The sequence below is a fragment of the Hemitrygon akajei genome, chromosome 10, assembly GCF_048418815.1.
Source record: "Hemitrygon akajei chromosome 10, sHemAka1.3, whole genome shotgun sequence".
Classification (NCBI taxonomy): Eukaryota; Metazoa; Chordata; class Chondrichthyes; order Myliobatiformes; family Dasyatidae; genus Hemitrygon; species Hemitrygon akajei.
In genome coordinates this window covers 110,931,677-111,070,469 of record NC_133133.1, presented here as the reverse complement: position 1 = coordinate 111,070,469, position 138,793 = coordinate 110,931,677, and the positions used below count along the sequence as shown (strand labels likewise).

Below are 138,793 nucleotides of genomic sequence, written 5' to 3'. Positions count from 1 at the left end.
TGGGAATATTCCTGACAACAGCTTCTAATTTGTCGTAAAACATGTCTTTTGCTTCAGAGGTGGAGTTCCAGGCAGGAGCATACACACTGACGAGAGATACTGGGCCATAACTGGTGTGTAGGCGGAGAGTCATTAGTCACTCTGATCCATCTTCTGGTGGCTCCACCATTTGCAACAAGGAAGTCCTAACGACAAAACCCACTCCATGCTCTCGGGGCTCGACTTGGTTCTTTCCCTGCCAGAAAAATGTGTAGTCCCTTTCCTTCAGTGTACCTGAATCTGCCAAATGTGTTTCTTGTAGGGTAGCTATATCTACAGTACCTTGAGCCTTAGTAGCTCATTGTTAATGACCGCTGCTTTTCGTACATCTTCGATATCCTTAAGGTTTTGGTCAAGTCCAGTCATCATTGTGCGGACATTCCAGCATCCCATCTTGAGGGGAGTTGTGTGATTCGATAGGTTTTCTTTCTTGTCTGGTGCAGTAGTTGCAGTCAGCTCTTCGTGGAATAATCCATTATCCCCACGCACCCAATGAGGAAGACTGACTGTGGTGGGACAGCACCTTATTGGCTGGGAGCTGCCCAGCTTGAGGTGGGCGGTAGCTGTCTAGTGAAACGCGATGGTCTCTCCCACTGTCGGAAGCAACCCCTGGCGCCATGCTCTACGCCAATCAAGCATTATAACTTATAACCAGTAACTGCTGCTTCCCATGTTTGTCCGTCGCTATAAAGCGAAGCTGGAGTGGCCTCTCCAGGGCGCAAGCCAGGGCAGAGTTGATATGGAGATCCATCTGTTGCCCATGCAGTGGGGCCCTCCTCTCCATGCTGATGACAGGTCCAAAGACGTCGAATGACGAATGTCGATACAGTTTGGTGCCAGCAGCATCGCAGGAGTTGCCGTGCTGAGGCTGGGTACAGCAGTCAGCTGCCTTCAGGACTCCAACTCTGGATTTTTCCTCGGGGTTTACTCCCAAAGCCATTCCTGTGAGCGGGTATAGCCACAAGGCAGTGGAGGTTTGAAATCGGAGTTTTCCCTCTCCTATATGAGCTACCATCCGCCCAGAGCAACTGGTTTTAAGGTGGCAGTGGTCTGCCTTTGTCCCTTCTCCTGTCAGTGAGAACAGCTGTGCAGGGCATAAGAACTATGTCACACGTGAAGGCCGGGAGTTGGACTTGGTTGTCAGAGCCTGTTTGAGACACATGCCATGAAGAGCATTTGTTTAGCAGTGGGAGCTCGTCCCCACCACCACCCTTCGGCCATGACTACCCTTGTGATTTGATAGAGGAAAACAAAATTATGAGTATAGAGAGAGTAAATGCAAGCAGGCTGAGGTTGTGTGAGACTAGAACTAGAGGTCATAGGTTAATGGAGAAAGGCGAAATATTAAATATTTAAGGGAACCTGAGCGGGTCAATCTTCACTCAGGGGCTGCTGCAAATGTCAAACGAGTTGCCCGTGGAAGTAGTTTTGATTGCAACAATTGAGAGAAGTTTGGATAGGTACATGGATGTGAGGGGTATGGAGGTCGATGAGACTAGGCAAAAGAACAGTTTGGCATGGACTACATGGTATCTGTGGTGTGGTGTTCTATGAGTCTGGCGTGATCTTCATTTCAATGGACAGGAAAGTTGCAGGTGGTTTGGGTTTCTATGTATAGTGGATTCTGGTTAATCCGGTCAGCAGCTTATTTGGGACAACAAATTTGGGACAAAAAACAAACTAAATACAGGAAAATATCTAGGATTCCCTTTATGACAACACTATACCATTTATTTGGGACAGGAGACTGTTGTACAGTCTCTAACTAACATCAGTCACATGCACTTGTGTGGCCGTTAGACATTACATTGTGCTTAGAGCAAACAGTTTTCAAATAGCGTCAGTTTGTGTTAAAAAAGCAGTCATCGATTCTGGTGACGTCATCGTCGAGAATGGCAGCTTAAGTCACTAGCTTCTCCAGAAAAACACGTATTAAGCCCCATTAACCCGTCAAATATAATATTTTTTGAAAAATATTTGAACTGAAAAGAGGGGCAAGAACGGGGAGAAGAAATGCAAATAAAAAAGTGACACTGCGGAGCCTGGGTCCGAGAGGAGTGCAGCGAGTGGCTCTCCTACCTGACCGCGTGCGAGCGAGGCGGCTGTTGGGCCTTGTTCAGGCGAAGCGGCGAATATCTTTGAAATCCTGAAAGAAATAATGGAGTTCCGGAAAGAAATAGAGCAGCAGCTCCGTGATATTAAGGCAGAGCTTGCCAGCGTTAATCAAAAAATAGTGGTGGCAGAGACTCGAATTGAGAAGGTGGAAGGTCGCGTTCAAAACGTGGAACGGATACTGAGCAAGACAATAAAAATAATACATTACCAAGGAGGTAAACTGCTTGACCTGGACGGAGGATCACGGCGGAAAAATATCAGAATCTACAACGTTCCCGAAAGAGCGGAGGGCTCGTCTATGACGGAGTTTGTCGGAAAGTTACTGAGGGACGCGCTGGATCTTCCCCCGGCTATGAAGCTGGAAGTCGAAAGAGCCCACCGCGCGTTAGTCCCAAAACCTACCCAGGATAGAAAGCCACGCTCAATAATAATTAAATTCCTTCGGTACAGCACCAAGGTGGAGATTCTACGAAGGGCCTGGGGTAAGAAGAGAGTGTTTTTAGAGGATAAATAAATATATTTCGACCAAGATTAACCCCCCCCCCCACAGTCCTCCAGAAACGCAAAGAATACTCCAAAATAAAGCAAGAATTAAAGCAAAATAAGATTAGATTTCAAACTCCGTACCCTACTAAACTTAGAGTGTTTTATGACAACGGGATGCAGTTGTACCAGACAGGGGAAGAGGCGACTACAGATATGAAGGCCAGAGGGTTGTCCGTCAGCATGACCAAAACGAAAGAAAGCCTGGCTGAGGAATTGTCTCGCTCGGCTTGGGAAATAGTGCGAGAATTGAGAAGGCAGGAGACGGGTGGAGGCCGAGAGAAACATATCAGGAAGAGACCGGGGGTTTCCCAAAGACAGTCCTCACCCCCTTCAGAAGAGCCATAAAGTTTGGCTAACTTTAAAAATGTTGAGAAGCTAAACAGAAGCAAAAGTACACGGTGATATACCTATCTCGAGAAATACTTATTATAATGTGGATTTTATATTACTTAGTTGTTATTCTTTATTCGCTCACTTACTCCTTTTTCCCCACCAAACTGAGAATATATATGTGTGTGTGTGTGTGTGTGTGTGTGTGTGTGTGTGTGTGTGTGTGTGTGTGTGTGTATATATGTATGTATATATAGGAGTACACAGGGAAATCTTTTCGGTGTAATGGATTTGTTCACTGACTTTTATGAATACTGCAATGGGGGCCCTCAAATCACAAGTAGGAGGGGTTATCCCCCACAGCTAGACATTTCCTCTAGCTCAACGCAGGGTCATCTACTAGAGACCTCAGCCTTGGAATCACACCTTCGTTGCCATTTTTGTTATTATTTGAGTTTCTTGGTTCTTATTTGTTCAGGGAGCAGATCGATTAAGTTTTATTCTAATTTCAATGATACATTGACAGACAAATACAGATGGCTAAGGACAAGGTAAAATTAATTTCTTTTAATGTAAATGGGCTATTAAATCCAATCAAATTTAAGAAAATTTTATCCAAAATGAAAAAAAGAACAAGCCCATGTAGTATATTTACAGGAAACTCATTTAAGTGATAATGAGCATAAAAAACTAAAGAGAATGGGCTTCGCTAATCTGTTTTTCTCCTCATATAAATCAGGACATAGGAGAGTTGCTATTCTTATCTCAAATAAGCTAAATTTTGAAAAGGTATTTGAAATGGGAGATAAAGAGGGCAGATATATTCTGGTAAGGGAGAATATAGATGGCAATTAAGTTACTCTATTGAATATATACGCACCCCCGTGAAGTGATATTGGTTTCTTTCAGAAAATTACTGATATTATGGTAACGGAAACAGAAGGTCTCCTGATATGTGGGGGGAGACTTAAATTTACAATTACAACCAAACTTAGACTCTTCCAATGGAAAAACCTATGAAACAAAATCTTTACACAAGAAAGTTAATACACTTTTTGAGGATGTTGGTTTAATTGATATATGGAGGGACCTTTTCCCTGACAGAAGGGATTACACTCATTATTCTGCTCCCCATTCTGTATATACAAGAATAGACTATTTCATAACATTTGGAAAAGACAAAGACAAAATAAACACCTGTGGAATTGGGACAATAGATGGAAGTGACCATGCATCTATATATTTATCTGTTGGTTTTGACCTACAACCAAAGAATATATTTTGAAACTAAATTCAAGTCTACTCAATGATCCGTACTTTAAGGAACAAATTAAAAAAGAAATTGGTCTCTACTTAGAATTTAATGATAATGGAGAGGTTTCACCTCCCATTTTATGGGATACTCTGAAGGCGGGGTCTTAAGAGGGACAATTATAGCGATATCTTCATATAAGAAAAAAATAAGGAATAAAACATTAGGGGAATTACAAAATAGGCTGAAGGAACTAAAGAAAAAACAAATTGAATTTGGCACAGGATACATTAGGGGAAATTAAAAAAATTAGGAATGAAATAAATAATTTGGCTACGCAAGAAATCAGGAAAAACTTAATGTTTCTGAAACAGAGACATTATGAAAGTGGATCAAAATCTATGAAAATACTGGCATGGAAACTGAAAAAAAAGATAGCAGAAAATACAAATTCATAGAATTAGGGACCCAAGAACAAAAATGATATAAAATAAGCTAAGTGAAATTCAAGAAGCTTTTGAAGTGTTTTACAAAACTCTATATTCCAAAGTTCCAGGGGGAAGCATAACCCAAATTGACACCTTCTTGAATTCTCTAGTTACCCACTTTAAGCAAAGAACAAAATAGAAGGATGACTGCTGACATAACTGAAGTTGAATTAAAAGCTGCAATTAGTAGGCTTAAATTAAGCAAGTCACCAGGATCAGATGGGTATACGACAGAGTGGTACAAAGAATTTAAAAATGAGTTAATTCCTGTTTTACTCCCCACACTGAACTGGGCTCTAAAAAAGGCACAAATGCCACCCAGTTGGAAGGAAGCGATAATCTCAGCTATACCGAAAGAAGGCCAGGATAAAATAGAATGTGGGTCATTTAGACCAATATCCGTTCTTAATGTAGATTATAGGTTATTTACCTCCATCATGGCCAAACAATTAGAGGAGTTTCTACCCATACTGATATGTAACAATTAGACAGGTTTTATACAACAACGCCAAACACAAGACAATATACGAAGGACACTTCACATTATGGATCATATACAAAAAATTAAAATCGAAGCAATAGTGATAAGCGTGGACGCTGAAAAAGCATTTGATTCGGTTAATTGGAATTTTCTTTACAGAGTTTTACATAGATTTGGTTTCCAAGACACAATTATTAAAACTATACAGACACTATATGACAATCCTACTGCTAGGATTAAAATCAATGGATATTTATCAAATAGTCTTACCCTAGAAAGGGGCACGAGACAGGGTTGTGCATGGTCGCCACTACTCTTCGCGTTATATCTGGAACCATTAGCTCAATACATCAGACAAAATGAAGATATCAGGGGAATTACTATTAAGGGGGACAGAGCATAAATCGGCTTGTTATGCGGATGACATTTTGATCTATCTAGGGCAACCAACATACTCTTTACCTAAATTGATGCAATCCTTTGAACAATATGGTCAATTATCAGGATACAAGATCAACATAGATAAAACCCAATTACTTTCATATAACTATAGCCCACCAAGAGAAATTGAAAGTAGATATCCTTGGGCATGGCACACAGAGTCTTTCAAATATTTGGGCATCATTATGCCAAAAGATTTGGCAAAATTATCAGAATGTAATTATCAGCCTTTATATTAAAAAAAATTAAGGAAGATGTGGCAAGATGGAACCTGATTTCTTTTTTCAGTCCCAGTTCAAGGATTGAGTCTATTAAAGTGAATATACTGCCCAGACTGTTATATCTCTTTCAGACCCTACCAATAGAGATTAATCAAAATCAATTCAATGAATGGAACAAGATGCTATCAAGGTATATTTGGCAGGGTAAAAGGCCTAGAGTTCGTCTCAAAACTTTGCAATTAGCAAAGGAAAAGGGCGGGGGGATGGTACTTGCCCTCTCTTAGAGATTATTATTTTGCAGCACAGTTGAGAGTTGTGATGCAACCCATCATATGACGCTCAATGGAAAAACATTGAGGAGGGGATACTTCCCATCCCCATACAAGCAATTTTGGCTGATAACAACCTGCAAAGTTACATAAACACTATTGATAACCCATGGGTGAAATTGACTCTTAAAATATGGAAAACTACTATAAAAGAATATAATCTAGAGGGAGATATTGCAATTCTTAAATGGTATGCATATGAGTCTGATTTTACACCAAATAAATTGGATGCTAGATTTAAGGACTGGACTAAAGGAATAACAGTTCTTTGCAACATAATGAAAGAAGGAACACTGTTCAGTTTTGAAATGCTTAAAGAGAAACACTTGTTAGAAAAACAAGATTTTTATTGGTATTTACAGATGTGACAATATGTTAATAAGATGCTTAAAAATGTAACCAAGGCAAATACATGCTTGATAGAGCTCTTTAGAAAAGCATATAATTCAGATAATGGTAGTAGAATCATTTCAAGCATGTATAAGGGGTTGTCAAATCTTAAAACACATTCAACTTCATACATTAAAACAAAATGGGAGAAGGAAGGAGGGATAATTATATCTGAGGAAGAATGGACAATAATATGGAGGTATCAATGGAAGTGTACCAGTTCACAGAAATGGAGGGAGTTTGGAAAAACTTGATAAGATATTTTATTACACCCTCTCAGAAATCCCATTATGATAGTAACCTCCCTGTTTGCTGGAGAAATTGTGGAAATCAAAATGCAAATCATTATCATATTTTTTGGGACTGCCCTGTTATCAAAAACTATTGGAGGGGGATACACAATGCCCTACAAGACATCTTTAAATGTGAAATACCCTTGGAGAGTAAGACCATATATTTTGAATATATACCTCAAGAATGGTTGAAAAGAGATAAATATTTAATGAATATACTGTTGGTGGCTGGTAAAAAGACTCTTACTAGGAAATGGTTATCACAGGAGAGCCCAACTTTAAATGCATGGATGGAAATTACAATGGACATTTACAAAATGGAGAAGATAACAGCATCTGTTAATCATAAGCCGGAACAATTTGATTCATACTGGGAAAAATGGTTTAACTACATAATGCCTCATAGGCCTGATTTCATTCTCACAAATCAATGAATCTATTGTAAAAAAAAATCACTCCCTACTTGTACATAATTCTTTCCTTTTGCTTGTTTTTTTCTTTCCACTCTTTCCTATAAGTGTATACCTCAGATAAATACTTTGTGGAGATTTGTGATATATATGATTATATGATATATAGGTACAATGTCTGAAATACATCTTGTGGAAACGTTGAACTTCAATAAAAAAAATAAATTACAATAAAAGCAGTCATCTTGTCACTGATAGTTGGCATGAAATAGGCAGTAAACAATTCAGAACTGTTTTGCTCAGCATGGTTTCAAGCATTTAGGCTTGGAGATGCCAAAAAAATGGCTGGGAGTATGCTGTGATGGAAAATAACTGGTTCTTTGAGTCTCATCAGTAGAGGCCTGGACGCACACAGTTTTAATAATAAGGAACTTATTTACAAGGGGAAGTCCGGTCAACTACAATACACAGAAAGCGGTGTGGGGACAGGGTACAGTTACACATACAAAGAACAAGGGAAAATCCCCTTGACCTTGGATAGCTGTGGCTCCCTTACCAGGACAAACTATCAACCTTCCCAAACATAAATCAATGCACTTACCTTCAATGAGGTGGTCTGTAAGAGAGACCGAGCTAAGCACATGTCTCACCTTTTATAGCATGGGGCTGGGCGAGATAATCCAATTAAGGTGACCAATAATTTAGGTGTGCATTGATTAGCTGGGAGGGACCAAATGTTGATTGGCGTGTGGTGTGTCCTCTGACCAGCCAGGTGGCAGTGCGTCAGTCACGTGGCCGGTATCTCTGGATACACTCCACCCCTCGGAAGACGCACCACATAGCCAACACACATAAGAGGGTGAAACAATATCACATATCCCAGAAAGAACCATTTTTAAGCAGCTAAGTAAATGCAGAGACACTCTTAATCATCTGGCATGCACAACATAATATAAAAATGGCTATGATTACAAGAATGAGTGCGATGGACCAGTGAATGACAGTTGCCCACCACCACTCTAGGGACCCAAACAGCCACCAATTGCCCCATGAGGTGTTGTGCTAGAGGAGCTGGTCCCTTGATTTTTGAATTTTAGCCACCGAGTCCCGAATGTGAGCAGCCAAGTGAGTGATGTTGCTGGACTCATCAGGGATAAAGGTACAGCATTCCTTAACAACCACCGCACATGTTCCACCATCAGCAGTGAGTAGGTGCTGACGTTCGGCGAAAACTCTGAACATCCTCTACATAGCACCATCCAGAGACAGAGAAGCAGTTTCAGCGACAGGTTACTATCGATGCAATGCTCCTCAGACAGGATGAAGAGGTCAATACTCCCCAATGCCATTAGGCTTTACAATTCAACCGCCAGGACTTAAGAACTTTTTAAAAGCTATTATTAATGCTTTTTGAGATAGTGATTTAGATGCATATCATATTTTTTACTGAGTTAAGTATTGTATGTAATTAGTTTTGCTACAACAAGTGTATGGGACATTGGAAAAAAAGTTGAATTTCCCCATGGGGATGAATAAAGTATCTATCTATCTATCTATCTAGGTAGTCCAGTGCCATTCGGTTCTGCAGGGTGACCATCCTGACAGCTGTCAGTTCTGCCGCTGTTCAGGTGAGGGCATCCTCCGTGTGTTGCAGTGCCACTGCCGTCTTGTTGGCCAGAGTCTCGAGCACACTGGTCATCTGGATCACCTCCCAGGACATAACTGGGAAAGGCTATCATCCAGAACCTCTCTGCCTCTGTAATGGCCCTCTTGTCCCGGTGGCCGCTGTACGCCGGATGCTCCCCAAGGTCATTCAGGGGGTGGATGAAGGGCACCACATATGCTGGAAAGCAGCAGCCGTTCCAGCTGGTGGGGAGCCACGGGTAGGCACGGTGGCCGCAGATCCAGTGGGTCCCGTTCAGGGTCCAGGGAGCTCCCAGCTGAGCGGCATCATCGGCAGTGGTCACTGGGGCACCCGGGTACCAGTTTCGCTGACAGTTGCTGTGACCAACGGAAAAGTTAGAAGTGTGGGCATTGCGGAGTCTGCACCAGCATTCGTTAGGTATACTCAGTGGCTGTGGAATAACTCTGAGGGTGGGGACTCGGGTGGAGGTCAAATTGTAGGGAGGGAACTACCAGTTCCTGATGCACCCACCCCATCGGGGATCAAGGGAAGAGATGTTGTGGAGTGGGGAGGAGAGTGGTTGGGGACTGCCAGCAGGGCCCACCCCCCCAAACAGATATACCAAAACCAGCAGGAGCAAACAGTCTGTGTAAACAGTTCATCTCAATGTCATCCAGCGGGATCGGCGTGAGTGGCAGCTCATCATCAGCGTGTGCTGGGGCCCGCAAGCAGATCCAGCAGTCCGATCTGTTGGTGTTGCTGGCAAACTCGTAAGCGACCCTGAGGAAGGTGTTGGCAGTTGTCATGGAGCCGAGCATCGCAGCGACCAGGAGGGATGACTGGAGTCGCACCATTGTCCTGTAGAGGGAGACGGGGGTGGAGGGGTGGGGGTAGGTGCAGGAGGAAACTCATTCCTGTCTGGTTAAATGCCGGGTATGTATACAGGACAAATCAGATTTACCCAGCGGGTGTCCCCTGGAGTTCGCGCGACAATTTCTCTCTTTCTGGGGAGGCTCTGCGGCTGTCGGATCCATACTCTGCCCGAGTCCTCGGCCTCGGGGGGTTCGGTGGATTCCCAGTCGGGAGGTGGGGACTGTGCCAGGTGGCGGGCCAGTGGGGATCCCCCTTGGCTAGTGGGCCGTGTGTTTAACTGGTCGATGGCCTGCTGAAGGACACTTAGCCACCCCTGCAGCGTGCGAGAGGGTGTCAGAGTGCGAATTTTTTCCTTGAGCAGGCCGTTCATTCTTTCAATTAAGCCCGATGTGGGGTGGTGGGGTATATGGAACAGCCATGAGATCCCCACCTCAGCCGCCCAGGTCTGGGCTTTGGTCCCAGCAAAGTGTGAGCCCTGATCGGATTGTACCTCCCATGGGTCCCCATAGAGAGAGGAGAGGTGCTGTAATCCTCTGATGGTGCCGTTCTGGTTGGCCCTCTCACAGGGCACCGCCACCAGGACACCCGAGTATGCGTCCACCATCGTGAGGACATAACTGCTTCTTATTCTGTCGCGGGAGCGGTCCAATATAGTCAATTTGCCATACCTGACCCGCTCCCGTGCCGTGACGAATGTGGCCCGGTGGCCCTATCGGCCAGTCCCGCGGCTTGACTTGCTGGCAGATGGGGCAGTTATCTACAGAGGTTTTACATTGATCGAGTGTCAAGGCGACACCGAATTGTTCAGCCCAGTGCCGCGTGCCATCGGCCCCTAAGTGGCCACCTTTGCGGTGTGCCCACGCAGCTCGTGCACCGGGGTCGGTGTGCCCACGCAGCTCGTGCACCGGGGTCGGTGTGCCCACGCAGCTCGTGCACTGGGGTCGGTGTGCCCACGCAGCTAGTGCACTGGGGTCTGTGTGCCCACGCAGCTAGTGCACTGGGGTCTGTGTGCCCACGCAGCTAGTGCACTGGGGTCGGTGTGCCCACGCAGCTAGTGCACTGGGGTCGGTGTGCCCACGCAGCTAGTGCACTGGGGTCTGTGTGCCCACGCAGCTAGTGCACTGGGGTCGGTGTGCCCACGCAGCTAGTGCACTGGGGTCTGTGTGCCCACGCAGCTAGTGCACTGGGGTCGGTGTGCCCACGCAGCTAGTGCACTGGGGTCTGTGTGCCCACGCAGCTAGTGCACTGGGGTCTGTGTCAGGGGTGGAAGTGGTGGCAGATGATATTTGGGCAGCCTGGTCCACAGCGGCGTTAAACGTTGCCTCTTCATTATCTTTCCGGGTATGGGCTTCCACATGGTGGACAGAAAATTTTCCTGTGGGTAGCCTGGTCCCAAATGAAACGCGAGTGGTGCTGTCCCCAGAGGGGACGTCCGTGTATTTCCCACCCCATGTCTTGCCACCGGGCCATCCACACTGCAATGCCGTTAGCTATTGCCCAGGAGTCAGTATAGATGTGGACTGGTCCGGTAGTGTTTTGGAGGGCGAGGGCCACTGCCGCCAGCTCAGCAAGTTGACTGGAACCCCCCTCCCCCTCGGTGGTTAAAATTCTACCCGTGGCGGGATGAAATGCTGCCGCTTTCCAAAATTGTTTACCCCCTTTCCAGCGGCTGGAGCCGTCTGTGAACCAGGCGCGCAGTTTGCTGTCGGGGTCGAGGGAATCGAAGGGTTGACCCCAACATGCTGGAGAGGGTTGTACCTCGGATGTCCGGGGCAGGGTCCTGGGACTGAGGGAAAGCCATGACTTGTTCATTGAGGTGGCTGACCCCTTCAGGACCGGTCTGCAATGTACCACTTCCACTTGACAATGGAGGACCTCTGGACACGGCCCTCCTTGTGGGTGGAATCGGGGGACTTGACCCATCGCATTATGGGGAGTGGGTTAAGGACGACAGGGTTGGTGCCGGTTTGGTGTTCTGTGGTGAGGAGCGCCAGGTAGCAGGCTAGTAGCTGGCGCTCGAAGGGGCTGTAGCGCACTGCCACTTCGGGTAGGGACTTAGTCCAGAAACCAAGGGGGACTCTACGCCCTGGGGTCTTCTGCCAGAGGCTCCACTCGGCGACCGTCTCGCTTGCTGAGACCTGTAACTCAAAAGGCAGACCCACCTGGCGGGAAGAAAGTGGCATGGCTTGTTCCACCGCTAGTTTCGCTGTATCAAAGGCAGCCTGTTCCGCTGGCCCCCAAAGAAATGTGGATTTTTTCCTGGAGATCCTATAGAGTGCCCGGAGAAGCATGGTCAAGTGGGGTATATGCTGCCGCCAATAGCCCAGGAGCCCCACGAATCTCTGTGTGTCAGTTTTATTCGAGGGGACGGCAAAATTTAAAATTTTATTTTTAGCGGCATCGGGTATGCTTCTGTGCCCGGAGTTCCATTGTACTCCGAAGAAAATGACACCCTGGCTGGGGCCCTGTATCTTTTCCATATCAATGGCCCAGCCCCGTCCCCTGAGGGATTCGATTAGCATGTGAAGGGCCTTTGACACAATGGTCTCAGAAGGACCTTGGAGAAGAATATCGTCTATATGTGCAATCGCAATCTCCGGTAGGAATTGGATGTTGTGTAAATTGCGGGAGACAAGGCCATGGCAGATAGTGGGGCTGTGCTTGTAGCCTTGGGGCAGGCGATTAAATGTGTATTGTCTGCTATCTCAAGTAAAGGCAAACTGGTCTTGGCTATCTGAGTGCAGGGGAATCGAGAAAAATGCATTGGCTAAATCGACAACAGCGTACCAGGGTTTATGAGGACGGCCTGCGATGTCTTCAATAAGGGTGACAATGTCAGGTACAGCGGCGGCGAGGGGGGTGTGCAGCCTTGTTCAATTGCCTATAATCAACGGTCATCCGCCAGGAGCCGTTCCTCTTACGGACGGGCCAAATGGGGCTATTGAAAGGCGAGGCAGCGGTTCTAATAATTCCCTCCCGTAACAGGGCTTGAATGGAGTCTGTGATTTCTTGGCGCCCCCACTCCCCGGCACTCTGTACTGCCTGTTACAGATTATCTTGGGGGAGTGGGGAATAACAATTGCCTCCCACTTAGCCGCCCCGACGACAATAGTGGCTCGTGCGATGCCGAAGGTGAACTTGCCCGTTTGTTTCAAGTGATTGTCCCTTTAAAACATTGATCCCGAGGATACATTCCGGGGAGGAGGCAATAAGGACTTGTACACGTCTGGGGGAATGGTTGCCTATGGCTAGGCGAAGGGTGACCTCCCTGGCGGTAAGAGGGAGCCGCCCAATCCCTCTATCTGCATGTCCGTACCCCTCCATAAGGCAGGATTGCCTGGGATAATCGTATGCTGGGCGCCTGTGTCGACAAGCGCCATCCACCTCTGTGTGTTTCCCTTTCCCCAATGTACTGTGACGGGTATATGTGGCCTCAGGTCCCCCGGGCAGGAAAGGGCGAGAGAGCAAATGCGCCGGGGGCCCTGGCCTTCATCCTATGGGAGGGGGGAAGAGGGCTGCCACGCCGTGGGTGAGGCACATTGCTGATGGAGGTGGGACATTTCCTGTCTGTCGAGCTGTCTGAGTTCTGCTTTGAGGGCCTTCGAGTGAGTTTCAGGTAGGGGAGGCGCGGAGGGTGGCTCGGTGTGGGCATGGTCTGGCCTGGCGGTCTTTTTGTAACTAGTCTTCCCCCTGCAATGCTCCTTCCACAGGGCATATAGGTTGGGGGTGTGTGGTGAACTACATATACCAGAGTGGTTTGCTCCCAACAGACCCCTGCTGACTGCTCCTGTGGCTCCTCCCACAAACCCCTGTATAAAGGCGAATGAGGCCTGAGGCTGGCCCTCATTCTCCAGGATGTTGTGTTGTTCATTCTTCCAGTCAATAAAAGCCGATATCTCACTTCTTACGTCTCAAAGTGAGTTATTGATGGTGCATCAGGGTGGGGATGCCATTTATATTGTTACGATCCACCCCTGCACGCAGCAGGTCCGTGTACAGCTGCCTGCGTGTATATCTGAGAGGGATAGTGTCTGGGGCCCTTGCCTCGGTCTTGCGGACCTGCGTAGGTGCTCCCCTCTGCATATATTCTAATCCCTCCAGGAGGGTGATGGCATCCCGTACGGGTACCGGTCACTCGTGTGTTTTCAAGGAAGTTACGGTCGCAGCCACCTTGATAGATGCCGTTGACCAGTGCCCATTCCCTGATAACTTGGGTGCCCTCACTGACCGTACCCCATTGCAGGCGCCCGTGTAGATCCCACTCCAGAAGTGTGGGATAGCGAGCTCGTACCGCGGTCACTACCCAATCCCACAGGGTTGTGCCGTCGCGGATTTCTGCTTGTGGCGCCCGCAGCACATTCTTTATGCTCTGCTGGTCAGAGAGGCTTCCCAGGGCGCTTGCCTCCTGATGGCCCCAGGGCCCCCTCGTCCCACAGCCGGAGTAGCCAGGTGCCAGTTGGGTCAGCTCCTTGGGGGAGTAGTCCCGGGTCTCTGTGGTCTCGGAGTGACTAGGGGAAGGTCCGAGCGTCTCCCCCTGAACCTGGGACCACGTGATGATGGGTCGGGCATGTTGGAGCTCGGGTGAGAAGGGGGAAGGGTGGTTGTGGGACCTTGGCTCCTCGGGTACCCCCTCGTCGTCACTATCCAGCCAGATGTCCCCATCCCCCAGCCATGCGTCCAGCTTGTCGCTGCACTGGACTAAGGCTCGAATCTTTAATGGGTCCGGCTGCCAGCCAGACCGACGGGCTGCCCTGGCCTGCTGAAGTTTTATGAGGCGACAGGCAAGTTCAATTCCTCTAACTTCAGGTCATTGGCTCGGGCCTGGGCAGCCTGTGCTGCTTCCTTCAGCGTGCAGCAACGCTGACTGAGGTCTTCAATCTCCCTGTCCTTCTGACCACACAAGTGCTGCAGGTGATCAGTAATTCTAACCTGGCGTCTCAGCAGGGACGCAAACAACCAGAAGGCACCCCTTTGACTCCCCTTGGCTTTGGGGAACCCTGATTCTTTCAGGAGGGAGACCACATGATGGCCCAGCTTCTCTCCACGGGGCTCTAACTGCTCAGACCAGTCCACTGGTTTTCCATGGTCTGCCAGCATGCTGGCCAGACTCTCAAATCCCTCCCTTTCATCAGCCCACCTGGGGATCTTATCCTGGGTGCCTGCACTGGCTTTCTTCCCCTTATTCTGGAACATTATCCCCTGTGCTTGTGTCCAGCCAAAATCTATCAGACCCTGCTCGCAGTACCAAATGTTGTGATGGAAAATAACTAGTTCTTTGAGTCTCAACAGTAGAGGCCTGGACACACACAGTTTTAATAATAAGGAATTTATTTACAAGGGGAAGTCGGGTCAACACAAGCAACTACAATACACAGAAAGCGGTGTGGGGACAGGGTACAGTTACACATACAAAGAACAAGGGAAAAGCACAATGACAGCTATCCCCCTTGACCTTGGATAGCTGCGGCTCCCTTACCAGGCCAAACAATAGACCTTCCCAAGCATAAATCAATGCACTTACCTCCAATGAGGTGGTCTGTAAGAGACAGCGAGCCAGGCACATGTCTCACCTTTTATAGCATGGGGCTGGGCGAGATGATCCAATTAAGGTGACCAATAATTTATGAGTGCATTGATTATTTGGGAGGGACCAAATGTTGATTGGCACGTGGTGTGTCCTCCGACCAGCCAGGTGGCAGTGCATCTGTCACGTGGCCGGTATCTCTGGATACAGAGCGAAAATAAAATAATTTCACTACTTCAAGGTAGGAACTACGAAAAATTTGAAGATATCTACAATCATCTTGAATGTTACTATGAAAATGAAGATTTAGAGGATGTAATCGTCTATAGCAGGGGCTCCCAATCTTTTCTATGCCATGACCAACAGCATTAAGCAAGGGGTCCATGGACCCCAGGTTGGGAAGCCTGGTCTGAAACATTGTATGAAGGCAGTCCATTATCTGCACTGAACTTGTTCATTTACAGTCAATCAAAAGAACACGGCAGATGAATTCCTCCATTAATAACTGTTAGGAACTAAAGTACAGTTTTATAGTACAGTACTGCAGAGGTTTTGTTAGTGTTCTAATTTGTTCTCTATTTCATTTAAATTCATAAATTTACTCAGTTAAATGGTAGTTTGTCTTTTTAATATACTTTTTTAACTATTTCCATACTATTTTTGAACTATTTCCATAAAACTTTGGCAAATTGGGGCAGCCTTTTTATTGAGCCAAAATGAACCAGTCTTGATGTGTCTCAATCCACTGTATTTAAATGTTTGCATGTTTTTTTTTAGAATTTAACTTTTTAAACAAAAAAGAATTGGGTTTGTTTCTGAATTTAACCAGAAACAGGAAGGGGATGTGGAGCTAGCAAAGGTTTTTGCAATTTTGTAATTTTCTCAGTCAATTCTCCACGCACTCCCATCCTGTGTAATCTGAAGGAAGATCCTTCAAGTGCGTAGGGGCTCCTAATGAGGGATTCAGGTCCCTCTCTCCTACAACTGGTTCAGGTCAATTTTTACAGATATATTAAGTCATAAACAAACACCCAAGCTCACTGTGGTGAATTCTGGACCAGTGTTTCAATGGATTAGATAAATCCAGGCAAGAGACAATCTGCAGAGGCTGGAAATCCAAGCAACACGCTCAAAATGCTGGAGGAACTCAGCAGGCCAGGCAGCATCCATGGAAATGAATAAACCGTCAACATTTCAGGCCAAATCATCAGGACTGGAAAAAATAGATGAGGTCAGTGTAAGAACAGACAGACATACTTTATTAATCCCGAGGGAAATTGCGTTTCGTTACAGCTGTGCCAACCAAGAATAGTGTAGAAATATAGCAATATAAAACCATAAATAATAATGTTAATCATGCCAAGTGGAAATAAGTCCAGGACCAGCCTACTGGCTCAGGGTGTCTGACACTCCGAGGGAGGAGTTGTAAAGTTTGATGGCCACAGGTAGAAATGACTTCCTATGACGCTCAGTGTTCCACCTCAGTGGAATGAGTCTCTGGCTGAATGTACTCCTGTGCCTAACCAGTACGTCATGGAGTGGATGGGAGTCATTGTCCAAGATGGCATGCAACTTGGACAGCATCCTCTTTTCAGACACCACTGTCAGAGAGTCCAGTTCCACCCCCACAACATCATTGGCCTTACGAATTAGTTTGTTGATTCTGTTGGTGTCTGCTACCCTCAGCCTGCTGCCCCAGCACACAACAGCAAAAATAATAGCACTGGCCACCACAGACTCGTAGAACATCCTCAGTATCGTCCGGCAGATGTTAAAGGACCTCAGTCTCCTCAGGAAATAGAGACAGCTCTGACCTTTCTTGTAGACAGCCTCAGTGTTCTTTGACCAGTCCAGTTTATTGTCAATTCGTATCCCCAGGTATTTGTAATCCTCCACCATGTCCACACTGACCCCTTGGATGGAAACAGGGGTCACCGGTGCCTTAGCCCTCCTCAGGTCCACAAAATTTCCCACCGTAGCCCTGTACTCCGCCTCATCTCCCTTGCTGATGCATCCAACTATGGCAGAGTCATCAGAAAACTTCTGAAGATGGCAAGACTCTGTGCAGTAGTTGAAGTCCGAGGTGTAGATGGTGAAGAGAAAGGGAGACAGGACAGTCCCCTGTGGAGCTCCAGTGCTGCTGACCACTCTGTCTGACACACAGTGTTGCAAGCGCATATACTGTGGTCTGCCAGTCAGGTAATCAATGATCCATGACACCAGGGAAGCATCCACCTGCATCACTGTCAGCTTCTCACCCAGCAGAGCAGGGTGGATGGTGTTGAAGAAGGTGGGGGAAGGGGAGGAAGAAGAACAAGATGATGAGTGAAACTGCCAGAGGGGAGGGGAATCTGATAGGAGAGACCATGATAGAAAGGCAAGGAGAGGAGCACCTGAGGGAGATGATGGGCAGTTAAGGAGAGAAAGGAATACAGCAATGGAGAATGGTGAAGAGGGGGGCAATTACTGGAAGTTTGAGAAATCAAAATTCATGCCATCAGGTTGGAAGCTACCCAGATGGGATGCAGGGTGTTGTTCCTCCAACCCGAGTGTGGCCTCATCACAGCAGTGGACAAGGCCAAGGACTGACATGTTGGAATGGGAATGGGAAGTAGAATTGAAATGGGAGGCTACCGGGAGATCCTGCTTTTCCTGACAGACGAAGGTGCTCGGCAAAATGGTCTCCCAATCTACATCGGGTCTCACCAATATACAACTGGCCATACAGGGAACACCGAATACAGTAAATGACCCCAGCAGACTCACAGGTTAAGTGCTGCCTTACCCGGAAGGACTGTTTGGGAGCCTGAATGGTAGCAAGGGAGGTGGTGTAGGGGCAGATGTGGCATTTGTTCCACTTGCAAGGATAAGTGCCAGGAGGGACATTAGTGAGGAGGGACAAAATGGGCAAGGGAGTCGCTTAGGAAGGGATCCTGTTGGAGATGGCAGACGCGCAAAATGGATGTGGGTGAGAGCATTGTTGATGGTAGAGGAAGGAAAGTCCCTTTCTTTGAAGGAGGTGAACATATCATTAGTCTATCACATAAATCCAGGAAATTATTTACAAGATGTGCAAAAGGACAGTTAGGATTTTTCAGATGGATCAGATTACCAGACTGATCATAAAATATTGGAGTTGTTAGGCACTCACCTCTACAAGTTTGCTTTGCCATTTGGCCTCAGCTGATTTATTTTCCCTCTCAACACCATTCTCCTACCTTCTCCACTGCCCTCTCTTGTACAACTACTGACCACTTGTGTATAACCTTGAAGTCCTTACTAATCATGAAACTATCAACTCCCGTCATAACTATGCCCAATGATATGGTCTTCACAGCAGAGTTTTGGCCCAAAATGTCGACTGTACTTTTTTTCCATAGATGTTGCCTGGCCTGCTGAGTTCCTCCAACATTTTGTGTGTGTTACTTGGATTTCCAGCACCACCGATTTTCTCGTTTGTGATAAATTTCTCCTTATCTCTGTGGTAAAGGGGTGTTTTTCTATGTTATGGTCGTTCCTCTGGTCCTAGAGTCTCTCACTACAGGAAACATCCTTTCCATGTCCACTCTATCTGGGCCTTTCAATATTCAATGAGATCACCCCTCATTCTTCAAAACTCCAGCTCTTGATGGAGTCATGAATGTCAACTAATTCTTCCCAATGCAAGCAGTACCTGTTTGCAGGTAAGATATTTAAAACAAAGGCTCCTCCAGCCTCCTGTGTATAATGCAAAGTAGCAACATCAGATCACCAGGGTCCACTCTTGTATCAACATTGACCACTCATGTGCAACAGCTGACTTATCTCTCTTGTACAACCACTGGCCATTTGTGCATACTGACCACTAGTGTATCACCATTGATTACTTGTGAGCAACCACTGCCCTCTCTTGTACAACTACTGACCACTGAGCACTTCTACTTTTACAAGGGACCAAAAAGTAATCCTACTTGGCTATCAACCCAAAAAGGAGCCAATCTCACAAAGTTAGAGCAGAATTTCTCACATTCCATCACCGACTCCACTTTGTCTTGGGCTTTTAGCCCTAGATCCCATCACTTTGGGTGGGTTATAGAAACCGAATCAGGCTGGAACCATTGAGATGTATTAATTACCCTTTGCCTCATGTACCACCGGGCTCAGTCTAACTTACATGACCTTGCACCTTATTGTTCGTCTGCCTGCCTGCCTGCACTGCACTTTCTCTGTAACTCTTCATTCTGCATTGAACTATTGCCTTTCATTGTACTACCTGGATGTATTGATGTAACAGAATGATCTGTGTGGGTGGTAATATCATTTAGCTTATGGGCTGTTTGTACCATTCCATCAGTGAAGAGGCTACGTATGATCCACACTAGGACAACTAGACTCAAAAGTGGTTACTTCCCCCAAGCTGACAGGCTGATTAACACCCATTAACCCAGCCCATCCATTATGACCTAGTGTCACTTTATGTACAATCAGTCTATATATGTTACTTGTACATTGTTCTTATAGGATTTTTAATATTTATATTTGATGTTAAGTTCTTTGTTTATTGCGTTTTTTGTGCTGCATTGGATCTAGAATGACAACCATTTTGTTTTCCTTTACTGTGTACTGAAAAATTACAATAAATGTTCTTAAAAAATCAATTTTTCACGGCACTTTAGTATATGTGCCAAAAATAAACTGATTTAAGCATGGCTTTGTCAAGGGCAGGTCATGCCTCACGAGCCTGATAGAATTTTTTGAGGAAGTGACTGAACACATTGATGAAGGAAGAGCAGTAGATGTAGTGTATATGGATTTCAGCAAAGCATTTGATAAGGTACGCAATGCAAGGCTTATTGAGAAAGTAAGGAGGCATGGAATTTGAGGAGACATTGCTTTGTGGATCCAGAACTGGCTTGCCCATGGAAGGCAAAGAGTGGTTGTAATCAGGTCACATTCTACATGGAGGCCAGTGGTGTGCCTTAGGGGTCTGTTCTGGGCCCCCTTCTCTTCGTGATTTTTATAAATGACCTGGATGAGGAAGTGGAGGGATGGGTTAGTAAATTTGCTGACACAAAGGTTGGAGGTGTTGTAGATAGTGTAGAGGACTGTCAGAGGTTACAGGGGATATCAATAGGAACCAAAATTGGGCTGAGAAGTGGCAGATGGAGTTCAAACCAGATAAGCATGAGGTGGTTCATTTTGGTAGGTCAAATTTGATGACAGAATATAGCATTAGTGGTAAGACTCTTGGCAGTGTGGAGGATCAGAGGGATCTTGGGGTCCAAGTCCATAGGACACTCAAAGCTGCTGGCTAAGAAGGCATACGGTGCATTGGCTCTCATCAATCGTGGGAGTGAGTTTAGGTGCAGAGGTAATGTTGCAGCTATATAGGACCCTGGTCAGACCCCACTTGGAGTACTGTGCTCAGTTCTGGTCGCCTCACTACAGGAAGGATGTGGAAACTATAGAAAGGTTGCAGAGGAGATTTACAAGGATGTTGCCTAGATTGGGGAGCATGCCTAATGAGATTAGGTTGAGTGAACTTGGCCTTTTCTCCTTGGAGTGACGGAGGATGAGAGGTGACCTGATAGAGGTGTATAAGATGATGAGAGGCATTGATTGTGTGAATAGTCAGAAGCTTTTTCCCTGGGCTGGAATGGCTAACACGTGAAGGCACAGTTTTAAGGTGTTTGGAAGTAGGTACAGAGGAGATGTCAGGGGTAAGTTTTTTACACAGAGAGTGGTGAGTGTGTGGAATGGGCTGCTGGCAGCAGTGGAAACGATAGGGTCTTTTAATAGACTCCTGGATAGGTACATGGAGAGAGAAATAAAGGGCTATGGATAACCCCAGGTAATTTCTAAGGTAAGGACGAGAGGAAGGAAGAGGGAGAGGGAGGGAGAAAGGGGGAGAGGGAGAGACTGACTTTTGCCTAGTACTGTATTTGGCAACAGCGAGTTGGTAAATCTGGCAGGAGCAGAGGATATTGGGACTGGCGAGGCTGGAGCGCCACAGGATGGGTGTGGGACAGGTGGCAGAGGAGTGCCACGGGGGGAGCGTGGCATAGCTGCAAATGCACCCAGCCCGAGACACCAGGCACAGTCATTTGATTGCAATGAGGTTATTGATCTCTCCCCTCACCCTCCCCACTTTCCCAACCATGATTCTCCTTCCCACTCTCAGTCCACATCAGAATCAGGTAATCACCACTCACACACCTTGTGAAATTTGTGTTTTCTGTGGCAGCAGTACAGTGCAACACATAAAACATACACACATATACATACATACACACACATACATACATACACACACATATATACATACATACACACACATATATACATACATACATACACACGCATGCGCTTGCTTAGGGCCTTTGTACCGTAATCTATGATCAATTACCATTTGCAGGAAGTTCCAAATCTCTGCTTTCTATTGAATGTCTTGTTTTTAACCATGAAGGGCCCTCGCTCCAGGCTTTATGAGTGGAAATAGTTTTATCAGTTCACTTTGTTTTGGAAACAGCAGGTAGTAACACACAGAGTACAACAGTGAGAATGCTGGATAACTGGTTAGTCTGATTGCTCTCCATGTTTGCTTGTTTCGATATTGGTGAGTGTCACTGTTCTCTTCTGCAACTTGAGGATCAACTTAATCGTCATTAACATTTACATACATTTGGAATTTGCTGTGGTCTGCGGCTTAACATGCAGTAAAAACATTCAACAATCATAAAGTAGAAAGTAAAAATGTTAGAAATATAAAAATGGTCTAAAATGTGCACAAGTACATAAATACCAGCAAGTATTTACAATGTAAAACATTATAAAAAGTGGTTTTAAAGTGTTTACAGTGCAGTGATGGGGGCTATCAACAGAGGGGGTGGGATGGACTAACTAGAATAGCCGATCAGATTAACTGCTTGGGGGCAGAAACATTTAAAGTGGAATGAAATTTTTGTTTTAGTAGCCCAGTAGTGCTTTCAAGAAGGGAGATTTTGCAAAAGGCAGTTTGCAGGCTGGGTAATGTCTGCAATGATCTTTCCTGCCCATTTCTTTGTCCTGGACACATGCAAGTCCTGCGGTGATGGTAGCCTGCAGCCCGTGAACTTTTCTGCTGACCTGACAGATCACTGTATTTTTCCTATGCTGTGAGAGGATGCTGCACCAAACCAGACAGTAAAGGCTGAAGTGAGGATGCTCTCTATAGCAAAACTATTCCTGGATCTCAGAAGGCATAAGTAAAACCATCAGCACAGCAAAAAAGGGGGAATTAGTAACTTCAAGCACTATGCTGTATTTTAAGGAAGACATTTTTTTTAAAAACAGGAGAAATATAGGAGTTTAAACTGGAAATTCCACTGGGTGGAATATAGATCCATTCTCAAAACAGTAAGCCTTTATATATGCAAACACATCTTTATTGTAAACTCAGGTACACAGCAGCTGTTTATGTAATTGATTTACATCGAGTACTTTGCTTTATGATATATGCTCATAAATCTCAAACTATGAACAACCTGAAGACATCTTTTTTTCTTGACTTCCTTGATAAATGTTAATTCGTTAGGTATATATTGAAATTAAATCATTCACATTTACTGCAGAACATTCAACATCAGCTGAAAAACATTTCAAAATTCCAAAGAAACATGAATAGAGGCTGTCAGGCTGGCAATTTTGATTTGGGATATTTGTAACTGCAACTAGCCAATTTCTTCAGTGGTTTCAGGCAAATCAACATCTTCCTTTATAGTGAGATGTTTCTAATAGCCAAATGATGAGAAAGATCTGTAATTACATTGCAACAACCCTGAGCCATTTTTAAAGCCACGTTTCATTCAAACAGTTGCGAAGCTCCCAGGAATTATACACCTGGAGGAAGTCTGTGCAAGAGCGAGCTGCACTACATGAAGGTGACCTCCACTGTGCTGCGGAGAACAAGTGGGAACTGTGAAAGGAGGGACTGAATAGCCACTAACTGCAGCCCCCCACTTACTCTTGCCCACACTACACCAGAACGTGGATCCCAGATTGCCCTTTCCAGCTACCTGAGACCCAGCAATGGACAACCCCTTAGAACATCAGGTTCAGCCCGAGTGATTGCACTGTTATAATGTAAAGCTCTTCTACAATTGGGAAGCGAAATGGAAATGGGAGCTGAGGAGTTGACTCACAAAAGACCATGTTTATGACCCTGATTTTCCTGCTTCAACAAAGAAACTTAATGCACCTGAAGGACCAGCATTTCTCCTTCACTACCTTTCAGCCTTAATGCCAGGCCCAACAAACTTTAGAAACTGACCACAGCATCCACATTCTGCAAACGCAGTATCCTACAGCAGAGACACAGGGGTAAGAATCCTTTGGGACAACCAGCAATCTGAACCCCAGCTGCTTTTAACCATTATACCTGGCCCCATCTCCTTCATATCTACTGCTTTGCAGCTTATTCAACTCCCTTTGTTCTGTACCATTTATTTAAAAATTAGCTGTGATTTCCACATTCTGTCATGTTCCTTTACTGTCCCACCTCTATGTTTGCTGTTCATCTCTTAACATGAACCACAAGGCCTCTGACATTAACTGTGTTTTTACCCCTCAGAGAAGCTGCCTGCAGTCTCTGCCCTTTCCTGCTTAGCTGAGAGAGGTCCAGCACTTGTTTCCACACTTTGCTGAACTGCCAAGGAAGCAAACCACTCACCGAAACCAACTCACTATGAGATACAACTGCTCAGTGCATCATCGGAATTATCGTTCAGAATATGGCATACACAAGAAAACATTGTTCAGGACCTTGGCACTAATACAGTAGCTCATTTAGAGAGCTGAGAAGCCAAATAGTAATCACGACCATTATTTTCATCAGTTTTGGACATAAATCCTGTATTACTTAATTCTAAGTACAATCATTGAGGTACAAACTTTACGCCATTGTTAATTTGTGTCAGACCTGGTCTGGAAGGAAAGCTTTAAATGGGATAAACTTAAGTTGCATGATATAGAGGCCACTAAAAGCAGAACGCATACAAATTACTACAAGAATTTGCAGGCATGTGGGCAGACACACTTTAAAGGCAGCATGCAAGTTCATGATTTGCAGTGCATTGCCTGACAGCTGTTTGGAAAAGCTGGACAGACAATTGGGCTGGGCTATCTGCATCCGTACTGTGCGACTGATTTTTATTCCATAATTTAGAATGTGAAAAACTGAATTAACTGCAATACCTATAAGTTTGCAAATCATAAATAATAGGCACTGTAAACTCAGTCCTAATCAATGTGTGGGGATAAGGTGGTTTCTCTTCAGAAGGAAGAACACCCTGGAATCTTCATATTTTGCAAAGCAGATCAATACCAGCAGCTTCCCCAGCAGAAATGCATCACGGTCTCCTGTCTACAATTATCGATGCTTCAAGTAGCAGAGGAAATAAAAAGGACATCTCACAGTAAAGAGATTGACACATTGCTTATGGTGGAATAATAATTATGTTCCAAGTTTCTAATCAACTACCCTGCACCCAGACATCCTAACACAACTCCAAATACTCAGGCAGAATTCTTTCAATAGAATGAGTCACTTTCTTTTTGCACCTTTGGAAATGGACACACTTCAAATTTGCCATCCTGCCCCAACAGGAGAAACCAGTGACTGAAGACAAACTCTTTCCCTTAGGTGAAGCAGGGCTGAATCTACAAATAGTTCAGTAACATGGCCACTCTCAAGTCCAGCGTGAACCAGTCATTAGTTCCAGAGCAAGGCTGATTGTTACTTTGCTTATTAGAAAAAAAAAGATGCACTGTGTCGTCAATCAATTTGCAATTTAGCCATTTCTTGTCTTAAGATTTATCACTGGGCTGCAGAACTATACAATTTCTGTTGTAGCTAACCTACTAATCTTCTTTCTCTCAAGACAGATACTGAACTTATTATGGTTCAAACAGCCATTTAAAGAGAAGGTTCTGAGATGTCAGCACTATTCATGAAACAACTTAATCTTCCAGCGTCTTTATTCTAAATATTTTGTTTCTACTTTTATTGATATGTAAAGATTACAATTGTTGCATATGCAAGAGTTATGCAGCTTTATTTCAAAGTCGCCACAAATATATCTTAACAATAAATTGCCTGTAAAGGACACATGAATTAAGCAAATTGTTTATCGCTAGGTACGAAACTTTGTAAACCTTCATTGAAAAACATTTTACATTACCACACTATACCTGGCCACACCAGTGCAGTTATTCTCCCCCATCCCTCAAAGTACCAGTGAGAACTGAGTTAGGCAGTCTCTTTACACAGCCACCAGCACAGAGTGTCATAACTAAGGCGCAGAATAACTTTATTGTAGATCTATATAAATAAACATGCAAGTTTCAAATGTAAAATTAAATGAAAAGTAGTGCAGCCAAAATATTTACCTCAGACATGCTGGAGGTTTGTATCTTCCATTTTACCAAAAAAAAGGGAAAAAACTCAAAGATACTGACTGTAAAACATCAAGAAGAATATCAGTACTAACATCAAGTTACCCAGCAAAGCCATTCTTGACATATGTAACTCATCCTGGCCTATAGTGTTTCTATATCTTTTAGCTATAATATTTCAATAAAATAATTTACCAAGTGTGCACTCACAGAGTGAACTTATTTATACACTACAACATTCAAATCAGTTTTAAAGTGTTTTTTTTCTAAGTGAAGACCATCATTTCATTTTATGGCAATTGGACACAATAGCAATTGACTTAGGTAGAGAGGAGCAATCCTTTAGCATTCTATAGGTTCTGCCACTGGCAGTAATAAACCAAGAGAAAGACATCCTTTGAACTACAATGAATGAAAAGCAGCAATTCACCAAAATAAACATTGAAAATCCCACTCTAGCTGTTGGCAACCTGGCCCCTTGAATACAGCTCTCGTAAATTAAATGTACCTTGTAATATATATATAAATATATATATATATATACACACACACACATACAAATTGGTAAATACAACATGCAAGTACATAATTTAATATGCAGTAAGGCTATGGTGATTTCCAAACAGGAATTAAAATAAAATCAACCCACTTGCTCACATTCTATCAAATTTGATATATTCTATCATTAAAGTTGTCTAATTTTAATACACTAACTTAGACATGTGAAGGAAATTTGAATAGCCCCCTGGCTGTACAGTAGAATGAGAGTGTGCAAACTTCAGTTCACTGAAGAAAGGAAAACTTTCCAGCACATCAATTTATTTGTTACGACATTCTATTTTTAACCCTGAGTACTGCAAGCTCTTTGCAGTTTTCAAAAAGAAGTTTTCCGTCACAGAACAGCTGCAGAAATGGTTTTCTAACGCTGCACCTCACAACTATTCGGAAAGGAGAATTCGAGAAATTTAGTGGGACCGCCTTTGATTTGTTGAACGAACGCAGTTGTGATTCATGTTTCGGTGCAGAAATGCCACTGCAGTCCTCAAAGGGTTAAAGTAGAGTTTCTAAACATCCACAAGCAGCACGTGTTGTCAAGGCTCACAATGTGGGTGCAATCCTCTCTGGGTCAACTTTACAGCAAGTTGGAAGTCACAGCACAACACTTTCAAATGGTAGCTGACACTAGTCCTTAACTTTTATGGCCCTTTGCATTGATTGTTTAAACCAAGGAGGACAGCAAACTGTCACAGAATTAGTGAAGCAGTCGTCTGTTCAGTTTAAGTGCTCATTCTCTGTTGCTGAAGCAGGGCACATACATTGCACACTTTAGCACACAGACACAAAACTAACTTAAAAATGGCATTTTTGGGAAAACATTAGCCAGTATATTTTCAAAAACTATAGAAGAGTGAAAACAGGGATCACTTAAATATTTCTGCATATATTTAGTGTGAAGAACCTGCATACATCAGTAAGACAAATAGATTTCATGGATCTTATATTGCAGTTAGCTTCTACTTGCATTTCTAACAAATTATCAGCTTCAAGTAATTCACCTTAAGTCTACTTTGACACAGACTCCAAATGGCTTCTTGCTCAGACTGATGCAGCACCTCTTCCCCAGGTGACGTCTCACTCCTAGTTTGTGGCTTGCTTCTATCTTTTTAAGTGTTTGTGCAGAAGTCTGCATTGGAGAGTTTTAACATGGCAATTGTACAGGTCAGTTTGTGTGCATGCAGCTTTCATTCTCTACGTCGTTCTCATTACAGTCCTCGTCGCTGTCCTGAGCGAGGCCTAAAGCAGCAGCACCTTCCTTCTTGGCACTGTGGTCATGTGCAAAATAGCCCGTACCACTGATTGTGTCTTGTCTCTGGTAGAAAAGCACGTAAGCTGCTTTGGACTGTTGAAAGAAGATAATTTATTAATATATTGCTCACAGCTCATCACTAACCAGTCTCTGATGCCATGACACTTTTACAAAATTAAATGGACCAAAGTATCACCAGCATTCATGTTACAGATGAATTTTCATGGCCCTAGTGTACATCAAACATTACCTCCATCTACTAACTTCATGCTTTTTATTTGTGAATATTTATATTTGGAGATACAGTATGGTAACAGGCCCTTCCGGCCAGTGAGACTGTGCTGCCCAATTACACCCGTGTGACTGACTAACCTACTAATCCACAGGTCTTTGGACGGTGAGTGGAAACTGGGGCAGCTGGAGGAAACCCAGTCGGTCATGGAGAGAACGTACAAACAACTTAAAGACAGTAGCCGGGTCACTGGCATTGTAATAAAGTTACACAAGCTGCTCTACTTAATTATAGATCGGAATAATCTTAAGACAAAAAGAAAAATACAAGTTCAATGATTCCAGCTTCCTTTTATTTAATGGACAAGCTAATCACAAAACCCATTTAACTGGGCAATGAGACGGTGAGGTGAGGAGTAGGAATAGGCATGAAAGAGAATTAAAATGCAGTTCACATCACAATATGCTTAATTTGACATCAAAAGCCCCAAAGACAGTAATTCCACAATGGAAAATCCACAAGATGAAAAACCAATCCTGACCAAGCACCAAGTCTGGCAAACACATTTTCAATGAAATGTTGAACCAGAGTGAAATTGTGGATTCCACTGTTTTGATACTGGTGTCCTGGGTTCCTGGCTATCATGCCATGCAAAAATGGGTGTTGTGTGCATTGTCCAAGCCAGTTGTTTCGTTTGGCAACAAAATCCAGTTCAGCTGAGCATGACAACACTTCCAAGTTGCTTCTTTGACACTTCCTTGGGTTTTTACAAGGACAATGCCAAGGAAACTTTACTTGGCATCACAGTTACTTCCCCCAAGCAGTCAGGCTGATTAACACCTCCACCCATTAACTCACCCCACCACCACTACATCCACATCAGTCACTCAGCACCCTTCAACCCTCCCATGCACTACCACGTTGTAGACTGTGTTTTATAAGATTGTACTTTTATTGCATTTTTATGCAAAATATTTTTATGCTACATGACAGCCAGAGTAACAATCAATTTGTTCCCCTTTACACTCATGTACTGAAGAACAACAAAAATAAATTATGAATTCATTTCAAGATTTTGTGAAAAGAAGTTTTATATACACTGCAGGATGAGAAGAAAGTCGAGGTGGCAGGGTAGCATGGTGGTTAGCACAACACTTTACAGTACCAGTGAGCTGGTTCAATTCCTGCCACTGCCTGTAAGGAGTTTGCATGTTCACCCCGTGACCGCGTGGGTTTCCTCCAGGTACTCCGGTTTCCTCCCACAGTCCACAAATGTACTGGTTGGTAGGTTAATTGATAATTGTAAACTGTCCCAAGATTAGGCCAAGATTAAATTGGGGAATTGTTGGCCAGTGCCCACTCTGGGTTGTATGTCAATAACGAAATAAAACTTCTGCAAACATCCCAAAATTTACCTACATGCATTCCCGCTTAGAAAGAAAAGGTACAGTAGGCTATTAATTGTGTTGTAGGAGACAATACTATTGAAAATACTTACTACTATTTGATCTTCTGTTGCAGATGAAACACTGGTATCATCAAAATAGTACCACTTGTTGTCATCTTTGTTCTTGGCGAAAGCCGTGTCTACAAAATAAAAAATGTCAAGTCTGCAGTTGAATGTCTGAATGTTTAGCGGATAAAAGATCCCACTTTTTAATTGATAGTACAGAGAAAAAAGCAGTTCAACACAAGGAAAGCAGCCCAATTAGCTAGCTCACTGCTTTAGAAAATCAAGGACTGCAGTTACTGGAAATCTGAAATAAAAGCAGAAAATGCTGTAAACACTAGAAAATCGGGTGGAGAGAGAACAAATTAATGTTTCAGAAGTCTCTTTTAAAGGGCTTCAGACTGAAACATTAAACACTCCTCCTTCACATATACTGCCTAACTTAAAGAGCAAACACGAGGAAATCTGCAGATGCCGGAAATTCAAACAACACACACAAAATGCTGGTGGAACACAGCAGGCCAGGCAGCATCTATAAGTTGAAGCACTGTTGACGTTTCCGACCGAGACCCTTCGTCAGGACTAACCGAAAGGAAAGATAGGAAGAGATTTGAAAGTAGTGGGGGGAGGGGGAAATGCGAAATGATAGGAGAAGACCGGAGCGGGTGGGATGAAGCTAAGAGCTGGAAAGGTGATTGGCGAAAGTGATACTGAGCTGGAGAAGGGAAAGGATCATGGGACGGGAGGCCTCAGGAGAAAGAAAGTGGGGGGGGGGGGGGGGGGGGAAAGCACCAGAGGGAGATGGAGAACAGGCAAACAACTAAATATGTCAGGGATGGGGTAAGAAAGGGAGGGGGCATTAACGGAAGTTAGAGAAGTCAATTTTCATGCCATCAGGTTGGAGGCTACCCAGCCGGTATATAAGGTGTTGTTCCTCCAACCTGAGTTTGGATTCATTTTGACAGTAGAGGACGAAGGAGATGTCTTCCATTTTTAAACAAAGGGGCTTCCCTTCTTCCACCATCAACTCTGCTCTCAAACGCTTCTCTCCCATTTCCTGCACATCTGCCCTCACCCCATCCACCCACCACCCCACGCGGGATAGGGTTCCCCTTGTCCTCACCTACCACCCCACCAGCCTCCAGGTCCAACGTATAATTCTCCGTAACTTCTGCCACCTCCAACGGGATCCCACTACCAAGCACATCTTTCCCTCCCCCCCCTTTCTGCTTTCCGCAGGGATTGCTCCCTACGCGACTCCCTTATCCACTCGTCCCCCCCCCATCCCTTCCCACTGATCTCCCTCCTGGCACTTATCCTTGTAAGCGGAACAAGTGCTGCACCTGCCCTTACACTTCCTCCCTCACCACCATTCAGGCCCCAGACAGTCCTTCCAGGTGAGGTGACACTTCACCCGTGAGTCAGCTGGTGTGGTATACTGCGTCCGGTGCTCCCGGTGTGGCCTTTTATATATTGGTGAGACCCGACGCAGACTGGGAGACCGTTTCGCTGAACACCTACGCTCGGTCCGCCAGAGAAAGCAGGATCTCCCAGTGGCCACACATTTTAATTCCACGTCCCATTCCCATTCTGATATGTCTATCCATGGCCTCCTCTACCGTCAAAATGAATCCAAACTCAGGTTGGAGGAACAACACCTTATATACCGGCTGGGTAGCCTCCAACCTGATGGCATGAAAATTGACTTCTCTAACTTCCGTTAATGCCCCTCCTCCCCTTCTTACCCCATCCCTGACATATTTAGTTGTTTGCCTGTTCTCCATCTCCTGCTGGTGTTCCTCCCCCCTCCTTTCTTTCTCCAGAGGCCTCCTGTCCCATGATCCTTTCCCTTCTCCAGCTCGATATCACTTCCACCAATCACCTTTCCAGCTCTTAGCTTCATCCCACCCCCTCCGGTCTTCTCCTATCATTTCGCATTTCCCCCTCTCCCCACTACTTTCAAATCTCTTCCTATCTTTCCTTTCGGTTAGTCCTGACGAAGGGTCTCGGTCCGAAATGTCGACAGTGCTTCAACTTATAGATGCTGCCTGGCCTGCTGTGTTCCACCAGCATTTTGTGTGTACTGCCTAACTTGCTATGTTTCCAGCATCTTTTGTTTTATTTAGTTTGAGCAAGTCAATGCTAGGGAATCTGCACATGGATGATAAATTATCTATCACTTGATGCCCATGATCCTTTTTGTTTTAGACTGATTTTCATCCTCACTTTTTAAGAAATTACCATCAAATATATTTATATAATAAAGTGGGGAACTTGTAAACAGTAGAGCTACTGTAGGAGAAATGAATCAGAATTAAATACATTAATTACAGAACCAGATCCAACAGGAAATCATGTGTAAATACATGCAATTCTACACATGTTGGCAATCTTGAGCAACACACACAAAATGCTGGAAGAAATCAGCAGGTCATGCAGCATCTATGGAGGAGAATAAACAGCTGATATTTTGGGCTGATACCCTTCATTAAGATTGGAAAGGAAGAGGACAGAAGCCAGAATAAGGAAGTGGGTGGAATGGGGAGGTGAACAAGCTGGCAGGCGATATGTGAAACCAGGTGAGGGGGAAGGGAAGATGAAATAAGAAGCTGGGAGGTGATAGGTAGAAGAAGTAAAGGGTTGAAGACGATGGAATCTTATAGGAGAGAATAGTGGACCATGGGGCAAAGGGAGGGAGGAGGGTAACCAGTGGGAGGGTGTTGAACAGGTGAGGAGAAGGGGTGAAAGGGATACCAGAATAGGGAATGTGAGAAGGGGAGGGGGAAGAAATTCCCATAAGTTGGAGAAATCGATATTCATGCCATCAGGTAGCAGACTAACAAGATGGAATATGGAGGTGTTACCTCCAGCTGAGTTTGGCCTCATCATGGCAGTAGGGGAGGCCATGGACAGACGTGTCGAGATGGGAATGAGAAGTTGAAATGATATGGGTAGCCACTGGGAAACCGCACAACTGATTTGCAAGCTTCGTGAATGAAATTGGTTTAAAAGTTAAAAATTACATCATCACAATAGATTCCACATTCTGGTAGACAATGAAAAAGAAAACCGATTGGTAATACTTACAATGCCCTCCACCCATTCCACCATAGTGATTAGAAACAGCAATCAAATTATATTCACAGCGGCCAGCATTTGGATTGATAAGAAATTCAGACATATCTAAATCACTAAAACAGAGAGAAACTTAGTTACAACCTTTCTTGTATATGTCAAAAATGCTTCATTTACATCTAGCCTAACAAATCTAACATTAGAAAAGCTCTCTGAAAGTCCATTCTGAAGTCAAAGACGCCCTCTGACCTGTTCAATCGCTGGTAACTCCATCAGGTAACATTTATGGAGATGCAAGATTATATGAGGAGATGCTGCAAGCTCTACAGTGCCTTGATAAAGAATTCAGCCCCACAATTTTTTTCTATCTCATTTTCTAAATTTCAAATATATCAAAGTAGGATTTTTGGAGCTAATCTACATAACATTGAGCATCATGTCAAATCAAAAGAAAAATTCCAAAACCCGTGAAAATTAAAAACTAAAATTATGATGTTGATAAAGTATTAATCCCCTCTTGTAATTACTCTACTAACTTTCCTCAGGTGCAATACTATATATTACCTTACCAACTTACCTAATTTGTTGACGTAGAAAATTAGAGGATCACCTGAATAAATACCCCACCTTTCTGTAAGTCCAACAATATGGTTGATTTTCAACAGACCAAACCAAAATGAAGACCTAGTATATAGAACAGTACAGCACATGAACAAGCCATTTGGCCCACAATGTTGTGCTGAACCAGCTAAAAAGCAAATCAAAAACATCCAAACACTAATCCCCCCTACCCACACCATGCCCCCATCTCTCCATCTTCCTTACATCCATGTGCCAATCCAAATGTCTCTTAAAAGGCTTTAATGTATTTGCCTCTACCACCATACCAGGCAGTGCATTCTAGGCACCCACCACTGAGTAAAAAACTTACCCCTCACATCCCCCTCGAACCTGCCCCCTCTCATCTTCAATGTGCACCCTCTGCTATTAGACATTTCAACCCTGGGAAACAGATACTCTCTGTCCACTCTGTCTATGCCTCTCATGATCTTGTAAACCTCTATCAGATCTCCCCTCAGCCACCGCCGCTCCAAAGAAAACAACCCAAGTTTATCCAGCCTCTCATTATAGTACACGACCTCTAAACCAGGCAGCATTCTGGTAAACAACTTCTGCATCCTCTTCAAAACCTCAATATCCTTCCTATAGTGGGGCAACCAGAACTGTATGCAATACTCCAGATGTAGTCTAACCAGAGTTTTATAAAGTTGCAACATAACCTCTTGACTTTTGAACTTAATGCCTTGACTAATAAAAGCAAGCATTCTATAAGCCTTCTGTACCACCTTATCAACCTGTGTAGCCACTTTCAAGGAGCTATCAACTTGGATCCCAAAATCTCTCTGCTCTAAACAGCATCCAAGACAAAGTTAGGGAAATAATAATAGAGAAGCACAAATCTGGGGAAGAGTACAAGACCATCTCAAGGGCACCGAATATACCGTGGAGCTCAGTGCAGTCCATTGTGAAAAAAGGGGAAAAAATATGAAACTACAGCCACACTGCCTATGTCAGGCCACCCTTCAGTTGCCAGAGAAGGAAGGCACTTGTAAGAAAGGCAACTGTGAGGCCAACAGTTATTCTGAGTAAGCTGCAGAAGTCCATGGCTGTAAATGGAGATGAAGTTAAGCTCCAAGACCTTGCACAAAAAGAACATTTATAGAAGAGTGGGAAAGAAGAAGCTCTTGCTAAAAAATGTATATCCTTATCCGCAAAGGGTCACTTAGAAGATAATGTAACGATGTGGAAGGTGGTCTTGTGGTCGGATGAGACTAAAGTGTAAGTTTTTGGCCTCAACAGTAAATAAATGCAATACTGCACATCAGCCAGGTAACACCATCTCTACTGTAAAGTATGGTGGAGGTAGCATCATGCTTTGAGAATGCTACTAAATACAAAAAGAACCTGGATAAAAACCTGCTTGTCTCTGCCAAAAAGCTTAAACCGGGGAGGAAGTTTGTCTTTCAGCAGGACAACAACCCAGAGCACCTTGACAGAGCAACTATGGAGTGGTTTCAATGAAAGAAAATTGATGTCCTTGAGCGGTCCATTTGGAGTTTTGACCTGACCCAATCAAACACCTCTGGCAAGACCTCAAGGTTGCTGTCCATTGCCGCTCCCCAACTAACCTGGCACAGCTTGAGCAAATTTTGCAAGGAGGAATGGGCAAATCTTGCTCCAACACATTGTGAAAAGCCAATCAAGACTTATTCAAAAAGACTACTAGCTGCAATAGCTGCTAGAAGTGGTTCAACTAAGTACTGAGTGAAGGGGGGTGAATACTTTTGAACTACTGACATTTCAGTTGTTGAATTTTTAGTTTTTCATACTTTACAATTTCCCTGTTTTTTGGGATCAAAATCCTTGGTTTAATACTCATTTAAATGAGCAAAAGGGTGGGGGGAAAGAGCTTTTACAAGGCACTGTATGAAACTCTGATTAGACCACACTTGGGAGTATTGTATTCAGTTCAAGTTGTCTCATTATAGGAAGGATGTGGAAGCTTTGGAGGTGTAGAGGAGATTTACCAGGATTAAGCAAGCTAGCGATTTTCTCTCTGCAGTGAAGGATGAGAGATGACTTAATACAGGTATATAAATTATAAGGCTTAGATAAAGTGGACAGCCGGCACTTTACTCCCAGGATGACAAAGGCCAATACTAGAGGACATCCGTTTATGGTGAGTGGAAGAAAGTTTAGGGGAGATGTCAGAGGTAGGGTTTTTAATACAGAGGGTATTGGGTTCCTGGAACACTATTGACAAACACTATTAAATGTCTGTTTTCCATCACTGGAATAGATCAAATAACCAGCTGTGGAGATGCTGACAAAACAGGCTTCACTCACTTCCTTACAAACATCCAAGTGCCCATCTGATTTACATTCATGCCCTGCTAGAGCTTTAGGACCATGGTTTCCAATTGGTCAAACTAATATCCACACAACAGCCTGGGACTTGTAAACACAGCTTCGACAATGTGAGATTTGGATGAATTTAAGACGGCGTGTATTTGATCCAGAGATAATCACATTATTTTCTTAGCAAGTCAGAGGTATCCTACAGATTTGGTAGCCATAATTTGCAGTCTATGACTTACCTAATAGGAAAATCAACAAGAGTGTCCAGCTTATCTCGCCAGTATCGACAATAGGAAAATCGCTTCAAATGGACCACTAACACAGGAGGTAATGACCACAGGTCTAATTTTTTGGTGGCTTGCTGATGTTGCTTGCAGTTTGGACAGTACCTGAATAAAAACATATCAAGAAACTTACAAATGTATTATTTCCATTGCTTTTGTCAGTCAAACAACAATCCAGCAGAAAACCCAGGGGGCAGCAAGCTATCATGAGGTATAGAGCTAAATGTGGAAGTTTCTGCTGTGCTTGTGTCATCCTCTCCAAATTTGGTTCCACTGTGTGGTTTTGTGTGTATAGTGGCCAGCGTGACTGGGGGCAGAAACTCTCAAAGGAATTCAGTGTTCAAAGAATAAGGATGGGTAACTTGCTCCTGACTGATTTACAAGTTTACACCTGATGGTGTAAACAACTCTCTTTTGACATAACAATCCACAAGTACATTGGATCTATACTTCTTCTGATGATTGTGACTTACAAATATCTTTTATTTCTAGCTGCAAATATACAACAAAGTACATTTATAAAAATTCAAAAGCACACCTCTACTGCACAATCTACGTTGAACTCAGTAAATGAGTGGCAGGTTCATCTATCAGTGAGTCTATTATATTTTGCATATGTGGGCAAAATCTTCTGAATAATCAACACGGCCTGCTATAAAAATCATTTGTGGCAGATGCTTGCTTCGCATCACCACACTACCAGCAATAAACTCACGTGGAGATTAGGTAAAGGAAACAGAGGCACAGCTGGAAGAAGATGCTGAGCCACAAACATAAGCAGAAAAAGGAGTTATATCACATTTTAAACAGCACAAATCTTCACAAACACTAAATATATCAAAAGTGCTAATAACAGCTTATTGACCTGGCATTACAATCATTCATCTACAAAGCTCCACTCTTTCTACTCTGGTGGTTCCAATTAATGCACTTACTGATTCTTAATACCCGGGCTGCTTTGCTGCCATCAATTAAAGTGTCGGTGGCCTATTGTAATGCCTAAAGTTGAGCAAGGCACACCTTGTGTTCCATTTACACAGTTTCTCTCTCGGGTGGATAGGCAACGGTCTGGTAGGCAGTTAGGAATATCATCAACTTACTCAACAAACGCAATTAGTTGAGAGTTTTTATGCAAAATCACTCACCAGAGGTCTTCTGCACCAAGTTTTTCTTTTGTTGTAAAAAGTTCAATACAGTCTTTTAATTTAACAAACATTTTTTTCTGAGGCCTATATTCCATGCTTTCATGTTTCTCAAATTCCTATATTAAAAGAAAAAGAGCATTTCTAAGATCAGTTTGCAAAATATGAAGAAAATTACTTTGTCACCTACAAAATTGCTTCCTATGTTTTTAAAAATGCCAATTTGAATGTATTGCTGAAAATACATTTAACTATCTCCGAGTTTGCCTTATGGGGCAATAGATAAAACATTATTTTTTGTATAATGTTAAGCATCATATCTTATTCTCTTAATAATGTATTACCATATTTTTTAAAGACTGATAAGTAAAGATAGAATTAAGCCAATAATTTCAGGACCTGATCACTGAATGCCCTTAAAAAATACTCTGCATCAGGGCAACGTGACTATGTGCATGGGTATTTTTCAGAAAAAATATTCTAATTTACTCCACACTGTATATGAAACTATTACTTAAAAGCAGCTTTGAGCACATGGCTTGTATGCTGCATTTCAGTTATAACCCTAAGTTGTGTGTTTACAATGTATTTTCTGTTATGTGCTGTATACTTAAGTTTAAAAATTGGACCGATGTTCTTAGTATTTCCTACACTTCGCCCTGTTCATTTTCTTTTTTCTCTCACAAAGTAAAAACCATTACAACTTGGGATATAATTACCTCTGCTGCACTGTCATCAAACCATCGCTTTCGTACTTCAGGATCCCAGTCTAATGCCAGATATGTTCGCTCTGGGGATAAAGGAACGAAGAGTAAATTCTGAAAAGTATGCAATACCACAGATAGTAAATTGTTAATCATTTGAAGTGTCTCCATACAGGTGCATCCATTAGAAAGCAATGGCTCACTTGATGAGAAAATCCAGCAGTGTTTAGCTGGATATAGCTTGATTCCCAGTCTATGGACCGAGAGTGAGATGGAAATCAGTCAGGGTTTCCTCATCCTGACAACCATCCAGTGACCTATTCCAGGGAATGTGCGCAAAGCAGAAGGTTTTTGCAAGTCTGGTTTCAGCTGTGATACTCAACGCTTCAGCAGACTGACATCACCATGATGTGAAGTCGTCTGTAAGGTAGAGCAGCTGAGCAATGAAGCTGGGTTTGAGAGAGTAGAGGTGCAAAAACAGCTAAATTCAACTAGCAATAAAAATGTAGTTCAAATTAACAATGACAAGACAAGAAATCCCTTCAACTGAGTGCCCACATCCAGTATTACACCTGTGTATCATATCCATGAAGAGGAGTCTGGTTGTCAGTTACCTTGAATTCCCTTACAATTGGACCAAAACTTTGTTCTGAAAAGCCTGTGCATTAGTTGGTGTGCAATAGAAATCTCATGTTGAGAATCATCACACAATGGAAACATCAACTCCTCAATACGGAGTTCAGCAGCTGGAATGGTGGACTACTTTGATAGCCTCAGGCAATGATACACTAGAATATCTGCCTCTATCAAAGCCTAGGAACACAACACTGTGCTGAATGGGTAAGAGGCAGTAGGGTATAACTTCTTCTGGAATGTTTCAATGGGCAAATCGTTGAGTTAGCTGATCCTCGGACATGTCGACTGAGAATTCCCTGGTTGAGGAAGGGAATATGAAGATTGAAATGTTCGCTAATACGCATCAAAGCCTGTTTAATGCTCAACTAAAGGAAGGAATGTGGCCATTCAGCCAACACAGTAGAAAACTTTACCACTGGTAGAATTACAAGTGCTCAACACAATTTCAATGTGGAAAAGTGAAAAATCATTTTAATAGGGTCCAGCTGAATACAGATATTTAGAGGGACATAATCTTAAGGTGATTGGAGGAAATTATAGGGGGGGATGTTAGAGGTAATTTTTTTTCGACACAGAGTGGCAGGTGTGTGGATTACAGTGCTGGACTGGCAGTAAAAGCAGATACTTTGAGGACATTACAAGGCTCTTAAACAGGCACATGGATGAAAGAAAAAAGGAAGGCTATGTGAAAAGGTAGAGTTAGATTGTGAGCGGGAAGGGTTAGGTTGATCTGAGTGTTGGCTAAAAGGTCGGCACAACTTTGTGGGCTGAAAGCCCAGTACTGTGCTGTGTTCTATAAATAGCAGCATAAACATCCAAGTACAGAGTGCTACAAAACCTGCTACAATATTGTTCAATGATGCTGTGCCACAACAGTACATAATAGTAGGTTGAGATGCTTCCTGACATAAGGCAAACCAACACCAAAGTAGTTTGTGATAGATGGGTGAACTGAGATACTTCGGGCACCATGCAGGATTACATTAATGCCCTACACATCCAGCCTGCAACACTTACCATCGAGCCTGATCTGCCTGCTATCTTCAAATCGGATATGCCTGTCATCCTTGACATAATTGATATCTGGATTTCCCAAATTATTGAACTGGAATGTAAAGAGCTGTTTGTTGTGTCCCTGAAATATCTGCCCTTTACAAGAATCATCAGTGCAAATGCCATTTTCAGAGTCCTCGTTGTCTCCCCCAGCAGAGTCCTCTGACTGGCTGTTTTCATTTTCAGAAGGAAGTTCTTGATCTTGACTGGACTCATCATCCTGCTCATCTGTCTCCATTTCACCTGCTCACAGAAAGAATCCATTGTAGAAATCACTGCCAGTCATTACACCATCGTTTGCTTTAAGTATGTGCCTCGCTGCTTCTCACTGTAAATAAGCATACACCTACTGTACTACACAACAGAGCTCTTGAGCAGCGTTAGAGAGAAAGCCGACTAGATTTTGCACAGTAAGAACATTAATGCTGGAATAGGTACATTTCAAAGGCAATGGACTGCAGATAGCATGAAGTGGTACCTTTCACTAAGAATTCCAAAGCATTTCGATGAGTGCAACACTTGTCTGGCTGCTGCAACATGTCTCATTATTCCACTTTCTTTCTTTGCAGTAAGTTATACACAAGTAACCACAATATGATTAATTCCCATCAGGATAAATTAATCATACTAAATTGTAGCAGGATAGGGCAGTACATTACCAATGTAAACACAACTCTGCAAAGTCAAATCTTATACCATCAGCTATTGAGGAGAAGGTCAGTCAACAAAGCTAAATATTGGTCCTTAGCTGGAAACAACTGGGGTCATTTCAATTGATTCAAGCAGTGTCAAAGGCACCTACAGAAGGTAAATGTGGAAAGATCTATTGTTCACTGACTAATAAAGTTAATATCTGATAAGTGCTAATAAATAATTCTATCTGTTTGAAGATTGGATTCTGGTGACAACAGGTAGTGATGGTGTACAAATGTCACCCAGTCGTCTGGTGTGTGGAGTCTGTTAAACTAACCTAACCATTGCAATAATGAGAGGAATAAAGCTGACACATACAGTACTGTGCAAAAATCTTAGGCATCCTAGCTATACATATCTGCCTAAGATGCTTGTACAGTATTGTATTACTAATGACTTGGGTGTGAAAGCAGAAGGTGTGATTAGTAAGATTATGGTTGACACAATAATTGGTGTGTGAGGAAAACTGTCTAAAGCTACAGACTAGGTAGAAGGTTGCGTGAAACATTGCAGATGGAACTTAACCCTGACAACTGTGAGGGAACGTATTTGAGAAATCAGATAGGAACAATACAATACAGTAAATGATAGGTCACAAAGGAACACTGATGAACAGAGATACTTTGGTGTTTAAAGCCATAGTTGCCCAAAAGTGACAACACAAGCAGTGAAGACAGCAGACAGCATGCTTGCTTTCCTAGGAGAGAGAGTTCAGAATATCAAACTTCAGCCACGTACAGTACTGTGCAGAAGTCTTCGGTCTATATATATATTTGTCAACTTGGAGTAGTGAGTGAGTTTCTAAATCTAGCAGGAGCAAAGGATGTTGGGAATGGCGAGGGTGGAGCAGTGTGGGACAGGTGGTAGAGGAGCGTCAGGGGTGGAGGGGGTAGTGTGAGTACAGACAAACCCAGCCTTAAGACACCAGGCGAGATAATATGATTCCAAATAATGGGTTTATTGATCTTTACAGAATGTCCTTCTGTTGCTTCCTGCTCACTTCCCCTCCTTTTCCCTTTCCCAACTATGATTCCCATCTCCCAACCCCTTTCCCACTCTCAGTCCACAATAGAGACCCATATCAGAATCAGGTTTATCATCACTCACATGTCAGGAAATGTGTTTTTTAGTTGCAACAGTACAGTGCAAAAGTCTCTGGCACCTTAACCAGATATGTGTGCCCAAGACTTTTCCACAGTACTGAATGTTGCAACTTTATAAAAGACTATTTGAGCTTCACTTAAAAGAGTCTTATGCACTGTTCTAGTCAACGCATTATCAGATGTAACTACATTGGACAGAATGCAGAACAGATTCACCAGGACTGTTCCAGGCTTTTATTTTGAAATATAACCCTGCTGACCTTCATTCTGAAATTCAGCAGGACCACGTGGGGGGTGGGAGCCATTTGTTTTGGCAGAGTTTTTCAGACATACTATTATACATATACACAATCCTATTGTCTTTCTTCTGTTTGCGCCATTGAAATCATCGTACTTTTATTCTTACTCAATAGTATGTTTAGCCCACCGGTGGTGTAGTGACAGCTGCACAGGACTTCGGGGCAAGTGATCCCGGGTTTGAATCCAGCCAGCTCCTTACACACTTTCCATCCTTGCTGGATTGAATGTTGAGTTAATAACTCGGCCTCGTAAAAAACAAATGCTAAAGAAACAGCAATTGTATGTGTGAGTGCTGTCCAAATACACTACATCCTGACTCCTGTGTATAGCTGAGTGGAGTTTGACTCACTGTTGAATTGTGTACTTCCTACTTCACATAAAAGAACAGCAGTATAATGTTGTTACCTGGATTGGAGGACTTTAAATTATGGGAAAAGATTGGAAAGGCTGGGGTCCTTCATCTCATGTTTCCCAATTTTTACTGTTTATTTATTATTGTTATTATGTTTTTCTTTTTGTACTTGCACAGTTTGTTGTCTTTTGCACTGATTGTCCGTCTGTCTTGGTGTGTATGACTTTTCATTGATTCTACTGTGCTTCTTGTATTTACTGTGAATGCTTCTAAGAAAATGAATTTCAGGGTAATATATGGTGATATATACTGTATGTACTTTGAACTTTAGAGTGAAGGAGGCTGAGGGCTGATCTGATAGAGGTAAACAAGATGATGGATAGAGTAGGTAATCAAAATCTTTTCCCATGGATGGGGTTGTCAAAAATAAGAGGGCCTAGTTTAAGGTGAAAGGATGAGATGTTAATGATACATTTTGTAGTTTATCTCTGAAACATGCTGACCGAGGAGGAGGTGGAATTAAATACACTTGAGGCACTTAGATAGCCAAGGTGTAGAAGAATACAGACCCAAAGCAGGAAAATGGGAATAATATAAAGGGGCAAAACTGTATGTAGTAAGTTGAAGGGCCAATTTTTGTATTATAACTGATGAAACATTGCCCAAGTACTATACGAAAACTTGAAAAAAAAATTATATTATTGTATCTGAAAGTCAAAAGATGAAGAGAATGAATACCTCCATTTATTGATATGGATTTGTATTTATGAAGAAACTAATACAACTATTTTGAAATGATGGAAGATGGAATTATCCTGTCCTGCAGCCTCAATAACACGCATCTTTCCACACACATACAAAATAAAATCTATCTATCATGACAGACATGAAAAAAGTTATCACTTTAACATGTGTTAGGTTAGTTCAGTATCTACAACTCAGTTTTATTTATTTCACTTGCCTCACACCTAGTCAGTCTAAACAAATCTGTCAGGTTACACGACGTGTCCATGAACAGTACATGGATAGAACTGGAATGGAATCAGACAAGGGCAAATGCAATTTGTGGAAACATTGCACTATGAAATCTTTAATATATAACAGATTATCAAATGCCAAGCCAGTAACTGTAAACTACTGAGACACAAGGGACTGCAGATCATAAACAAACTGGTTGAGGAACTCAGAGGGTCAGGCAGTGTTGCTGGAGTTGATGGTTCAGGGAAAGAACTATCAACTCCAGATGAGGGGTCTCAACTTGAAACATGAACTGTGCATGTTCCTCCAGAGATGATGCTTTACCCAATAACTTCCCCCAACAGCTTGTTTTTTTTTGTGTTGTGTATCACTACTCATAATATTTTGCCAATGAGAGAACCAAACTTGTAAAAATATTTTTATGTGCAGTCACTGTGGTTAAATAAATGTGACTGTATCAATTAGTATTTAAGCATTCATATTTAACATATATTGCCCTATTGTTAGAGGGAAGGAAAATTGCCAAAAGAACAGTCACTTAGCTCCCAATAAGATTGATCGTATTAACAAGTTAGAAATACTCGATTCTTACTTGGAGATCCTTCCTCATGAACACCATTTTGCCCGTTCCCATTGATACCAAGGTCTTTGGAAAAATGAAGGGTTCCTTCCTCATCTTCGTTTTCATTATAGTTTCTAATGTACCGGCTAAAATCAAAGGTACAGTGTAAAAATATTTCAGAAAGTTAAATTTCCTTAATGATTAAAAATGTGAGACTGTGAGGGAAACAGCAGGGAGATGAGTAGCACAAGGTGGTGGGGAGTGAAGCAGTAAGAATTCGGGCACACAAAAACATCAGCGATGGATCAAATTAAAAGCAAAAGTTATGTGCAAGTGGCTTACCCTGTATGGCAAGTATGTTGCACACTGCCACTTTTGTGCAACCTTATCTCCAAAATAATCATGCAGGTTGGGGATGGAATATCAAGACTAGCTGTAACATACTAAGATGGCAGCAGATATATGCTAATATTAACCAAACTAAACTGGATCTCCTACCGTGACATAAGATGGTAAGCACAAGTTTTCAGAGGATAATAATTGGGATGCTACTTACCACATTTTCATAAGTAACAGGTTGTAAAGCTTTTCCTCTGTTATGCTTCTAGGCACAGATATCATAAACGGTTGGCCAAATAAGCAGGTGTTGCTGTGGTGGCCATAGCCCGACTGCCGATATTTTTCCCGTAGATACACTGGAATTACAACTGTGTCCGTTTCATCCATCCTACTGCAACTCACTTCAAAACTGCAACCAATAAAGTTTCATTTCACTAAACATTATATTATCCTTCTTTAGAAATCAATGGGTATTAAAATATTAACCTTCAGGTGTGTGGGATGGTCAAGAAATGAAATGACCTGCATATTCCTTCAGGGAATATGGCTAACCTAACAAGCAGTTTACTCTTTGACAAAGGTGTGCAACTTTAAAATACTGAATGGAATCACACAAGATTTCAGAATGAAAAGCAAAAAGTATTTAATTATTCAAATACTTCAAGCATCCAAACACTACAACAAATGGGGTTGTGAAAGGTGAGCTGTCATTACAGGAAATAGCTATCCTTCCAATTTGAACTATTTCAATGAATCATAAACAAAGACCAATCTTATTACATCTCCAATTTTCAATTTCATCATTATTTTCCCTTAAAGTTTATTACCGGTAATAATTATTTTTTGATCAGAATGTTTGAAATGGCAACGACCAATTCTGAATTTTGTCAATATTGAGCCAAATTAAATGTAATACTGAAGATGTGCTCCGCTGTAAGGTTACAATCAAGGTCCCATCGACTGATTCTGATGCTGAAGTGCATGTTAACTGTTCCAATGGGACTTCTAAGTTACAGCAGTATTTTTCCCTTAACAAATTAAGTAATCTGTCATCTCCTTCCTTTATTTCAGACCTAGCTGTGGTGCAGTAGTTAATCACGTATACATGCAGTGGATGATCACTACAGGGAGCAAAGCTAAATTATGCAACCAGGCTTTGAATTTTTCATTTCTTATTTTTAGTTTAGTTCAGAGATTTTGTTTTGTCATCAAAGAGCCGAATTAGCTATTACAAATGTTACACAAACAAGCTGGAAAAATATATAATATAATATAATATATAATATATAAAATAAATAATATCTACACATTCATAATTTTCCATGCTTTTATGAATGTTTTAATTTTTCTAAGCTACCAAGTTATAAACTTCTAAATGCACAAATAAATACAATTAGTCAGTAGTCAATGCACAATGCAAGTATTTGTCTATTTATGAACGGATTCAGTTCCTGAAATATATCTTCAATAAAATTTTAATAAATTAAAAAAGCTCTGTAAAATGCATTTTGACTTTTTAAAGTATGGGATACTGCTATACTTAGAGTGGCAGATAGTGAAGATTAGTTTTGTACATTAAAGGCAAGTACCTTGAAGAAAATTCTGAAGAGAATATTTATAAATAGATAAGTAAATAGCTGCATTCAGATTTTGGAAGCTGCATTCTCGAAGTAAAAATGGATGGATAATATGACAAAATATATACAGTATATTCTAACCAGTGCAAAGGTGATCAATGAAAAGCTAGATTTGTCTTCCTAAGTTGAGCTTTTTAAAAAAAGGTAAAAACCAGAAAAATCTAAGTCCTAAATGAAAACTTTTGCACTGAACCAGGGCACTGCAAGAACACCCCTCCTCCCTCCAGTGAAACAGTCACCCACTGCCAGTAAACAGGCCTAAAGGCAAGTAGGAATTCCTTGTGACTTTAAAGAGATCATTTGGATAACACTGATTGGCTGTATAAAGTAACCAATGAAGTAATTTCTGAAGTGTTATAAAGTAGCAAATATTTGTGTAAGTTTTAAATTGACAGTAGTAATTAAGAGCCTGTGATGCCGTTGAGATGAATTAATTTTGCATCTATTAACAGTCATGGAAAGAACTGTTTTGATTGTATTGGATCTGACTGTTTAATTTTAATTGTCCTTTTCTTTGCAGTTTGACAATTAATTATTTGTTTGTATTTTATATTCATAACAGCCTAGTATGCCTCTAGTGGTTATACAAAGTATAATTCTGGAAAGCTCTGGCTGTCCTATGATACGCGGCTAGTATCTTCTTATTGGTTGATTTTACAGCAGTATTGAATAAGTATTTTCTAATTGGATTATTGGTATCTAAAGAAAAATCTTATCTCTGGGTATAAAGGTAATTGTTTTATGCCAAGCACCATCTTTAGATCCTCTCTTCTTCCAAGTAGTAAGATCCCTGTCTCTGTTTTGTTCCTGTTCTTTTTGTTCCATCAGCTCTTAATAAAACAATCATTTTATGCCTCATTCCTGACTTCTAAAATAACCTTGGACTTAAACACCAGAGTTCAATAACTTTATCTAGTTAAATAATAACAAAGACTTTAAGGCAGTTAAATGGCAATAAAACACTCAGGACTTCCCAAGCCCTCAGTTGATTTGGTGGTGAATGCCTCGCTTCTCCAGAATTGATAATTCCACTACACTCTTGGCTAAATGTTTTTTGTTCTCCTCTGTAAATTCAAGGTTGATCAAAACTTCTTAACTCAAGACAAGTTAAGAAGTTGTTGGTGACTTACGTTTGGTGACTTACCTCATTTGATGAGGCAGAGTTCTTTCTGTCAATTGTAAGGTTGTTACTCACTAACACTTTCTTTTGAAGGATGATATAACTAATATTTGAACATCTTTAAGGCAGATAGTTAAGAAAGGGGATTAAAGGATAGCTCTCAATAGAAAGAAATGTTGAACTGAAGTTACAATCAGATCCATCATGATCTTAACAAATGGTAGCAGGAATTAAAGGTGATCACTCAAGTTGAGTGTGGTGCTTTTCCGAAGGGTGTATATTGATGGGCTCTCGGTTGAGAAGCTGACCCAGAATCCACATATTCTGATACAGTGAGGGCATGAGTAATTGGTGTCTGTGGTTACTGGTTGGGTCTTTTGGTTGTTCAATCTCTCTTTTTTCAGAAGCCAAGTAACCCAATCTCAAACATAATTCATGTATTTCTATAGAAATGCAAGTTATTGTGAAAGGCATTATTTAAGTGCACATTTTTACTGCTACTTTCCATTGATATACAATAAAAGCCCCTTAGACAAACATCTTTTACATCCAGGTTAATGTTGACTGTTCTACAAAAGGCATTACTGATTCTTGGCTGCTCTTATGTGTATAAAGGTGAAATAAAGGAATAACTGGAAATAGGTTGCCCAAGAGTTGGCAGCAGATGGTATATGGCACAGAGCTTTGGGGTGGTGTTGGGCGAGAGAGGTGGGTTGCAAAATGTGATTTAGGACTAATCGATAGCATCACTGAGATCTTCCTTTCAGCAGAACTGTAAATACAAACCTCAGTTCAAAAACAACTCACCTATTTCATTGTGGTAATCAAGCTATCAGTCTCATTGTAAGATATGTGAATTGTACATTGCTCTTTGGCATGTGCGTATTATGGTATGGAGTCATAGAAAAGTACAGCACAGAAACAGGCCCTATGGCCCATTTAGTCCATGCTGAACCATTTAAACTGCTTGCCTAGTCCCACTGACCTGTATCTGGACCATAGACATCCATACCCCTACTACTTATTCAAACTTCTCTTAAACAGTGAAATTGAGCATGCATTCACCACTGGCGCTGGCAGCTCGTTCCACACTATCACGATCTTCTAAATGAAGAAGCTTTCCCTCATTTCCCCTTAAACTTTTCACCCATAGCCCATGACCTCTAATTGTAGTCCCACCCAACCTCAGTGGACACTTGCAATTACCTTATCTATACCCATCATAAATTTGTCTACCTCAAATCTCTCCGTAATCTTCTACATTCCAGTAATAAAGTCCTAAGCTATGCGATCACTCCCATTTCCATGTTAGGTGTACTTTTAAAAATGAAAAGTCTTGATTTGCAAATCCCTTTGTCCCTTGCTTTTAGGAGTATTAAAAGGACAATACTAAAGAGTTGCGTTATACAGTTACTTACACAAAGATATCATCTCGTTCCATGATGCTTCTCAGGTTTTCATCCATGGAAAATATTCTGTGAAACCGGTGGTTGTATATATCCGTGACAACCATCTGAATATGAAATTTAAAAGATGATTCAGTTATCCCAAAGCATAAAAAATCAACTATTCAAACATGGAATAATTGCAATTCTTACCTTGTCTGCAGGGACATGGGAAAGAGTAGAGAGTGCAGCACACAGATCAGAAATTATTCCGATTTTTGGAACAACTACTTTATACTGGAAGAAAAAAGAACTTCAATTCAACATTTGTTTATTTTGTCTTTGATGAAAGCATGTTCTGCACGTTTGAATATATCATACAAGATTTTAGTGAACTGTTATATAAACCAGTTTACATTACATAATAAGACATATCTATTTGGTATTGACAGATTCTCCCAGTGGATTCACTCCCATTGCTTCACTACCACTTCAGATACCCCTAAAAATTGTAGTTATGACCTTTGCTTACCTATTTTCTGGTGATGTTATGTACAAGCACGGGATCAGTCCACTACTTAGAGACATTTTGGTGCCATCGAACTGTCTGTTCAACACTAATGATGGCATAGTCCTCTACAACATGGTCCAGTATCTTTAAGTCTTCAATGGTTACCTGGGAATCTACTCAATCTATTCCCTACCCTCAAAATCCTCCAGCTCTGACAAAAGGACATCACATCTAAACATTAACTGCTGCACACCATAAATATCCTGTCCAATCAACTTTCAGAAAATGTAAGAAACAATTAAGTCAGGCAATATCGATGGCATGAAAAAGAGTTAAGAATTTCAGGTTAGAGAAGTTTTGTTTGACAAATGTCAAGGGTTTCTCTTTTTACATGCTCTGCCTGATCTGTCTGCCTCCAACATTTTGTTTCTGTTTCAGGTTTACAGCATCTGCAGATTTTGATTTTCATTTTGTGCCAAGTGCCATGATTTTTGTTATTATTATCCCAATACAGGGTAATAGATACATCAAACTTCTGTCAGCTGAGAAGTAGTTTTATCGAACTACAATGAGGTATGCTTGCTTTACACCAATTACATCTCCTTCCTAAACATTTGTCAAAGTCACATATCCCTCCACCTCAAGTCTTTAGTCCAGATTACCAACTCCACACAAGCGCCCACCTCACCTCCAGTGCATTTTGATAATTACTAAATTACTACATCCAAATCTTTGCATTTCAAATTGTGATTATTGCAAAGCGTGCTTACTACCCTGTCATCCTATCCAGTAACTTTTGTCTTTCACTTGTTTAATCTCACTGAAGTTGGGCCAGGTAAAATGGCTGATCCTATGACCCTGCTACTTTCTGGCATAGGGCAGGAAAGTGCAGAGCAGCAGTAATGATTGGACTTACATAGTTAAAACAATACAACCTATTTCAACCTGTCAAAGAAAGTCATGCTAGCTCATAAGGATTAACCAGCTTACATGAATTAACATACCACCAATATATAGAGAAAGCCCCAGTTTTCTCCTTAATTAATCAAACTGTACTGGCCCCCTTCTGTGCTCATCCCAAAATGGGATCAATTTTTTTCTAAAATGATACATTTACGGTGTTTAATGATTACTGAAACAAGTTAGCAAATTAGAGTATGAGAGGAGCTAATTAAAAAGTTATCTTAGAAATACCTTAAAACTCAATCTCAGATACCCTCACCGTGACTGAATACCTTTTACTTTAAAACACAACATTTAAACTGAGAAAACAAGGCATGATAATCTGCATTTCTCCTCTCTCTGTCACTGGCCCTCTCTCCTCCTCCCCTCTACACCAATCCTCTTTATGCAATCACCTGCAATTCCTGCCATGATCATTTCACCTCTCCATTCTGCGTTTTTACTTCACCCCAAGGCTGAATCTTCATTACTATACACTAAACTCACTCACTTTACCCTTTATTCCCTACTCCTACCAGTGGCCCATTAGGCACCCCCTCAGTCAGAGTCTCGTGCTTCCACTCGTTCTGAGGTGGTTAAGGTTGATGTGGAAGTTGTAAACCCTTGCCCTAGGTGGTGGAAGTTTCAGATATCCTGCACCACTTCTACTGTTTGGGAATGGCTTTCTCATCACTGAGATTAGTAGTAGCCAAATGCCTTCTCAAATACTCCTCCATTTGATGATTGTGGCTCAGGGAACTTCATGAGTTGGCATAGATGTTACAGTTTTTAAAAACTTCAGGGTTTTGAGAAAACCTTTAAAGCATTTTAAAACCTGCAGCAAACATTCATCATATTCCCATAGGAACTCACATTTCAGGAAAAATCAGGTCTGTTAAACATGCTTTGCCGCTGGTAAGTATGTGTACACTGATTCACCCATTCTCACAATGGATTTAGAGGATTTTGCCAAGACTTTGTTGCTGATACTTGTCCATAACTTCCCCAACTCACACCCCTCCCTTAAAACCCAACTGATTCAATCCTTATTTCTTTTGTCCTTTTTTTGTCTCGGAAAAAAAGACTTCAGGAATTTTACACTTTAAAATGACTATTTAAATATAATGACTTATTGAATCTATTCAGCAGCTAGATGACTATAAAGAAGGTAAACAAACCATGACCAAACAGTACCAAAACGTGCACAGTACAAATGTTGCATCAGACTGAGCTTTCTCATACCTGCATAGGTTTGCTGAGTGGATCATTTCCAACAAGGAAAACCTCCAAGGTGCGCTCCTTTTTTAAGGGTAACGGAAGCGTTAAATAACAAAATGGGTCGAACGTCACTGAAACTTTTGAACATTCAGGGCAAACGAGTGTAGATTTAAAAAGACCATGGAAAATATCTACAATGATGGAATCGTTTCGTTTTCTGTGGTTTTCCCATGCCTCCTTAGCAACCACCTTAGAAAAGATGGGGGGAGAAAAAACAAACTGAAATAGACGCTACTGGAGCATAAAACAACAGATCCAACTATTCATCTATCAATGACTATTTCACAAATTACCATTTCATTCTAGGAATGAAATTTGGTCAGAGACATTTATGGACAATTTTTCTTTAAATTGGTTTAAGGTGAGAGTGGAGAGATTTAATAGAAACCTAACTGGGCAACTTTTTCTATTCAGAGGATAGTTAGTAAATGGAATGAGCTGCCAGAAGAAGTGGCTGAGAAAGGTACTGTATATCATCATCATGTGTCGCCTTGTATGACGTGGGCGATCATGGTCTTTCCATGACCATGATAGTTCTTGGCAAATTTTGCCACAGAAGTTGTTTGCCATTACCTTCTGGGCAGTGTCTTATGAGATAAGTGACCCCAGCCATTATCAATAGTCTTCAGACTGCTGCACCTTGCCTAAGGGTGACCTGCAGGCTAGCAGAGGGAAGGAGTGCCTTACACCTCTTTACATCTCCACTCTGCCATTTAAATGTACATTAAAACATTTAAAATACACTTGGACAGGTACATAGATAGAAAAGGTTAAGGAGGATAAGGGCCAAAGATTCACAGGCTAATGAGATGGTTTTGATGTTTTAAATCACTGTGGAGTCTAAGCACCAAGTTTAGCAATGAAGCGAAGGTGGAGGGAGAATATTTCAACTTGAAATTACTTCAAAACAGTTCCTTACTAAAATATGAAAATATAATTTTGTACCTCATCAGGCCTTCCTTCTGCATCTTTCAGTTGAATATATGGCTTTTTTCTAATCCTATTCAAATCTTCGTGTAAACCATCAAGCAGAAAGGCGAGCAGTTCTTGAGAATCCTGTTGCTGGTAGCCAGAAAACTGAGGAGCAAATCGACCCACTTGAGTCTAGAGGATGAAATGGATAAAAGCTTTTATATAGTTAATTATGTGACTGAAGTACAGCAACCAACAAGGAAGAATGGCAGAGGCATAGTTTCAATTAATGAGGTATAAAACAGACATCAAATCACACCCATCAGTTGGCCCTTGCGCTTGTGACAATTAGTCCTGTTTCCTTTGCCTTTTGCAGTAACTATTCATGCTTTCACGTCATGATCTGAAGCATTTAACCAATGAACCAATTTTTTGCCTTTTTTGTTTTAATGATTGAGGAACAACTCATTATATCTATTTCCAGGGAAAGACAACCTGATAAGTGACAGATTTAGAACCAGGCTCATAAATCAGGATGCCACTAGGCCTAAATGCAACAAATCACTTGTAAATCATGATGACAATCTCCTGATCGTGAAGGTCAAACAACAGTGGTTTTGGTCAATCTGATCCCGTTTTAAATGGTTAGGATCAGGAGAAATATTTCCAGAAATTCAGGAAGAGAGATATATTTACAAAAACACAGATTCTGCAGAAATACAGCACCAGACTAATTAACACAAGGTCTTTAGAGACTCAAGTCCTGAAAGTGCCTAGTGAATATTGTGGCTGAAATGGGTCAACCACTACACAAGTACTCTCTGAATATTAAACTTACTTGGTGAAATTAGCCTTGTGTTTAAATATTTTATTCCACTATCCATGTGTAAAATTCAGAATAAACTTCCAGTGGGGGGGGGGGGGGGAGAGGAAGGGAGAGGGGGGGAGAGAGAGAGAGAGAGGGGGAGGGGGGGAAGAGAGAGAGAGAGAGAGGGAGAGGGAGAGAGGGAGAGAGGGAGAGAGGGAGAGAGGGAGAGAGGGAGAGAGAGAGAGAGAGAGAGAGAGAGAGAGAGAGAGAGAGAGAGAGAGAGAGACACCTTGTTGGTTGCTGTTCTTCAGTCACATAATTAACTATATATATATGTCCTGGATAAATCCTGCTAGCCTCTGCCAGAAAGATTAAACTGGGGAGGAAGCTCATCTTTCAGCAGGACAACCCACAACACACAGCCAATGCAACCATAGAGTGGCTTCAAATGAAGAAGATTGATGTCATTGAGAGGCCCAGTCAGAATCCTGATCTTAACATGATAGAATACCTCTGGCAAGACCTCAAGGTGACTGTCAACCATCAGTCCCCAATTAACCTGGCATAGCTTCAGCAATTTTGCAAGGAGGATTGGGTGAATCTTGCTCCATCAAAGTGTGCAAAGCTAGGAGACTTATCCAAAAAGACTACCGGCTGTAATAGCTGCAAGAGGTGGTTCAACTAAGTATTGAACAAAGTACTTTTAAAATGCTGACATTTTTTAGTTTTTTATGCTTTATAATTTTCTGTATTTTTTGGGCTCTGCTGTGAAAAAAGGAGCACATGATTGACAGATATAAATTCTCAGTTAAATTGATGAAAATCCCTGGTTTTAATACTCACATATGTGAACAAAGGGTTGGGGATTGAATACTTTATCAAGGCACTGTGTGTCCCCTCATTAAAGATTTTTCTGCCTGTGGAAATATCTTGACATCTAACCCAAAATACCTCCTCCTATTATGTTTCAACACGATCAGTCCTCATCCTTCTAAACTCCAAATGATCAAACAAAACCTACATTCCAGAAGTTTGCCGAGTGAGTCATTTTGGATTCTTTCCAATTCCGCTATCTCTGTTTAAATAAGGGGACCAAAATTATGCACAATACTCCAGATGTGTCCTCACAAGTACCCTAAGCTCCAGTCCCCTTGTAATAAAGGATCATATGCTATCATTGCTCATTTGTAATTTCTAACCACTGCTTTGATCTGCTTTCTCAGAGAACTTGCCCCATCGCTGAACTGCTCCCACAACCTCAATCAGTACATTCCGATTGGAGGGTTGTGACTAGTGGTGCCCCTCAAGGATCGGTTCTGGGACCTCTACTTTTCGTGATTTTTCTTAACAACCTGGATGTGGGGGTAGAAGGGTGGGTTGGCAAGTTTGCAGACGACATAAAGGTTGGTTGTGTTGTGGATAGTGTTGAGGATTGTCGAAGATTGCAGAGACATTGATAGGATGCAGAAGTGGGCTGAGAAGTGGCAGATGGAGTTCAACCCAGAAGTGTGAGGTGGTACACTTTGGAAGGATAAACTTCAAGGCAGAGTAGAAAGTAAATGGCAGGATACTTGGAAGTGTGGAGGAGCAGAGAGATCTGGGGGTACATGTCCACAAGATCCCTGAAAGTTGCCTCACAGGTAGATAGGGTAGTTAAGAAAGCTTATGGAATGTTAGCTTTCATAAGTTGAGGGATAGAGTTTAAGAGTCATGGGGTAATGATGCCACACTTGGAGTACTGTGGCCAGTTCTGGTTACCTCACTATAGGAAGGATGTGGAAGCATTGGAAAGGGTAGAGAGGAGATTTACCAGGATGCTGCCTGGTTTAGAGAGTATGCATTACGATCAGATAGGGCTTTACTCTTTGGAGAGAAGGAGGATCAGAGGAAACATGATAGAGGCATACAAGATATAAAGAGGAATAGACAGAGTGGACAACCAGCGTCTCTTCCCCAGGGCACCACTGCTCAATACAAGAGGACACAGCTTTAAGGTAAGGGGTGGGAAATTCAAGGGGGATATTAGAGGAAGGTTTTTTACTTAGAGAGTGGTTGGTGCGTGGTGCCTGAGTCAGTGGTGGAGGCAGATACACTAGTGAAGTTTAAGAGACTACTAGACAGGTATATGGAGGAATTTAAGGTGGAGGGTTATATGGGAGGCAGGGTTTAAGGGTCGGCACAACATTGTGGGCCAAATGGCCTGTACTGTGCTGTATTGTTCTATGTTTAACCTATAATAATAAGTACTTCATTGATCCCGAGTGGAAAATTCTTTCATTACAGCAGCAACATTTAAAAACACACTTAGCAGGGTGCAGACCCAACTAATAATAAATACAGAATAATAGACACAGTAATAATTTACCAATGTGCAATAATAATGTACGAAATAATAAAACAGAGACTATTGCACTATGATGTGTGACTCCTGTCAAACAGAATTGAACTCTTGTATATGCTTATTGCATTTGGTAGGAAAGATTTTCTGTGATGATCCTTGTGATAGGAGAGCTGAATGAGTCTGTTCGAAAGGGTGCTCCGCTGCTTATTCAGTAGCTCATAGACAGGATGTGCCTGATTGTCCATAATAGATAACAGTTTGTTTAGTGACCTCTCCATCACTAACTCAAAAGAGTCTGGGTTGTAACCAAGGACGGATTCAGCCTTTCTGATGAGTTTAGTTAGTCTTTTTGCATCACCATGCCGCTCCCCCAACATAAAGCCGCAAAGAAGACCGCCCTTGCTACGACAGACTGGTAAAAGATTTCCAGCATCCTGCTGCACACATTGAAGGATCTCAGCTTCCTTAGATAAGAGTCTGTTCATCCCCTTCTTGTAAACAGCCTTGGTGTTTGTCTTCTAGTCAAGTCTATTGTTGAGGTAAACACCCAAGTATTTGTACTTCTCCACCACAACCTTTCTCCCAGAATGTATACAGGACTCGTCACAGTCCTCTTCCTCCTAAAATCAAGCAGCATTTCTCTGGTTTTGGCCACGGTCAGGGGCAGGTGGTTCCTCCCACACCACTCCACCAACTTGTCCACCAGTCCTCTGTACTCCGACTCCTGCCCGTCTCTGATACACCCAACCACCACAGAGTCATCAGAGAACTTCTGCAAGTGACAAGGCTCAGGGTTGTACTGTCAGTCTGAGGTGTACAGTGTGAACAGAAATGGAGACAGGACAGTCCCTCATGGCACTCCAGTGCCACTCACCACCATCTCAGACAGAGAACTACCCAGCCGTACAAGTTGGGGTTCATCTGTCAGTCAGTAATCCAGGAGATAGTGAGTTTATCTACACCCATCCTTTGTAGCTTCACACTCAGAAGTGACTGGATTCTATTGAAGGCACTAGAGAAAGATGTGACTCTCACAATGCCACCAGCATCATCCAGGTGGGGGTGAGGTCTCTGCAACAGGTAGATGATGGCATCATCCACTCCCACATGAGGCTGGTAGGCAAACTGTAGAGGGTCCAATGAAGATCTCACCTGTGGTCCAAGGTAAGTCAGGACTAGCCTCTCCAGCACCTTCAACACATGAGATGTGAGGAGAATTGGTCTGTAGTCATTAAGTTCAGATGGAGTCATCTTCTTTGGTTCAGGAACCAAGCAGGAAGTCTTCCATAGCACCGGTATCTTCACCTGACTCAGACTCAAGATTGTAAAGGTGCTGCAAAATACCAAACAGCTGGCTTGCACAGACCTTCTGTACCCTGGGACTGATACTGTTCAGTCCAGAAGTCCTGCCATGATGTCGTCTCACCAGCTGTCTCTTAACCTGACCTGCAGTCACAGTGAGGCAGGAGAGGGCAGTCCTTCCCATGGAGGCAGGATACTCCAAAGTTTTGGGGGGGGGGGGGGGGTTTGGAACACAAGCACTCACTGGAGGGGGTGTGGGTGGAGGGAGAAGGCTTCAGGGGCAGGGAGGGTGTACGGTTTGGGCGAGTGGGGGAGGGGACAGCAAGAGGTCCAGTGTTGAACCTGTTGAAAAACAAGTTCAATTCGTTGGCCCTATCCAGGCAGTCCTTGATCTTCCTTTTCTTAACCTTGAAGCCAGTGATCAGCTTCATGCCCGACCACATGTCCCTTATGCTTGTACTCCAGCTTGCTCTTGTAGGATTCTTTGCACGCCCTCAGTTCACTCTGTACTCGCCTATCTCTGGACATGAAGGCTTTCTTCTTGTTCAAAAGTTCTTTCAGGTCACTGGTGATCCAGAGCTTGTTGGGGTAGCTGCATAAGGTCCAGGCTGGCAAGATGGTGTTCCCACAGAATTTGATATAGTCTATGGATTTACTTTCAAGGGCTCTTCATCTCACATTCTTGATATTTATTGTTTATTTATTTATTATTATGTCTTTTTTTTTGCATTTTCACAGCTTCTTGTCCTGTGCACACCGGCTGAACGCCCAAGTTGGTGTGGTCTTTCATTGATTCTATTATGGTTATCATTCTATAATGGAATTATTGACTATGCTTACAAGAAAATTAATCTCAGGGTTGCATATGGTGACATATATTTACTTTGAACTTCAATGAGATACCATGGATTAGCAACAAGCAGGATGCAGTAGCAAGAAGTTTACATGAAATTGAGACCAGACTATTTTTGTTTTTTAAAGTCTTCAGATTTAAAGTGCCAGCTTAGCTGTTCAATTAACAATTCTGCAATTATTAGCTTTTCCCTTCAGTTGCAACAGACCATGACAGTCAAGAAGAAAAAGAACGCTACAATTATACACGTCTTTTGTTACTACTGAATAAACAAAAGGATTAAAGTAAATTGTATTAAGCTTGCAGTGTGAAATTCCATCATACTGAAGTTAACTTTAGACAGCTATTTTTACTTCATACATACCTTAAATGCCCTTGGAGTAACATAGCTATATTTGCCTGACCACATCTGTTTGATGAGATCTGCATAAGCGTTGGCTATCTCTCCTTTCATTCCCAGTAGGTTATCATGATTTAATTCATCCACATATTCATCGGACACAAAGTATTCTGTCAGTGGCGGGGTATTACTTAGACACTTAAAGAAAGCAAAGACAAACACAAAAGAGTAAGATACAAAATAATCACTTTTTATCAACTAGTCATTTTGATTGACAAGATGGACCACTTTAGCTTCACTACAGTTGATGCAATGGTGTTGTGGAATGCCTGTTAAGGAAGTGTTTACATAATGTTCCTCCAATGATTTAGCTATTTAGTAAGGAATAAAATTACACTTGGTGTTTTAGTTGCTCCATGAATGTGCCACTGGCAGAATAATTGGCTGTGAATGAATGAAAACTTGAACTTGAGCTGGCATTGGCTTCGGTCTTTATCGGGTAAAGATACGACACCGAAGCAGGCCATTCAGCCCATTGAGTCTGCTCTCCCATTTGATCATGGTTGATTTATTATTCCCTCTCCAACTACATTCTCTGGCCTGTAATCCTTAATACCCTTACTATTCAAGGGCACATCAACCTCTGCTTTAAACATACCCAATGACTTAGCCTCCAAAGCCAACTGTGGCAATGAATTCCACAAATTCAGCACTCCCTGGCAATATAAATCATGCCTCATCTTAGATATAAAGGGATGTTCTTTATTCTGAGCTGTGTCCTCAAGTTGTAGGTTTTCCCACCACTGTAAACTCCACACCCATTCTTTCTAGATCGTTCAATATGTGGTAGGTTTCAATGAGATCCCTCTTCATCCTTCTAGACTCCTGCAAGTACAGGTTGAGAACTGTGAAATGATTCTCACCTTTTCATCCCCGAACCATTCTTGTTGGGCCAAAGGTCCAATTTCATCTTACAGGTATAAATAACCAATAGAGCTAATTCGATTTTCATTCAAGAGTCTGCAAGTATTCCCTACTCTAGGCAACATGTACTGGTGTTTCTCCAAAAGTGGCAACAACCGGATTAACAAACCAGACAATGTATAGCAGAAATGAAAAACTCAACCAATAATTGAAAACACTGTTACCATATCAACCAGAGAAAAGCGAAGCAAGTCCTAAGAGACAAAGTCACCTTGTTGTGTTTATCCATTCCTTCTCTAATTACTGTAAATAAAGCACTGTTGTTTAACAATTCATATGGCTCAAAATAATAAAGTTTGATAGGAATAATTTAATTCAATAAATGTTGAGGAAAACAAAATTCTTGTCCGTTAATGCCTGCTTGTTGGCCACTTCTTATGGAAATTTAGTTTTCAGTCTAAATGCTGAACTTATCAGGGACATGTATTAAATATATTCTCTAGAGATTTGGAACATGGACAGAAATATTCAGCGGGCATCTTGAGCAAACAACATGGGTGAAATATAAATTGTCAGGTCAGTCAGTATCTCAAAAGGAGAAAGGAATGGTCAAAGAGTCAAATGTAGATTAAAAAAGTCACAGCTTAAATAAAAAACATTGGCCAAAAAAAGGGAAAAAAACATGCTGAGGTACACGTGTAATTAGAGCAAAATAGTAATAGAGGTATCTCTTAGTTGTATAGTACAATTGAAGCATCATTTTACACCATTTGAGAGGCAATTAATGTATCAGAAACACAAGAAAAGACGGGGGGGGGGGCAAGCTATAAGGTGGTAGGTGAAGCCAAGTGGGTGGGAAAGGTAAAGGGCTGAAGAGGAAGGAATCTGATAGGTGAGGAGAGTGGACCATGGGAGAAAGGAAAGGGGGGTGGGGGACACCAGGAGGAGATGATAGGTGTGTGAGAAAGAGGTAAGAGGCCAGAATGGGGAATAGAGTAAGAGGGGAGGGGGAAGGAATTTTTGTTTTTTAAATGGAAGGAGAAATCAGGTTGGCAGCTACCCAGACAGAATAATGTGTTGCTCCTCCACTTAGTTTGGCCTCATCGTGACATGAGGGGATCACAGACCAACATGTTGGAACAGGAATAGGAATGGGAATTAAAATGTTGTGTCACTGGGAAGTTCCACTTTTGGTGGATGGTGACAAAGCAGCCCACCAATGTAGAGTAGGCTACATCAGGAGCGCTGGTTAAAATGGACAACCCCAGCAGATCTTCAGTTTAAGTGTTGCCTCAGCTGGAAGGACTAAATGGAGGTAAGGGAGGAAGTGAATGGACAGGAACATTTTGTCAGCTTGCAGAGATAAGCACTGTGAGGAAAGTATAGTGAAGACAGCCGTGGGAATCAGTAGGCTTATAAAAGATGTCGGTTTACAATTTATCTCCAGAGATGGAGACAAGATCGAGAAAGGGGAGTGAGATGTCAGAAATGGGCCAAGTGAATTTAAAGGCAGGGTGTAAGTTGGAGGCAAAGTTGATGAAATTGATGAGCTCAGCATGGGAGCATGTAGTGCAGGAAGAGCTGAGGAGCATTATTGGGGAAGGCGAACTGTCCCACATAGCCAATGAAAAGGCAGGCATAGCTGGAGCCCATGTGGGTGCCCATGGCTACTCCTCGAGTCTGAAAAAAGTGGAAGAAGCCAAAGAAGAAATGGTTAAGGGTGAAGACCAGTTCTCCCAGATGGAGAAGGGGAGTGGTGGAGGGAAACTGGTTGGCTCTTTTATTGAGAAAGAAGCTAAGAGCTTTAAGGCGTTCTTGAAGGGGGAGAGAAATGCATAGGGACTGGGCATCCATCGTGAAAGCAAGGCAGTCAGGACCAGAGAATTTAAAGTTAATGAGGAGATTGAGAGCATGAGAAGTGTTGTGGATGTAGGTGGGAAGGGACTGAAACAAGCAGGATAGAATGGGGTCTTAGTAAGAAGACACGAGTTTAGTGGGGCAGGAGCAGGCAGAATCAATCGGCCTACTCGGACAGTCAGGTTGAGACAATGTATCAGACTGGACGGGACAGTATTGGTTAAATGCAAACCCTGTTCAGTTTGAATTCCAGTATGCAAGTACCAACAAATCCAAAGAATCTGTAATATATAACTATCAGTTTGAATCACTCTTGTTCGAGTCAAAACACTCTGACCTTAAGTTCCAGTCTAGAGAAACCTAGTCCAAGACTCCTCTGCAGTTTAGAGGGAGTGCTGCACATTTGGAAGTGAATTATTAAATCAAAGCCCCATCTGCTGTCCAAGATGGAAAAAAAGAATGCCACAGCACTATTCTGAAGAGCATGGGAGTGAACCCTGGCATCCTACCAGATAATTATTATTCAATTGACATTTTTAACAGGATGACAGAGTTAAGTTTATTTCACACAGAGAGTGTGGTGGGTGCGTGTAACACACAGCCAGGGTTAGTAGTGGTGGAGGGAGATACATTAGGGGCATTTTAGAGACTCTTAGATAGGCACAGGGATGAAAGAAATATGGAGGGCTATGTGGAAGGGAAGGGTTAAATTGATTTTGGAGTAGGTTCAAAGGTCGTTGCAACATCATGTGCTGAGAGTCCTGTACTGAAGGGCTGTAGTGTTCTATGCCCAAATGACTGCTCAGTTTCCTACATTATGACAGTGGATATACAACAGAGGTTTTCTCCTTGCAGTAAAGTGCTTTGCACATGTTCTGAAATCCATAAATGCAAGTCTTCCTTAATTTTTCAGAAGACAAAGAGCAGATGGACTCAAATACAAACTGGACAGACTTTCTTAAACTTTGCCCACTTCCTAAAACAGCCTGGCAATGAATAATTTTATTTCCCCGCAGCATGAACATTATGGATTAATGCTCAAGCAAGAAGTAAATATAGTGACTTACATTAACACTTCGAATTCCTCTTTTTACAAGATTCCTTCCAATTCAAAATTCCGCACAATGAAGGAACATCCTCTGCTCTCAAAAGGTGGAGAAATTCATTGACTTCACCCTAACCCTCTGAGTAAACAAATCTGGTCCCAAATGAACAACCTTTCACTAAAGAGCCACAAGTCCCAATTCTCCAGACCAGAAAATCTTTCAGTTTACAAATCCATGAAGTAGCACAGAGTGCTTGATAAGTCTCTGAAGATGAAGAGTGGCTTACAACCTATTCTACTTGTTATCCTCAATGCACTTTGAACATACTTAGCAGCTGCCTTAGAATTTTATTTAAAATGACAAAGACAAATTGCAGTGAAAAAAGAACACTTCATTTCTTCTGTTAACATACATGCAACAAGTGCCTGTATGCCCCTAATGTATCTCCCTCCACCACTACTAACCCTGGAGGCGTGTTACACGCACCCACCACACTCTCTGTGTGAAATAAACTCTACCTGCCTTCTACAAGTGTGGAAAAGGCACTGGGTACTCTCTCACTTGTCAATTAACTTATCAATTTTACAGAACCTATAAAATCTGTTTAACATTGACAAAGTTCACGTGGGATAACTTTCTTTAAATAGATTGTCTGAAAACCAGAGGGTTTAGAAAGTTAAACGTGAAATGGATACTTAATTGATTTCACTTTCTGTAATTCTACTTACATCTCCAGAGACACTTCAAAAACAATTTTACGGGTACAAGCGGAAATGTAAAAATGAGTTAGAAAAACTGCACAGAAGATATTTCAGAATCAGTAAGTCTCAACAAAAGTAATTCCTTAGAGTTTCTGGGATAGACTAATGAACCTATAGCATAGAAGGTTAGCATTTGGCCCACTGTGCTGATGCCTGTTGATAAGAAATTACCGAGACTAATCCTTCCTGTTCTTATTCTGAAGGACAGGGTTCATTAACTGCAGGTCCCTTTTAAGTGGATATGGTTTCTGTCTCCATTACCCTTTCATAAGCAAGACACCCACAATTTGCATGAAAAACATTAAGAACTAAAGGACAATTAGCTCTTCCTACGTACCAAATCTAGTCCTATCTATTTTTAAGCAGCTGAATTAATTTTTCAATCAGCCTTGGTTCTGCGGAAAACAAAGTGGGAATGGCAATCTATTCCCATAACTAAAGCCACTGTTCCCTCTAAGCTGTGTGGGTGCATGACTGCACAGCAATTGAAATGCTCCTGCACACACAGCCTTTGTTCCAGTGCAGCTGGAATTTCCTTTTATATGTTAATATAATTGTGAAATACGCTGTAACTACATGCTAATAAATATTATCCATAAAGTTTCTAAATAATAAATGTACCACAGCCTTTACTTAGAAACATATTAGAGCTTTAACGTATTTACATTGTCAGAGATTCAAGTTACAACACTGTTACAAATTGTAACAATAAACACAGAATTGAAGTTGGTAGCTCACTGTTAATAAACCGCTGGCCCCTGAATGCTGACACTGCCCAGTCACAACATTTTACTTTTGCCATTGTGCCTGTCAATTGTTTTGACTGCCTGACGTTACTTATTTGGGATGTGAGCTGTGGTTTGTGTTTATTTGATGTGGAAAAACTGTAAATAATTCTGTAAATTTCATTACATCTTTCAATTAATAAATAATTCAGAAAGTATATGATTTTTCAATTTTTATCATAAATATTCATAGTATGCTCATTACAAAAAAAAATTAAAGTGCCGTGCAGTTTTCAGGCCATGTAAAACTTTCCTGCTCACAACATTGGTTGATCTGTGCTGCTGAAAAAAATAGAGAGAACGTTAACTAAAGCTCTCAACTCTGATAAATTTTTTGTTAATTACCTCAGTTTCCTTCTTCAGTACTGACATGGAAGTTTGTTCCTTCACTGTCTACTAATGACAGGAAAATCTTGTTTGTTTTCTGCAATCTTTTACATTATTTGAAAAGCAGTGTTTTAAAAAATGGACACTCCTCCTTCCATTCTGATTGTAGGCTTCTACAAGGTGTACCTGGATGACAAACTTGAGTGGAGCACCAACTGTGTACAAGAAGGGCCAGAGTCACCTCTACTTCCTGAGGAGACTGAACTCCTTTGTCATTTGCAGGCCTCTCCTTCACATGTTCTACCAGTCTGCTGTCACCAGTACAATCTTCTATGCGGTGGCGAGCTGGGGCAATGGCATCAACACGGGTGATACCAACAAGCTCAATAAACTGATTAGAAAGGCTGGCTCTGTTATGGGAGTCAAACTGGACACACAAACCTACGGAAAATCCTGGAAACTCTGGGCAATGTTTCTCACCCTCTGCATGCAAGCTTGGCTGAACAGAGGAGACTAAGACAACTGCTCTGCTCCAAAGAGCGCTATATGAGGTAATTTTTACCCTTGGCCATTAGGCTCTATAATGAGTCAACCTATAGCCAGGGAAGTGATGACCCCTCCCTCCTCCTTTTAGACTGGTTGAGGTAACTTATTTTTTATTCTTCCTTACTTCTCTTCTGATATTTGTTTATCTGTGCACTTGTAATGCTACTGTAACACGGTAATTTCCTTTACAATCAATAAAGTATCTATCTATAGATAGGGTTAGTTCAGAAATGAATTCAAATGGCATCCAATTTCTTAGAGAGGTAGGGACTAATGGACAACTTGAGAGTATTCATTTAAAACATACTTAATTTCAAAACCAAGTAATGTACACAATGGATGGAGTTTCTGGGAATACACATCTCAGAAGACCTTACATGGTCCACTAACACCACAATAGTTAAGAAAGCACAGCAACGCTTGTTTTTCCTCAGGACGCTGAAGAAAGCTGGTCTACCTGAACAGATGCTGGTGACCTTTTACCGCTGCACCATAGACAGCATCTTAACATACTGCATCTCTGGGTGGTATCTCAGTTGTACAGCAGCTGATAGGAAAGCACTTCGGCAGGTCATCTCTAGCACACAGATCATCCGGACACAGCTCCCAGCCCTAGAGGACACCTACAGCTCACACTGCCTAAGGAAAGCTAGAAGCATCTGTAAGGACAATACACACCCATGCAATCATCTGTTTGAACTTCTTCCATCTGGCAGATGTTATAAGATTTTCTATGCCCGCACTTCCAGACTGAAAAATAGCCTTTTCCCCAGAGCTATAATTGTTCTGAACCAAACGATCAAACATCATCCATAAATTTGTTATATTGCTACTTTTAATACTGGTTTTATGGCTATCATGCATCTGAGTTGCACTTTCGTACTGCTGGACATTGCTTGTACTGGCTGGTTACTTAATTTTATTTATTTGTTGTTTTATAGCATTGAGTACGAGAGTTGCAAACGCATTTTCACTCTATTGGTGCATGAAAATTGTACTGTGCAATGACAGTAAAGGTATTTCATTCATTCATTCATTAAAAACTCAATTAAACCACCTTCTGTGATTTAAGGGAAAGGTCAGTTACAGTTCTAGCACACAACACATTAAATATCTTATGCAATAAATTTATTTTTTGGTATTAACTGTTGGTCCAGGTTACCACTTTTAACCTCATCATTTTATAGGAAAGGAAAAAAAAACTTTTACACGTTGTTAGACTACTGGATTGAGAGGAATGCAAGTTTACATTTTTGATGCTGTCCACCTATCAGAAGCAAATTATATCCTAATAAGTGGAATTTACTTGCAAATCCCAGCCCTTTCCTCAGCTCGACCATGAATAGTCAAAATGGTCCATTAATAGTAGAATATTTTTTCTACTTCTTTCACTCTCATGCCAAGAATCTTCAAAACTAGGCTATGGGACACAGCCTTCAAGTCCTTAAGTATTTACAACACTGAATGATACGAGGTCTCTCCATAATGACCTACCTGAACTGCTGAGTTCATAAAACACGTGTTACCCAAATTACTGAGGCCACAGAGACCAGCTTGTTCACTGTGTCTTCCTGGTTCTAGGTAATCGTAGCTGTTATAGCCAGAGTATGGGGGAATACAGTAGTTTGAATTTTTCACACTGAAAGAAAAAAGATGGAGTATTTAGTCAAAAGATTAAACGCCCCTTTTCATTGGACAACATTTAAAATAGGGATTATTTACAACTATAGTTGGAAATATTAAACTTAAGTTCAGAAATGCACTGCAGGACACAGAAATAGTTGCAAGTATCACTGTCATAATGCATAAATCTATAGCGCTACCAGATCTCCCACAAAATTACTGGGATCTCTACCATTCATCTATAGAGGCTCTCTCACAGCTCACTTTCTTTTCCACTTCTCCGTCTAAGTTTAAACAGTTTGACTTTATACACCAGCAACATAGAATCATCTCATTTCTTCCTTCTTACAGCATGAAACCATCATGGAGGCAAGGCTGAAAGGAATCTAGGAGAGGAGAGAGTACTTCGGTTACAGGTGAGGGTGCAGGCATTCCAAAGGGCCTCCATGACATCACTGACTCAGTACATTAGAGCTTCTATTTATAGTGTACTCTGCTAAGGCAGCACAATCTGGGTTTCACATGCAGTGAGAAGCCTGTGGTGGAACAGGGGACTGACTAATGCATCCTGCCAAAAAAGCTGTGCAGAAAAGCAACGCCTCTGTCAATTTGAGAAGAGGGAAATAAAAACTGCTCTTACTTCAGTGATATGGGAAAGGATACAGAGGTTTGGAGAGAAAACATGGCAATGAACTGTAGATTGCACTCATAGTAAATAAGCATTATAATCTCAGCAGCTTCAATATCAGCAATTCCAAGACATCTCTATTATTATAGAAATCATAAAAACAAATAATATACGACTACAATTTTTCCCCCCAGCATTTGTTAAATAATCCACCCAAAGACTGAATCAATTAAGTCTTTCAAGGTGACTTACACTGAGCACTGACTAGAAGGCATCACTCTGGTACACAAGCAGAGTAACTGCAAAGAACCAGCTTAAAGTCAGATTTCTCTGGTTAAAGGGATGCTCCAAAATGAAACTAGCAAAATAAAAACACACTAAAACTTTATAAATACTCCCCCAAATATTTTACTGCAGTTCATTCCCCAACCCCACCTCTATACAGCAAAGGAACATACCATTTTGGATAACCTCATTTTCCTGCCCCTTTGCTAATTTGTGCTCTTTAAAACACATGCACAAGATAGATGTTACTGTAGAACTTTTTTTGAGAACTTGCATGCAGAGAACTATTTTTTGAAGTTAAGATTGATGTATGAAGGTTTGGGAGTGATGGGATGGATGGGGTGGATGAGAAAGAGGAGGGGCAAGCAATTACCAAATACGTCTTTAAATTCATTTGATTCTGCATATTTAAAATTCATTCCAACCTTGCACAACCTTCATGCAGATATGAAGCAAGATAACCAGCAGTTATCTTGAAAAGTACTAAGGCTAAGTAGAAAGAACAGGAGTAGGCCATTCAATAGCATTATTACTTATCTGACATTACTAAAGTCCAATTCCATATACTTTGATTCCTTCACTGATCATACAGTCTTAAATACATGATTCCAGCTCTCAATCCACCAACCCTTTGTGGTGAATAGTTCCAAGTATTCATTTGAATATCTCACTTGAAGCACAGTAGATTGACCTTTGATGTTGGATTGCTTACATTATATAATATCAGTTTGAAGAATGTAACCAAGTCCAAGGTTTAAAAAAAATCAAAGCTTAATTATTACAACACAGCAACTACAATACAGAGGAAGAATATTGTCCCAGGCAATAAAAAGATACATGGGCAAACCTTGTGCATGTTACAGTACTTTCCACTAATGAATATGACAGCTCCAGGGACTGATTCAAGTGTATAGATTGACTGATCACTGGTTGCATTCTCACATAGACAAGGAGCACGAAGCTCAGATTTGTATACTGGAAGAAAGATTCCATCAGATCAGCCTTCCAGTGGAGTGTATAGCTCCATTGTAAGGTATATACTGGAGAACTTGCAACTGTAAATGGGACGAGAATGGCGGGAAGGAAGTTTTTGGGCAACATCCATGCTACGTGGAATGAGATAATCACATAATTCTATGGATGCCCACACTGTTCCCTCCCAGTTGCGTGGCCGCATAGTAACTGAAATCCTGCGGTGCACATTGTCTTTATTGCACCGCTTTTATATATTTTATTAAAGCACCGCACAGTTATCAGGCAGTGTACAAATTTTCTGCTCGAAGCAATGGTTGGTCTGCACAGCTGTAAAACACAAATCAAAGGGAATGTTGGGGGTGTACATTTTGCAAGTAAGAATAGCAAGATCACTTGTTACTTAGAAGGTGCAAGTGTAGGTGGGGTAGAAAAAAATATGTAAAGACATGAGGTTGCCAGGTTATAAAGTCAAACAAGCACTGGTGATAGAATCGACAGGTATAGAAGCTATTGACTAGGCTACATTAGGAATACCATGTGCAATCCAGATCATCGGATAACAGAGACAATGAAGAGGATGCAGAGATTAACAGAGATAAAACCAGATATTTAATATAAAATCAAGATAGGATGAACAGACTGGATCTTCTTTATTTTAATAATTGATGCAAGGTTTGGATACAGTAAATACAGAATATTTCCATGTGAGAAATATCCAAATTACAGAACAAGATAAAGAAATCCAATTGGCAACCAAATCAGCTTTTAAGATGGTTGACTCATTAGCACCAGTGGCATAGTAGCACAACATGTAGAGCTGTTACCCCACAGTTCCAGCAACCCAGGCACAATCTGATTCTGATCCAGTTTATGTGGAGATTGCACCTTCTCCCAATGATCATGCAAACACAGGACTCCGTGCTTTCCTCATGCATCTCAAAGGGGTGCAGGTTGGTAGGTAAATTGACCACAGTTTGTCGAGGAGTGGTAGATTCTGGAGGAGTCAGTGGAAATATCAGGAGAATGAAAAATGGGATTAGTGCAAACGGGTGTTGATGGTTGGCTTGGCCTCACTGGTCCAAAAGACCCGGTGCCATACTATACAAGTTCATAACTCAGTCCCCATCCTGATGAAGGGGCTTCGCCCAAAATGCTGAAAGTTTATTCCTCTTCCTAAATGGTGCCTGACCTGCTGAGTTCCTCTAGCATTTAGTGTGCATTGCTTAGATTTCTAGCATTTACAGAATCTTGTGTCCATAATTTAAGAGTGTGGTTGAAGAGGTTTCTGGTGACGTTGTCATCGAGAATGGCAGCTTAAGTCACTAGCTCCTCCGGAAAAATGCATATTAAGCCCCGTTATTCCATCAAATATAATATTTTTCGAAAAATATTTGAAGTGAAAGGAGGGGCAAGAATGGGGAAAAGAAATGGAAATAAAATGAGCAACACCGCGGAGCCTGCGTCCGAGAGGAGTGCAGCGAGTGGCTCTCCTACCCGACCGCGTGCTAGTGAGGCAGATGCTGGGCCTCGTTCAGGCGAAGTGGCGAATATCTTCGAAATCCTGAAAGAAATAATGGAGGTCCAGAAAGATATAAAGCAGCAGCTCCATGATATTAAGGCAGAGCTTGCCAGCGTTAATCAAAAAATAGTGTTGGCAGAGACTCGAATTGAGAAGGTGGAAGATTGTGTTCAAAACGTGGAACGGATACTGAGCAAGACAATAAAAATAATACATCACCAAGGAGGTAAACTGCTTGACCTGGACGGAGGATCACGGCGGAAAAATATCAGAATCTACAACGTTCCCGAAGGAGCGGAGGGCTTGTCTATGACGGAGTTTGTCGGAAAGTTACTGCGAGACGCGCTGGATCTTCCCCTGGCTACGAAGTTGGAAGTCGAAAGAGCCTACCGCGCATTAGTCCCAAAACCTACCCAGGATAGAAAGCCATGCTCAATAATAATTAAATTCCTTCGGTACAGCACCAAGGTGGAGATTCTACGAAGGGCCTGGGGTAAGAAGAGAGTGTTTTTAGAGGATAAATAAATATATTTCGACCAAGGTTACCCCCCTGCGGTCCTCCAGAAACGCAAAGAATACTCCGAAGTAAAGCGAGTATAAAAGCAAAATAAGATTAGATTTCAAACTCCGTACCCTGCTAAATCTCGAGTGTTTTATGACAATGGGACGCGGTTGTACCAGACAGTGGAAGAGGCCACTACAGACATGACGGCCAGAGGGTTGCCCGTCAGCATGACCAAAACGAGGGAAAGCCTGACTGAGGAACTATCCCGCTCTGCTTGGGAAATAATGCGAGAATCGAGAAGGCAGGAGACGGGAGGAGGCCGAGGGAAATATATCAGGAAGAGACCGGGAGTTTTCCAAAGTCAGTCCTCACCCCCTTCAGAAGAGCCATAAGGTTTGGCTAACCTTAAAAATGTTGAGAAGCTAAACGGAAGCAAAAGTACAGGGTGATATACCTATCTCGAGAAATACTTATTATAATGTAGATTTTATATTACTTAGTTGTTATTCTTTATTCGCTCACTTACTCCTTTTTCCGCACCAAAATGAGAATATATATATGTGTGCATACATGTATATGTGTGTAATGTGTGTGTGTGTGTGTGTGTGTGTGTGTGTGTGTGTATATATATATATGTATATATTGGAGGAGTACACAGGGAAATCTTTTCTGTGTAATGGATTTGTTCATTGACTTTTATGAATACTGTAATGGGGGCCCTCAAATCATAAGTAGGAGGGATTATCCTCCACAGCTAGACATTTCCTCTAGCTCAACGCAGGGTCATCTACTAGAGACCTCCGCCTTGGAATCAAAAGTTCGTTGCCATTTTTGTTATTATTTGCGTTTCATGTTTCTTATTTGTTCAGGGAGTAGATCGATTAAGTTTTATTCTAATTTCAATGATACATTGACAGATAAATGCAGATGGCTAAAGACAACGTAAAATTCATTTCTTTTAATGTAAATGAGCTATTAAATCCAATCAAACGTAAGAGAATTTTATCCAAAATGAAAAAAGAACAAGCCCATGTAGTATATTTACAGGAAACTCATTTAAGTGATAATGAGCATAAAAAAACTAAAGAGAATGGGCTTCACTAATCTGTTTTTCTCCTCATATAAATCAGGACATAGGAGAGGAGTTGCTATTCTTATCTCAAGTAAGCTAAATTTTGAAAAAGTATTCGAAATGGGAGATAATGAGGGCAGATATATTCTGGTACGGGGGAATATAGATGGCAATTCAGTTACTCTATTGAATATATACGCACCCCCGGGAAGTGATATTGGTTTCTTTCAGAAAATTACTGATATTATGCTAACGGAAACAGAAGGTCTCCTGATATGTGGGAAAGACTTAAATTTACAATTACAACCAAACTTAGACTCTTCCAACAGAAAAACCTATGAAACAAAATCTTTACATAAGAAAGTTAATCCACTATTTGAGGATGTTGGTTTAATTGATATATGGAGGGACCTTTTCCCTGACAGAAGGGATTATACTCATTATTCTGCTCCCCATTCTGCATATATACAAGAATAGACTATTTCATAACATTTGGAAAAGACAAAGACAAAACAAACACCTGTTGAATTGGGACAAAAGATGTAAGTGACCATGTACCCATTTTATCTGTTGATTTTGACCTACAACCAAAGAATACTATTTGGAAACTAAATTCAAGTCTACTCAATGATCCGTACTTTAAGGAACAAATTAAAAAATAAATTGGTCCCTACTTAGAATTTAATGATAATGGAGAGATTTCACCTCCCATTTTGTGGGATACTCTGAAGGTGGTCTTAAGAGGGAAAATTATAGCGATATCTTCATATAAGAAAAAAATAAGGAATAAAACATTAGAGGAATTACAAAATAAGCTGAAGGAACTAGAGAAAAAACACAAACTGAATTTGGCACAGGATACATTAGGGGAAATTAAAAGAATTAGGGATAAAATAAATAATTTGGCTATGTAAGAAATCAGGAAAAACTTAATGTTTCTGAAACAGAGACATTATGAAAGTGGATCAAAATCTATGAAAATACTGGCATGGAAACTGGAAAAAAAGATAGCAGAAAATACAAATTCATAGAATTAGGGACCCAAGAACAAAAATAATAAAAAATAAGCTAAGTAAAATTCAAGAAGCTTTCGAAGTGTTTTACAAAACTCTATATTCCAAAGTTCCAGGGGGAAGCATAACCCAAATTGACACCTTCTTGAATTCTCTAGAGTTACCCACTTTAAGCAAAGAACAAAATAGAAGGATGACTGCTGACATAACTGAAGTTGAATTAAAAGCTGCAATTAGAAGGCTTAAATTAAGTAAGTCACCAGGATCAGATGGGTATCCGGCAGAGTGGTACAAAGAATTTAAAAATGAGTTAATTCCTGTTTTACTCCCCACACTGAACTGGGCTCTAAAAACGGCACAAATGCCACCCAGTTGGAAGGAAGCGATAATCTCAGCTATACTGAAAGAAGGCCAGGATAAAATGGAATGCGGGTCATTTAGACCAATATCCGTTCTTAATGTAGATTATAGGTTATTTACCTCCATCATGGCCAAACGATTAGAGGAGTTTCTACCCATACTGATACGTAATGATCAGACAGGTTTTATATGACGCCAGAGTCAAGACAATATACGAAGGACACTTCACATTATGGATCATATACAAAAAAATAAAATCGAAGCAATAGTGATAAGTGTGGACGCTGAAAAAGCATTTGATTCGGTTAATTGGAATTTTCTTTACAGAGTTTTACATGGATTTGGTTTCCAAGACACATTTATTAAAACTATACAGACACTATATGACAATCCTACTGCTAGGATTAAAATTAATGGATATTTATCAAATAGTCTTACCCTAGAAAGGGGCACGAGACAGGATTATGAATGGTCACCACTACTCTTCGCGTTATATCTGGAACCATTAGCTCAATACATCAGACAAAATGAAGATATCAGGGGAATTACTATTAAAGGGACAGAGCATAAATCGGCTTGTTATGCGGATGACATTTTGATCTATCTAGGGCAACCAACATACTCTTTACCTAAATTGATGCAATCCTTTGAACAAATGGTCAATTATCAGGATACAAGATCAACATAGATAAAACCCAATTACTTTCATATTACTATAGCCCACCAAGAGAAATTGAAAGTGGACATCCTTGGACATGGCACACAGAGTCTTTCAAATATTTGGGCATCATTATGCCGAAAGATTTGGCAAAATTATCAGAATGTAATTATCAGCCTTTTATTAAAAAAAATTAAGGAAGATGTGGCAAGATAGAACCTGATTTCTTTTTTCAGTCTCAGTTCAAAGATTGAGTCTATTAAAGTGAATATACTGCCCAGACTGTTATATCTCTTTCAGACCCTACCAATAGAGATTAATCAAAATCAATTCAATGAATGGAACAAGATGCTATCAAGGTATATTTGGCGGGGTAAAACCTACTATAAAAGGATATAATCTAGAGGGAGATATTGCAATTCTTAAATGGTGTGCATATGACTCTGATTTCACATCAATTAAATTGGATGCTAGATTTAAGGACTGGACAGCAAAAGGAATGACAGTTCTGTGCAACATAATGAAAGAAGCAACACTGTTCAGTTTTGAAATGCTTAAAGAGAAACACTTATTTAAGATTTTTATCGGTATTTACAGATGCGACAATATGTTAATAAGACGCTTAAAAATGCAACCAAGGCAAATACATGCTTGATAGAGCTCTTTAGAAAAGCATAGAATTCAGATAATGGTAGTAGAATCATTTCAAGCATGTATAAGGGGTTGTCAAATCTTAAAACACATTCGACTTCATACATTAAGACAAAATGGGAGAAGGAAGGAGGGATAATTATATCTGAGGAAGAATGGACAACAATATGGAGATATCAATGGAAGAGAAACAATTCACAGAAATGGAGGGAGTTTGGATGGAAAAACTTGATAAGATATTTTATTACACCCTCTCAGAAATCACATTATGATAGCAACCTCCCTGCTTGCTGGAAAAATTGTGGAAATCAAAATGCAAATCATTATCATATTTTTTGTGACTGCCCTGTTATCAAAAACTATTGGAGGGGGATACACAATGCTCTACAAGACATCTTTAAATGTGAAATACCCTTGGAGAGTAAGACCATATATTTTGGATATATACCTCAAGAATGGCTGAAAAGAGATAAATATTTAATGAATATACTGTTGGTGGCTGGTAGAAAGACTCTTACTAGGAAATGGTTATCACAGGAGAGCCCAACTTTAAACACATGGATGGAAATTACAATGGACATTTACAAAATGGAGGAGATAACAGCATCTGTTAATCATAAGCTGGAACAATTTGATTCATACTGGGAAAAATGGTTTAACTACATAATGCCTCATAGGCCTGATTTTATTCTCACAAATCAATGAATCTGTTGTAAAAAAAAATCACTCCCTACTTGTACATAGTTCTTTCCTTTTGCTTGTTTTTTCTTTCCACTCTTTTCTATAAGTGTATACCTCAGATAAATACCTTGTGGAGATTTGTGATATATATGATTATATGATATATAGGTACAATGTCTGAAATATATCTTATGGAAAAGTTTGTTGGATGATGAACTTCAATAAAAAAATAAATTACAAAAAAAGTGTGGTTGAAAGCAAAAGTAAAGAGGCACTTAAGAATAGGCCTGACAGTTATGAGAGAATATTATTAGAGGATTTTACTGATGAATATGGATATATATGCATGGGATACTCAAAATCTATTGACTGGTACTTTCTGAAAATTCTGCCTTAGGGCAAACATTGGTCCTGGAATCTACCCCAAGAAGCTTTCTCTGGTACTACAAAATTGCAATACAAGACCCTTGATTTTAACTACCGTAGATTCCGGATTTTAAGCCGCTACTTTTTTCCCACATTTTGAACAGCTTTGAACTTTGCGGCCTTTAAAACAGAGCGGCTAATACATGATTTTTTTCATGCCGCCTCGTAAACATTTTGCCTCGTAACAGTAGACCAATAAAATTGATGAGTAGTTCACAGAGGTCCAATGAAATTGTACGATAAATCAAGCGCACTTTCACAATTAAATTATTGTAAATCAGTCATTTGTACTCACCCTCATCAACATGGAAAACACTCGAAGAAAAGCATTGTGCTGCCTTTATGGCAGTTACTTAGTTTATAATATTTTCGCTTAGTAATTCATTTTCTAGTTAAAGTTAGAAGAGTTTTAACTATATTTGTTTTCTGTACTACATCGCGGGATGCTATGACGTCACACCCGGTTTCGCGGTGTCTTGTGGGAAAAATGCCGTTTGCGATAAAACGGGACGGAGGGAGGGAGCACATTACGCGAGCGGCTTTGGATCTGAGCGAACGCTGCTTTTAAGTTAAAGGCAATCAATAACTTTTCCTGGTAGGCTGCAGTATATATATTTTTTTACCAGTCGTTAGGAGATATTGGAATGTTGTTCAGTAAAGAAGTATACGCAACGTATATTTAAAAGTAGCCGCGTTACGGGCACGGTTCGAAAAAAAGCATTTGCAATATGTATTTGTTTTTGTTACCATATGGATTTAATTAAAAGTTAAAAAATCCTCACGTGTAATATCTTTCTGTGTAAATATCTCATATTACAACGTGGGACACCTGCGGCCGAAAATCCGGTGCGGCCTAAAATCCGGTGCGGCCTTTACAATTAAAAAATTGATTTTATTTCTAAAATTAGAGCCAGCGGCTTTTAATCAGGTGCGCTCTGTAGTCCGGAATCTACGGTAGTAGTCATTTTGATAAGTGATAAAGATGTCATCAAAGCTGATAGATCCCACTATTGTAAAAGGAACTTCGGAAATTGGAGCAGCTTGAACTGACACTTATTTAGAACATGGCTGACCATGGTAGTTTCAAGTTCCTGGGTGTCAACATCTCTGAAGATCTATGCTGGACCTAACATACTGATGCAATTACAAAGAAGCCACACCAGCAGCTATATTTCATCAAGAGTTTGAGGAGATTTGGCATGTCAACAAAGACCAATAAATTTCTGCAGACATACCGTGGAGAGCATTCTAACTGGTTACATCATTGTCTGGTATGGATGGGTCACTGCACAGGATCAGAAAAATAAATAAGTATACTCACTTTGCCCTGTTTTCTGACCTTGCTTGTATGAAGGTGGTTTACCTATTTATGCAAGTACTTCTCTGACAATAGATGTGTAACAGCCTACTGTAACATTGTATGGAAATACAAGATAACATTGATACAGACATGTTTTATACATTTAACAAGGTGCTTTATTAATGCAACAGTTAGTCAGTTTTTCAATGTTCGTCGTCAGTCGGGTCATACTGTCTGTAAACTCCCTGTCCGTTGCCCCCATACGCTCCAGGCCTGACGAAGGGTCTTGGCCCAAAACGTTGACTGTACTTCTTCCTATAGATGCTGCCTGGCCTGCTGCGTTCCACCAGCATTTTGTGTGTGTCGCTCTAGTATTAGTTGTTTTTTAGTTTTAAGTCCTCCTGCACGGGAGCCAACAGTTGTCTGTCGTTTGTCAATTCCCTTTTAAGTTTTTCTAGTCTATAACTGCACAAATGCGCACTTTCACTGTGAGATTCGACACCGAACATGTCGCTTGTTTTCTGGAGATGTGCCCTGCGCATGCCCAGTAGGGGGAGATTTGCCCAAATACCAGTTTTAATGTGGACGGAAGTATTTTCAAAAACGCTTGGTGTCGACACTTATCGTTTTTATGTTAAACCGGCGTTTTCAAAATTATCCAGTCTAGTGTGGATGTAGCCTAAGAAGCCCCAACACCCAGGACATGCTCTCTGCTTATTACTGCCATCAAAGAAGAGATACAGGAGTCTGAAGACACACATTCAACGCTTTAGGAACAGCTTCTCCTTCACCATCAACGAACCAACCCATGTATGTGTGTACACACACACACACACAATTTCTTATTTCTTATTGTAATTTAAAGTATTTATATATTGTACTGTACTGCCACCACAAAAAAAAAACACATTTTGTGACATGTCAGTGATATTAATCCTGATTCTGATCACCTAACTCTAAGTTTTCCTTCTTCATCCCAGCAAATAAAGCAGCAATGAGCTTAAACCTTTAGCAGACACACATCTACAAATAAGGATCAACTCCACTTTAGAAGCAATAACAAAATATGGGGTGTGGGCAGTGCATGGTTCATTGTGAAAATTCAGAACATTCCTACCAATGGACTGCTTTTAATTAACTACAAGAAATCTACTGCCCTTCCTTGCAATTAGGATTTTGTTGTGTGGACCTTACACTGTTGATTACCTATCAACACAAGATCATTTGCTCTCATAACATCTTCCCACTACCATGAACAGTCTGCGACATCTCAAACTCAACTCAAACGCAGCAGGAACCTTATGACATGAATAAGCAAGCATCACATCACGTATAAATCACTTGCAGATTCATCTCCCATCAATGGAGCAGAGGTACAGGCCAGCCTTTATATGGAGAAACTGGTAAAAGAACCAAAAGTCTTGATTTTGTTTTTATAATATGCCATTCAAAGTAGAAGTTTGCAACAGAGATATGTAATCATAAAACATGTTAACACTCAACAGGATCAAGATCGGAACATTCAGAGAAATATTTAAATATCAGCCTAGTTGTGGACAGTCAGTCTATTGCAAAAATGTCCTACCATGAACCAATTACCATGGATATCACCTATTTGATAAACTGGTTTTTTATTGTTGCATGCACTGAGATTCAATGAAACGCTTTTGTTTGCATGCCATACTGAGAGATTAGAGGTATTAAAAATAATTTTCAAATGAATGTGGAATATAGTGTTACAGTTATAGAGAAAGGACAGAATGTGTAGAGAATTTATTGATTGTGTGGTAGTTAGATCAGTGGGTTAGTGCTGGACATTCCATTAATATGCATTAATGACATGGAGATGTGAGGTCAAATTCCACCATAGCACCTGACAAATTACATATAGCTAGATCAATATGGAATATTAGGGAATGATAGTGACAACCTGGAGCCTCATTTTTATGGCATAAAAACCCAGCCATAATTTTAATTTAATTACAATTTAATTACAAATCTGTACCTGCAAATGGTCATGTAGTTCAAAGAAACTTGACACAATAAACCACATTTCTTGTTCATATAATTATTCCAAAATGCATTTAGATTCTCGATTTTTATTTCATTTCTTTTCAGATGTTGTGTAAATAGATAACAAAACAAGACAATTGTAATTTTGCCCAAAATAACAGTCCAAAGACATAGGTAGGTTAATTGGTTATTGTAAATTGTCCCGTGATTAGGCTAGGATTAAAGCAGAAGAATTGCTGGGCGGCGTGACTCAGAGGTTTGGAAGGGCCTATTCCACGCTGTATCGCAATTAATCAATAAATAAATGTGAATTATCAAAGAGCATTTCAAATAAATGAAGAATAATCTGGAAAACTGTTAGGTTTCTTCAAGAATCATAATTTTGGAATCAGTTGTAGTTTTCTTCAAACTGACTAGATCCCAATAGTGACAGTGGAAAATAATATCTCAGTAAGATACTCTGCCTTGGTTTGCATTTGCATGCTACTTCAGCTTGTTAAAAAATAAATCCTGTAGCAATCTGCAAATGCAATATGTAAACTACTTTCACACATTGTTCAATTGCTCCACTTCCATCACAAATGGTAATTTCTAAACTTGAACCCAAGATTAATGAAGTTGTTAACAGCCAGGTTTCTAAGCTGTAGGATGGCCTTTGACAGGGTTATGCACTGATGCTCTTGTTGCTTACACTGCACCTCTTTCTAATTTTGGACTTGAACATTTCAGTGAAGCATGTCATGATCTTGCAGGTCAGGCAGCATCTATGGAGGGGAATAAACAGATGATGTTTTGGGTCATGGATCAGGAGTCTTGAAACAGTGAGTATTTATTCATTTCCATAGATGCTGCCTGATCTGCTGAGTTCCCCCATCATTTTGTGTGTGTTACTTTGGATCTTCACCATTTGCAGAATAATGGTCCTTGGTAATTCCAAAGGATCTGACATTCTGCATGTCCAAACAATTTACTCATATGTGGTTTCTCATGAAATAGGCATTCATGATTATTTCAAGACAAGATTACACTGCGCATGTCGCATTGTTGTTTTACTTGAACTCGAGTCTTGACCTTCCTTAAACAGCTGCTGCATTAATCCAATCCTGCCCATTGTTGCTGCTGACTTAGAATCATAGAATTGTTACAACACAGGAAACTATTCAGTGAAAAAAGAAAAAGTCAAAAACTGCAGATGATAGAGATCTGTTCAGCCAAATCCATGCCTGTTCCCAGTACAGAAATCGAGCATCATCCCTGGTCCAGAACCCCTACAGGCAAGTAGGTTCCAGATTCAAATAATTCTGAATTTTAAAAAGTCCCTCACATCTCCATATACTCTGTTCAAGCAAACAGCTTCTCTATTATAGTCATGTTTTAGCTTCCATAAGCAAGTATTTTATTGAATGAGAAATCTGTTACGTTTTCTAACTCCAGAAATTAATCAAAAGAAAAGCATGGAAACCAAGGGAATACACGGATATGTTTTTACTTTCAGTGAGGCGTGCACATATGACACAGTGACGTAATGCCATATGCCATTCCCGTATTTTGTTCATATAACTCAAAATGAATGATGTGCAGAACAAAGAATGCTTAATCAAACAATATATTTAGAATATTACTGAAATATTAAATACACAACACTCCTCACTGCTTAGCTATAAACTCCCACACAATATAGAATGCATTTCAACCCAAATATGTAACGTATTCCACCATAACTGAGTAAGACATAGGAGCAGAATTAGGCCATTTGGCCCATCAAGTCTGCTCCACCATTTCATCATGGCTGATCCAATTTTCCTCTCTGCCTTCTCCCTGAATCCTTTTGTGACCTGACCAATCAAGATATCAATCTTTGCCTTAAATATACTTTTATAACATTGTTTGTTCTCTAGTCATCTTATATACACACGATATTTCAAACTGTCCCGTTCAGGTCTTAAGATTTAATCGCTGCAGGGGATTTCTTGCTCTTATGGGATGGTCTTTCCTGATGGTGGGTGGGGGGTGGGGAATCACTCTGCTTGGCAGATGAGACATGGCTGTGAAACAATCTCAGATTTTGGGGCCTCCTCCATGGTGGCTGGAGGAGCTGACTGCAAGAAGTGGTTCTGAGAGCACTTATTTCTGGATGTGTCGGCATTCTGAACAGTGCACAGCAAGCTACTTGATCTGCTGATCTACCCTAGGCTCCCAGACAAAGCCAACACTTCCTTTTAGACCATGTCTAAATGATTCGGCATGTAGCTCCTCCAATGCTTCAGCTCTCAGCTTGGATGGTACAACACTCGCAATCCCCATATAAGGCAATCACCATCAAGATAAAAATGGGGGGAAACTGGAATTTCTTCTACACATTTCAGCCATTTTGGGCTGCCATGTAGACCTGAGACAGTGTTGGGTCTTTTCTGGTTTCTCTTTGGATCATAATAGGGAGACATCTGATCTGCACCAGGGAGAATATGCCAAGAGGAGTGTCTTCTTGTGTAAATTATTCAGTTATTTCCTTTTCCAAGGGTAAACGGGACAATCCATCCGCATTTGCATGATGAGTTGTCCTCTTGAAATTACATCCTCCATGAAACAGCCCATCCCTGCATTCACGCTGACGTTATTAGTTGAACACCCTTCTGTGGATTGAAAATGGACAATAGTGGTTGCTGATCAGTAATGAAGGTAAATTCTCTCTCATACAGGTAATGGTTGAAACATTTTACACCCCAGACCAGACTCAAGGCCTCTGTCAATCTGTGCATAATTTTTCTCTGCAGTGGTAAGAGAACTTCCATCACTCATAACATGCACATGACAGCATCTATACCATAGATAATGGTGACATCACAGGTAAGCTTCACAGGACCATGTTCTGAGAGTACAATGCCAGACGCAACCATTTCCTTCACCTTTTGGAAAGCCCATCTCATGCAGCTTTGTCCATTGCTATTTATTCCCAAACTGTACTAATGAGTTCAAGGGGTGCAGCACAGTAGCCAAGATTGGCAGGAAAACAGTAACTGACAAATCCCAAAAAAGGACTGCAACTTTGACACGGCATTTGGCCCTGGGGCATCCACCATTGCTTGAATTTTTTCAGCACACTTGTGCAATCCCTGAGCATCAAGTGATAATTGGTTTAAAGAATTCACACGTGTCATGCCCTGAGCCCATAATTTTCTAACCCTTTTAACACTGTCTTGAGATTTTGGAGACGTTCAACCGTACCAGCAACAATGATATCATCCAAGTAATACTGAGTAGCTAGGCAGCCTTGCAGTCCCTGGTCCATAACTTTTTGCCAGTGCAAATGCAGATGCTACTCCAAAAATAAGCCTATTATTGTGATAAAGCCCTTTGTGAGTGTTTATGATGAGAAACACTTTGGATTCTTCTTCCATCTCCATCTGTAGGTAGACCTTGGCTAAGTCTACTTTGCTGAGGTGTTTCCCAAACAGGAAGTTTTGCAAAGATATCCTCTATCCTGGGCAGAGGGTATTGATCTACTTTGAGTACTGGATCAATGGTGACCTTAAAATTACCGCAAATCCTGACAGACCTTTCCTTCTTGGCTACTGGAACCACTAATGTTGCCCATGGGCTCCACTCAACCTTGGAAAGAACTCCTTCAGCCACCATATGACGAGCTCACTGGCTATTTTATCACAGGTGGTATAAAAAACCGCACAGGCTTTTTAAAACTTGATGTAGCTTTTTCATTTATCACTATTCTACCCTTGATATGTTTGAGTTTTTCCAATGCCATCCTTGAACACTGTTATGGCATCATCCAGTACCTTTCTTAATTCATTTTCAATTGACTCTATTACAGGGAATGTGGCACGTAAATAGTAGATGGATCTCCAGCCAAGTTGTAGTTGTCTCAGCCAATCATGACCCCACAATGCCAGTCTCCTGTTTTACTACATACAATCCCAATATGGCTTGTTGTATTTCACTGTCATGAATATCATTCCCACAGGAGTTATCTTTTCTTCAGTATAAGTTCTTAGCTGGATATCTGTAGGCTTCAGTTCAGTATTTTTGAAATCTCATTCAAACTCATTTTGTGGAATGACTGAAAGAGCTGAGCCAGTGTCCAATTCTGTATTAATTTATTTGCCATTCACTTCTGGTGTAAACCACATTGCTTGTCTATTGTTAGGTTTCACATTGTAAATCGCAACAGTATCCAGTCCCATGTCATTTTTATAGTTATCAGAATTTTCATCAATATGCAGATTAGTGCTCTTTCTGAAACTACCGTAGATGTCGGATTATAAGCCGCTACTTTTTTCCCACATTTTGAACAGCTTTGAACACTGCGGCCTTTACTACGGTGCGGCTAATACATGATTTTTTTTCATGCCGCCAAAAACATTTTGCCTCGTAACAGTAGACCAATAAAATTGATGAGTAGTTCACAGAGGTCCAATGAAATTGTACGATAAATCAAGCGCACTTTCACAATTAAATTATTGTAAATCAGTCATTTGTACTCACCCTCATCAACATGGAAAACACTCGAAGAAAAGCATTGTGCTGCCTTTATGGCAGTTATTTAGTTTATAATATTTTCGCTTAGTAATTCATTTGTTAGTATTTTCTAGTTAAAGTTAGAAGTGTTTTAACTATATTTGTTTTCTGTACTACATCCCGGGATGCTATGACGTCATAGCCGGTTTCGCCGCGTCTTGTGGGAAATACCGGTTTGCGATAAACGGGAAGGTGGGGGCGAGCGGCATTAGATCTGAGCGAACGCTGCTTTTAAGTTAAAGGTGATCAATAACTTTTCCTGGTAGGCTGCAGTATATATATTTTTTACCAGTCGTTAGGAGATATTGGAATGTTGTTCAGTAAAAAAGTATACGCAACGTATATTTAAAAGTAGCCGCGTTACAGGCACGGTTCGAAAAAAAGCATTTGCAATATGTATTTGTTTTTGTTACCATATGGATTTAATTAAAAGTTAAAAAATCCTCACGTGTAATATCTTTCTGTGTAAATATCTCATATTACAACGTGGGACACCTGCGGGCGACAATCCGGTGCGGCCTGTACAAGTAAAAAATTGATTTTCTTTTTAAAATTAGAGCCAGCGGCTTTTAATCAGGTGCGCTCTGTAGTGCGAAATCTACGGTACTTGATTTTTAAAATCTTTTTCTCTTTTCTGTGCAGTCTGCCTGACATGCTCTTTGTATGTATTCTACTTTGTTGCATTTTCTGCAAGTTTCACCTATAAACCTGCATTGGTCTGGTGCATGTGAGCTTCTGCCGCAACAGTGACACATCTTGCTCGGCCAGGCAGGCCTCCATTTAGACACTACAATTTTGTTCGCAGTTACTTGCATTTCTGATTATACTCAATTGTGTCTCTGCTGTTTCCATTGATAGTTATTTCAATTGCTTCTTCAGATGTGAGATGTACTTCAGTTAGGAGCTTTTTTTAAAATGTTTTCTTGCAGAATTCCACAAACTAAACAATTTCCCAGTGCATCAATAGGCCTATCACTGAAATAACAATGTACAGTCTTTTCAATTCAACCATGCAAGCTGAAATGGATTCCCCTTTTTTCATTCTGCTTACGAAACAAAGTGTTCTGCAGTCAACAATGGTTTCAGATCTAAATGTTCATGCATTACTGCCACAATATCAGAATCGTTTAATATCACTGGCATATGTCGTGAAATTTGTTAACTTTACGGCAGCAGTACAATGAAATTGATAAATAAATAGAGAAAAAAGCTGAATTACATTAAGTATATGCATGTCTATTAATTAGTTAAAATAAGTAATGCAAAAAAAAATTAAAAGTAGTGAGATAGAGCTCATGGGTTCAATGTCCATTTAGAAATTGGATGGTGGAGTAGAAGAAGCTGTTCCTGAATCACTGAGTGTGTGCCTTCAGGCTTCTGTACCTCCTTCCTGATGGTAACAATGAGAAGAGTGCACGTCCTGGGTGGTGGTAATTCTGGCTGGTTTGGTTGTAGTAGTCAACCTTCTAAGCAAACTGTATGCTTTTCCACTTATTACACTCAGCAAAACCAGCACTTGTGTCTCACTGGCTCTTTCATTTGCTTCAAAATACTGCTCAACTCGTTCAGTATACATCAGCCACTTATCTTTAGTGTAATCAAACACATCTATCTTTCCAGATGTAGTTAGTCATTTCTGTTTTATCTTTAATTATGATTATCATAATCCCGTACTCACTGCTTATGAACCCATGAATTTTGTCTGTTTTCTGTTTTATTTTTAAATCAACTGTCTTTCTCCCTTTGTGAAGAAAATAATGTGGTGTGCGTCTTGCTGTGCTCCAACTGGTAGGTAGTCGTTTCGAGCTTGTTTTAAAACTTACTCATCGCCACTTTTATGTTTTGTAACTCCTGAAATTAATTTAAAGAAAAACACAGGAGCACGGAGGCAACTTGTGTGCGTTTTTACTTCAGGCGCAATGATACATGCTTTCATGTACTTTGTACATATAACCCACACTGAATTATATAAACAAAGAATGCTTAATCAAACATTTCCAATATTACTCAAATATTTATAAAAAATTTAAATGCAAAACCAACATTTTTTTCAAAAAAGGACAATGGAACATGTTTTTCTTCCTTGAAGATTCTGTCAGGACATCTTGATCGTTCTTCTCTTGGTCTATCACTCACTTCTTGATTCAAATGGCATAATTTAACTTCCGACATCAGTAAAGGAACTTCTTTCCTCTTCCAAACCAAAGATTTCCTTTCAGCATTTCTTAAACTGTTCTAAGGAGGCTTTACCTATTCAGATTTAAATGAAATCTTGTACTTGCACAAATGAAATCTGGGACTTGGTAGCCTCTTGCATTCACTACTCAGATACAGGGTGGGGTGGAAACTTTCAACTGTGATACTCATTACTGAAGACACTCTGGTCAGTCACCATCAATCCTGCTACATTCAAGGTTCCTCTGATTTCCATTTGTGTCCAAATACTACCTGTCAATCTTTTGTCTCTTTTTACATGAATCATTCCCTTCTTAAAATTGCATTATGCCTTTAGATTTTCATTTTTGTTGATGCTTTCGGATTTCAACTTGCATCTGTAAAACTCTATGCAATTTATACATAAAATGTAAAACACCAAAGTACTATAATTCACTAAAAATATAGAAGTATTTTAAACGGTGTACTTGCAATATAGCATTTTATATGATCCATACATCAAGCACCACCTAGTGGCATTCTGCATGTAATAACAGCTTGTGTCCTAATACTCTGTCTACTCAAATATTACAAAGACCTGAACAAGTGTCTATGAATACTGTGCATGCAATCACCAAAATCCAACCTCACTTTCCCTCAGTTCATAAACCTGCTTGCTTAATAATTTAACAAGGCAAATCAGTTCATAAAGTCATGCACAAGTAAATTCATGCAGTTTTTGATCATTTCTCCCAAATATTTATGCTGTCCCTCTCTTGCCAACTATGTCATACAACAATGGTTACATAAAAAGAATCTGTTTAATTTCAGACAGCACACAAAATGCTGGAAGAACTCAGCAGGCCAGACAGCATCTATGGGAAAAAGTAGAGTCAATGATTCAGGCTGGAGTCTTGCCAAAGGGTCTCAGCCCAAAACATCGACTGTACTTTCTTTTCTATAGATGCTGCCTAGCCTGCTGAATTCCTCCAGCACGTTGTGTGTGTGTTGCCTGGATTTCCAGCATCTGCAGATTTCTCTTGTTTGTGTTTAATTCCCAAGACAGCTTAAACTGCCAAATCCAACTGTGTAAAATGCAGAGATGCAGAAGCCTATTTTGGTACACTCCAGAGAAAAAGACAAAGCTGCAGTGACTGGCTGCATAAATACAAGAAATTCTGCAGGTGCTGGAAATCCCAAGAAACACACACAAAATGCTGGAGAACTATGGAGAACAATAAACAGTTGAAGTTTCGGGTAGAGACCCTTCAACGGGACACATTTTTTTTAAACACAGAGAGGAACCAGAGCTTTAATGGGTCATTTCTGTTGAAATGGAAATTCAGAGGGACAAGATTATTTGAACAATACAACGCTCAAGTAACCGTGGATCTAGATTGTTTTGAGCAATTGGATAGCAGAAGCAAGTTCTTCAATCTCCACTTGAGAGATGATTGTGATATGATTAATTTTCCAAGCTGTGATGTACAAAGTCCAGTTTATTGTCTTATGCATATCTTTGCACAGGTGCAAAGAGAAATATACTTAGATTCATCACAGGCACAGAGCATCATATAAGCAAAAAACAAATTAATCATAAATTACACTTTTTTACAAGAATGCACAATTAGAACAAAAAACATCTATTTCAGAGCAAAGTGGTCAAAATTATCAGTGTTGTTTACTTAAGACACACACATGCAAAAGGATATTCTTCTAACCATGACATCAATTGTAAACTCTGCCACAGTCCAGTAACAAATTAATGATAGTGGAAATCCCAAAGACTCGATTAGATATTGACAGAGATCAGATCCCACAAAGAACTGCCCTTCCCTGCCAAACATTTTTCATAACTCCACACCAATAGTTAAGAGGAATATCTACAAAATCCACATAATTGTATAACATTGTTACAAGAAAAATTAGAAAGGGATGGAACCAGATAGACCACCTACAATAATCTAGGCGTTAGATTCACACACATCAGAACATTTAAGCAATTCAAGCTGCACTGTCAAGTTCAGTGGCATTGACCTCCCACATCATGAAGACCCTGCAGAGACTTGTTCTAGAGCAGCTCCGGCCTATGGTTAGGCCACACTTAGACCCCCTCCAGTTCGCCTACCAGCCCCTAATAGGAGTTGAGGATGCCATCGTTTACCTGCTGAACCGTGTCTACGCCCACCTGGTCGGCGAGCACTGTGAGGGTCACGTTTTTTATCTTCTCCAGTGCGTTCAACACCATCCACCCTGCTCTGCTGGGTGAGAAGCTGACAGTGATGCAGGTGGATGCTTCCCTGGTGTTATAGATTATTGATTACCTGACCGGCAGACACAGTACGTGCGCTTGCAACACTGCGTGTCAGACAGAGTGGTCAGCAGCACTGGGGCTCCACAGGGGACTGTCCTGTCTCCCTTTCTCTTCACCATCTACATCTCGGACTTCAACTACTGCACAGAGTCTTGCCATCTTCAGAAGTTTTCTGATGACTCTGCCATAGTTGGATGCATCAGCAAGGGAGATGAGGCAGAGTACAGGGCTACGGTGGGAAACTTTATCACATGGTGTGAGCAGAATCATCTGCAGCTTAATGTGAAAAAGACTAAGGAGCTGGTGGTGGACCTGAGGAGGGCTAAGGCACTGGTGACCCCTGTTTCCATCCAAGGGGTCAGTGTGGACATGGTGGAGGATTACAAATACCTGGGGATACGAATTGACAATAAACTGGACTGGTCAAAGAACACTGAGGCTGTCTACAAGAAGGGTCAGAGCCGTCTCTACTTCCTGAGGAGACTGAGGTCCTTTAACATCTGCTGGACGATGCTGAGGATGTTCTACGAGTCTGTGGTGGCCAGTGCTATTATGTTTGCTGTTGTGTGCTGGGGCTGCAGACACCAACAGAATCAATAAACTCATTCGTAAGGCCAGTGATGTTGTGGGGGTGGAACTGGACTCTCTGACGGTGGTGTCTGAAAAGAGGATGCTGTCCAAGTTGCATGCCATCTTGGACAATGTCTCCCATCCACTCCATAATGTACTGGTTAGGCTCAGGAGTATGTTCAGCCAGAGACTCATTCCACCGAGATGCAACACTGAGCGTCATTGGAAGTCATTCCTGCCTGTGGCCATCAAACTTCACAACTCCTCCCTCGGAGTGTCAGACACCCTGAGCCAATAGGCTGGTCCTGAACTTATTTTCACTTGGCATAATTTACCTATCATTATTTAATTATTTATGGTTTTATATTGCTATATTTCTACACTATTCTTGGTTGGTGCGATTGTAACAAAACCCAATTTCCCTCAGGATTAATAAAGTATGTCTGTCTGTATGATCTCAGTACATGCCCCAAAATTGAGGGGGGTTATTCCCACAAGCATGTCAAACATTAGCAGATCACCACCTATGACAGCAAAGAGGTTGAATGCACTTTTAGCCTTCTACTTCCCTCACCTAGAGATGGCAATGATTCAGCTACCAGAATGGGCTCGATTCACGTATTCTTCACCAACACAGAAATAGTGAGTAACTGTCTATGACATTATCTGTTGTGACTACAGCACAGTACATATGGAAATGAAGTCTACTTCACACTAAGGACATACACAATCTGACTAGGATAGGGATGGCAACTGAAAACAAGAGTACCAATGAAGTGCCAAATGCCATTGGCAGTAGTAAGGAGTTACATTCTGTTAAACTGTCTAACCATCAACATCAAGACAATCAATGTTGGTTCATTAAGGAGTGCTGAGGATCATACAAGGAGCAGACATAGTGCACCTGAAAAGCCTTTAAGTATCAGTGGCAATTTCATTGTTTAATAATGATTAAAAGTATCAACAGAAGTGATTGCTACAACTCTTTTAAATGACCTCCTGAGTGAAACTGGTAGCCCATGTTCTTCAGGGACAATTGTATCTGATTACTGCTAAAGGTTACATATAAACTTCTTCCTCCAAACCACCACTGACCCCCTTCAGGACTGGTTCTCATCTGAATTTAATATTTAAGGGGAGCATGCTTGTATGTATGGGTTGGGTCTTCATTACCCAGGGAAGGCCTGTAGTGGAATGATGAGCAGAACAGTGCTATTGAATATAATTAAAAACAAACTATGTTCATGGTTTAGCATGATAAATGCTTTGTAGTGCACAAGTGCCCTATGACTTTCAATGGTATCATTGCAAATGAATCCACCAGCAACTTAGCTGCATCGACAACATAGTTGGAAGAGGAGATCAGAAGTTAGGTATCTTGCAGCGAATAATTTACGTTTAGACTCAAAATCTTTTCATAGTTTGCAAGAGATGCAAAAATGTGATGGAATGTTCTCCACTTTAATGAACGTGAGCAGGTCTACAACTCAAAAATAGGCACAAACCACAAAACAATCTGCTTGCCAGGTGTTATACCCTTAAATACAAACTTAGTACAATCTGAAAGTACAAACTTTGCACAACCTGCAAGTACAAACTTTGTATGAAAGTCCAAACTTGTACAACAATGGCTGAACCAAAACTTAGTACAATCTGAAAGATTCACTGTAACTGCTTAATATTGACAACTCCTTCCAAATCCAAGCCTTTTACCAGCAGCAAGAGATACATTCAAGCAGTAACAGAATCAATTTCAGGTCACATATCATCTTAACTTAGAAATATCTCAGTATTCTTTCATCATAAAGCTCCTGAATCACCTTCAGTTCAAGGTGGTTGCTCACCACCATCTTCTCAGGGACAAATTATCTCTGCCAATTTCACCCTAATATATACAAATGTAACATTCATGATCTCCTCATAAATCACATTTCACCAAAACTGTTTTATCACTTTTATTGCATTGCTAAAAATGTTAATATAGATGACAAGTGCTCCTGCTACACAACCAAGAACTGTGACCAAGAACATCCAAAAGTGGTCATCACACCATTTACAAACCAAAATGTATTCAATAAAGGCATGCAGAGACATTTACACACAAGTCTGAAGAGAGGCTACTTACTTTCTGTTGTTGAAATTGCTATAATTATTTGACAGAGATGAAGGGGAAACCTTTTGCAATGTTGAAAAATTTGAAGTACTTGGAGACCTTGAAAAATAATGAAATTATGACAATTGATAAAAATGGGGAAACAATCTTTTTTACATAGATGCTCATGACAAACGTTAAAAGCATCAATGCATAAGATAAATAAAAAACATGTTGGATAAATCTCTTTAATACTTGCACAAAATTCAAATGATAGCAAGTTTATGAACTTTCTTTAATTAAGAGGATGGGTTTACCAAAATGAGGAACACTTTCAAGAAAACACAAGATTCTGGGAGGGAAACAGGAAGTTGATTCTCCTACTTAGCAATTTAAGAACAAGGGAGCATTAATCTTAGGGTAATGGCTTGGATATTTAGCCAAGTTTCTTTATTCAGCCATCAGTGAATCTTTGGACCATAATACCCCAAAGTTTTTGAAGACTTGGTTGTTGAGGCTGAAATAAATTTTTAAACTAAGAATGACGGGACTGAAAATAAAGATCAAGGCAGGCATTTGCCATGATTTTGCTGAACATTTGAAAATGCTCCAGAGGTCATACAAACTGTTTCTTTTTGTCATTGAGTTATACCAGGAAGAGATTTATTCCCACTAAACTAGTTAAGAACTCAAATATCTTCCAATAGAATGGATCTAAATATACCAGGCCATCCTGGAAAAGCCTGGTTATTTCTTGCCTTCATCAGTCCATTTAATGGTTTTATCCCCATTGAAGCAAAAACTGAAAACATCACAGATCCTAGGCTGAAGTTGATTCTGCAGAAGTGGAAGTTTAACATAATTTCTGGCCTGATAAAGACTCAACACAAATTGACCTTTTTGGGGTGAAATGAGACTGGAATTTGAGAGGTAATGAGCTCATTTATGAATATGAACTTGTGTTACAACAGACAAATTTCAGTCACCTTTACTCCCTCTCCCACAACTCCATTTGCTTCTTTTCTCTTCTTCTCATCTGTTTTCCACCTTATATCCATTGAATCTACACTCCCTTCCTAGTTCTATCTGCCTATCATTCTCTTCTCCCCTCCCTTTAGTTTGGTTCCACTATCTGTCGCTAATCTCTGCCTTACTCCTCCCTCTCACTTCTATATACTGGCCATCTTCCTTCTACACTCTCAGTCCTAGTATTGGGATTTGACCCAAACGTTGGCCATCCCTTTGCCTTCACAAAGGCTGCTTAACCTACAGAGTACTTCCAATGTTTCTGCTCAACTATGAACATGTCAAATTTCAAAGCAATTAAAGAGTTTTCCTATTTGCACTGAAGATTTTAGAAGCATCCAACTATAACTTGTTTAGATCTCTACACTGCTAACTGGCTTTGCTACACCCTTTTTCCTTCTCTCCTTGCTATTGACCAGAACTCAGCGCTAATAGAAATTGATTTGCTGTCATGTAGGATTCCCGCACATTCCTATACTATCTTTCACAATTGTTCCTTTGTAAATTTTGTTGTTTTTAAACAGTATTACTCTCAGCACTGAGTATGGCAAAGCACTGAGTATTCCAATACCATATGGCATAAAAAATTACTCCCCTTTTCATTCTTCCATTGATAATTCCACTCAATTTATAATTTAAAGAATTATAAAATTTCATAACTTTTAAAATCTATTTAAGTTTGGTCCTGAACCTTCAGAGAATTTTTAGAAGCTTCCTCCCTGTGTACAATTTTCTGTGGCCCACATTGCCAATGATTGCCAGTGTCATCTTGTCAGTAGAAATGAGCAGGTTTTAGATTTCCAAGCATTCATTTTTCAAAACTTTAAATGCTACAGAGAATTTTTTTGTATTTCATTAAATAAAGTAACATATTAAGAAAAAGAAAGACCAGAAAATTTGCAGATGCTGGAAATCCAAGCCACACACAAAACGCTGAAGGAACTCAGCAGGCCAGGCAACATCTATGGAAAAGGGTAAACAGTCGACGTTTTGTGCTGGGACCCTTCAGACCACTTTTCAAATAAAAACTTAATTACTTTGTAGGTATATAGCCCAGTGCATGTTCAAACAAAAGATAACAAGCAGGTGCTAATGATCAACAATCAGTTGAATGAACTAAAATGTAACTGAGGCTACGTCCACACTACACCGGATAAATCCATAACCGAAGCTTTTTCTCTTCGTTTTTATTCTTTGTCCACACTAAAACGGCATTTTCGTCCTCCAAAACTGGAGCTTTTCAGGAACGCTCTCCAAAGTGTGTATTTTTGAAAACGCCAGATTGGCTGGATCACTGTGGATGGGGTAACCGGAGACTTCTGAAAACACTGTCAGACGGCAGCGCGCTATTTCATTGTTTTCTTGAACGCAACCTAACAATTTCAGAACAGACGGCAATGAGACTGATGCCAGAAGAGTTAGAAATGTACTCACCAAATACTTTGACCCATAACTTACTGAATAAATAAGTATACTCACTTTGCCCTGTTTTCTGTCCTTGCTCGTGTGAACGTGGTTTACTTATTCATGCAAGTACTTCTCTGACAATAGATGTGTAACAGCCTAATGTAACATTGTATGGAAATACAAGATAACACTGATGCAGACATGTTTTATACATCTAACAGGGTGTTTTATTAATGCAACAGAGTTAGTTAGTTTTTCAATGTTTGTCATCAGCCAGGTCAATCTGTCCATGAACTCCCTTTCGGTTGCCTCCATATGCTCCAGTATTTGTTTTTTTTTTAAACTTTTAAGTTCTCCTGCACGAAAGCCAACAGCTGTCAGTTATTTTAAGTTTTTCTAGTCTGTAACTACACAAACACGCACTTTTACGGCGAGATTCGACACCAAACATGTCACTTGTTTTCCGTAGATGTGTCCTGCGCATGCGCAGGAGGAGGAAATTCGCTGAAATCTCCGTTTCAATGTGGATAGAGATCTTTTTAAAAACACATAGTGTGGATGCCTATCGTTTTTACGCGAAACTGGCGTTTTCAAAATGATCAGGTCTAGTGTGGATGTAGCCCGAAACAGAAACTGGTACAGAAGGAATCAAACTGGGCAAAGGACAATCAAACTAAAAGGTCAGGGTGTGGTAGATGTACAGTTTCACTTTCAAATCATCAATTCTTGCCCCATGTCAACAGTGAGCATAGCAACAAGAAACAAAGTGGTCATCCAAGAGTTTCAAGGTGTGCTATCCAAGCACTTCTGAAGAAGCACAAAGAAATGGGCAAGGTTGGCGACCAGAATTGCATTGGTCAACCACAAAAGCCCAGTGTGGCAGACGGGAGATACATCAAACTGATGTCCCTTCCAGCACTGCCATCAGCTCTGAACTTACAGAAACCACCGTAACCCAAGTACACCCCTCTATAATCCAGAGAAATCTTGTCAGAAGTCGTTTTCATGAAAGAGTTGCTGCCAAAAAGCCAATCATCCTAAGTGGAAACAAAGCCAAGAGACTCATCTATGCACAAAACGCAAGGACTGGGGTGAAGAATGGCAGCAAGTGCTCTGGACTGACAAGTCAAAACTTGACATTTTGGGCTCAAACAGGGGGCGGTCCGTCCATAGAAGAGCTGGAGAGCACTATATGGGTAAGTGTCTGCAACAAAGTGAAGCACGATAAAGTTTTCTTGCAGATTTGAGGCTGCATTTTTGCAGAGGGAGTTGGTAATCTGGTCAGAATTACTAGATTCCTCTATGCTGAGAAGTGCAAGCAGATTCTCACCCATCACACAATACCATCAGGGAGGCACCTGATTGGTCTCAACTTCATTCTACAGCAGGGTAGTGACCACAAACATATGGCCAAGGTCATAAAAAACTATCTGGAATTACCTGGAGAAACGGAAGCAAGCAAGCAAGACAATGTCTGCAGGAAAGCTGTGGCAAGTTCGCCAAGATGCTTGGAACAATCAGCAGCCAATTTTCTTATAAAACTGTACAACAGTGTACATAAGAGAACTGACACAGTTTTAAAGGTAAAGTTTTAAATGTGGTCATACCAAACATTGATTTGATTTAGTTTTTTTACTGTTTACTGCTCTTCATAGCAATGTTTTTGATATTTAGAAACTTTTCATTTCATTATGTTTGAAAGCATATTTGCTTTACAGAACTTTTTTTTTTACATGTTTCAAAGACTTTTGCAGAGTATTGTAAAGATGCATTTGAAGACAATTTGCCATCCCTTTTTATTCAGTGTAACATGCATCTTTAGTCAGGCTTCTCCTGATCTGCTTTCCTGATTTTAATTATGCAACAATTCCACAACAAACATTCTCTGTACCCATTAGTTATGTGTAACACAGTGAGCTGACCCCAAGTGGCAGATCAGCCAAACCCAGTCTTGACCTTCACAATACTGCACATGTACACACTTTTAGCTACAGTCATCAAACACATTCAAGTGGAAGCTTCATCAACATGTTGATTTGCAAAAGCCTACCTTGCCTGTAATTATAACCGGAGACTGAAGTAATAGCATGCACCAAGGATGCCGTTTCAGCTTTGACCAAAAATGAGCAAACTACCTGCTGAGCATTTCAAGCACAATTCTGCTTTTAAACAATGCAGAGAATATTTTAAGCTTAAAACAAAAACTACTACATGAACGCAAGGCTTTTGACAATGTCCCGCATGGCAGGCCAATCTGGAAGAATAAGTAGCATGGAATCCAGGGATGGATAGTTAATTGAATTTGTAACTGGTTCAATAGTAGGAAGCAGATAATGATGGTCAAAGTTTGCTTCTTAGACCGGAGATCCAATCTGGATACTACCAAAATAGGCAGTCTCATAGATAGTGAAGAGGTCATCAACAATTATAGAGAAACCTTGATCAGTTGGATAAGTGGGCCAAAGATTGGCAAATAGCTTTCATTTTGGAAAATACAAAGTGAAGGACTCTGACAGTGAAGGCTTGGGCTTTATCTAATCTTAATGAAAGTGTAAGCTCACATATTTAATGAAAACTAATGTTGCTAGGGTATTAATAAGCACCCTTCTTACAGATAAAGCAAGGATTTAATTGTTATCTCAAAAGTTCCATACTTGGAAACATGGAATGCCATGGGGTGCCATTAAATTACTTTATCACAATGTCTCAAGTTTTGACAAAGACCATAAAAGGAATATATCCAATGCCTCAAAATTATGGACAGTTGCAGACATGTCATAAGCAATTTTCTAGGGTTGGGATGGGATGGGGAAGAAATGCAAAATTACACCACGTATGATTAAAGATTCAATGGTAGTTTCAAAGGATACAAAAATATTGAAAACTATTGAATACACCTTAGCATCTTGTATCTATTTAACTTTTAGTAGCCTTGTTAAAGACATGAAATACATAGTAGTAGAAATTCCTAATGGTTATGAATTCAACCTGAGGATTTGACTTGTTTTTTGAGCCTGATGTAGTGGGATGCTTGGAAAACTTGAAAGATGGCTGAATATAACTTGCCCTTAAAATTATGCATCTTTATGCTGGGTGCATCAAAATGCACTGGAAGAAATCCAATGTAATTAGAAAAGAACTTCCAGGCCACACACACAAAATGCCGAAGGAATGCAGGAGGTCAGGCAGCATCTCTGGAGGTAAATAAGCAGTCGATGTTTTGGGCCAAGATCTTTCATCAGGACTGTAAAGAAATGTCAAGGCTAGTTTTTATTTCTACACTTGGAATTTCATGGTAAGGCAACACTTACAGCTTGTTCCTTTCACAGTAAATATTCCACCACCTAATGCAAGTGCACCAATTTATGTTTATTTGTTTATTTTGAGATACAGCACTGAGTAGGCCCTTCTGGTTCTTTGAGCCATGCCACCCCAGCAACCCGCAACAACCCAATCAGCCCTAGCCTAATCATGGGACAGTTTACAATGATCAATTAACCTACCCAATGTGTCTTTGGACCATGGGAGGAAACCAGAGGACCTATAGAAAAACCCACATATTCCAAAAGAGGGCGTACAGCAAATCTTCATAGAATGGCACAGCAATAGCCTCCAAAGGGATAACTTCAAACTCTGGAACGCCTTGAGCTGTAAGCATCACACTAACCACTATGCCACCATAAAATATTCAATTGTAAGTAATAATATTAAAGTAAACATTAACTAGCATTGTGATCAATAATTGTCAATTTAATTTTATGCAACTCCTGATACAGCATAATAATGTTTGTATTGACCAGAGGTCATGGGGGGGGGGGGGGGGGAAAGGGTCATTGGGTGGGTGGATGGGCTGGAGACTATAGATTAAAAGGGGATGGGTCATGGGCACATATCAGTTTGATAAAGGTAGAAAAAGATGTTATTTCAAACATAATTCATCTTCCTATGTAAATTAGATGCCTAAAGAAAAGTGTTTTGGAACAGTATTTGAGGAAAGTCCACAACTATTTCAATCAGATTTCTTATAATTGCATAGGTGAGTTTCTAAATCTGTGATTGATCTGAAGGTCTTTGTTGTCCCTAAAATTGACCAGAATCTAAAAGGAAGCTTTGAGATAGAGCTCATGCTAACCTCACCTCAACTAGCTCAAGGAGACTGCAGAAAAAAGGTGTTACTCTCTGCCTGCTGCAGAACTGAACCATACAATCATGCTGCCGCTTGACTGACAAACATCAGTTACTGATCATATAGTTCTTTTGTATACCTCGTGTGCATTTGTTGTCCGTAATGAACCCATTATCTGTTCCATCTCTTAACGCTGAGAAATCTCAAAGTCATCAGTCTTAAATATAATTTGACATGGTAAAGATTCAAGAGACAGAAGCAGCTTGGGAAATTATGTCTAGCTTAATAAGTTAATGGAGTAACATGGGAAACTATATTTCCATTAAATAAGTGTTAGCTACACTGATGTCCGCCCCCAACTTTTCTTACACTACATCAACGATTGCATTGGTGGGGCTTCTTGCACCCATGCGGAGCTCGTCAACTTCATCAACTTTGCTTCAAACTTCCACTTTGTCCTCAAATTTACCTGGGCCATTTCCAACACCTCCCTCGCCTTTCTCAATATTTTTGTCTCTACCTCTGCAGACAGCTTATCTATTGATGTCTATTATAAACTTACAAATTCTCACAGCTACCTTGACTATTCCTCTTCCAACCCCGTTACTTGTAAAAATGCCAACCGCCCCCCCCCCCCTCCCAATTCCTCCATCTCCACCACATCAGCTCTCAGGATGAGGCTTATTCATTCTAGAACAAAGGAGATGTCCTCCTTTTTCAAAGAAATTGGCTTCCCTTCCTCTACCATCAATGCTGCCCTCAACTGCATCTCTTCCATTTCATGAATGTCTGCTCTCACCCCATCCTCCCACCATCCTACCAGGGGTAGGGTTCCTCTTGTCCTCACCTACCACCCCAACAGCCCCTACATACAGCACACAATTCTCTGGAACTTCTGCCACCTCCAACGGAATCCCACCACCAAGCACAACTTTCCCTCCCACTCCAACTTTCTGTTTCCCGCAGGGATTGCTCCCTACATGACTCCCTTGTCCATTCGTCCGTCCCCACTGATCTCCCTCCTGGCACTTAAGCTTGCAAGTAGAACAAGTGCTAAACCTACCCCTATACCTCCTCCCTCACTACCATTCAGAGCCCTAAACAGTACTTCCAGGTAAGGCGGCACTTCACCTGTGAGTCTGTTGCGGTCATATACTGTGTCTGGTGCTCCCAGGTACGATAGAGATCCGACGTAGATTGGGAGATTGTTTCACCGAGCACCTACACCGTCTGCCAGAAAAAGCAGGATCTCCCAGTGGCTACCCATTTTAATTCCACTTCCCATTCTGATATGTCAATCCATGGCCTCCTCTACTGCTGTAATGAGGCCACACTCAGGTTGAAGGAACAACACCTTATCTTCCAATCTGATGGCATGAACATCAATTTCTTGAACTTTCAGTAATGCCTCCCCCCCACCCTCCTTCACCATTCCCCATCCTCATTCCCCTCTCTCACCTTATCTCCTTGCCTGCCCAGCAACTCCCTCTGGTTCTCCCCCCCCCTTTTCTTTCTTCCATGGCCTTCTGTCCTCTCCTATTAGATTCCCCCTTCTCCAGCTCTGTACCTCTTTCACCAATTTCCCAGCTCTTTACTTCACCCCTCCAAGTTTCATCTAGCACCCTGTGTGTGTCTCTCTCCTCTGCCCCCACCTTTTAAATCTACTCATGTTTTTTCTTGAGTCCTGCTGAAGGGTCTCAGCCTGAAACGTCGACTGTACTCTTTTCCATAGATGCTGCCTGGCCTGCTGAGTTCCTCCAGCATTTTGTGTGTGCTGTTCTCATGTTACCTGACAGTTACTAACTCCGTAAAGCAATATCAACAATAAATGCTGTCAGTATGCATTCTGACTGCTAACTCCATGTTAACTCAGTTTTACTGTCTTTTTCTTCAAAATAAGGAACTGGAATCCATACAAAGTTCTAAACTGCCAAGGGGAGTCTTTCCTTTCGGGGTTTGTGTACTCAGAAATAAAGATATAACTACACTTCAAATCAACACCATGCTAACTAAAGTACATCCAAAGAACTCTTCTTATTTAAAAGTCTAAAAAGAGATTAAATTTTAACTCTCAGTGGTTTGTGACATTCAGAATCACATACCTCAATATGCATCAACATTTGGGTCTAGTGTAAAATTTATGAGCTTGGTCACTGTGTGGAGTTTGCAAGATTTTCCAACATTGAGCTGGGTTTCCTTTGAATGTTCCAGTCTCTTCCCATACCCCAAAATCATGCTGTTAGATTAACTGACTAGAGTAAGACTCGCAGGAGAGTCAGGGGTTTTTGCAAGAGTGAAAAGGTTACAGGGAAGTAAGTGGGAGAATATAACTGGGGAGAATGCTCTGAAAGTCAGCATAAATTAAGTGGGCCAAATGGGCTCATTCTAAGTAATAAGAAAATATGAAATGGCTACAGACTCTCTTTTAAGATGGTCCATTGAAAGCACTGAAGTGCTATTAATGCCCAGAGAAGATTTGCAAATGCTTACTTATTAAAAGATAAATCTAGTAAATTTTGTTCCATGAAAACACAAGGAGGAAATCATCAACAAAATGACACTATGGTAGTGAGACCCTGAACAATTCAATATCGTTCAACACTGCAATCAAGGTGGTGGTCCTCATTCATTTGAAACAATACATGCAATATAATTGTATTTCTAGACATTGGCTTTTATCTATTGAATAAAGTTAATTAGAATAATAATGATGCAAAAGTACAAGATGAGAAAAGCACACAACTAAGTTATGGAAGCTTCAGCTTCACTCAGATTTTCTTCACTATTGGAAGAGATCTGAGCAAGAATTAGAGTGGAAGTCGCAGTGTGAAGCAGAAACTGGATATGCTAAAGGAGTAAAATCACCTACCTGATTTCAAGTCAATTCTTTATAAGAGAACCCTGTATCACACCCAGATCCTTTTGGTATAGCAATTTCGTAATTGCTCCCTTTGATGCGACAATCTTTTGTTAACGCCTCCCAGTAGCCATTCTGCCTGATCAGTGACTATTAGCAAACTATTTGAATATGAAGGCATTGAACATCAAGCATAATAACTTTCCATGTTTTTGCACTCTCCAGCTTCAGCTAGATAAGTATGTAGATGAAGATGACCATGGAACAATAACATAGCCTTGTATCTTGAGTCTTCCTGCCATTTTTAGGTTTGCATTATAAATTATAATAAATTTATCAACTGATCATCTCTTTAAAATGCCTTTTAACTGATAACATCATGACCTATTTTACTTGCTGGAATTTAGAAGGATGGGGCGGGGGATCTCACTGAAACCTTTCAAATGTTGAAAGGCCTAGACAGAGTAGATGTGGAAAGGATGTTTCCCATGGTGGGAGAGTCTAGGACAAGAGGGCACAGTCTCAGGATGGAAGGGCTTCCATTCAAAACAGACGTGGAGGAATTTCTTTGGCCAAAGGGTGGTGAATTTGTTGCCATGTGGAGCTGTGGAGGCCAGGTTGTAGGGTATACTTAAGGCAGAAATTGATAGGTTCTTGATTGGACATGGCATCAAAGGTTACGGGGAGAAGGCCGAAAAATGAGGTTGAGGAGAACAAAAAAAGGATCAACCATGATTAAATGGCACAGCAGACTCAATAAGCCAAATGACCTAATTCTGCTCCTATGTCTTATGGTCTTATTTCCCTTATTTCACATAATGCCGAGAACAAAGTTTTATTCAAGTCATAACTCAGATTAACTTTGCATAAATTTAGTGTTGTCTAGGAGATAGATGCCTGAAAAACTGCATAAGTATCTCAAACTATTTGATGTGTAATGTAGCGATGTGCTACACACAGCGCTGAAATAACGACACGCAGTCAGTAAGTCATTTGGAGACTAGTTTATTCAAATTTCGCGGTGCTGGCATTTAATCCCTAGCGCCCGCCCTCTCCGGGCGGAAATAACGTCAGAGGTGCATTACCAAAGTCTCCCCCTGCGCACTGGCTATTTGTGAGCCTGTTGGCCTGCGCAGAAAGTGGGTCGCCACATAACCCCACCTCCCCCCCAGAACCGGCAATACACCCCCCCCCCAATGTCCACAGTCTGGATCAGCCTCTGTTTGGGAGGTCTGCCTCTGCGCCGCAGTGCCTGAACCTCGACCAGCTGCGCCAAGTCCACATGGGCTGGTTTGAGTCAGTCCACCGTGAAAACCTCCTCTCTCCCCCCAATGTCCAGAACGTATGTGGACCCCTTGTTGTTGATCACCTTGAACGGCCCCTCGTACGGCCGCTGTAGCGGTGCCCGGTGTCTGCCCCTTTGTACAAACACAAACTTACAGTCCTGCAGGTCTTTGGGTACATGGGTCGGGGTCCGTCTGTGCTGTGAAGTTGGTACGGGGGCCAGGTTGGCGAGCCTTTCGCGGAATCTGTCCAGAACTGCTGAGGGTTCTTCCTCTTGCCCCCTTGGGGCTGATATGAACTCTCCTGGGACAGCCAGGGGCGCGCTATACACCAACTCGGCCCACGAGGCGTGCAGATCCTCTTTGGGCGCTGTGCGAATTCCAAGCAGGACCCAGGGAAGCTCATCCACCCAGTTAGGTCCTCTCAGGTGGGCCATGAGAGCTGACTTCAAGTGTCGGTGGAATCGTTCCACCAGTACATTCGACTGTGGGTGGTAGGCAGTTGTGTGGTGTAGTTGCGTTCCCAACAGGCTGGCCACAGCCGACCACAGGCTGGAGGTGAACTGGGCGCCTCTGTCGAAGGTCATGTGGGCCGGTACCCCGAAGTGTGCTACCCAGGTTGCAATCAGTGCTCGGGCGCAGGAATCAGCAGATGTGTTGGTGAGCGGGACCGCCTCTGGCCACCTCGTGAACCGGTCTACCATAGTTAGGAGGTACCGCGCTCCTTGGGACACTGGTAGGGGGCCCATGATATCCACATGAATGTGGTCAAACCTCCGGTGGGTAGGTTCGAACTGCTGGGGCTTTAGTGTGCCGCTGCACCTTGGCTGTTTGGCACTGTGTGCACGTTCTGGCCCATTCACTGACCTGCTTGTGAAGTCTGTGCCACGTGAACTTGCTGGAGACCAGCCGGACGGTTGTCCTGATAGATGACTCCATGTATGGAGTCGAAAACTTGCTGCCTCCAGGATGCCAGGACGATGGGGCGAGGTTGGCCGGTAGCCACGTCGCACAGGAGGGTCCTCTCACCTGGGCCTATGACAAAGTCCTGCAGCTGTAAACCCGAGACTGCGGTCCTGTAGCTGGGCATCTCGTCGTCTGCCTGCTGCGCCTCCGCCAATGCTGCATAGTCCACCCCCAGGGACAGGGCCTGGACAGCTGGTCTGGAGAGTGCGTCCACCACGACGTTGTCCTTTCCTGAGACATGCTGGATGTCCATCGTGTACTCGGAGATGTAGGACAGATGTCACTGCTGGCGAGCTGACCAGGGATCGGACACCTTCGTGAACGCGAAGATCAACGGTTCGTGGTCCGTGAACAGTCTGCCTTCTAAGAAATACCTGAAATGCCAGCTTGCCAGATACAGTGCCAACAGCTCTCAGTTAAAAGCACTGTACTTGAGTTCGGGCGGTCGTAGGTGCTTGCTGAAGAACTCCAGGGGTTGCCAGCACCCCTCGATGAGCTGCTCCAGCACCCCACCGACTGCTGTGTCGGATGCGTCCACCGCGAGTGCGGTCGGAACGTCCGTTCTGGGGTGCACCAGCATCGCGGCATCTGTCAAAGCTTCCTTGGCTTAAACGAAAGTGGCCGCGGCCTCCTCGTCCCAAGTAATGTCCTTCCCTTTACCCGACATCAGGGTGTACAAAGGGCGCATGATACGGGCTGCTGAGGGGAGGAAACGGTGGTAGAAGTTCACCATACCAACGAACTCCTGTAGGCCTTTGACCGTGTTGGGCCGGGCAAAGTGGCGGATCGCATCTACCTTGGCGGGCAGAGTTGTTGCCCTGTCTTTGGTAATCCTGTGGCCCAGGAAGTCGATGGTATTGAGACCAAACTGGCATTTGGCTGGGTTGATCATGAGGCCGAAATCACTCAGGCTGGAGTAGAGCTGGCGGACGTGGGACAGATGCTCCTGACGACAACTGCTGGCTATAAGGATGTCGTCCAAATAGATGAACGCAAAGTCCAGGTCGCGTCCCACCGCATCCATTAGCCGCTGGAACATCTGTGCGGCATTCTTCAGGCCGAACGGTATTCGGAGGAACTCGAACAGGCCGAACGGGGTGATGAGTGCTGTTTTGGGGATGTCTTCAGGTGCACCGGGATTTGATGGTATCCCCGTACGAGGTCTACTTTGGAAAAGATTCTTGCCCCATGCAGGTTTGCTGCAAAGTCCTGTATGTGCGGCACGGGGTAGCAGTCTGGAGTGGTAGCCTCGTTCAGTCTGCGGTAGTCGCCGCATGGTCTCCAACCCCTGGCTGCTTTGGGCACCATGTGCAGGGGGGAGGCCCATGGGCTGTCAGACCTCTGTACGATCCCCAATTCTTCCATCCTCTTGAACTCCTCCTTCACCAGGCGGAGCTTTTCCGGGGGGAGCCTTCGTGCGCGGGTGTGGAGGGGTGATCCCTGGGTCGGAATGTGGTGCTGTACCCCGTGTCTGGGCATGGGCTGCTGTGAACTGCGGTGCCAGAATCGATGGAAAGTCCGCCAGGATTCTGGTGAATTCGTTGTCCGACAGTGTAATGGAGTCCAGGTGTGGGGCTGGCAACTTGGCTTCACCCAGGGAGAACACCTGGAAAGTCTTGGCATGTACCAGTCTTTTCCCTTTCAAGTCGACTAGCAGGCTGTGAGCTCGCAAGAAGTCCGCCCCCAGGAGTGGCTGGGCCACAGCGGCCAGTGTGAAGTCCCACGTGAACCGGCTGGCGCCGAACTGCAGCTGCACTGTGCGGGTGCCGTAGGTCCGTATCGTGCTGCCGTTTGTGGCCCTCAGGGTGGGTCCTGGCTTCCTGTTGCGGGTGTCGTACCCCGTCGGGGGCAAGACGCAGATCTCCGCTCCGGTGTCGACCAAGAAACGGCGTCCTGACTGTTTGTCCCAGACGTACAAGAGGTTGTCCTGGTGGCCAGCCGCCACAGTCATTAGCGGCTGCTGGCCCTGGCCCTGGCCCTTGCAGGGCAGGCGACAACGGCAGGCTTTGTGCCCCACCGCCGGTGGTAGAAACACCACTGTTCACTGGCCTCCTCGCTCCTGCCTCTGTGTTGTGTGTGCCCCCCCGCCAGGCCTGGTCTGGTCTGCTGTTGGGCGCGTGGCCTGGTAATCTGACAGACGGACGCCACGCTCTCCCTCTTGGCTTTCCACAGCACGTCTGCCCGGGCTGCCACCTTCCGGGGGGGGGGGGGGGGTCGCTGAAATCTGCGTCGGCCAGCAGCAGATGTATGTCCTCGGGCAGTCACTCTAGGAATGCTTGCTCGAACATGAGGCAGGGCTTGTGTCCGTCAGCCAGGGCCAGCATCTTGTTCATCAATGCTGACGGCAGTCTGTCTCCCAAACCGTCCAGGTGAAGCAGGCGGGCACCTCGCTCACACCGTGAGAGACCAAAGGTCCCAATGAGCAGTGCTTTGAATGTTTCATATTTGCCCTCTTCCGGGGGCGACTGTATGAAATCTGCAACCTGGGCGCATTCTCCTGGTCAAGGGCGCTCACCACGTGGTAGTAACGCGTGGAATCAGAGGATATCTGCCGAATCTGGAACTGGGCTTCTGCTTGGCTAAACCACACGCATGGTCGCAGCGTCCAGAAAGTCGGCAGTTTTAGCGAAACTGCGTGAACAGATGAAGAGTCGGTCATCTTTGGTTCAAATCCCGTTTGGACCGTCAGGGTCACCAATGTAGCGATGTACTACACACAGCGTTGAAATAGCGACACACAGTCGGTAAGTCGTTTCAAGACTAGTTTATTCAAACTTCGCGGCGCTGGCATTTAATCCCTAGCGCCCGCCCTCTCCGGGCAGAAATGACATCAAGAGATGCATTACCAAAGTCTCCCCCCGCGCGCTGGCTATTTGTGAGCCGGTTCGCCTGCGCAGAAAGTGGGTCGCCACAGTAACATAATACTAATACAAGAGGAAGATAATAAAGCTGACATTATTTACAATGTGACATAGAGATAGGGTAAATACTGAACATCTTTGTTCTACCTCAGTTTATTGAAGTGCTTCACTTTCTCTTAAATACCTTTGTAATTTTCACAATCACGTTTGAAACTTATGCACAACTCTCAACTTCAGTTCTGCCTTCTTGTGCATGCATCCACTAATCCTCCTCTGGCAGGTTAACTTTAGGTGCTGAGACTACTCAATAGGCAATTCCTCTCCAAAAGGCAGCTTAAAACTCATCTTTCTAGTCAAGTGTTTAGTTGCCCCTTGAAAATCTCCATTGGTTCAACATTCAATCACAAATGAGAGAAAATCTATAGATGTTGGAAATCCAAGCCCCACACACCAAATGCTGGAGGAACTCAACAGGCCAGGCAGCATCTATGGAAAAGAGTAAACAGTTGACGTTTCCGGCCGAGACCCTTCATCACAACTGGAGGAAAAAAGACAGGAAATCAGAGTAAGAAGGTGGGGGGGGGGGGGGGGGGGGGGAAAGGGTGAAGTAAAGAGCAGTGAAGTTGATTGGTCAGAGGGGAATGTGCAGGAGAGGGGAAGCCATTACCAGAAGTTCGAGAAATCGATATTCATGCCATCAAGTTGGAGGCTACCCAGTCGGAATACAAGTTGCTACTCCCCCAAACTGAGGGTGGCCTGATTGCGGCAGTAGAGGAGGGCATGGACTGACTTGTCGAAATGGGAATGGGAAGTAGAGTTAAAGTGGGTGGCCACTGGGAGATCTCCATTGCAATCTTTCACCTTATTTTCATCTGGTGCTCCTCTCCCTTCCTTTTCTTCCATGGCCTTCTGTACTCTCCTATCAAAATCCCCCTGCTCCAGCCCTTTATCTCTTACTCCAATCGACTTGCCAGCTCTTTACTTCATTCCTCCTCCTAGGCCAGTCTCAACTATCACCTACTACCTTCTATTTCTTCCTTCACTCCCCCCCACCCACCTTCTTACTGTGACTTCTCATCGTCGACAGTACTTTTTTCCATAGATGCTCCCTGGCCTGCTGAGTTCCTTCTGCATTTTATGTGTGTTGGTTCAACATCCACTTTGTTCTGATCAGACTGAGGAGCAATGCCTTTGAGCTATTATTCACAATCCATGTCCAAAGACACCATTTTACAAAGAGTTACAAAATCTAAGCAATTTTTTGTCATTAACTTAACCTGTTGCCCTTTTTTCCTAACAGTTCCTCTTGGTCCGTATTTTAGAGATGGAGAAAAGCAATTAACTCTTCAGCTCAATCTCCTTTCAGGGCTGCAATGGCTGAAGTTCATGCTTTAAATCAACGACTTTCCACCAAATTCGCAAAGATGAGAAAACAATATGTAAGGGGGAAAGCGACGGAGATCATCTTCTACCCACTATCAGATTCAATGTTTTTCACTGTTTTTGTTTTCAATGCCTTAAATTCAATATTATTTTGACTGCTTTGAAAGAATTTTCACCTGTAGACATATTGCTCCCTCCCATTTCAACATCTGGAGTCAACTGTGCACTTCACAAACCCTTTTTAATTTTCCTGTTTCCGTAACTACTCCTCTTTCATTTGCCACAGAAGGTTGCTTTTGTGACTGGAAGCCCGTGACCAATGATGTACTACAGATATTTGTGCCTGGACCCTTGTTGTTTGTTACACATATTAACAATCTGAATACGAACATAGGAAGTATGATTAGCAAGTTTGCTAATGACACAATTATTGATTGAGAATACATAAGGAAATTTGCAGATGCTGGAAATTCAAGCAACACACACAAAATGCTGGTGGAACACAGCAGGCCAGGCAGCATCTATAGGGAGAAGCACTGTCAACGTTTCAGGCCGAGACCCTTTGTCAGGACTAACTGTAAAGAAAGACAGTAAGAGATTTGAAAGTAGGAGGGGGAAATGCGAAATGATAGAAGACCAGAGGGGGTGGGGTGAAGCTGAGAGCCGGAAAGGTGATTGGCAAAAGGGATAGAGCTGGAGAAGGGAAAGGATCATGGGACGGGAGGCCTCGGGAGAAAGAAAGGGGGAGGGGAGCACCAGAGGGAGATGGAGAAAAGGCAGAGTGAAGGGCAGAGAGAGAGGAAAAAAGGAGGGGAGAATAAAACTAAATATATCAGTTACTTTCCCCCCTCTCCTTTTTTTTCCCCTCTCTCTGCCTGTTCTCCATCTCCCTCTGGTGCTCCCCTCCCCCTTTCTTTCTCCCGAGGCCTCCCGTCCCATGATCCTTTCCCTTTTCCAGCTCTGCATCCCTTTTGCCAATCACCTTTCTGGCTCTCAGCTTCACCCCACCCATCCGGTTTTCTCCTATCATTTCGCATTTCCCCCTCCCCTCCTACTTTCAAATCTCTTACTATCTTTCCTTTCAGTTAGTCCTGACGAAGGGTCTCAGCCCGAAACATCGACAGTGCTTCTCCCTATAGATGCTGCCTGGTCTGCTGTGTTCCACCAGCATTTTGTATTGATTGAGAATAGTCTTGTATGATATTGAATAGTGGTAAGGTGAGCAGAAACTGCCAGATAGAATTTAATTCTGATCCTTGCAAGAACTGTTTGTAAGAGTACTTCACAGACAATGAGTGATAGGGCCCTAAGGTGTATTGAAGGACTAACAGAGCCCAGTGTACAAGTACAGGGAACTCTAAAAGCTGTAACAGATATAGACCAGGTAGTGAAGATGACATTTAGCATACAGTGCTGCTAGAAAATTTGTGAACCGTGAAGAATTTTCTGTTTCTGCATAAATATGACCTAAAGTGTGATCAGATCTTCAAGTGTCCTAAAATTAGATAAAGAGAACCCAATTAAATAAACATAAAAAACGTTATACTTATTCATTTATTGAGAAAAATGATCCAATATTATGTATTTGTGGGAAAATTATGTGAATCTTTGTTTTCAGTAACTGATGTGACCCCCTTGTACAGCAATGACTTTAACCAAACGTTTCCAGTAACCGTCGGTCAGGCTGGCACATCAGCTTGGAGGAATTTTAGGCCATTCCTCCTTACAAAACTGCTTCAACACTGGGATGTTAGTGGACTTCCTTGTACAAAGTGCTTGCTTCAGGTCTTTCCACAACATTTCTATAGGATTAAGGTCAGGAGTTATTTCAGATTTCCAAATGTGTTCTGCATTATCTGTTCTAGCATCGCTTTTCCTCCCTTTCCCTGATCAACCTGAAATGTTGGCTCTGCTCCTCTCCCCACAGTTCCACCACCACTTTCAGCTTTGATTCCCTCAGAAAAGCACTGTCCAACAACCACCTTCCTTTCTGCTGGCTCTTGTCAGATATCAAACATCTCAGCCTCAGACAACACAGTAGATTTCCCAATTTCAAGAAGATAGCATCATCAGCAACTTCTTGAGGCAATAAATGCTACAACAAGTTAAAATAAAATGAATCCTGTTAAGTTGCCATTGCTTATAAAGCAGAAATATATGTGAGAAAGCTACTAGCTGTTTATAGAGGTCATGGGTACTGAAAATTGAATTGACACTGTTCAGATATTTTAGCAACAAACTTCTAAGAAATATTTTAAAACAACGAAAATGTGACAAAAAGGAAACTCACTTGTTAGTAGAAGGACCTCTTGGCCAGGTTCCATCTTCATTTTTCTGCTCTATTACCAATACCTTTCAATAAAATTAGAGTTAAATTAGGCTACTGAAAACAATGAATCCAGAAGTCAATTATATGCATATGCTTGGCAAATTGTGCATTAATCTTTATGAAGGGTAAATTATAAACATCCCAAATATTACATCTATTTTTTCCTTCTTGTCAAAAAAAGTTAGCGTAAAATCCCAATATAAGCATGGCATCTTGCAATTACTGTACATTCCTCCCATTTGTAGCTAAATTTCAACTATAGTACAACAGATTTATGTAGTAAATTTTGATTACTAATCATGGCATGGTAATTTAAAAAGGCAACCTAAAGGTAGTATATATACTTACATTAAAAAATCCCCAAATGGAAAATTAAGAATGTTTTACACCCTAGTCTAATGACTATACTTGCATATCTGATATGGAACCAGTTATATAATATAAAGCAATGCAAATGTCAAAAGTCTGCACATGTCAAAATGTGTTCACATAAACCTCCCATCGGTCCATCTGTGAAGAGATTAAATAGATAGATAGATACTTTATTCATCCCCATGGGGAAATTCAACTTTTTTCCAATGTCCCATACACTTGTAGCAAAACTAATTACATACAATACTTAACTCAGTAAAAAATATGATATGCATCTAAATCACTATCTCAAAAAGCATTAATAATAGCTTTTAAAAAGTTCTTAAGTCCTGGCGGTTGAATTGTAAAGCCTAATGGCATTGGGGAGTATTGACCTCTTCATCCTGTCTGAGGAGCATTGCATCGATAGTAACCTGTCGCTGAAACTGCTTCTCTGTCTCTGGATGGTGCTATGTAGAGGATGTTCAGAGTTTTCCATAATTGACCGTAGCCTACTCAGCGCCCTTCGCTCAGCTACCGATGTTAAACTCTCCAGTACTTTGCCCACGACAGAGCCCGCCTTCCTTACCAGCTTATTAAGACGTGAGGCGTCCCTCTTCTTAATGCTTCCTCCCCAACACGCCACCACAAAGAAGAGGGCGCTCTCCACAACTGACCTATAGAACATCTTCAGCATCTCACTACAGACATTGAATGACGCCAACCTTCTAAGGAAGTACAGTCGACTCTGTGCCTTCCTGCACAAGGCATCTGTGTTGGCAGTCCAGTCTAGCTTCTCGTCTAACTGTACTCCCAGATACTTGTAGGTCTTAACCTGCTCCACACATTCTCCATTAATGATCACTGGCTCCATATGAGGCCTAGATCTTCTAAAGTCCACCACCATCTCCTTGGTCTTGGTGATATTGAGACGCAGGTAGTTTGAGTTGCACCATATCACAAAGTCCTGTATCAGTTTCCTATACTCCTCCTCCTGTCCATTCCTGACACACCCCACTATGGCCGTGTCATCAGCGAACTTCTGCACATGGCAGGACTCCGAGTTATATTGGAAGTCTGTTGTGTACAGGGTGAACAGGACCGGAGAGAGTACGGTTCCCTGCGGCGCTCCTGACCACCGTGTCAGACCTACAGTCTCCCAACTGCACATACTGAGGTCTATCTGTCAAGTAGTCCACTATCCAATCCACCATGTGAGAGTCTACTCCCATCTCCGTTAGTTTGTGCCTTAAGATCTTGGGCTGGATGGTGTTAAAGGCACTAGAGAAGTCAAGGAATGTAATCCTCACATTCACTGGATTAACTGGGTTATATTGTTTTAGGAACATAATCCTTGAATCATCTGATATTTTTCCTGTTCTCCATTTTATTAACCACCTCATACATTTTTTCTCAATGACATTGAAGCAAACCCAATGACTCTCACAATTACTTTGAATATACTTTATCGCATTCAACTCTACAATTTCCTCCCAGTTTATGAGTTTCTTATCATTTGTATTTGTATATATCCACCAACTGGAACAAAAGCTTCTGAAATGTCTACGTTTTCTCCTTGTTAGAGTACTCAACTTACTGAATTTGTGCCGAAGTAACTATACAAAATATTAAAAACTAGTGATACTGCTTGTACCACAGCCCAGTATGGAAATATCAATGCCCTTGAATGGAAAATCCTAAAAAAAAGCAGTGCATACAGCCCAGTCCATCATGGGTAAAGCTCTCCCCAGTAGTGAGCACATCCACGCGGAGCGCTGTCACTGGAAAGCAGCATCCACCATCAAGGACCACAACCACCCAAGCCATGCTTTCTTCTCGCTGCTACCATCAGGAAGCTGCAAGAAAATTTTGTGAACCCTTTGCTATTACCTGGATTGCTGCATTACTCATAAAATGTGGTCTGATCTTCATCTAAGTCACAATAATAGATATAAACACAATCTGCCTGAACTAATAACATACAAACAACTTAACTTCTCGTCAGTACTGAGTACTCTATTTAAACAATTAGAGTCTAGGTTCAAAAAAGTATGTTAACTTCTGGGGTAATGCCTTCTACAAAAGCTATTTGGAGTCAGGTGGTCTAACCAATGGGATGAGATTGGAGACGTGGGTTGTAGAGGTATCCTGCCCTACAACAAAAGATACACTGACAGAGTCTGCTCTTTGCAAGAAAGATTTTTTTTACGCGTACCATGCCACGATCAAAATAACTTTCAGACGTACATAGGAAGAATAATTGTAGAGATGCATGAAGCTAGAAAAGGCTACAAAGGCATTTCTAAAGACCTGAGTGTTCTAAAATTCTAAAGACCAGTCCATAGCAAGAAATTGTCTACAATTGGAGGAAATTCAGTCCTGTTACTACTCTCCATTGGAATGGGCGCCCTGTAAAGATCACACCAAGAGCACAAAATGCAATGCTGAAGGAGATGAAAAAGAACCTAAGGGTAACAGCCAAAGATCTGCAGAAATCTCTCAAATTTGCAGAAGTCTCTGTTCATGTGTCCACTGTAAGAAAAACACTCAACAAGAGTGGTGTTCATGGAAGGGCACCAGGGAGGAAACCACTGCTCTTCAAAAGAAAAACATTACTGCATGTCTCAAGTTTGCAAAAGCTCACCTTCTGGAACAATGTTCTGTGGACAGATGAGACAAAAATTGAAGTTCTTTGCAAAAACGCACACCGCTACGTTTGGAGAAAATAGGGCACTGAACACCAACACCAAAACCTCATCCCAAATGTGATGCATAGTGGAAGGAGCATCATGGTTTAGGGCTGCTTTGCTGCCTCAGGACCTGGACAGCTTGCAATCATTGAGAGAACATTGAAATCAAAATTATCTTAAGACATTTTACAGGAAAATGTCAAGTTAGCGGTTCATCACTTGAAGCTTAAATGAAGTTGAATGATGCAACAAGACAATGACACAAGAGTAAATCAAGAGAATGATTTAAAAAGAAGGAAATTCATGTATTGGAATGGCCAAGTCAGAGTGCAGACCTTAACACAACTGAGATGCTGTGGCATCACTTGAAGAGGGCTGTTCATGAAAAGTATCCGAGAAATATTGATGAACTGAAACAGTTTCATATGGAGGAATGGTCTAAAATACCTCCTTGCATTGTGCAAGTCTGATCAGCAACTACAGGATATGCTTGGTTGTTCAGGTTGTTGCTGCTAAAGGAGGTTCTACTGATTATTAAATACAACGGTTCATACTTTTTCCAGCCTGGACTGTAAATGATTGTATTCAATAAAGACATGAAAAATATAATTGTTTGTGTGTGATTAGCTTAGGCAGATTGTGTTTGTCTATTGTTGTGACTTAGATGAAGATCAGATCATACTTTATGAGTAATTAATGCAGAAAACCAGGGAACTGCAAAAGGTTCACGAACTTCCTTTCTGCAACTGTACAGGAGCCATAGGAGTCACCCAACACCATTAAATTCAGGAACAGTTATTACTGCTCAACCATCGGGCTCTTGAACTAGAGAGGGTAACTTCATTCAACTATCACTCACACCGCCACTGAACTGTTTCCACAACTTATGGACTCCCTTTCAAGAACTCTTCACCTCATCTTCTCAATATTTATTGCTTATTTATTATTATTATTAATTCTATTGTGTTTCTTGGATTTAATGTGTCTGCCTGCAGAAAAAAAAATGAATTTCAGGGTTGTATATGGTGACAAATATGTAATTTGATAATGAATTTACTTTGAACTTAAAAAGCATTAAATGGAACATGAGACTTTCAACAGTATCATGAACAAATCAGATGAGCTTAGAGTGTGGATCAGTACTTGGAGCTATGATGTTGTGGCCATTACAGAGACTTGGATGGCTCAGGGGCAGGAATGGTTACTTAGAGTGCTAGGCTTTAGATGTTTCAGAAAGGACAGGGAGGGAGGCAAAAGAGGTGGGGGTGTGGCACTGCTGAGCAGAGATAGTGTCATGGCTGCAGACAAGGAGGAAGGCACAGAGGTGTTGTCTACGGAGTCTCTGTGGGTGGAAGTTAGGATCAGGAAGGGATCAATAACTCTACAGGGTGCTTTTTATAGACCACCCAATAGTAATAGGGACATCAAGGAGCAGATAGGGAGACAAATTCTGGAATAGTGCAATAAAAGGGTTGTCATGATGGGAGATCTTAATTTCACTAATATTGATAGGTATCTCCAAAGCAAGGGGCTTAGATGGGGTGGAGTTTGTTAGGTGTGTTCAGTAAGATTTCTTGACACAATATGTAGATAAGCCTACAAAAGGAGAGGCTGTATTTGATCTGGTATTGGGAAATGAACCTGGTCAGCTGTCAGGGCTCTCAGTGGGAGAGCATTTTGGAGGTAGTGATCACAGTTCTATCTCCTTTACCATAGCACTGGAGAGGGGTAGGAACAGACAAGTTAGAAAACCATTTAATTGGAGTAAGGAGAAATATGAAGCTATCAGGCAGGATCTTGGAAGCATAAATTAGGAACAGATGTTCTCAGGGAAATGTACGGCAGAAATGTGGCAAATGTTCAGGAGATATTTGCGTGGCATTCTGAATAGGTACATTCCAATGAGACAGGGAAAGGGCAGTAGGGTACAAGAACCATGGTGTACAAAGGCTGTTGAAAATCTAGTCAAGAAGAAAAGCTTACAAGAGGTTCAAAAAAACTAGGTAGAGATCTAGAAAATTATACGGCTAGCAGGAAGGAGCTTAAGAATGAAATTAGGAGAGCAAGAAGGGGCCATGAGAAGGTCTTGGCGAGTAGGATTAAGGAAAACTCCAAGTATGTGAAGAGCAAGAGGATAAGATGCGAGAGAATAGGACCAATCAAGTGTGACAGTGGAAAAGTGTGTATGGAACCGGAGGAGGTAGCAGAGGTACTTAATGAATACTTCGCTTCAGTATTCACGATGGAAATGGACCTTGGCAATTGCAGGGATGACTTACAGCTGACTGAAAAGCTTGAGCATATAGATATTAAGAAAGTGGATGAGCTGGAGTTTTTGCCAAGTCGGATACGTCACTGGGACCAGACAAGATATACCCCAGACTGTGGGAGGCGAGGGAGGAGATTGCTGAGCCTCTGGCAATGAACTTTGCATCAATGGAGACAGGAGAGGTTCCAGAGGAGGGTTGCAGATGTTGTTCCCTTATTCAAGAAAGAGAGTAGAGATGGCCCAGGAAATCATAGACCAGTGAGTCTTACTTCAGTCGTTGGTAAGCTGATGGAGAAGATCCTGAGAGGCAGGGTTTATGAACATTTGAAGAGGTAAAATATGATTAGGAATAGTCAGCATGGCTTTATCAAAGCCAGGCCATGCCTTTCAAGCCTGATTGAATTTTTTGAGGATGTGACACACATTGAAGGAAGAGCAGTAGATGTAGTGTATATGGATTTCAGCAAGGCATTTGATAAGGTACCTGATGCAAGGCTTATTGAGAAAGTAAGGTGGCATGGGATTTAAGGGGACCTTGCTTTGTGGATCCAGAATTGGCTTGCCCACAGAAGATAAAGAGTGGTTGTAAATGGGTCATATTCTGCATGGAGATTGGTGACCAGTGTTGTGCCTCACGGAGCTGTTCTGGGACCCCTACTCTTCGTGATTTTTATAAATGACCTGGATGAGGAAGTGGAAGGATGGGTTAGTAAATATGCTGATAACACAAAGGTTGGGGGTGTTGTGAATAGTGTGGGGGCTGTCAGAGGTTACAGCAAGACATTGATGCAAAACTAGGCTGAGAAGAGGCAGATAGAGTTCAACCCAGGTAAGTGTGAGGTGGTTCATTTTGGTAGGTCAAATATGATGGCAGAATATAGTATAAATGGTAAGACTCTTGGCAGTATGGAGGATCAGAGGGATCTTGGGGTCTGAGTCCATAGGACACTCAAAGCTGCTGTGCAGGTTGACTGCGTGGTTAAGAAGGCAATACGGTGCATTGGCCTTCATCAACTGTGGAATTGAGTACAAGAGCCAAGAGGTAATGTTACAGCTATATAGGACCTCGGTCTCATGAGTACTCTGCTCATTTCTGGTCACCTCACTACAGGAAGGATGTGGAAACCATGGAAAGGGTGCAGAGGAAATTTACAACGATGTTGCCTGGATTGGGGAGCATGCCTTATGAGATTAGGTTAAGTGAACTCAGCCTTTTTTCCTTGGAGCGACGGAGGATGAGAGGTGAACTGATCGAGGTGTGTAAGATGAGAGACATTGATTGTGTGGATAGTCAGAGGTTTTTCCCCAGGGCTGAAATGGCTAGCATGAGAGGGCACAGTTTTAAGGTGCTTAGAAGTAGGTACAGAGGAGATGTAAGGGGTAAATTTTTTGGGTAAAACTCAGAGAGTGGTGAGTGCGTGGAATGGGCTGCCAGTGATGGTGATGGAGGCAGATACGATGGGGTCTTTTAAGAGACTACTGGATAGGTACATGGAGCTTAGAAAAATAAAGGGCTATGGGTAACCCTAGGTAATTTCTAAAGTATGTACATGTTCGGCACAGCATTGTGAGCCGAAGGGCCTATATTTAGCTACAGGGTTTCTATGTTTAGAATACAGTGCATTAGTCTCTTTTAATGCTTCAAATGAAAAATGATTTTCAAAATGCTGGAACAATTTTATCAGATTTAAATATTTTGGAAAAATAAGTTATTTTAACATTAACAATCAAAAAGGAATTATAAAGACATTTTTAGCATGGATTCTTGTTTTTTTTTTGTTTTGTGACTGCCAGTAAGGAGATGAATCTCAAGATTGTATGTCATATACATACTTTGATAATAAATGTACTGTAGCGATGTACTATATACAGAGCTAGAGACGACACGCAGTCAGTAAGTCGTTTCGAGACTAGTTTATTCAAACTTCGCGGCGCTGGCATTTAATCCCTAGCGCCCACCCTCTCCGGGCGGAAATGACGTCAGAGGTGCATTACCAAAGTCTCCCCCCGCGCGCTGGCTATTTGTGAGCCGGTTCGCCTGCGCAGAAAGTGGGTCGTCACATAACCCCGCCCCACCCCCGAAACGGCAATACACACCCCCAATGTCCACACTCTGGATCAGCCTCTGTTTGGGAGGTCTGCCTCTGCGCCACGGTGCCTGAACCTCGACCGGCTGCGCCAAGTCCACATGGGCTGGTTTGAGTCGGTCCACCGTGAAAACCTCCTCTTTCCCCCCAATGTCCAGAATATACGTGGACCCGTTGTTGTTGATCACCTTGAACGGCCCCTTGTATGGCCGCTGTCCCGGTGTCCGCCCCTTCGTACAAACACAAACTTACAGTTCTGCAGGTCTTTGGGTACATGGGTCGGGGTCCGTCCGTGCTGTGAAGTCGGCATGGGGGCCAGGTTGCCAAGCCTTTCGCGTAGTCTGTCCAGGACTGCTGCGGGTTCTTCCTCTTGCCCCCTTGGGGCTGGTATGAACTCTCCTGGGACAGCCAGGGGTGCGCCGTACACCAACTCGGCCCACGAGGCGTGCAGATCCTCTTTGGGCGCTGTGCGAATTCCAAGCAGGACCTAGGGAAGCTCGTCCACCCAGTTAGGTCCCCTCAGGCGGGCCATGGGAGCCGACTTCAAGTGACGGTAGAAGCGTTCCACTAGTCCGTTCGACTGTGGGTGGTAGGCAGTAGTGTGGTGTAGCTGCGTTCCGAACAGGCTGGCCACAGCCGACCACAGGCTGGAGGTGAACTGGGCGCCTCTGTCGGAGGTCATGTGGGCCGGTACCCCGAAACGTGCTACCCAGGTTGCAATCAGTGCTCGGGCACAGGAATCGGCAGATGTGTTGGTGAGCGGGACCGCCTCTGGCCACCTCGTGAACCGGTCTACCATAGTTACGAGGTACCGCGGTCCTCGGGACACTGGTAGGGGGCCCACGATATCCACATGAATGTGGTCGAAACTCCAGTGGGTGGGTTCGAACTGCTGCGGCGGGGCTTTAGTGTGCCACAGCACCTTGGCTGTTTGACACTGCGTGCACGTTCTGGCCCATTCATTGACCTGCTTGCGAAGTCCGTGCCACGCGAACTTGCTGGAGACCAGCCGGACGGTTGTCCTGATAGATGGGCGTGCCAAACCGTGTATGGAGTCGAAAACTCGCCGCCTCCAGGCTGCCAGGACGATGGGGCGAGGTTGGCCGGTAGCCACGTCGCACAGGAGAGTCCTATCACCTGGGCCTACGAGAAAGTCCTGCAGCTGCAAACCCGAGACTGCGGTCCTGTAGCTGGGCATCTCGTCGTCTGCCTGCTGCGCCTCCGCCAGTGCTGCATAGTCCACCCCCAGGGACAGGGCCTGGACAGCAGGTCTGGAGAGTGCGTCCTCCATGACATTGTCCAATCCCGAGACATGCTGGATGTCCGTCGTGTACTCGGAGATGTAGGACAGATGTCGCTGCTGGCGAGCTGACCAGGGATTGGACACCTTCGTGAACGCGAAGGTCAACAGTTTGTGGTCCGTGAACGTGGTGAACGGCCTGCCTTCAAAGTAGTACCTGAAATGCCAGATTGCCAGATACAGTGCCAACAGCTCCCGGTCAAAAGCACTGTACTTGAGTTCGGGTGGTCGTAGGTGCTTGCTGAAGAATGCCAGGGGTTGCCAGCGCCCCTCGATGAGTTGCTCTAGCACCCTACCAACTGCTGTGTCGGATGCGTCCACCGTGAGTGCAGTCAGAACATTCGTTCTGGGGTGCACCAGCATCGCGGCATCTGCCAAGGCTTCCTTGGCTTTAACGAAATTGGCCGCGGCCTCCTCGTCCCAAGTAATGTCCTTGCCTTTACCCGACATCAGGGTGTACAAAGGGCTCATGATACGGGCTGCTGAGGGGAGGAAACGGTGGTAGAAGTTCACCATACCAACGAACTCCTGTAGGCCTTTGACCATGTTGAGCTGGGCAAAGTGGCGGATCGCGTCTACCTTGGCAGGCAGAGGTGTTGCCCCGTCTTTGGTAATCCTGTGGCCCAGGAAGTCGATGGTATCGAGACTGAATTGGCATTTGGCCGGGTTGATAGTGAGGCCGAAATCACTCGGGCAGGAGTAGAGCTGGCGGAGGTGGGACAGATGCTCCTGGCGACTATTGCTGGCTATAAGGATGCCATCCAAATAGATGAACGCAAAGTCCAGATTGCGTCCCACCACGTCCATTAGCCGCTGGAACGTCTGTGCGGCATTCTTCAGGCCGAACGGCATTCGGAGGAACTCGAACAGGCCGAACTGGGTGATAAGTGCTGTTTTGGGGATGTCTTCAGGGTGCACCGGGATTTGATGGTATCCCCGGACGAGGTCTACCTTGGAAAAGATTCTTGCCCTGTGCAGGTTTGCTGCAAAGTCCTGTATGTGCGGCACGGGGTAGCGGTCTGGAGTGGTAGTCTCGTTCAGTCTGTGGTAGTCGCCGCATGGTCTCCAACCCTCAGATGCTTTGGGCACCATGTGCAGGGGGGAGGCCCATGGGTTGTTGGACCTCCGTACGATCCACAATTCCTCCATCCTCTTGAACTCCTCCTTCGCCAGTCAGAGCTTGTCCAGGGGAGCCTTCATGCGCGGGCGTGGAGAGGTGGTCCCTTGGTCGGGATGTGGTGTTGAACCCCGTGTCTGGGCATGGCTGCCGTGAACTGCAGTGCCAGAATTGATGGAAAGTCCTCCAGGATTCTGGTGAATTCGTTGTCCGACAGCGTGATGGAGTCCAGGTGTGGGGCCGGCAACTTGGCTTCACCCAGGGAGAACGTCTGGAAAGTCTCGGCATGTACCAGTCTTTTCCCTTGCAAGTCGACCAGCAGGCTGTGAGCTCACAAGAAGTCCGCCCCCAGGAGTGGTTGGGCCACGGCGGCCAGTGTGAAGTCCCACGTGAACCGGCTGGCGCCGAACTGCAGCTGCACTGTGCGGGTGCCGTAGGTCCGTACCGTGCTGCCGTTTGCGGCCCTCAGGGTGGGTCCTGGCTTCCTGTTGCGGGTGTCGTACCCCGTCGGGGGAAAGACGCTGATTTCTGCTCCAGTGTCGACCAAGAAGCGGCATCCGACTGTTTGTCCCAGACATACAAGAGGCTGTCCTGATGGCCAGCCGCCATAGTCATTAGCGGCTGCTGGCCCTGGCCCTTGCAGGGCGGGCGACAACGGCGGGCTTTTGTGCCCCACTGCTGGTGGTAGAAACACCACTGTTCACTGGCCTCCTCACTCCTGCCTCTGTGCTGTGTGCGCCCCCCTGCCGAGCCTGGTCTGGTCTGCTGTTGGGCGCCTGGTCTGGTAATCTGACAAACGGACACCACGCTCTCCCTCTTGGCTTTCCACAGCACGTCTGCCCGGGCTGCCACCTTCCGAAGGTCACTGAAATTTGCGTCGGCCAGCAGCAGATGTATGTCCTCGGGCAGTTACTCTAGGAACGCTTGCTCAAACATGAGGCAGGGCTTGTGTCCGTCAGCCAGGGTCAGCATCTCGTTCATCAATTCTGACGACAGTCTGTCTCCCAAGCCATCCAGGTGAAGCAGGCGGGCACCCCGCTCATGCCGCAAGAGGCCAAAGGTCCCAATGAGCAGTGCTTTGAATGCTTCATATTTGCCTTCTTCCAGGGGGACTGTGTGAAATCCGCAACCTGGGCAGTCGCCTTCTGGTCAAGGGCACTCATCACGTGGTAGTAACGCGTGGAATCAGAAGATATCTGCCGAATCTGGAACTGGGCTTCTGCTTGGCTAAACCACACGCATGGTCGCAGCGACCAGAAAGTCGGCAGTTTTAGCGAAACTGCGTGAACAGATGAAGAGTCGGTCATCTTGGGTCCAAATCCCATTTGGACCGTCGGGGTCACCAATGTAGCGATGTACTACATACAGAGCTTGAGACAACACGCAGTCGGTAAGTTGTTTCGAGACTAGTTTATTCAAACTTCGCGGCACTGGCATTTAATCCCTAGTGCCCGCCCTCTCCGGGCGGAAATGACATCTGAGGTGCATTACCAAAGTCTCCCCCCGCGCGCTGGCTATTTGTGAGCCGGTTTGCCTGCGCAGAAAGTGGGTCGCCACAGTACTTTGAAACTTTGAACCAGTGCCCATGATGTTTGAATGAATAAGACTCAGCAATAGCCACACAACTGTGTAAGAATAAGGGCCTTGGCCCAAAGTGTTAACCACTTAGTTCCTTCCACAGATGCTGTCTGACCTGCTGAGTTCCTCCAGCATTTAGTGTATGTTACTCTGAATTTCCAGTATCTGCAGAATCTCTGGGTTTACAACTGGGTTCATAATTTGTCTAGTTTAAGTGTTCCATTTGAAAATGTTAGTACTCTTTCTGCATTTATGGGCAGCACACTAGCTAAACATGCAGCATTGTTGCCTCAAAAGAAAAGGAGGTGGGGTAGCATTGCTGGTTAGAGAGGAGATTAACGCAATAGAAAGGAAGGACATTAGCCTGGAGGATGTGGAATCAATATGGGTAGAGCTGCATAACACTAAGGGGCAGAAAACGCTGGTGGGAGTTGTGTACAGGCCACCTAACAGTAGTAGTGAGGTTGGGGATGGCATTAAACCGGAAATTAGAAATGCGTACAATAAAGGAACAGTAATTATAATGGGTGACTTCAATCTACATATAGATTGAGTGAACCAAATTGGTAAGGGTGCTGAGGAAGAGGATTTCTTGGAATGTATGCGGGATGGTTTTCTGAACTAACATGTCGAGGAACCAACTAGAGAGCAGGCCATTCTAGATTGGGTATTCAGCAATGAAGAAGGATTAGTTAGCAATCTTGTCGTGCGAGGCCCCTTGGGTAAGAGTGACCATAATATGGTGCAATTCTTCATTAAGATGGAGAGTGACATAGTTAATTCAGAAACAAAGGTTCTGAACTTAAAGAAGGGTAACTTTGAAGGTATGAGACGTGAATTAGCTAAGATAGACTGGCAAATGATACTTAAAGGGTTGATGGTGGATATGCAATGGCAAGCATTTAAAGATCGCATGGATGAACTACAACAATTGTTCATCCCAGTTTGGCAAAAGAATAAACCAGGGAAGGTATTGCACCTGTGGCTGACAAGGGAAATTAGGGATAGTATCAAGTCCAAAGAACAAACATATAAATTAGCAAAAAAAAGCGGCACACCAGAGGACTGGGAGAAATTCAGAGACTAGCAGAGGTGGACAAAGGGCTTAATTAGGAAAGGGAAAAAAGATTATGAGAGAAAGCTGGCAGGGAACATAAAAACTGACTGTAAAAGCTTTTATAGATACGTGAAAAGAAAAAGATTGGTCAAGACAAATGTAGGTCCTTTACCGTCAGAAACAGGTGAATTGATCATAGGGAACAAAGACATGGCAGAACCAATTGAACTACTTTGGTTCTGTCTTCACTAAGGAGGACATAAATAATCTTCCAGAAATAGTAAGGGACCGAGGGTCTAGTGAGATGGAGGAACTGAGGGAAATACACATTAGTAGGGAAGTGGTATTAGGTAAATTGAAGGGATTAAAGGCAGATAAATTCCCAGGGCCAGATGGTCTGCATCCCAGAGTGCTTAAGGAAGCAGCCCAAGAAATAGTGGATGCATTAGTGATAATTTTTCAAAACTCCTTAGATTCTGGATTAGTTCCTGAGGATTGGAGGGTGGCTAATGTAACCCCACTTTCTAAAAAAGGAGGGAGAGAGAAACCGGGAAATTATAGACCGATTAGTCTGACATCGGTGGTGGGGAAAATGCTAGAGTCAGTTATCAAAGATGTGATAACAGCACACTTGGAAAGAGGTGAAATCATTGGACAAAGTCAGCATGGATTTGTGAAAGGAAAATCATGTCTGACGAATCTTATAGAATTTTTTGAAGATGTAACTAGTAGAGTGGATAGGGGAGAGCTAGTGGATGTGGTATATTTAGATTTTCAAAAGGCTTTTGACAAGGTCCCACACAGGAAATTAGCGTGCAAACTTAAAGCACACGGTATTGGGGGTATGGTATTGATGTGGATAGAGAATTGGTTGGCAGACAGGAAGCAAAGAGTGGGAGTAAACGGGACCTTTTCAGAATGGCAGGCAGTGACTAGTGGGGTACTGCAAGGCTCTGTGCTGGGACCCCAGTTGTTTACAATATATATTAATGATTTAGACGAGGAAATTAAATGCAGCATCTCCAAGTTTGCAGATGACACGAAGCTGGGCGGCGGTGTTAGCTGTGAGGAGGATGCTAAGAGGATGCAGGGTGACTTGGATAGGTTAGGTGAGTGGGTAAATTCATGGCAGATGCAATTTAATGTGGATAAATGTGAGGTTATCCACTTTGGTTGCAAGAACAGGAAAACAGATTATTATCTGAACGGTGGCCAATTAGGAAAAGGGGAGATGCAATGGGACCTGGGTGTCATTGTACACCAGTTATTAAAGGTGGGCATGCAGGTACAGCAGGCGGTGACAAAGGCAAATGGTATGTTGGCATTCATAGCAAAAGGATTTGAGTACAGGAGCAGGGAGGTTCTACTGCAGTTGTACAAGGCCTTGGTGAGACCGCACCTAGAATACTGTGTGCAGTTTTGGTCCCCTAATCTGAAGAAAGACATTCTTGTACAGAGAAGGTTCACCAGATTGATTCCTGGGATGGCAGGACTTTCATATGAAGGAAGACTGGATCGAATAGGCTTATACTCACTGGAATTTAGAAGACTGAGGGGGGATCTTATTGAAACGTATAAAATTCTAAAGGGATTGGACAGGCTGGATGCAGGAAGATTGTTTCCGATGTTGGGGAAGTCCAGAACGAGGAGTCACAGTTTAAGGATAAAGGGGAAGCCTTTTAGGACCGAGATGAGGAAAAACTTCTTCACACAGAGAGTGGTGAATCTGTGGAATTCTCTGCCACAGGAAACAGTTGAGGCCAGTTCATTGGCTATATTTAAGAGGGAGTTAGATATGGTCCTTGTGGCTAAAGGGATCAGGGGGTATGGAGAGAAAGTAGGTACAGGGTTCTGAGTAGGATGATCAGCCATGATCATACTGAATAGCGGTGCAGGCTCAAAGGGCCGAATGGCCTACTCCTGCACCTATTTTCTATGTTTCTAAACTTCAAAGAGCCAAGCCTGAACTTGATCTGTGATGTTGTCTGTGATCAGTCTCTATATTCTCCCTGTGAGAATGCAGATTGCCTCTGGATGATTCAGTTTCCTCCCATGTCCTACAAGTTTATAAGACTATGAGAGGCACAGATAGATAGCCACTATCTTTTTTTTCCCTCCCAGGGTCAAAATGAACCAGAGCACATGCATTTAAGGTGAGGGGGGCAATTCAGAGGGTATGTGCAGGGATTTTTTTTTAATTTATCCATTTATACACAGCAAGTAGTGGGTACCTGAAATGTACTGCCAGTGGCACTCATCATCATCATGTGCCATGTCGTATGATGTGGGAGATAATGGGTCTATCCATGACCATGATTGCTCCTGGCAAATTTTTCTACAGAAATGGTCTGCCATTGTATTTCTCTAGACAATGTCTTTACAAGACAGATGACCCCTGCTATTATCAATACTCTTCAGAGATTGTCTGTCTAGCGTCAGTGGTTGCATAACCAGTACTTGTGATATGCATCAGCTGCTCATATAACCATCCAGCAGCTGCTCCCATGTCTTTAAATTGCCCTGATTGGGGAAGAGGGGTGCTAACTAGGTACTACACTTTGTCCAAGAGTGACCTGCAGGCTAGTGGAGGGAAGGAGTGTCTTACAGCTCCTTTGGTAGAGACATTTCTCCACCAGAGCCAAATATGATAAGAGGCACTTAGGAGGATCTCAGATAGGCATGTGAATGTGTTGAGAATGGAGAAATATAGATCTTGCATAGGCTGAAAGGATTAGTTAAATTGAAAGACAGAGGTGCAACTTGCCACTTTAACCTTGTTTGTTTGATTATTTAATGAGACACAGTGGGGAACAAGTCCCTCTATCCCTTTGAGCTGTGCTGCCTAGAAAACCCCAATTTTACACTACCCTAATGATGGGACAATTTACAATGACCAATTAACCTACTAACCAGTACGTCTTTGAACTGTGGGAGGAAACCGGAGCATGCAAAGGAAACCAATGCATTCCACAGGGAGGACGAACAAACTCCTTCCAGAAGATATCAGAATTACCGTAGATTTCGCACTACAGAGCGCACCTGATTAAAAGCCGCTGGCTCTAATTTTAGAAAGAAAATCAATTTTGTACTTGTACAAGCCGCACCGGATTTTAGGCCGCACCGGATTTTCAGCCGCAGGTGTCCCACGTTGTAATATGAGATACTTACACAGAAAGATATTACACGTGAGGATTTTTTAACTTTTAATTAAATCCATATGGTAACATAAACAAATACATATTGCAAATGCTTTTTTTCGAACCGTGCCTGTAAGGCGGCTACTTTTAAATATACGTTGCGTATACTTTTTTACCGAACAACATTCCAATATCTCCTAACGACTGGTAAAAAATATATATACTGCAGCCTACCAGGAAAAGTTATTGATCGCCTTTAACTTAAAAGCAGCGTTCGCTCAGATCTAATGCCGCTCGCCCCCACCTTCCCGTTTATCGAAAACCGGTATTTCCCACAAGACGCGGCGAAACCGGATGTGACGTCATAGCATCCCGCGATGTAGTACAGAAAACAAATATAGTTAAAACACTTCTAACTTTAACTAGAAATTACTAACAAATGATTTACTAAGCGAAAATATTATAAACTAAATAACTGCCATAAAGGCAGCTTGCTTTTCTTCGAGTGTTTTCCATGTTGATGAGGGTGAGTACAAATGACTGATTTACAATAATTTAATTGTGAAAGTGCGCTTGATTTATCGTACAATTTCATTGGACCTCTGTGAACTACTCATCAATTTTATTGGTCTACTGTTACGAGGCAAAATGTTTTTGGCGGCATGAAAAAAAATCATGCATTAGCCGCACCGTAGTAAAGGCCGTAGTGTTCAAAGCTGTTCAAAATGTGGGAAAAAAGTAGCGGCTTATAATCTGACATCTACGGTAACTCCAAACTCCAACGCCCTGATCTGTAATAGCATTATGCTAATCACTGTGCTACTGTGGCACCTGATTTATAATCCAAAATTAAAGTCATTGAATGTACATGTGACGTGGAGAGCTTATGTTAGATAAATTGGTAGGCATAGTTTCAATACTTTACAGCTCAGCGTTTTGTATTGAAGGCTTTAGATTTTTAAAAAATGATCTTAAATGGTATTAAAGATGCTGAGAACAACTACTTTGGGTAAATTTATATTGCAGCATGGCAATACCTAGTTTGCTTTGTTAAAATCTGAGTGGCTCCATGGCACCATCTAGCGGCTGAGAGAATTAGGAACTGAATACAAGCAAAATCAAAAATCATAACATCAAGAAATTAGGCTTACATACAGTAAATTCAGAAAGAGTCTTTGATATTTCTACTCTTGAAGAGACCATGCAAAATAAAAAATGAATAAGCTCATCTAGTTCAATAAGGTTCTGCCTCAAGTCTATTTTCCTTCCTGTTCCTCATTTCTTTTGAAGTTGTTAAAATCCACTATGACATTTGGGATCAGAAACTGTCATTGGTTTTAGGAATCAAACAAGTCTTTTCATTCTTAATTGTAAAACACCATATTTTAAACTACTATACCTGCCCTTGATATAGTCCTGCATCTTGTATTGTGCTATCAGGCTTATTCAGGGGTTCAAATGTGTTGCTCATGTACTTATTCCACAATCTTATTTCCTTTTCATCTGGGATACTGAACAATTTTCGCATCTCCTTTTCAATTGTATCTGAAATTTAAAGCAGAATCATTCATTAGTAATCTCTTCCCAGGAATTACTGCAAAAGATAGACTCAAGCGTTTGACAAAAGTAATCAGTTTACTTATTCAGTGGTGTGAACTGTGTTTTCTCATTATTTGAGGCTCCCCACATTTGTTTGGGGTCGACCACGGATGTTGCGGCCCAGCTGTCTATGTGACATGCAAACCAGGGCAGTATGATATAGAGAGTAAGATGTTGTCCATGCAGCAAGCTCCCCTCTCCATGCACACTGAGGAACAGCAAACACTGATACAGATTGCTACCAGCAGTATCATAGGAGTTGCTACTCAGTGTTAAACTCAACATTGACTCCGGCTCTGGGCTTTTCCTCGGGCTTTAGTCCTGAAACCTTTCCCATGAATGGATATAGCCACAAGGCAGTGGTGGTTTGAGATTAGTTTTCCTTCCCCTAGATGAGCTGCCAACCATGGTTGCTGAGCCCCACCAGACTGAAGCAACTGGTTTTAAGGCATCAGTAACCCACTGTTGCCCACTCTCCGTTCAGTAGACACAGTTCCACTAGGCTTAGTAGCAAGCCACATGTGAAGGCCAGGAGCTGGACTTGGTTGTCAAAGACTACTTGAGACACACACCACTGGGAGGATTTAATAGGTAGTAGGAGCTTATCCTGTCTACCACCCCCTACCACTGGTTATTAGCCTCTGAATATTTGATGTTTAAGGCTCCCTCAATCTGTGATCCTGGATACAATGTGCACTTTCAATCCAGAACTGAAAACCACTTGGAAGGAACAAAACTTTAAATGTTCATAATTCACAAATGACACCCACATGGCAGTAACCTTGCACCTAGACTGTTAGCCTACATCTTGGGTAACTAGGATTTAAAATCAATGCACCCTGCGTCGGAGTGGGACGGCTTTGGCGAGAAACAGGCAGAGGCGAGGGTAGGTTCCGGTAAGTTTCTGTTTTCTTCTTTTTTTTTTGTTCAGACTAGAGAATATGCCAGGCAGGATGTTGGAATGCTCCTCTTGCAGGATGTGGGAAGTCAGGGAGACCTCTGGTGTCCCTGACAACGATACCTGCAAGAAGTGCATGCAGCTGCAGCTCCTAACAGACCGCATTAGGGAACTGGAGCAGGAGCTGGATGACCTCCGGATCATTTGGGAGACTGAGCAGTTTATAGATAGTAGCTTCCGGGAGGTAGTTACACCTCAGGAACAGGGTACAGGTAATTGGGTTACCGTCAGGCGAGGGAAGAGGAAAGGGCAGGTAGTGCAGGGTTCCCCTGTGGCCATTCCCCTCCAAAACAGGTATACTGATTTGGATACAGTTGTTGGGGGGGGGGGAAGAGATGGCTTACCTGGGACAAGCTGCGGCAGCCGGATCTCTGGCACTGAGTCTGGTTCTGCAGTGCAGAAGGGAGGGAGGAAGGAGAGCGGTAGTGATAGGGGACTCCATAGTCAGGGGTACAGACAGGAGATTCTGTGCTCGTGACAGAGACTCCCGGATGGTTTGTTGCCTCCCGGGTGCCAGGGTCAGGGATGTCTCTGATCGCGTGCACAGCATTCTGAAGTGGGAGGGTGATCAGCCAGATGTCGTGGTACACATCGGTACCAATGACATAGGTAGAAAGAGTCAGGAGGTCCTTAAAAGTGAGTACAGAGAGCTTGGTAGGAAGTTGAAAAACAGGACCTCGAGGGTAGTAATCTCTGGACTGCTGCCTGTGCCATGTGCCAGTGAGGGTAAGAGCAGGATGCTCTGGCAGATGAACAGGCGGCTAAGAAACTGGTGTAGGGGGCAGGGTTTCAGATTTCTAGATCATTGGGACCTCTTCTGGGGCAGGTGAGACCTGTACAAGAGAGACAGGTTACACCTGAACTACAAGGGGACCAATATACTTGCAGGGAGGTTTGCTAGTGTTATTGGGGAGGGTTTAAACTAGATTTGCAGGGGGATGGGAACCAGAGTGCTAGAGTAGATAGTGGAATGGGGGTAAAAATAAATGATATTAGTAGTTCATGCAAAGTCACAAATAGTAACGTTGTGTGTGGTGGTAATAATCTTCTGAGGTGTGTATATATATGTGAGGAGTATTGTGGGAAAGGCAGAAGAGCTGAAGGCCTAGATTGACACGTGGAATTATGACATCACAGGCATTACTGAAACTTGGCTACAGGAGGGGCAGGACTGGCAGCTTAATGTTCCAGGGTTCCAATGTTTCAGACGTGATAGAGGCAGAGGGATGAAGGTTGGGGGGGATGGCTTTGCTAGTCAAGGAAAATATTACAGCAGTGCTTCGGCAGGACAGATTAGAGGGCTTGTCTACTGAGGCCATATGGGTGGGGCTGAGAAACAGAAAAGATATGACCACATTAATAGGGTTGTATTATAGACCACCCAATAGTCAGCAAGAATTGGAAGAGCAAATCTGCAGAGAGATAACAGACAACTGCAGGAGTCAGAAAGTTGTGATTGTAGGGGATTTTAATTTTCCACACATTGATTGGGACTCCATACTGTTAAAGGTCTAGATGGGTTAGAGTTTGTGAAATGTGTTCAGGAAAGTTTTCTAAATCAATATACAGATGTACCAACTAGGGAGGATGCAATATTAGATCTATTAGGAAATGAGTTAGGGCAGGTGACGGAAGTGTGTGTAGGGGAACACTGGTTCCAGTGATCATAACATCATTAGTTTCAACTTGATCATGGATAAAGATAGATCTGGTCCTCGGGTTGAAGTTCTAAACTGGAAAAAGGCCAAATTTGAAGAAATGAGAAAGGATCTAAAAAGCGTAGATTGGGACAGGTTGTTTTCTGGCAAGGATGTGATTGGTAAGTGGAGGCCTTCAAAGGAGAAATTTTGAGAGTGCAGAGTTTGCATGTTTCTGTCAGGGTTAAAGGCAAAATGAACAAGAATAAGTAACCTTGGTTCTCAAGGGATAGTGGAACTCTGATAAAGAAGAGAGAGATGTATAGGCAACAGGGAGGAAATAAGATGCTTGAGTATAAAAAGAGTAAGAAAATACTTAAGAAAGAAATCAGGAGGGCTAAAAGAAGACAGGAGGTTGCTTTGGCAGTCAGGGTGAAGGATAATTCTAAGAGCTTCTACAGGTATGTTAAGAGCAAAGGGATAGTAAGGGATAAAATTGGTCCTCTTGAAGATCAGGGTGGTCGGCTATGTATGGAACCAAAAGAAATGGGAGAGATATTAAATGGGTTTTTTGCATCTGTATTTAGTAAGGAAACTGGAATGGAGTCTATGGAAACAAGGCAAACAAGTAGGGAGGTCATGGAACTTATACAGATTAAAGAGGAGGTGGTGCTTGATGTCTTGAGGCAAATCAGAGTAGATAAATCCCTAGGACCTGACAGGGTATTCCCTTGAACCTTGAAGGAGACTAGTGTTGAAATTGCAGGAGCCCTGGCAGAAATACTTAAAATGTCGATATCATGTGTTAGGTGCCGGAGGATTGGAGGATAGCTCAGGTAGTTCCGTTGTTTATAAAAGGCTCAAAAAATAAGCCGGGAAATTATAGGCCGGTAAGTTTGACATCGGTAGTAGGTAAATTATTGGAAGGAATACTAAGAGATAGGATCTACAAATACTTGGATAGACAGGGACTTATTAGAAAAAGTCAGCGTGGCTTTGTGCTTGGTAGGTCATGTTTAACCAACCTATTAAGAGTTTTTCGAGGAAGTTACCAGGAAAGTGGATGAAGGGAAGGCAGTGGATGTTGTATACATGGACTTCAGTAAGGACCTTGACAAGGTCCCATATGGGAGGTTAGTTAGGAAGATTCAGTCGCTGGGTATACATGGAGAGGTAGTAAATTGGATTAGACATTGGCTCAATGGAAGAAGCCAGAGAGTGGTAGTGGAGGATTGCTACTCTGAGTGGAGGCCTGTGACTAGTGGTGTGCCACAGGGATCAGTGCTGGGTCCATTGTTATTTGTCAACTATATCAATGATCTGGATGATAATGTGGCAAATTGGATCAGCAAATTTGCTGATGATACAAAGATTGGAGGTGAAGTGGACAGTGAGGAAGGTTTTCAAAGCTTGCAGAGGGATTTGGACCAGTTGGAGGAATGGGCTGAAAAATGGCAGATGGAGTTTAATGCAGACAAGTGTGAGGTATTGCACTTTGGAAGGTCAAACCAAGGTAGAACATACAAGGTAAATGGTAGGACACTGAGGAGTGCAGTAGAACAGAGGGATCTGGGAGTACAGATACATAATTCTCTAAAAGTGGCTTCACAAGTAGATAGGGTTGTAAAGAGAGCTTTTGGTACATTGGCCTTTATAAATCAAAGTATTGAGAATAAGAGTTGGAATGTAATGGTGAGGTTGTATAAGACATTGGTGAGACCGAATTTGGAGTATTGTGTGCAGTTTTGGGCACCTAATTACAGGAAGGATATTAATAAGGTTGAAAGAGTGCAGAGAAGGTTTACAAGGATGTGGCCGGGACTTGAGAAACTGAGTTACAGAGAAAGGTTGAATAGGTTAGGACTTTATTCCCTGGAGCGTAGGAGAATGAGGGGTGATTTGATAGAGGTGTATAAAATTATGATGGGTATAGATAGAGTGAATGCAAGCAGGCTTTTTCCACTGAGGCCAGGGGAGAAAAAAACCCCAGAGGTCATGGGTTAAGGGTGAAGGGGGAAAAGTTTAAAGGGAACATTAAGTGGGGTTTCTTCATGCAGAGAGTGGTGGGAGTGTGGAATGAGCTGCCAGATGAAGTGGTGAATGCGGCTCACTTTTGACATTTAAGAAAAACTTGGACAGGTATATGGATGAAAGAGGTTTGGAGGGATATGGCCCAGGTGCAGGTCAGTGGGACTAGGCAGAAAAATGGTTCGGCACAGCCAAGAAGGGCCAAAAGGCCTGTTTCTGTGCTGTAATGTTCTATGGTTCTACCCTATTATTAAAGGTTGATAAGCAAGTGACAGTTCTGATGAATGATTTCGATTAGTGAAAAAACCACATTAAAAAATTTAGCAAGTCATGCAGCATCAATGAAGATACAAAATTAGTGAGATCTGTCTGCCACATACAGTAGATGCAAATAAATTTAGTATTTTATAATTGCCATCCAGATGGTGAGTTTTTGCCTTAAAGAATTTCGAAGAAATGTCTCCGTTGCAGCAAAGATCTTTTAAAAATAATTTCAATAGCAAATATCACTCGGATTAAGCACAACTATTATTTGTCACACCCAGACCACATAATACAAACATGGCAGATTTACTTGCCTGAACAGTATTTCAGACAAGATTTTAATAACAAATTGGCAGCTTCATGCATACTATTACAGATATTATTTCTACTCCATACCCACATTGCTAACAGAATTTAAATTCCCAGTTAGCAGAGTGGGATTTGAACATGTGGCTCTGGATGATTATCCCAGCAGCTATGACATTTTTTTTTAAACTGTAGAGTCCATTCAGCTTCCTTTACTGAGTGAAGTGACCCATACAAAATTATTCTGTTCCAAGTTTCTAGTAAGCTGTGTCTGTTCTGCCCATTTGCACAGGACTACATGGCCAGATCCTGCTTGAACCCCATCTTTCAGCTTGCAGATGACACCAACGTAGTGGATCAACTCTCAAGTTATGAGTCAAAGGAGCTAGCCTAGTGGCATGGTGCTGTGACAACCACCTTCTGTCAATCTCAGCAAAGCAAAACAGCTGGTCATTGACTCAGGAAACGGGGGGTGGTCGATGCACACACACCCTTGTTTACATCAATGGTGCCAAGAACAAGAATATCCCAGGAGTGAACATATCCAACAGCCTATTCTGGTCCAACCATATAGACTGCATGAAAACCTGCTTAGATCTGTGGATACAGCCCTGCACATAATGGAAACTAGCCTACACTCCATGGACTCTGCCTGCACTTCTTGATAGGACAGCTATCATAATCAAAGACTCCACCCAGCCTGGACATTCGCTCTTCTCTCCCATCCAATTGGGCCGAAAATACAAAAGCCTGAAAGTATATATCCCAGGGTCGAGGTCTGCTTCAATCCTGCTACATTACTCTTGATCTCATAATCTATTTCATTATAGCCTTGCACCTTATAGTTTTGCCTGCACTGCACTTCCTCTGTAACTGTTACACTGTTGTTCTGCATTCGTCATTGCTTTGTGCTATACTACCACATTGCACTGGTGTAATGGAATGAGCTGCATGGATGGCATGTAAAACAAAGATTTTCACATACTTCAGTACCATAAACCATTCAGTAGTTTTTAAGTTGCATCCAAGAGAAAACAATGTCTTCAGCAAAAGGAAGCAAAGTAGAGCAGCAAAAAGAAAAATTAAACACTTGAGACTAATCACATACCTATGATGTCGGCTTTACTAAATCGCCTTGTTATCACACTGTTCATATTTCCATTTTCACATAATTTCAGTTCAGTCAGATACACCTCCACCTTGCAGTGCTTCACAAACATACCCTGTTCCACTACCTGAAAAGATAAATCAATATATCTGCAATCAAGCCATAGAAATAACATTCCCTTCAAGTTTCTTTGAAATACTGTAGTGCTAGCACCAGATTAATGTTCATTAACCTGAACTCTTATAATTGCCTCATGTAGTAAACTACAACTGCTGCACTCTGAAGCAATGATCAGTAGAAGAGCATGAAAAGTCAGTCTTCATACGTTTACTCCATTTCTGTGCAGAATACTGAGACTTTTTCTTTTAAAAAGGAACTCATTAACAAGTTTGAAGTAGTGTAAAACAAATTAAGTTTCAAACTTGTTTGTGTTCCTTACGTTCAGTCCCAAACTCCAGCGCACTCCTAATTCTACGTACCAACAGTTACAGTGCTTTGGAAAAGTATTCAGCTCTCAACCCTTTGTTCACACAAATCTGGAAAAATTTGGAGCTTGCGCAGTGCCAAATCACAGGTAGTTAGGTTAAATAAACCTCTAACCCACTTGATGATCACCTCACCCTTGAATAATAAAGAAAAAGAAACGACAAACAAAAAGCAAGTGAAATTGACTGAAGTACGGTACAGGCAAAAGGGTTGGTGTGGTGACGTGGGAAATTTGAAATTAGGCAATCAAGTTTTACAATCAGGGATTTTGATCAATTTAACTGAGAGTTTTTATTTGTAAATCACATGCTCTTTCCCCCGCCCCCACAGAAAGAATCCAAAAAACAAGGAACATTGTAATGAGTGGAAAACTAAAAATACATCTGAAATGTCAGTAGTTGAAAAGTATTCATCCCCCTTTGCTCAGTACTTAGTTGAAGCACCTCTTGCAGATATTGTAGTCTTTTTGGAAAAATCTCTATTACCTTGTGATGGAGCAAGATTTACCCATTCCTCTTTGCAAGATCTGCTCAAGCTGTGTCAGGTTAGTTGAGGAGTGGTGATGGACAGCAACCTTGAGGTCTTGCCAGAGATGTAAAATTGGGTCAAGGTAGGGATGGTGTTACACAGCATTGGATTACTAACTGTTGAGGCCAAAAAGTTGCACTTTAGTCTCATCCAATCACAAGACCTTCTTCCACATCTTCACAGCATCTTCTAAGTGATGTTTTGTAAAGTCTTGATGGACAAAGATGAGCTTTTTTTAAAGCCAGGGCTTCTTTCTTGCCGCTCTTCCATAAATACACTTTTTGAGCAAGACCTTAAGAGATTGTGGAGCCATGAACTTCATCTTCAGTTGACTGCTGCAGCTCACTCAAGTCTGACTGTCGCCATCACAGCAGCCTTTCTTACAAGTGCCATCCTTCTTCAGTGTCTAAGTTTAAAGGATAGCCTGATCTAGGCAGTGTGATGGTGTTTTCATATTTTTTTTCACTTTTTCAGCTCCAAGGTATGTTCAATGACTTTAAGATGGTCTTGTAATCTTCCCCAAATCTGTGCTTCTCTATTACTATCATTACCTTGACTTGTCTTGAATGTTCTTTCGTTTTCATTTTGGTTTAGTCTGTTGAAAATCTACCATACTGTTGGACCTTACAAAGAGTGGAAGTATTTATTTGTATGAATTCATTGAAAACCAATAATCCTCCAATCTTCTACATCAACAAATTGGGTGAGTCGGTAAGGTAATATATAGTATTGCACCTGAGGGAAGTTAACATAGTTACAAAGGGAATTATTGTTTTTTTTCAACCTCACAATTTTGGTTTTTAATTTTTAGTTAATTGTTGATGGGTTTTGGAAATTTTCATTTGATTTGACATGATACACAATGTTTTGTAGATTAGCTCAAAAATCCTACTTCAATATATTTTTAATTTAGAAAATGAGATAGTAAAATGTGAAAATAGTTGTGGGGGCTGAATACTTTATCAAGGCACTGTACATGTTTTATAGTAAGTGAATACCACCATTAAAGCTTTTTTGTATAGAAGAAACAATTTTACTCCATTTATTATTTGCTTTAATATTGCGTGGAAAGATTTATATAGTTAGTCAAGTGGGCTTCCCTGCAATCATCTTCCCTTTTAAAGTGGAAACAGTATACTGGATGTAAAGAGCACCTGCATAAATCAAATTATCCGTTTTAAAAGTGATAACATTCTTACCCAATTCTCTCTTTTAATCTTTTTATTAGTATTAAAAATATTATGAACAAAATACAATTAAATATTAATAATGGATTACAAACATATAAACTCCCATTACACATGAAGGAATACATAAACAATGAATACAGTATAAGTAAGCTTTCCCAAAACATAAACCATATAGTGTATATATGAACAAGGTAAGTCTGGATATTCCATAATATATATTAAAAAAAAGAGAAAAAAAAATATAAATCTATATATGAAAGTTAACTAATCTACTAATCTAATATCTAAAAAAAAAGGAAGAAAAAACTAAAAAAAAAGAAAAAAAGGGCTGTTCATAATATCTCACAAGCATACATAAACATCAATGTCGTCAACTCCGATCCTCTCAACATACATACGATTAAAGCTGAAAAAACCAATAAGCCTGGCACAGGGCCATTACATCATATGAAAATATTGAATAAATGGTCTCCATATCTTTTCAAATTTAATAGAAGTATCAAATACAGCACTTCTAATTTTTTCTAAATTTAGACATAACATAGTTTGAGAAAGCCAATGAAATACCATGGGAGGATTAATTTCCTTCCAATTCAACAAAATAGATCTTCTAGCCATCAAAGTGAGAAAAGCAATCATTCGACAGGCGGAAGGAGATAAGTGAAGTGAGCCCATCATCGGTAAACCAAAAATTGCGGTAATAGGATGGGGTTGTAAATCAATGTTCAGTACCGCCAAAATAATATCAAAAATATCTTTCCAATATTTTTCCAAAATCGGACATGACCAAAACATGAGTTAAAGACGCGATTTCTGATTGACATCTATCACAAATAGGGTTTATATGAGAATAAAAATGAGCTAATTTATCCTTGGACATATGGGCCCTATGCACAACCTTAAATTGTATTAATGAATGTTTGGCACATATAGATGATGTATTAACTAATTGAAGAATTCTATCCCAATTCTCAATAGGAATAATAAGATTAAGCTCTCTTTCCCAATCATTTTTGGTCTTATCAAAGGGCACTGAACGTATCTTCATAATTATATTATAAAGTTTTGATATAAGCCCTTTTTGAAAAGGGTTTAATTCAAACAAACTCTCCAAAATATCTGAAGACACAAAATTTGGGAATGAAGGAAGTACCATACTTAAAAAATGCCTAACCTGTAAGTATCTAAAAAAATGAAATCTAGGCAAATTATATTTATTTACTAATTGCTCAAAAGACATAAAACAGTTGTCCAAAAATAAGTCAGAAAATCTTAATAATCCCTTAGTTTTCCAAGCCAAAAAAGCTTGATCTATAATTGAGGGGTGGAAAAAACAATTAGATACAATAGGACTATTTAACACGAATTGAGTCAACCCGAAAAATTTCCGAAATTGAAACCATATACGTAAGGTATATTTAACTATCGGGTTGTCGGTTCGATTCGGCAATTTAGAAAGAGCAAAAGGGAGAGATGTCCCTAAAATAGAACCCAGAGCATAAGCAGATACCGATTTAGTTTCCAAACTCACCCAATGAGGGCCAAAAGGACCATCCCATTCTTTCAACCAACATATCAAATATCTAATATTAACTGCCCAATAGTAAAATCTGAAATTGGGTAATGCCAACTCACCATCCTTCCTTGTCTTCTGTAAGTATATTTTACCTAACCTGGGATTTTTATTCTGCCATATATATGAGGAAATTTTTGAATCAACATTAGTAAAAAAGGATTTCGGAATAAAAATTGGTACCGCTTGAAAAATATATAAAAATTTAGGTAAAATAACCATCTTAATAGCATTAATCCTACCTATCAGAGACAAAGATAATGGTGACCACTTAGTAAACAAGCCTTTAATCTGATCAATTAAGGGTAGAAAATTAAACCTAAATAATTCTTTTTGGTTTTTTGTAATTTTAATCCCTAAGTAAGTAAAAGAGTCTTTAACTAATTTAAACGGTAAAATACCATAGTTTGGGACCTGTCTATTCAAAGGAAACAATTCACTCTTATTGAGATTTAACTTATACCCAGAAAACTCACTAAATTGAGCCAACAATGATAAGACTGCTGGAATAGATTTCTCAGGGTTAGAGTTGAATAATAATAAATCATCTGCGTATAAAGATACCTTATGAATATCTGTTCCACAATTAATACCCAAAATATCCTGTGATTCTCTGATGGCAATTGCCAAAGGTTCTAAAGCGATGTTAAATAGTAATGGACTAAGAGGACAACCTTGTCTAGTGCCCCGAAATAAACGAAAAAATGGATATCTTTGATTATTAGTAAACACCGAGGCTACTGGAGTTTGATATATCAGTTTAATCCAAGAAATAAAGGTCGGACTGAAGTTAAACTTCTCCAGCACATAAAATAAGTAAGGCCATTCAACTCTATCAAATGCTTTCTCTGCATCTAATGAAATAACACATTCTGAAGTATTGTGTGAAGGAGTATAAACAATATTCAATAATCTCCTAACATTAAAAAAAGAATAGCGATTTTTAATAAAACCGGTTTGGTCTTCCGAAATAATTTGGGGTAGTACCTTCTCCAGCCTGGAAGCCAGTAACTTGGAAAAAATCTTAGAATCCACATTCAATAAAGATATTGGTCTATAAGATGCACAATCAGTAGGGTCTTTATCTTTCTTCAGTATTAAGGAAATGGAAGCTCTATAAAAAGATTGAGGCAAATTCCCCAATCTAATTGCTTCTTCAAAAACCTTGCATAGCCAAGGAGATAGAGTAGCAGAAAAACATTTAAAAAATTCTACTGTGTACCCATCTGGACCTGGTGCTTTCCCAGAATTCATTGAGGAAATGACCCCTTTAATTTCCGCATCCGTAAACGGAGTATCTATTACTGAAAGATCATCAGATGATAGTTTTGGAAAATTCAAATTCCCAAGAAAATCACACATGGTATTATGATCCTGAGGGAATTCAGATTGATACAGGGAGGTATAAAAGTCTTGAAAAGACTTATTTATCTCATCATGGTTAACTGTCAAATCCCCGTTCTGCTGACGAACCATAGTGATTTGCCGTTTAACTGAAACATTCTTCAGCTGACTAGCTAACAGTTTTCCCGATTTATCACTATGTATATAAAAATCAGATCTGGTTTTCATTAATTGATTTTCAATCGGAGATGTAAGTAATAAACTATGTTCCATTTGAAGTTCAACCCTTTGTTTGTAAAGCTCCTTGCTAGGAGTAGTCGAATATTTCTTGTCAATCTCTTTAATTTTATCAACCAATAAAAGAGTTTCCTTCTTAATGCGTTTTCTCAGACCAGCAGAATAAGAGATAATCTGTCCACGTATATACGCTTTAAAAGTGTCCCAAAGTATTCCGCAAGAGATATCCTCCGTGGAATTAGTTGAAAAGAAGAAATCGATCTGTTCCTTCATAAATTTAATAAAGTCTGGCTCTTGCTCTTACCCAATTCAAGACACATCATGGAGGCCTGGGCGTTATTCAGGCCAATACTTTGCACCCAAATAATGGTGTTGAGTGACTACATTACCATTACCATCATTACCAACTTGCTATTTATCTCACCCTTAGAACATAGAACAGTACAGCACAGTAAAGGCCTTTTGGCCCACGAAGATGTGCTGATCTTTTAACCTACTCTAAGATCAAACTAACTCTTCCCTCTCAAATACAGTACTGAGCAAAAAGTCATAGGCATGAGTAAAAAAAATTGAAAAGCAAAGATGCTTTCAAAAATAATGAAAAGTTTCTAAATAACAAAAAAATTACAAAGATCAGTAAACAGTAAAAAAAAAGCATTATATCAAATCAATATTCAGTGTGGCCACCCTTTGCTTTTAAAACTGCGTCATATCTCACTGATACACTGCCATGCAGTTTTATAAGAAAATCAGCTGATTAAGAAAATGTGGCAAATTGCCAAATTTTCACTTTCACTTGCCACAATTCTTCCTGCAGACTTTGGCTGTCTCGCATGCTTCTGTCTCTCCGGGTAACGCCAGACAGTCCTGATGATGTTGAGATCAGGGTTCTATGGAAACCATACCACCTGATGCAGAACTCTTTCATTCTTCTTTTCACCGAAGTTAGTTCTTTATAACCTTGGTCGTGTGACTGAGGTCAATGTCCTGCTGCAGAATGAACTAGGGACCAATCAGATGCCCTAGTATTGTGTGATGGATAAGAATCTGCTTGTACTCAGCAATGATGATTCCATTAATTCTGACCAGATCACCAACTCCATTTACAGAAATGCAGCCCTAAGCCTTCAGGGAACCTCCGCCATGCCTCACTGTTGGCTGCAGACATTTATCCATGTAGCCCTCTTCACCTCTTCTTTGGACAAACTGCCTCCTGTTTGGGCCAAAAATTTCAAAATTTGACTTCTCACTTCATAGCACTTGCTGCCATTGTTCAGCACCCCAGTTCTTGTGCTTTTGTGCAAAGATGAGTCTCTCAGCTGTGTTTCCAATTTGGAGGACTAGATTTTTGGCAGCAACTCTTCCATGAAGACCACTTCTGACAAGACTTCTCCGGACCGTAGAGGGGTGTACTCGGGTTCCAGTGGTTTCTGAGAGTTCCGAGCTGATAGCAGTGCTGGGCTTCTTCCGAGTTAATAGGGACACCAGTTTGATGTCCTCTCATCTGCTGCACAGTTTCCTTGGCCGACCACTATTTCTGGTCCTCAAATTTGCCAGATTCTTTATGTTTCTTCAGAAGAGCTTGGACAGCATATCTTGGAACTCCCACCCATGGTGCTTGGGAGGGACAATTCCTTGCTGACACAAGATGACCACCTTGTGCGTGTTGTTATGCTCACTCTTGCCAGAGTGCAAGACTCGATGATTTGGAGGTTAAACTGTCACATCGGCCCCACGCCCATGTTTTAGTTCGGTTGTCCTTCACCCAGTTCCTCTACATTTGCTTCTGTTTTAATTAATCACTTTAGTTCATTCAACTTACTATGCCATTGGTCATTAGCACCTGCTTGTTATCTTTGTTTAATCATGCACTGGGCTGTATAGCTACAAAGTAACCAAGTTTTAAATTTGAAAAGTGGTCTATTACTCAATATGTTACTTTCTTTAACAAAAATTTCTCTGTAATACTGAACTTTTTTGGAAAATGCATGTTTAGAAATCTTAAAATTTGCTCTTTATTGACACACTACTGCAGAAGACAAAAAATACCTAAGACAAAATATAGATAAAAATCTAGTGGTCTAAGACTTTTACACAGTGCTGTAAGCCCTCCATTCTTCTATTATCTATGTGCCTAAGAATCTCTTCAATGTCCCTACGGTATCCACCTTTATCACCATCCCCTTAGTACATTCGATGCACCCACCATTCTGTGTAAAAAAAAAAGCTACTTCCTATACTTTCCTCCAATCACCTTAAAATAATACACCTCATATTAGTTATTTCCACTCTGGAAAAAGTCATTCGCTGCGTACTCTACGTATGCCTCTTACCACCTTATACACCTCTATCAAGTAACCTCTCAGCATCTGCTCCAATCGGAAAAGCCCTAGCTTGTGCAACCTTTCCTCAAAAGACATGTTATCTAATCCAGGTAGTATTCTGATAAATTCTGGAACCCTCTCTAAAGCTTCCTATGATGAGGCAACTGGAACTAAACACAATACTTCAAGTGTGGTCTACCAGTTACGAGGTACAATTTAATGTTCTGTAGAGTTGTAATATTACCTCATGGCTCCAACTCAATCCTTCAATTACTGAAGGCCAACACACCATATGCCTTCTTAATCACCCTATCAACTTTGAGGGGCTATGGACATGGATCCCAAGATGTTAGTAAGTTCATTAAAGACTAGCATCTATTAAATGCATTTCAACGTTAAAGAGTAACTGGCCATAAAGCACATAAGATGCCTTTACATGTAAGCAGCTTTCCATTTGCAAGCTTATTTCCATTTTCAAGTAATTCAGTAGAAGGGAAATCATGTCAAAAAGCATAATAGCAGGCTAGCATCATTGCACAGAAATGTTTTGTGATCAGCAGAAGACAATATTTACATGGAATAGACCATTTATTCCAATGTTTACGTATTCAACCATCATTGTTAGACTTGGCTTCCAAGTAGCTGTAAGACAAAGTGCACGTGCAATCACTGGGTGAGATCTATCTATGCAGGGAAACAAGTACAATCACATACACAGGTATATCAAATCGAATGTAATAAATTTATATCAAGGAAGCAAAAAGATCCAACTGCGTAATAAGCTGTTTGCAAGGAGTAAGAAACTTAATTAAAAAATGAACCTATAATAAATTCTCAGGAAAACTATAATCCCAATTACTTCTAGCATAATTTAGCAACAGTCCTGATACAGATGGTGATGGAAGATACTGGATCTCACTCTAGAATACCTAGCACAAAAATCTT

The 138,793-nt window shown here is 41.8% G+C and overlaps 1 protein-coding gene across 3 annotated transcripts; it reads right to left on the bottom strand.

Moving 5' to 3' along the window:
* Positions 1-22,210: 22,210 nt before the first annotated feature.
* Positions 22,211-130,314, bottom strand: LOC140734572 (ubiquitin carboxyl-terminal hydrolase 15-like). 3 transcript variants are annotated; one of them, XM_073058728.1, is made up of 19 exons: positions 130,167-130,314; positions 123,666-123,811; positions 106,642-106,703; positions 88,476-88,562; positions 64,565-64,709; positions 56,849-57,022; positions 51,214-51,372; positions 50,233-50,457; positions 47,751-47,834; positions 47,571-47,665; positions 43,613-43,804; positions 43,087-43,202; positions 39,033-39,311; positions 37,395-37,465; positions 36,679-36,794; positions 35,489-35,638; positions 32,343-32,446; positions 29,304-29,392; positions 22,211-27,666 (listed from the first exon to the last, which is right to left on the bottom strand). In XM_073058728.1, exons 1-19 carry the CDS (start codon positions 130,276-130,278, stop codon positions 27,487-27,489), a joined length of 2,586 nt encoding a protein of 861 aa, XP_072914829.1. In that variant the 5' UTR covers positions 130,279-130,314; the 3' UTR covers positions 22,211-27,486. The 3 variants fall into 3 exon arrangements, with proteins under 3 accessions (XP_072914829.1, XP_072914830.1, XP_072914831.1); XM_073058729.1 differs by lacking the exon at positions 88,476-88,562; XM_073058730.1 differs by lacking the exons at positions 88,476-88,562; positions 130,167-130,314 and having other exon boundaries at positions 22,212-27,666; positions 123,670-123,688.
* Positions 130,315-138,793: the final 8,479 nt, after the last annotated feature.

Excerpts from the sequence above, each read along its gene's own strand:
- LOC140734572 (XM_073058728.1), bottom strand. The coding sequence starts at position 130,278 with ATGTTTGTGAAGCACTGCAAGGTGGAGGTGTATCTGACTGAACTGAAA. Across the intron at positions 57,023-64,564 it reads TTATGAACTCAGCAGTTCAG|TGTCTAAGTAATACCCCGCC; the intron begins GTAGGTCATTAT and ends GCTTTCTTTAAG. Across the intron at positions 32,447-35,488 it reads CTTGTTGATTTTCCTATTAG|TGATTTAGATATGTCTGAAT; the intron begins GTAAGTCATAGA and ends TCTCTGTTTTAG.